At 37.2% G+C, this 124,345-nt stretch overlaps 6 protein-coding genes across 10 annotated transcripts; 5 read left to right on the top strand and 1 right to left on the bottom strand.

Moving 5' to 3' along the window:
- Nucleotides 1-3,369: 3,369 nt before the first annotated feature.
- On the bottom strand, nucleotides 3,370-16,546 carry atp2b1b (ATPase plasma membrane Ca2+ transporting 1b). The gene is made up of 21 exons (XM_060885615.1): nucleotides 16,451-16,546; nucleotides 15,333-15,734; nucleotides 12,957-13,154; nucleotides 12,446-12,703; nucleotides 12,064-12,189; nucleotides 11,603-11,788; nucleotides 10,643-10,675; nucleotides 9,785-9,934; nucleotides 9,413-9,627; nucleotides 8,804-9,046; nucleotides 8,372-8,613; nucleotides 7,853-8,090; nucleotides 7,502-7,681; nucleotides 7,205-7,292; nucleotides 6,998-7,104; nucleotides 6,582-6,773; nucleotides 6,273-6,486; nucleotides 5,873-6,084; nucleotides 5,561-5,668; nucleotides 5,289-5,477; nucleotides 3,370-5,168 (listed from the first exon to the last, which is right to left on the bottom strand). Exons 2-21 carry the CDS (start codon nucleotides 15,520-15,522, stop codon nucleotides 4,833-4,835), a joined length of 3,705 nt encoding a protein of 1,234 aa, XP_060741598.1. The 5' UTR covers nucleotides 15,523-15,734; nucleotides 16,451-16,546; the 3' UTR covers nucleotides 3,370-4,832.
- A 7,899-nt stretch (nucleotides 16,547-24,445) lies between these two features.
- Nucleotides 24,446-26,256, top strand: zgc:171459 (uncharacterized protein LOC562056 homolog). Its single transcript, XM_060884948.1, has 4 exons — nucleotides 24,446-24,605; nucleotides 24,737-24,830; nucleotides 24,929-25,016; nucleotides 25,122-26,256. The coding sequence occupies exons 1-4, from the start codon at nucleotides 24,578-24,580 to the stop codon at nucleotides 25,818-25,820; spliced, it is 909 nt and encodes a 302-aa protein (XP_060740931.1). The 5' UTR covers nucleotides 24,446-24,577; the 3' UTR covers nucleotides 25,821-26,256.
- Nucleotides 26,257-28,053: 1,797 nt separating this feature from the next.
- Nucleotides 28,054-33,675, top strand: LOC132856258 (E3 ubiquitin-protein ligase Hakai). Of its 2 annotated transcripts, none has more exons than XM_060885772.1 (6): nucleotides 28,054-28,148; nucleotides 29,346-29,513; nucleotides 29,734-29,834; nucleotides 29,934-30,017; nucleotides 31,202-31,275; nucleotides 31,858-33,675. In XM_060885772.1, exons 1-6 carry the CDS (start codon nucleotides 28,136-28,138, stop codon nucleotides 32,846-32,848), a joined length of 1,431 nt encoding a protein of 476 aa, XP_060741755.1. In that variant the 5' UTR covers nucleotides 28,054-28,135; the 3' UTR covers nucleotides 32,849-33,675. The 2 variants fall into 2 exon arrangements, with proteins under 2 accessions (XP_060741755.1, XP_060741754.1); XM_060885771.1 differs by having other exon boundaries at nucleotides 31,843-33,675.
- Nucleotides 33,676-34,246: 571 nt separating this feature from the next.
- celsr1b (cadherin EGF LAG seven-pass G-type receptor 1b) lies at nucleotides 34,247-81,652 on the top strand. The gene is made up of 35 exons (XM_060885433.1): nucleotides 34,247-38,008; nucleotides 45,504-46,142; nucleotides 48,097-48,319; nucleotides 50,010-50,125; nucleotides 51,766-51,854; nucleotides 61,610-61,767; nucleotides 62,577-62,740; nucleotides 62,884-63,009; nucleotides 64,649-64,815; nucleotides 65,584-65,769; nucleotides 65,951-66,064; nucleotides 66,274-66,448; nucleotides 66,797-66,929; nucleotides 67,930-68,050; nucleotides 68,901-69,084; nucleotides 69,314-69,415; nucleotides 70,268-70,362; nucleotides 70,599-70,808; nucleotides 71,000-71,183; nucleotides 71,351-71,494; nucleotides 72,094-72,313; nucleotides 72,411-72,578; nucleotides 72,984-73,110; nucleotides 73,255-73,455; nucleotides 74,047-74,221; nucleotides 74,460-74,572; nucleotides 75,052-75,128; nucleotides 75,219-75,345; nucleotides 75,650-75,775; nucleotides 75,854-75,990; nucleotides 76,452-76,546; nucleotides 76,876-77,019; nucleotides 78,124-78,336; nucleotides 79,381-79,648; nucleotides 80,394-81,652. The coding sequence occupies exons 1-35, from the start codon at nucleotides 34,327-34,329 to the stop codon at nucleotides 80,416-80,418; spliced, it is 9,228 nt and encodes a 3,075-aa protein (XP_060741416.1). The 5' UTR covers nucleotides 34,247-34,326; the 3' UTR covers nucleotides 80,419-81,652.
- Nucleotides 81,653-82,235: 583 nt separating this feature from the next.
- On the top strand, nucleotides 82,236-111,197 carry gramd4b (GRAM domain containing 4b). Of its 4 annotated transcripts, XM_060884739.1 has the most exons (20): nucleotides 82,236-82,502; nucleotides 89,345-89,552; nucleotides 93,111-93,231; nucleotides 100,361-100,481; nucleotides 100,562-100,620; nucleotides 101,489-101,624; nucleotides 102,137-102,162; nucleotides 102,257-102,348; nucleotides 102,956-103,047; nucleotides 103,592-103,640; nucleotides 104,000-104,071; nucleotides 104,157-104,200; nucleotides 104,335-104,444; nucleotides 104,538-104,692; nucleotides 104,938-104,955; nucleotides 106,227-106,377; nucleotides 106,499-106,592; nucleotides 106,970-107,060; nucleotides 107,155-107,223; nucleotides 107,330-111,197. In XM_060884739.1, exons 1-20 carry the CDS (start codon nucleotides 82,474-82,476, stop codon nucleotides 107,444-107,446), a joined length of 1,854 nt encoding a protein of 617 aa, XP_060740722.1. In that variant the 5' UTR covers nucleotides 82,236-82,473; the 3' UTR covers nucleotides 107,447-111,197. The 4 variants fall into 4 exon arrangements, with proteins under 4 accessions (XP_060740722.1, XP_060740724.1, XP_060740723.1 ...); XM_060884741.1 differs by lacking the exon at nucleotides 104,938-104,955 and having other exon boundaries at nucleotides 106,230-106,377; XM_060884740.1 differs by lacking the exon at nucleotides 104,938-104,955 and having other exon boundaries at nucleotides 82,237-82,502.
- Nucleotides 111,198-118,104: 6,907 nt separating this feature from the next.
- On the top strand, nucleotides 118,105-119,520 carry LOC132855878 (shaker-related potassium channel tsha2-like). Its single transcript, XM_060885146.1, has one exon. The coding sequence runs from the start codon at nucleotides 118,105-118,107 to the stop codon at nucleotides 119,518-119,520; it is 1,416 nt and encodes a 471-aa protein (XP_060741129.1).
- Nucleotides 119,521-124,345: the final 4,825 nt, after the last annotated feature.

Here is a 124,345-nt window from a genome sequence, read left to right as displayed (position 1 = left end):
TGTTTTTCTGTGCTGTGATTTTTATTATATTATATCAATATATATTTTTCAAATCTTTTTGGTCCTTTGACCTCCCAGTGAAAAAGACCATGCAGAGCCTTGCATATTTTTCCCCACATTGAGTTAAAACCTAAAACTGACATTAAGTAGACACACTTACGCAGAGTGACTTACAATTTTATTTCAATTTATACAAGTGAGGGTTAAGGGCCTTGCTCAGGGGCCCAGCAGTGGCAGCCCCTGAGTTGGGATTCTAACTTATGACCTTCTGGTCAGTAGTCCAACGCCTTAACCACTAGGCTACCACATCCGACATCAAGACTACAGCATACTCATCTGGAGGAGACCAAAAGTAGTGATCAGGTGTTGGGATTAGTCAGAGAAGCAATCAAAAGACCTTAGGTAACTGATGAACTAAACTGATAAATATTACTAAAATAGTGTAATTGTTAGAATTCTGTAATTGTATGGTCTGGATTTCATAGTGTTAATGCCGTTCAGCGGTGGATTGGTGGGTGGATGGATGGATGGATGGATAGAAAGAAAGAAAGAAAGAAAGAAAGAAAGAAAGAAAGAAAGAAATAGATAAAATTCTGTTTAAGTTAATTATTTTCAGGTTAATGTATTTAGGTTTTGAGAATTGCACCTTTAACATGTGGAAGCTCTACTTTCAATACTCCAGTCTAAAGAACAGGCCAGAGCTATTTACAGATGAGCAGAGGGAGATCATTCAGAAAGCAAACATCTGTGAGGGGGTGATTACACACACCACTTTCCCACATTATAAGTATGCAGATGAAGAGGCTCAAGAAGTGTATTAATGACAAGAAGCCAGTAAGTGTTAAAAACAGAAAAAGGAGAAAAGCATAGAATAAAAAAGATGCTCAAATTAGTGATTTTACCACATAAGACAAATCTGTTTAGGTTTGTTTATTAAAAATGGGGAAGTCAATAAATCTACATAGTTACAATACATTTATTGTTCCTCAACAGCAGGCAAGTACCACCAATTGTGAGCCCTCATCATTGCCAGGTGATGATGCTGAACTGGTAAATGCAAGTCAGTCTGTGGAAGGAAAGTGAGAGAGAGTGTTAACAGAAATCAAGCAATTTTAATAAAATTATTTTGTTTACTATACAACATTACTTTTTCGGCAACTTGTTAGATTTGCTCAAGTCCCAAGTACTACAGATACAGTAAGGGCCAGCCCTAGCAGTCCATTTGTTAGGTTGCTATCTCAGGATTCCTGGACCACAGACAAACCTAATCAGCCTGATCCCACTGTCAGGTCCAAGAAATTCAAGTCTAAACTGTTGGGTTCCTTGTTTTTTGCACTCTATTCTATGATCTTGAGTAAGCAATTTTTACAATCCTCTTCTGAAGGAAACAATACTTTATTGCTACACTGTATTGCTGTGTTTTTCCAAGTCTATACAATGACAAAATTGAAATAAACACGGTTTAACCCATTTTCTACAGTACACTGTGAATATATGGAAATCACTAACTCAATCACTAACAGCTCAAATACATAGCTTCATAATGAGCACAAACGTTTACCTCTTTTACTTTACTACACAAAGAGATAAAAGTCATTTTTCTTTAACAGTATAGAGAGCGGTGCATCGTTCACATAGATACTGCAATTCTTCCCTATTCCATCTCCCAAATATATTATTATTATTTTTTTTACTTTATTTATTTTTTTAATAAGCCACTTATAATAATAAGCCAACTAGGCATATCCATGCTGTTCATCTTCTCAAAGCTGAAGTAAAAGAACACAAGTTGAACTTAAAACTAAAGAACAACTGATCTTAGACAAAAGGCCAACAAACGGTTCTATTCTACACAACTGTAAAACCAACAATGATGGCAAATAAGGCTTTTCTCTTAATAGTGTACAAAAACTAAATAAATCATATTCTTAATACTAACATTAGCAGAGAAAAAGGAGATAGTTAACACCAAAACACTAGGTTTACCTGGGAAACGATAATGAATACACAAAATGTCCAATCAGAAATGAGAATACACAATCCTCCACACTACAAACTTACACTGGCTTAGAAAGAAGCTTTCAAAACAAACATCTAAGATCAAATTGCAGCAACTAACATTAAAAAATATGTGTGTGAATTTAAAAAGATGTTCAAATTGACCTGACTTTTCTAACATTGCCAGCGGTCAGTGATCAAATGTGGTATTGCAGAAGAAAACAAATCAGGAAACAAAAACCTACAGCTTTACCTACAAATAGCCTACAATTTTGTAGAACGTTTTCAGGAGGATTTCTTTGCTTAAGATGATACATTTTGACAATAATACATGAAATTTGAATTCCAAGTAAGAGATCAGAATCACCAAACAATTTCACCAGAAATACTTATCTAAAAACCTTAACATTTTTCTCGTAGTACCGAGGATGACATTTTTTACTGATAAAATATCTAAACTCCTAAAACATGACCCATGTCCTCATCATGCCCAAATTGACTAAAACTGAAAAGAAGTTTGTCTTTACTCATCCGCCATTTTCACACAGCACTTTAGAGATGTCTACTTGATTATATACAGTACAACTCTGCCTACCTTCATTTCATTTACTCTGGACGTACAGTATTTCCCAAAATAATGGATTCAAATAACAAGTGTCTCAAATAAATAAACAAAACATTTTCTGACTCATGTGACAGTAAAAATAAAAATAACTAAAATAAAAAATAAGCAAACAAATAAAAACAAATAGAAATTTGTATCATAAAAACAATTTACACATATGAAGAAATAGGTTTTAATTACTCTAGGTATTGGTACATGTAGGCGAAATGTAGGGAAATGCAGCTGCAAAATCAGATCAACAGCACTGTCACCTAGGAGTCTAATTCAAAACAGCGGGAACTCATGTCCATAGTGTGTAATTATTATAAAATAGCCCGGTCATAAACACTTTAACATTTTCCATTGTTCTAATTTACACAGATAGTTGTTAACCAGCAGATTAGCTGAATCAGGTGAAGTAGAAGCAGAGAAAACAAGGTGTATAGTTTATTATCTGTGTTGGGAACCTAGAAGATAACAAATTAGTTCCTACTGTCTTTCTGTCTCTCTATCCTCTGCAAAGTAATGTTTTAAATAGTTTCCTGCAGTACATATATCTTTTAAAAAATATATATTGCTTACATATCATGGTGTGTATCAATTTGTCATCCGAAGAACAGACTGACAATTCATATACCTACCTGTTCATGCTTCAGCTAATATTGCTAATAAATTATTAACAATGCTAAACAATTAACCAACATACTACATTTACAATACTATATCAATTGTTGAATTTGTAACTAAATACACATCCTTTATTGCCAAAGACACACATTACTCATACTTACAAAATGTTCAATCACAATCACAGTAACAAACACACAGATCAGCATTAATTTCCAAAACACAAATGAAACTACAGTGAAAAACAGAATTAAAGAGCCTTTTATAACGTCATTTGCAGCACAACAGCAGAACATAACCTATTACCTTTTACAATTCTTAATAGAAGCTATCATTATCAGATCAAGAGGTGGAAAAACATCTGCACTTTTGCTAAAGAAATACATTGATGTTCATCAATTTGTTATATTCCTGAAGGGTCTTTGGGGTAATTTGGGAAAACTAAATATAGTTTGCTCATCATTCAGAAGTATACAATATCTGAGTTCATCAATGGAATAAAATGACAAAACTGCATTAAATATTGCTTTAATTTTGTGTGGAGTGCAGCTACTGTGATTTGCCAGGCTTATGCTGAATGTGTTTATTCAAATAAAATAACCAGCAACTGCAGAACGTAACCCTGATACAAAGATCAGTGCAATAATCAAAAGGCAGGTGGTAACGTGTTTAGATGTACAAACACTTATATAAGTGTTTGTTAAGTTTATTAAAGTTGTATAAGTTTATTATTAGCCTATAGTGTACAAAGTTTTGATTCATTTTATAGTTTTTGTGCTTGAATTGCATATCAGACAACCCTTTTCTTTCATTTATAACAGTAGCTAATCCCAATTTCATGCAAGGTGACAGTCTCAAAAAGCATGTAAACAGACCATTTTAATTACAATATAAACAACAAATTCATAAAGTGTTTCATAAAAAATGCTCAAGGGAAATAAGCAATTTTGGTCAAATTCTGAATCCAATGACAATCACTGTATAATTATCTGAAGGAAAATACATAAACCATAAATCTTTTATTTTCACATATATCTTCTGGGATGAAAATATTTACAAAGTGATCAAAAGATTAATTCAATTTTTAGACGAAATTGACCCACAGACAAAATCTCTTTTTTACGATGAGAACACCCAGTTGCCACCCCTGTGAACACGATTTCTTCATATACGTCATTCAACATCACATTTTTGTTTTTAGAAAATCTCTTTTACCCAATCACATTAGGCTCACGCCCATCCTCTGATTATTTATTTATTTATTGAATATGCCATGCAGACACATTGTTCAGTTTCCAGACACAACATTACTGTCTATCCCTGCACTGAATAAGTTTGTTGTCTGGTTGTTATGAACTGAAATGCATAGCTGCAACATATCTGGGTCAAATGTTCAAGTGAACAGTAATAGGCACACCCTTATCACATCAGGCAGTGGTTTGTTTAAATGATTTTTTTTTTAGCAACAACAAAGGGAAAAAACGGGAAACGTCATAATTGAAGAAATCACATTCACCTGACATCTGGGTTGTGCTCTTTTTGACATGGTCATAACATGGTTGGTATCGATGTGTTCTTAGGAGGGTTTTTAGCATGGGTGTAATCACAGCGATGTCTCCAGATTGTGCATGGGACTACCAGGGGTATGAGGACTGGCAGTCTTTGTTAAGTCCTTGTAGTTAGGAAATGTTCTGCTGTTGGCAGAATTGTTTTGGTCTGGTGAAGAAATGCCAGAAGGAATGGCTGATGGTACAAAACTGGGTTTTGTTGGTCTGTCTTCCTCCGACTCAGTTTCATCAATTAGGGGGATGGCCAGATTGGAGTCTTCAATGTGGAACTCTGGGTGGTTCATGAAGTTGTGAATGGAGCTTCGTGATTCTGGAGTCTCCAAGCCTTCATAAGGGGACAAAGCTTCCCGGAAGGCATTTACCACACGGATCTGTTTAAAGGGTAAAAAATACAAGAATGTAGAAAAACAGTCAAAGAAAGAAAGACTGGGAAAGAAAAACACACAATATGCCACTCTGTAATTTTTTCAGAATTCATAGCTGTCACTTACTTGTGTCTGGATTCTATTTAGGCCCCGGCACCAGAGGACCTGCCCTCTCCTTAGTTCCATCTCAGCATGGTCGATCTCATCCAGAGACTCCATCTCCTCCAGTTCCTCCTCTGGGATTTCCTCCTTCTGGGTACCATGGCCAGCAGTCTTCAAGAACTTTAGCCGACTTGTGGGAATGGTGGTTATCAGCTGTGGATTGTTAACGCAAAGAATGAGGACCACAAAGCCCCTCAAAAGAAAATGATACATAGACAAGGCATCTTTAGGCTCACCTGACCCCAAATAAGGCTTCCAAAGCCAAGAAAGACACACCAGAGCCACTGCTCAATACTAAGCCCAACACAGCTGAAGGGCTTGCCACCAAATTGCACAATTACAATCTGCAAAAGAAAGCCCTTGTGTTAAATACAGCAGGTGTATAAATTGTTATTAGTGCTAGAAAGAGTTATGATAATAATCCAATGAATATAACCCTATTATGACCCAACTGGGAAAAATAAATGAGAAGGAAACGTAACCCTATTCCTTTCCCTAACTTTGGTCTAAATAAAATATATTACTAAAATACTGCTGTTTTACATTACCTGGATAACAAATGTGACAAAAACAATGGAACAGAAGATCAGGTTGTTGAAAATGCCATCAAACACATTCCTCTCGCCATGGATCTTGCGAGCATTGAACTCGTTGAAGAGTTGCATCATGACAAAGGTGTTAAAGACAACTGTGTAGTGTTCTGAGGGAGGGGCATGTAAAGGAGCATTCCTGCCACTGTCAATATCAAAGATCTTCTCACCTGTTAGGGGATAAATCATACGGCAAACGATTATCTAGATTTACCAAAAGGAAGATTTACTTTTTTTGGCCTCCATTTTACTTCACGTTGCAGTTTTTACAGAGAGTTTCAGTTGAAACTTGCTTATTAATATACACTTTTCACACCTGTAAAATGGCTAATAACTGAACCAAAAATGCACTTCTTACCAGCAAACAACAAAGTAAAGATGATAATGAGTTGGTATACAGCGTGACCCAAAATGTTTTTCATCATGGTTCTTGAGATGAGGGGCTTGTTGCGACCATAGGGTTTCCTCAGCAGTAAAGCCTCAGTAGGCGGCTCAGTGGCCAAAGCCAGTGATGCAAATGTGTCCATGATCAGATTCACCCACAACATCTGGACTGCTTTTAGTGGAGAGTCCTGTAAGTGGGGTGGGGGGAAACTCTGTAAACTCTCCCATGTACATACTGTAAAATATCTCCAATAGAGAAGGAGTATTTTGAGGAAACACTGACCTGTGTGATACAGGCGCCAGTGAATGCCACAATTACAGCCACTACATTGACTGTCAGTTGAAATTGCAGGAACTTTGAGATGCTGTCATAGACATTTCGCCCCCACATCACAGCTTTCACAATGCTGGTGAAGTTGTCATCTGTCAAGATAATGTCTGAGGCCTCTTTGGCCACATCTGTTCCAGCAATGCCCTAAAGAAACATGACAAATCTACATGACAAATATCTCTGAATTTTCATTGTGCCAGCATCCATCACAGAGTGCAGAGTGTAAAGTGTCTACTCTTTAGTATTGCTTCACATTCTATTCCTCAATTTTTTAAAAATCCAATATGTTGTTTTATTTATGTTTTAATTTCATTTTATTTATTTTTAAATTAATTTTTTACTTTTTATTTACCGTTTAATATACATACCATTGCAAAGCCAACATCAGCTTTTTTCAAGGCAGGGCCATCATTTGTTCCGTCTCCTGTTACAGCTACTACTTGTCTTTGCTCTACAGCAGTACTATCGATTATACCTGAGATTGAAAATTTACAAAAGAAGTTGCAATGCTAGATTGATCTATATAAATAGGATACAATTTGTAATATCAAACTATGCAAGTTCCAGAAACGTACCTTTAACTAATGTATGCTTATCAGTTGGAGAGGATCTTGCAAGTACACGCAGTTTAGGCCAAATCTTATCAAGACGCTCTTGTTCAATCTGAAATAAGGACATAATTATTATATCACAGTGTCAACAGGATAAATATCCAAATTTCTTAGTGAAGCAGTATTTCTTTAGATTTTTTTCTAATTTTACACATTGTTTATATATACAAATTCATAAATATTATAGTATGTTGTGTACTCTTCAAAAAAGTCCTTTATAACATCTTGATTATAAATGCATCTACATTGTCAGTAGCTTGCCTCTCCTAGTTCATTGCGTATTCGCCTGTTGAATTCTTTGCCCTCAAGGCACAGGAAATCATCTCCAGGATGAAGGATGCCACACTTATTGGCAATAGCACGGGCAGTGTCAATGTTGTCTCCGGTGACCATACGTACAGTGATTCCTGCTCGCTGACATTTCTTAATGGCCTCAGGGACCTAGATCGGTGCAAGCACCCACAAGTTAAAAATATAATATACATAATAATAAGTAGTATTGGGGAGTCAAGAGGGTAATACGGCTGGTTATTTTTGGTGTCTGAAATAAGATCATTTTCATCAGGTCTGTTTAAAATTGTGGGAATATACAACTTGACAAGTAAGACCCACCTCTGGTCGAACAGGATCTTCAATGCCCACAATACAGAGGCAGGTGAGGCTGGTAAGGATGTCAGCCTCATTGTCCCAGTCTGGTTCCCCCTCTGAGGCAGGAAAGTCCCTGTAGGCCAGGCAGATTGTCCTCAAACCCTCTAAAGCCATGGGCTCAATCACATTATTCAGCAGGTTGTCTCGATCTCTGGGTTTGAAGACTTTGGGATCACCACTAGCTGTTAAAACTTTACAACACCTGCAAATACAGACCAAATGTTAGGTGCTTATACTTACAAATACTTGCTCATATGCATACAATATATATTGGTAAGTGTAGCATATCCCAATAGGTCAAAACAGATGTAGGTTCCTATTTTTAACAGAATCAAGATTCAAAGGTTGCAGAGCATTATAACCAAATAAAGAGACAATCATTCTTAGCTCTATAAACTCTATAAACGTTGCCATTTAAAAAAATATATATGTGGCACCACAATTACACGTTTTGAGTCCAAAATATCTCAAGTGCAGACCTACTTCTTCAGAAGAATTTCAGAGGCTCCTTTGCTGAACATCCGGTAACTTCCATCAAAATTTTTCAGCACTGTGCTCATGGATTTTCTCACAGAGTTGAAGGTGTAGACTTTGAAAAGCCTCTCTTCTGGGTATTCTTTGCGGATGATTTGGTAGTCTTTGCCCAAGTCAAGCGTAAACCCCAGCAAGGCACATTCAGTTTTGTTCCCCACCTGACGAGGTAGTCCACCTTCTTTCTCAGGTGGCTACAAATATACAAATAAAGCAGAAATATTCAGTAGCCCATGAAACACTGTAGTTAAATTCAGATTGTATTCAACAGTACACAAAACAACATATAGTTTTTAAGTTTCAATATTAATACCGTTTAATATAACAAATTAACTAGAAAATAAGTCAGAAAAAATGCATACTGAACTAGTGATGATTTCTTACCATGATCTTAGTAGTGTATGCACAGTTAACACTAATGCCAATGATCAGCAGATCCAAGATCTTGCTTTCAATGAGATCAGGTTCAGGCACCTTCCTATAGTGTCTATCTCCCACATATACTTGCACCACTGTCATTCTGTTCATGGTTAATGTGCCAGTCTTATCGGAGCAGATGGCAGTGGCATTGCCCATTGTCTCACAAGCATCCAAATGTCTGACCAAGTTGTTATCTTTCATCATTTTCTGAAAGACCAAAATCAAGAGAATAGTTGCAGAGCACCATAACCAAATGAAGAGACAAGCATAGAAAATCATTCTAAGCTGTGTAATCATTTTGAGCTGGCATTCAAAAATAATTCATTGACTGACATACAGGTAAATGAATAACGCCATTGACAAAGCTACACTATCTAGTCAAAGGTTTGTTGACACTTGACCATCACACCCATATTTGAGCTTTCTCCATTACAATTTCCCATTGTGTGGAACTTTAACACTAAATGCACAATAGGATATAGGTGCATAAATTCCTTCATATTAAAGTGGATGATTTTACTAATAGCAATAGGGGAGCAATGTATGAACAAAGTTTATGTACATGACTCATACTTTGACAGAGTAAGCTAATGAGATAGTAACAGCAAGAGGTAGTCCCTCAGGCACAGCAACGACCAATACAGTGACTCCAATGATGAAGAACTTGACAAAGAACTGGATGTAGACAGGGGTGCAGTCTTTAACCCATTGAAGCCCTTGAATGCAGAACGTGTCCACCAAAAAGAGCACCACCAAGATAATTACTGTGATGGCCGACATGAAAAGGCCTGGCGAGCAAACAGTTTCAATTATTTTCATAAAGCTGTTCAAAAGCAAATATGAATCAAAATAACACTCCATGTAAAATACAATGATCATACAATATAAGTAAATGAACATATATTTTAATAACATATTAACATACCACTTCATATAATTTCTTACCTGCTTTTCCAATTTGCACAGCTAGTTTGGTAAGCTTCCCTTGAAGTACAGATTTTTCTTTCTTTGGCAGACTGGATTTCTTTTTCTCTTCAACCACTGTCCCATCCTCACTGCTGAGAAGCTGTCCTTCAGCAATTACTCCATCTTTATCTGCACAGCAAATACCAGCAGCAGTGAGATCAGTACATGTACCAAGTGCGTTAAACAACTCAACAAAAAATGGATTATCTTGCCAAGCTGCCTTGGTGGGATGCCTTGAGGGGATGCCTTGATTGCACTTACTGCTACATACTGCATATAACTAAAGCTCATATCTGTAAGATGACATTTACCTATATTTTATTTCTGAAGTATGTATATTTCGTTTTGTGTATAGTATTTTAATAGCCCTTATATATTACGCTTATGAAAATCCCAACAGAACATTACTTTTGTTGCATCAGATATATGTAGTAGCGTTAAACAATCCTTAATCCTTCACAAGAGATTGCTCCAACCCGACCAAGGTATATGACAATAATTCAGTTCTGTAGTTCTATCTACATGCAACCACATTTAACAAATTCACACATTACCAACTATGCAGTCATTTCATACAATCAATCTCAATACATAATCTAACAGACTTACTCTATATGTGTTGGTGCCTGTGTGTGTGTATAATATACATAGCATGAAAAAGCAGTGTTGTAGCATCGTAGGTCTCAGTAAGCTCCTGGTTACTATCAATATAAAAAAGATAAATGACATGTGACCCTTAGGTCAGTGGAGAACCATATGGCTGGGGCACACAAACAGCACTACCAATCAGACTAACATAATGACATCAGATGTTTTACAAAGCTGTAAAGTACTTACCATTGTATTTCTCTGATACATCTTGCTGTTTGTCTGTTGGATAAAGCAAATGGTCATTTGTATGTGGACACACACAGAGGAGAACTTATTCTTCAGTCAGATCATCTTGTCTGACTTCTGTTGTGGGTGAAAGCTTTCATTAAAAAGCACACAAAAACTATGAGTGAGTTCCACTAGATCACCAAATGATTGTGGGCACATTACCATTACCATATGTGGAACTTCACCAAACTGTTGCAACAAAGCAACAATTGTTTACAATTGTACGGGATACTGTGTGTTCTGTAGCATTAGAGTTTCCCTTTACTGGAACTACAGGGTGTAGCGCATGTACACAAAATGAAGTCCATAAAGACATTTTATGTCAAGGTTGGAGTGGAAGAACTTGAGCGGCCTACAAAGACACTCAAACCTAGTGAACACCTGTGGGATGAAATTTTTACTGCAAACCAGATTTTCACAAACATCATACCCACAAACATGTGGTATTATATGAGAATTAGAACAGCAAAGAAGGCCAAATCTGGAATGGGATGTTCAACAACAGACACAATTACAGCATAGGTATAATGATCTGGTGTCCTCTAACATTTGGTCATATACTGTAGTGCAGGGCTATTAAATTAGTTTGTCATAGTTTGTCGGTTCATAAAAAGTCCATTGTCCAACTAAACTAAATTTATTATAGAGATGACTTTCACTCTAGGCCAAACAAATTACTATGTACCGGTGCACCAATTGAATAGCCCTGCTGTTTTATATTACTTACAGTACAGTATTAACACACCAAAAGCAAACTGTCCTCTGGAAGTGCAAGTAAATAGTCACATGTAGTGAAAACACAGTGGATGAAGTTTTTAACTAAACATGCAGGACAATGTCTATTTACACTAGACCATTCTGTAAGTGCAAATTTGTAGTAGTATTTGCAGCCTATTCAATAAATGTCCAAAGTCTTACGTTTTAGATCCTTCTTTTGCCTCTCTTTTTCTTTCTTCTTTTCCTCCTTCTTCTTTTTTTTCCTCTCCTTTTCATCCACTCCTTCATCATCTCCTGCACCGAGGAGGGTGAAGATGATACCAGTCTGAGAATTCAAGCCCACCGCGGTGACCAAGATACTTCCTGATCCCTCCATAACATGAGTGCCTGAAGGAATAATATAGTGGTTACAAAACATTAAAGAAAGATTGCTTTGGAAAATTATCATTCAAGTCTATCAGATAATAAGCCATATATCAGCTACATATATTCTTATATTCAAGTATAATTATTCAAATATGTATTATTAAAGTTCTAATGCGTTTCCAGTTGTACTGCTGACTCTTATGCAATGCCCTTCTTTCTTTTCATGATACCTTGTAATTGAACAAGGTTTCTTTTGTCTGTATGAGGAAAATGGCTAAAATCTAATGATTCAAAACCTGAGAGTAGCATGGGATCTTTGTCCAGTGTCTTTCTGACATGGTCCGACTCTCCTGTGAGAGAGCTTTCGTCAATTTTTAGATCATTTCCTTGGATTAGAATACCGTCAGCAGGAAGAAGGTCACCTGAAGGCACACAGCAGAGGCTAGATGGTCAGGCCTTGGACATAACATACAGAAGCTTCACTTAACAAACCAAAATAAAAGCTTTCAGTCAGTCAAAACAAGACAAAAAAAAAACAAAAACAAAAAAGAGAGGCAAGACAAACTGGCCTTTCTTTTATAAAGAAATAGCAAAAATGCATTTCCCTTGCTTTCAATTTGTTACATAAAGAAAATGTCATGGAGGGTCAATACTGGAGATGCGGGAGAAACATTTTACCATATTTTACTTGAGCGATGTCACCAACAACAATTTCGACCACAGGAATCTGAATGATTTGGCCTCCTCTTATCACTGTGAACTTTTGCTCCTGTTCAATGCGATTCTGTAAGCCACGAAACTGCTTTTCTTTGCTCCAGTCATTAAAGGCAGTGACAAAGACCACGCAGACGACGGATAAAAGGATGGCAGCGCCCTCTATCCATCCTGCCTCTGCTTCAGTGTCATCCTCTACTCCTCCTGCAGCTCTTCCACAGTCTACCACAGACAACACAGTCAGTCCAGTGCACAGCCACAGAGAATGAAAACTGCTATTTAATGTATTTTTAAAACTATACATTTTGCCTTGTGTTAGTCTTGTCTTTCAGTAAGTAATGTGAAGTAATATCTCTAAAGCAGTGTAACAGAATAATGACTCAAGGCTAATTCAAAACTCACATTTTTCTATTAAGTACATGTATTTAATACAGTCATATAGTTCTGATGTGTTTAAAATGACTAAAGCCCTCACTTTCTCTTTCAGCATCTGGAGGTCTATAGAAGGAAAGGCCTAAGGATATCATGGCTGCAACTTCCAAAATAATTAGTGTCACATCCTGCAGTGCTTCCCACACTAACTGAAGGAATGTTTTGGGCTTTTTTGGAGGTATGAAATTCTTTCCAAATTCTTCTTTTCTTTTTGCAAGGTCATCAGGATCTATGCTCAGCCCTACAAAATAGAAGAAAGAAAATGACATTAAAACAAAAACTTTTGAATCTTTTTTTGTAATATAATTTACCAAATTACACCATAATACCATATTGGATTAATGCAATGCAAAACTTCTGGATGCAAGTAGTAGATACAATAATAAACGTATGATGATTCTTGACTGTGTTCAACCATAAACTAAACAGTGAGTTGGCAGAAATGATCAGACACTGGATTATATATAATAACTGAAATAAAAGTATTAATATGAGGGTTGTACAAATTTTAAGTCAAAAACTACATCCTGAAAAATAACTGTTGCAAGTGGTAGCTCAGTGGTTTCATGATGTTGGACTATTTATTGTAAGTTTGTGAGTTAACATCCAAGCACCACCAAATTGTCACTGCTGGGCCCTTAATCAAGGCCCTTAAAATTTGACCCTGCTCCGTTGTAGAAAGAGATAATGTAAGTCATTTTGGATAAGGGTTTTGTCCAAATGCCATAAATGTAAAGGTTACCGGTTAAAGTAACATGCTTTGAGAATCCTAGGCCCTAAGTGTATAAGACTTGTTAGCTTAAATATATGTCTAACACAAATATGATTCTTGTCTAAACAGAATAAGAAAGATTGAGATCTCATTTTGTCTGCAAGAAGTGATTGTTCTATGAGTGATGCATAACAAAGCATAGACGCATCTAGTCTCTATATTAGATCTAGATCCAATCACCATTTCATAAGTACAGAGTAGTATTTTATTGTACATTTTTTTACATTAAAAAGCAAGCGATTACAAAATATGTACATTTATTACAGAGTTAAATTCAATCAGGCTACACAGAAAACTGAGGAGTTTTATTACGAGCTCATAGTTTCACCCGTGTTATGCCGCACAATATTTAAAATAGACCAATTTAAATGAGCAGCAGCTAAAATGTTAGAAATATTTTAAAATATTAACAGGGCAAATACAGCCATACATAAAAACAAATTTTTCCTCTTACATTTTTTAAATATTTCAACACCTCTTTACTTTCACATAAAATGCAAACAAGGGCAAAAGCAGAAGAGGAGAAGAGTATAGCAGTCTGGGAGATTAGTTAGAAACGGAGCACTGAGGATTTTGCTATGTGGTTTACGCAGAGTGGGATTACATGCAGAAAATCGATCTGCTCCCACCTGTCACTAGCATGCTATGGCACAAAGCAGGACTATGCACCAGCTCACAGGATAAACACCAATGTCAAGCAGGGTTGCCGTCACAATGCCTACTAAGAATAAAGGCCAATTATCATGTGCAAATTAAGAATAATTGAAATATGGAGTCAATTTCTTTTTCTACAAATCTGAAAATACAGCACATTTTAAAGAGGCATACTTATATCACAAATTCCTTCATTCTAAAAAAAGTAAAGGTTTAGAGATATGTGGTTAGATTTTTATCAAATTTATAAATTAAAATAAAAAGGGTAATAATGTGACTGAGCAATTTAGGCTTTAATGTGTAGGGTTTAAAGAAAGACTGTCACCCATGTGTACACTTCTGTAAATGTTCATTAGCCCTGAGCAAATATTCAAAATGTCAGCAGCAACATTTCCAACATAGTGACAGATTTGGGTTAACTATTCACATGTCACAGCAGCAACAATATCAACAGTACACAAGTTAGCTGAGCAGCTCTTCCGTGTGCCTGAACATGAATGGCAGTAATGGCTAACCACCACACACAAGCAAAGTAAAACTATTGCTTATTTCATTTGGCCTGAAATGACAGCCTTGGATAATGTATGGCAGATATCAGCAGATCACGTACTCTTTTAGGAGTTCCTACATTAGGTAAAGTACACTTAATGAGTTAGGAAAGATTTAACCTATAACAGCTTCCTAATTTAATCAGCAATAATCAGAAAACCTCAAGTAAGTTCTCCATATCATCTTGATTAAACATAGTAAACTTACAGCAAAATCTTTGTACACCATCCAGAATCCGACCTCACAGAAACCGTGCAGAGCTACAAAGGGTCTCACTCAGCTGCTTAAGTATCGGATTCACCAGAGATCATCATGGTACATGTGACCTAAACCTCCTATTGTAATGACTATAATGAACTTTATGATTCAGAGAGAAGCAGTGACACACCAACATTTTTCAATGCTTCGGCACACCTGAATAATACAAACATAGTTCATATTTACCATCTGTGGGTGAAGATTTCAACCTGGAGCAGATTCCTTTGACGTCTCCATAACACTCTTGGATTCTCTGTAATCCTTCGGTGCCTCTGAGTTCCATGAGCGACCGAAGCTCTTGGAGCGTGCAGCCAAAATCAGCATCGTGGTTGGCGTTTGCCTTGTACTTGGAACCACGGCGAGAGTTTCGGGCCATGTCTCCTCTGCAGCACACCAAGCAAGTATTCAGCAGTAAAACCCAGAATATCCCATAAACCACTACTAATTCAGGAGAGCAGAAAACAAGTTCCCAAAACTGAAAGCATATAAATAGTGTTGTCCATTTGATGCAACTGTGTATGCTTTCTCATCTTGGATTAATAAGGGCCAGTGAAGATACAAGTTGTTCAGATCCACACTGTGCTACATCTGAAGAAAAAAAAAAAAGAACCATTATTGAGGTGAAAATCAGGACTATTTCAGAGATCAGGCTCAGAACTAGCAAAGATCTAAACTAAAAGATCTTAACTCACTATCGTTTTAAAGTATACTACACAGCCACTAAAACTCGAATAATGAAATCTGACAGCTGGTAAACTTCCTTGAGCACCAGTCAGACCCAATAACAAGTCACAGTTCTTCTGTCATAAATGCCAAAGCAGATAACTCTATGATTAATCAATGAGGGAATCATACCAACAGTATGTCTCCTATCTTTATGTAAGACATGAACAAGTCTGTGATGTGACAGTAGGCTTTTTCCGGCAGTGCTTCAAAGGCAAGATCTGCCGACACGATTTAAGATGAAAGGGATACATTTATTTTAATTACATAAAACAAGACAATCAGCTATAGGCCATACAGGCAAAACAGATGCAGAATCCCTCAAGTCACGAGGCATCTATGTGTTGTGATAAATCAATGTATGATGTGGAGAGAAGATTATGATCCACACAAGTATATAATGCTGAGGTAAAGAAGGGCACTACTGCTACAGAATAACTTTACCTACATCACAGCATTCACATGCTCTTAACATCATAATGAAAAACTGTATGATCCACACTCAGCTACCACATGTACCTACATTTTTTAAGATGTATTATGATTGGGCCTCTTAAATGACAGTAGTGCACTGAACACACCGTGTACTCACATAGTAGCTTCAAATCCATTCCTGAAGTAACGGTGAGAAAAGGTTACAGCTAAGCTGTGAGCAGCTCCCAACACCTCTGAAGACAAGCCTTTGTTTCTAAAAGCTGACTGATTAGCACCTCACATGAGAACTGTGAAACACCATAAATACACCCAAGATATATTCCATTCCTTTAATGAAATCAGTTGACCTTCAGTATGCTGTTGTGAGCAGCACAGTGTTCATCAAAGGAAGAGGATCGCTAAATGATTACCACAGGAAAGCCTCTTGGTTAATCTAATTAGGCAATCTGTGGCTGTAGAGAACTGCAGAACTACAATGAACACCACAGGGGAGTTGCAGAGTATAATATAGAATACATAATGTATTCCCTTATACTTGCATGCAGACACTTGGTCATAGTTGGTGTTCATTTGCTCATGGATGAGTTACACTGGAGTAGCCAGGCAACTGCTTACAGAACATGAGTTTCCACTCAATGCACAATTTGTACTGCTTGAGGTATTACTAAGAAGTGTGATTAGACATTTTGTAATATATTTTAGAGGCTACTGATTACAGAGAATATGTAATTGGTAAAAATATATAAATACATTTGAAAAAAGGCCATGCCTTAATGAATTAAATTAAGAGCTATTTAGAAAACAGTAATACAAATTTTATATAATAAATATACATAAATAAAGATAATTACAAACATCTAAAATAAAGAAGATTAGAAACGTTATAATAATTTTAGGCAGAAACATTAAGACAAATAAAAACAATATTTAGTTATAAATGTTTGCAGATAAATTCAAACTTTTTTTGCTTAAATAGAAATTTTTCCATGATGTCATTCCTGAGATCACTCCAAATGTTCACTTGCTCTAAGCAAATAATCAAAGTGACAACATTTGCACCAACGTGAAAGCTCTGGGTTAACAAGTCTCATGCATGTCACAACAGTGATAAATCAACATGAGTATATCTGGAGGGACGGAATGGACAAAATGTGTTTGAAGGCACTTCATGGGCAAGAAGGCATAAACTATTGAAGTGACCAGTGATAGTGATTAGTAAAATCATGAGTTACTCAACATACAAAATGCTGAAGTAGTAAGGTGTCGCTTGTAATGTAGATGCTGAAATCTAACACTATTTCAGAGTTGATTACTCTGAGCACTGTTCCACAATGTGAACTGAAACCATTTTAATGAACAGGCACTAACAAAGCTAGTGATAAAAAATACAAATCATATGACCCATACATTATGTAATATAGTTTCATTTTGCTGACTCAGAAAACAAGACCGGAAAGGACATTCGTGGAGCCGTACTGTCTGAAGATAAAAATAACAACATGTCTGAAGCTTAGAAGGTCAAGATGGTTCTCACTTCATATTTCTAATATACAAAGCATGACCAGTAGCTCAGAGAAAAGAAGATTTAACTATAACATGAACGATGATGCTAATTTAACAATAAAAATCATTACAAAGACACAAAAGGCATTTTAAAAGACAATGTTGTTAAACTACAGTTGAATATCTCGTTGAAACATATATGATGTCATGACAAAAAATTTTTTTAGAGTTTTTTTTTTCGGTCACAGTCAAAAAAGCTAGAAATATGCTATATATTGCTATATCAAATGACTGTGATTCTTGGTACCTGCTGCAGTTTAGTTTAAAATGTGACACCTCAAGAATAAAGTGTAACTGGAAACAAATTTACGTAGTAAACTCCCTGTGTCTGTTAATTAACCACTGGTGACAACCTCTTCACCTCAACTAGCCAAAGTAAGAAATGCACGAGAAAGTGAACCATAATCTGCAGAATATATGGGCTCTTACAGATCAAATGAATATTAAAAGTAATGAACAAATATGTAAGTCTTCATATATAATCTAATTTACAGCTAAAGACAAGACACTACATGTAAAAATGGCAAATTTTCCTCACGCCAACTATTAAACTACTAAATTGTAAGACGAATAACAAACTCGGCTTTGGAAAAAACTTTAGTCCCAGCCTTTTGTGCACAATTTAATCAAATCACTGATTATATTATCTGAATTTTGTTCTCAGTTCAAATTCTTATAAACCTCACTAAACAGAATGGAAACACACCAAACCCATTGTATTTTTAAAATCATTTCCTCTCAAATTTAGTTTTTTGTTTCTATATACAAAACCAAAAATTGTTTTTTGTAGATGACCTGCATTCATGAACGTTTACATGCTCAAACTAATTGGAAGAATAGTGCACAAAAAATATTTGAATAGCGCAAGAAAGTTAAATTTTAATAGCCATTTCTTAAATAAGTGAAAAACAATAAACAACTTATTATCCAAAAATTTTTGAGTTTGTAGAGTTTGTAGTCTGTAGAAACGTAGTTAAAAACATCTTTACAGAGAAATCTTTTTTTTTTTTTTTTTACTTTTATAAACCATTTGCTCAATTCTCTGGTGCATAAATAAATAAATGCACCAATACAAAAAATAAATACTTCAGTAATCAACTAGCTGATAGTGACTGATTGTATCCTATTCACCTGTAGTGTCTAGAATTAACACGCGGGGCCCTGATATAAGACATAACTAACAATTGTACACTGTTGTCTGTATACACATGTGCTAAGGGAATATACAGTCTATCTAGAGCTCTTTTTAATCCTGATTTTGCTGGTAAACAAATGAAAAGAAATTACTCAGACAATAAGTTGTTTCCATCTACAATTTTATGTGATAATGATATAAATGTCCGAATATAGACTAGCTACTTTAAACTGAGAACAGGTGTTCTACAAATCAGTATACCTGGTTAACCCTGGTGTAAATCTCCACTCTCTCATATACTGTATATTTAACAACAGCTGCATCCAGCACTTCACTACAAACTGTCAAAGGACGTTTTATATTCTATTCCCTACTGTATCTAACAAAAATCCCAAATTAAAATGGTAGGCTTAGCAATATGATCTAAAAATATTTCAATTGTTCTTATAAATTGTTTATTTATAAGACAGATAATTATAATGTATATACAAAGGCGCACACCGGTATTTACATTCAGACTGTCATGATCAAACATTATCACTGCCTTTATATGGTAAACAAAAAGGTATAAACAGTGCCTACCTGTCCTTTTTTATTCTAGTCCCTTTAAACGCGTGTCACGTCTCATCACTTGCCGACCTAATGATTCTACAACTCTATCTGGAAAGCCCCGCCCACCGCTTTCTGCTCCTCCAGTGCTTACGTCATGAGGGATTGTATTTGCAATTCTGATTGGCTGATATGCTCGGTCCAGGTACAGGTGTCACCCGTAGCTACAGCTTATTGCACCACATTTGTTTAAATTGATATAATATAGATATATCCTATATTTTTGTATCAATAAACAGTTAGCAAATTTTTCCAAAGCCCATGCTTTTTCCTGTGTGTGTGTGTGTGTGTGTGTGTGTGTGTGTGTGTGTGTGTGTGTGTGTGTGTGTGTGTGTGTGTGTATTAGATAAGAGTTGCAGGACATGAAATCCACTAACATAACATTTTTTTATTTTAGATTTTCCAAAATACACCATAATATGATGAATTAAAATATCTATATTTAAAAAAATTAGATTATTTTAATTAAATACAAGTGTGCTGATTGGAGAAATTGAGCAAAGCAAAAGACTTTCATATTTTTAGGAGAGAAGGTAATAATATCAGTTATAAAATAAGAAATCAGAGATTTCTGCCCAGTCTGTGATCCACCATCAGGAGAATTAATTCTATATACCGGATGGAAGTATTAATCTCATTTTCATTTCATTAATGGAAGACATTGATAATTATACTGAAATGCACAGAGGAAACTGAGGGATGAAATGCACTGTTCCAAAGTCATTTTAGTTGTGAGCTTGTGGGCTATAAAAGGAAATGTGTTGAATCATAATCAAAGAACAGTTTATTTAGGATTGCTGATATCAAAGTTCATGTCTGGTCTAACATAACATGGTAATCCCAAAATCTTCTTATGTGCACATCATACAATACAACTAGGGGTTTCCATGCATCCAGAATAGGAGGTAATTATGTGGGTCTATTGTTTATTTTAATATATGTTCTGTATCTATATTATTTTCAAATGGTAGCACAATATGACTAGCACAATATTATTCATACATGACCTATAGCCCTATATTTCATTACAAACATTCCTATTTTGATTTAAGGCATTTTCAATGTACTTTGTCCAGTCTGGATTCTTGAAAATATTTTGTTTTGTGTGTTTTTGACACACTTTGTACATGTACATAAGTTCATGGTGGGAGTGGAAGCTGAAGCTGATGTGGTGCTCCACCGCTGTCCTCTGTCACACACATGCAACATGCTTAACTCCACTGCTCTGTCTTACGGATGGTAGAGAGCATGACCTCGCTTAAACAGGATTAGCTATAAATAGTGCTGCCGATCTGCTTGGCAGCAGTGTGGCAACAGCTCATCTGATGATTCTGATCCTGGCTCTGTGAGCTATGGGGGCTAAAGTCTTTGCTCACCTATACCTTCAGATCCATGAGGCAGTTCTGCATTCAATCACCTTCCACTGTTTTAAAAAAATACCAAAGCAACAGAACCAAATCTGGCATGGCTCAAATTTTGTATAAATGATGGATGAAGAGATCTACACCAGGGAACAATACGTAACTTTTACACTCTGTCTTCTAATCTTTTTCCATTTCAGTTATTCTCACATTTGTACTCCCCTAGGTCCCTTTTGGAAAGGATGAACAAGGACAATTGAGTTCTCAGATTCAGACATCACCCTCCCATAGCTGCTCACCATGGTGACGACTAGTGATGTCAAGCCACAGCGACGCCCATGCCTAGGTGTTTTTACACTCTGGCAAAACCATATGGTGTCAAATGGTATTAAATACATGCACAAATGCTAACATTCACAGGATGTACTCACATTACAGACTTAGTAAAGACACAAAAACATAAAACACATGAAACATACATGAGAGGATTACAAATATAACTCCACACACCTGCACAGGAATAGATTACTTTACATAGACACTATAACCCCGAAGCAGTATTCACTATATTATTGTGCATAGTTGCTGATCTTCATTTTCTAAATACTCAGACAGACTAGGAATATCAAGTAAGGGTGTTCATAGCTTTCTGTAGCTCACTCACTCAGACTTACTGACACCATGATAATGAGATACATGGGTTTATTGTGGCATTTCTATAGATAATGGATTCAGTTTAATTTTCTATAACAAAATGTAGATTATAAAGCCATTCTTGCCAAACATTCCTACCATAAATTTGACAAGCATACACATTGAACATTAAGACACACATACAGTATTCACATCCTGACACAAAATAACCTATATTCTTTTTTAATGGAATAACACAGACAAAATAGTGTGGTAATAGAAGAGGAAAACACTCTTTTTTCTAAAAAAAGAATTTTTCTAAACTCAAGTAAAAGTTCCAATCTATTATTTATGGCAAGGTAGATGCACATGATAAGGTCAAGTGGCTTAATTAGTTTGACCCATTATCAGTTAAACTGAAAAAAAGGCTTTAATTCATGTTTTGTCACATAAAGACTGTGCTCAAAATACGTGAAACACAATCTGGCATCGCTTTCTGTATTCAGATAGATATGGTCAGATTATTATAGATTCAGGATATCCTTTCTACAACTATAAAGTTTAATAAGACACTGTCTGGTTATTATGGACAGTGCAGACCTTTATTAGACCCAATATTAATGTAATAGTATTTATTACAGTTGTAAAAGACACATTCTTGTGGCCATATTCTGGTGAAACACTATATGGTCCTCTATAGCTGACCATCACCCGATATGTGCTTTTTGAACATCTCATTTCAGATTTAGTCACCAGTTAGTTACAATAACTTTTACTCTTCAGGGAAGGCTTTCCCATAGATTTTTGAGAGTGGCAATAGCCAGTGAGGTCAAGCATTGAAGTCGGACAAGAAGCTCTGGTACACAGTCAGCTATCCAAATCACCACAAAGCTACTGTGGTACAAACTTAATCAACAGCTTTTGACCAAACAGAATCAGAAATGAAAGAGTGTTCTGGTGTAATCCAACTCATCTTATCAAATTCTTTATATCAGCACTTCGACCTAGTGTTCAATGAACAATGGTGTTCATTGGGGCTGAGGTCAGCACTAACTAACTGTCTATCCCTAACGTTCCAGTTTGACAACACCCCTACACACAAAGTGATGTTCAAGAAGACAAGTGTGGATGAACTCTAGTGTCCTGCACTTTAGAGAACACTGTAAAAATACTGTATATAACTTTTGTACAATTCTACATACAATGCTCCTCATCCTCTACACATATTGTGCCTTACATACCGTACATCTCCACATATTTTATTTATGTGTATCTATATATACCCTGCTGTACATTCTGCCTAATGTTTCAAATATATATTTCTTGTTCCTTTAAAACAGTGTCTGCACATTTTTTCAATGCCATAGCCTTAGAACAATTTACTTGTACTTTTCAACAATGTCCATACATCTCTGCACTGCTATAGCCTTTATATTTATTCACTGTACATTTATTTACATATATATCTCTATATATATTACATGCTGTACATACGTTTACATATATACCTATATATTACATGCTGTACATACGTTTACATATATACCTATATATTACATGCTGTACATACGTTTACATATATACCTATATATTACATGCTGTACATATGTTTACATATATACCTATATATTACATGCTGTACATACGTTTACATATATACCTATATATTACATGCTGTACATATGTTTACATATATACCTATATATTACATGCTGTACATATGTTTACATATATACCTATATATTACATGCTGTACATAAGTTTACATATATACCTATATATTACATGCTGTACATATGTTTACATATATACCTATTTATACCACCCAAAAAACAAAAAAAAATGGGGGAGTTGTTGTTTGGTAAAGATCACTGTCCGCAATTTACCCAAATACAAAGTATTGGTTTAATTACCATTTATTAATTTGTGTGTGTGTGTGTGTGTGTGTGTGTGAGAGAGAGAGAGAGAGAGAGAGAGAGAGAGAGAGAGAGATATTATGACTGGTGTTGTTTATTGTAAGTGTTTGTTGCCTTTTTGGACTCCTTTATCATTTGTAATGTTGCTCCCATTTAACAGTTCGGCTCAAGCCCAGCCATTTTTAGGGTCATGATTGAGTACAATGTCCCGTCCAGAGACCAGCTGTTTCGTGTTAAGGTTTTGTTCAAACCGACCATCGAAAATACCCTCTCTACCGAATATGCTTTTTTATTGGTTGTTGCGTTAAATCTTACCCAGATACAATAGTGCTATTTTCTGATTGGCTATTGCGTAGCCTCCTTTTTTTTTGATTGTCTGATAAGTTTCAGGCTCGACTAAGAACTCGGCTATGATAAATAGTCAGTTTTTCTGCGTGACACCTGACATTTATATTACATGCTGCATTTCGTTGTTATGTTCCTGTACATGCAATGACAATAAAGTTCTATCTATCTATCTATCTATCTATCTATCTATCTATCTATCTATCTATCTTAGTGTTGTGGATACTTTAGTAAATGCGCTTATATTTCTTATCTGATAAAAATTCTGTAATTCTTACCTATATTTATTTTAGTATAATTTATTATTAAAAGTTTATTTAAGTTTTTAACTTCCTGGGTGCATCATGAGTTGTTGGTTGTTTTTTTTTTTTTTTTTACATCGCTTTCAAACAATTAAGTAAAATCGAGTTTTGTGGAAAGAAATCAGGACATCATTCAAAATGATGACGAAACCTCGATGTCTCAAACCTATGGTCATTTAAAACAGTTATTAAAAACAGAAATCGCAGAGTTTGATATTTGCGTGTTTCCCACTTGTCTGCTACCTGCTAAGGCAGGACTATGCTAGTGCACTAGCTCTGTGGAGGCGGAGTTAGGGGTCGGCGCCATTTTGTTCTACAGAAAGAACAGTGCGCTGAAGGACACTTCTTTTCAAGAGCCCTAGCTCTAGTCTTCTTATCTGTAGAATTTAATATCTATCTATGATAAGAAATGGCCAGCTCTGAATTTACATATAAACGTAAGTGGACATTAAACGTGTAGCTTATTAAACTTGGATTAATTTGATATATTTTAGTTGTAGCTCAACAACACCCGCACTATTTGAGTGATCTAGCTAGCTAACTAGCCTATTTCTTTTGTCCTGTGTAGTGACCGACGAGGACATAAAAAATCTGATACGGTTGCGGACAACAAACGCATTGCTGTTTACCAGGAAAAGAAATGCAGCCAAGGCAGCTTGGAGGTAATTTACCAGCAGCTGGGATTGCTGTAATTAGTGTTCAATAAAGGTTCAAAATTTTATTTGTTTATTTTTTTTTAAATTATTATTATTTCCTCCAGTGCAATTATTAGGGAGTTGGGTTTGGATGACAAGGTAACAGTTGAGCAGATTGCCAAGAAATGGGAAAACCTGAAGCTGAAATACAAGGTTGGTCTACTACAATTTCAAATGATTGGTTGATTACTTAAAAATTGCTGAGTCACATGACAAAACAAATAAACTGATTATCCATCTCTTGTTATATTGCTCAAGGAAATAAAATATCCTCCTCCTGGAATGGAGGCAGTCTCAAGATCCTCTCAGTGGAGATGGTTTAAACTCCTGGATGAAGCATTAAAGGATGAGTTTTCTCCTGATGACAGCTTTCACTCAATGACTTCATCAGCAGGTGACGATGACTGTGGCCCGCAGTCCAGCAAGAGGATATGCCAGGTGAAAGTAGGAAGTGATGTATTAGAGCTACTGGTGGACGATGACAGTATAACACGGGTCGGAGACTCGGGACCAACTGTGCTAAGCCAGGAGAGACTTCTGGGAGAGGAGAAACCGACAATGCTTCCAGGCCTGGACAGTGAGCGGGCCAGATTAGCCCAAGAACGACAGTTTCTCGAAAAGGAGCTTGAAGAATTGGATAGAGAAAGGCTGGTATTAGAGAGAGAGAAGGATCTGGCTGACCGTGAGAAGCTGGCACTCCAGAGAGACCGGGCTCAGTTGGAGAAGGACAGAGCCGCCGTAGACAGAGACAGAGCGTCACTGGAACAGGACAGAGCCCGGCTTGAGAAAGACAGGGCAGCATTAGAGAGGGACAAGGCGGCACTTGTGAGAGACAGAGAGACACTGAAAACCGAGAACCAAGGCAAAAACTCTATCGACTGCACTCTAGACACGCCCCATGAGAAGAACAGAGAAAAATTAATTGTCCTGTTTGAGAAATTGATTGAAAAGTTTTGAGATTGCAAAAGATCTGGTGTTATCATTGGTTAAATTGGTTCGTTTTTCAGAGTAGTTCCAGATTTTTTTAAACGTTTTCCACATAAGCAAGAAAGATTTTTTTTAAGTTTAAAGTCAGATTTTAAAATGTATAAATGTTCCAAATCTCTTTTGGGTTAATTTCTAAAGCAAGTACCTCTATTATTTCGCTATAATATAAAATTCAAGCAGCAGTGATTTTCAACGTAAACTTTTTTAAGTGGCCCATTGTAATATATCAGCATGACTCAACATGTTTTTTTGTATTGCGTTGCTACTTGTAGATTTGATTACAGGGAAATTAACTGTTTAATATTCTGACTGTCAGATTATTTACATGTATGTACTTGAATGGAAAATTACTTGTTTGCTTTGTCTATCCTTTGTTAAAGACAAATGTCAGAAGCTTTATTGTAAATATAAAAGAAATTACAGTGTTTGGAATAAATCAATTGTATGTTCTTAAATCCTGTTTGCATCCCCAATTCTCTCTATGCTTTACTGTACACTATTTGGCCACTATGTGAGTGTATGAGACTTCATCTAATTCCTTAAACAGTACACTTAATTTAGTATAGTGGCAATATTCAGTGTGCTTTAGAAAATCCTGTAATACATTGTAATAGTTTAATGTTTGATGAGAAATCAATATCATCAGTGTGGGAGGTTCAAATAATGCACTTTCTAATTTTAACAGCTGGATCATATTCAGAAAATACTGATTAGAATCACTTTTATAAGTAAAGCAGATTGGTTATTTGAAACTCTTTGTTTTTCTAAAGTGCAAAACAACAATAATCCACTTTTAACAAACAGGGTGTATGATTTTCTAAATCAAGGTCTGTTGTATATTAATTGTATAGTAATTCTGAAAATAATAATAAAATAAAACTTTAGGACGACCTTTTTAATGTAACAAAAATTAATTTACAAAACAAAGTTACAAACAGTAGTATAAGGAACGAGAATGACAGAAAACAATACATAAACCCAGTTCCATAACTACATCAAGCTTATTAAAGATTAAAAATGTTCTTCATAATAACATCACAAATTATTAACAGTTTGTTTTGGAGGACTCTTCTTGTTATTTCCAGTGTTGTTGGTGATAACTTGTGTCATGACCACAGCTAGTGAGATAAATAACTCTATTTCTCTAGCAGGGCTGATTATCAATGAAAATCAATGACTTTTAAAAATCAATATGTAAAAACAATAATCAATAACATTTTTAATAATAAAAAAAATCCCACATATTCTAGACATTGTTTATGGTTTAACACTTCAGAATTAGAATCAGGTTTATTGGCCAAGTGTGTTGACACACACAAGGAATTTGGTTCCAGCTATTTGTGACTCTCAAAAGTACAGACATAAATAACACTATACTATACATTTAGCTTGGACTATACAAGACAAGACAATACAGACTATACAATACAATACAGACGATGTGATACAATATAGACAGTATGAGTATTAAATATGAATACAGAATATATGACTAATCAGTTATGTACATAAAGTGTGAGAAGTGCATGGTAATGCAAATAACAGTATGGTTCAATACTATGTTTTTTGTACGATATACAGCAGCGGTAGTGTGTGTAACGTATACAGATGATGTGATGACTGAAAGTGATTGTCTGGGGAAAGAAACTGTTCCTGTGTCTGGCAGTTTTGGAAAACAAAGTTCTGTATCGCCTGAGAGAAGGGATGAGCTGAAAGAGGTTGTGTCCAGGGTGCGAAGGGTCAGCAGTGATTTTTCCTGCCTGGTTTCTGGTTCTTGTGTCATACAAGACCTATGGAGTGGGCAGGGGGGCACCAATGATTCTTTCTGCTGTTTATGATAATGTCTGTCCAGTTAACATATGACCGTGTTTTAAAAGAGTATTTGTCTTGTGTTTTATAAAAACACAGACAAATATCAGATGAACACTGTGTGCAGTCAAGTAAATGGAGTTTATACTGATTTGAGCTCAATTCAGTCCACTTTCTCCCACATGAAATATCAGCTCACATTAGTGTTACCATGTACACTGGCATCAGTCAAAAGACATGCATAATGAAACACGGTGTGTATCTTATTACAGGAGTATACCGTATGACAGGTATATGAATTTAGTAACAAAGACTTAATAGTAATCATTAATTAAAAGAAAACAATCACATCCACCAAACAATCGTTTAACGGTTATGCGTAGTACATGCGTCTTGATGATCTGATGCATGGGCCGAGCGGTAACTCCGCCCACTCTTAGCGCTCAGAGGGCGTCCCAGAATGCAGAGCGCGAGACATGGACCAAAATGGTAAGTGTTAAGCTGTTTGAACAAATCACTGTCTTGTATGTGACATTTTATTAATATCTTCTCTTTAAACATGGCAGCGTTGACTGATAGAGTCCCTCTGAAGATGATAGGGTTTTGTTTTAATTTGGTAATTTATGTATTACATCGCACTTTGAGCTCCAGATAACTGCCTATAGAGCTAATGTTGTTGTTGTTGTTGTTGTTGTTGTTGTTGTTGATGTTGATGATGATGTTAATAATGTTGTTGTTGTTGTTGTTGTTGATGATGATGATGTTGTTGCTGTTGTTGCTGTTATTGATGATGATTTTGTTGTTGTTGATGATGATGACATTGATAATATTGATGATGTTGACGTTGTTGTTGTTGACATTGTTGTTGTTGACAATGTTGTTGTTGTTATTGATGATGACATTGTTGTTTTTGTTGACGTTGTTGTTGTCGTTGTTGTTGCCATTGTTCTTGACGTTGTTGTTGTTGACTTTGTTGACAAGTACACTATTTACAAACGTATCTGAAAATTTACAGACAACTTTGATTGCTGATATGTGTGTTAATTGGAATTTGAATAAAAAATTTTTAATAACTTGGCTATCAACATTTTTCTGAATCACCTAATAAACTCAATGCATATCTAAATGTATATTTACAGAGTCTGAAAAAGGTAAATAACACCCGGAGTAATCGAAGGAGTTACAGATTCATTCATAAGAAAATGCATATAGTTAGTACAGATCAGAAGGATTAGGCTTTATATAGACACTGAACTAAAAAAAAATCACTGTCTTTTCTATTGTATTGTATTTGCTTTGTATTGGTTCATGCTGTTGGCCGTGCAAATGTTATCTAAATGTCTATATCCAGGAAAAAATATTAGGTATGAACTTATATGTAGGGTTCGTTATGTTTAATAAAATGGCCTATTGTTCATGGTACCTGGGCTAAACATTATTGTAATATAATAATAAATATGCAATTACATGAACCTTGTCAAATACAGTTGATCAAGCTAACTTAATTTAAGCATCAATATTATCCAGATATGGAACAGTCTAAAGCTTGTGTTGCTATAGTTACTGAGTCCTGCATAATGTTAGCCTCCTTTGTGGAAAAGAAATTAACCAAGCTTGTTTAAATATACTGGATAACCTGTTTGTGGAACAATTGTTTGATTTTGACATGTTTATCCATCTGTGTAGTAGACAATGACCTTCAAGGAACTGATGGTTCAGGGGCTCTTGGAGGGCTGGATGTTCGTCGAAGGATCCCCATCAAGTTACTGTCCAAGCAGACTATCAGAAGCAAGCCTCCTGCCCGGGCACAGCAGCCCACTGCCAGAGTGCCCTCCAATGGTCCAAGTGACCAAGGTGAGAGTTATTCATGCATAAGAATGAATATACACAAAAAAGAAATTGATTTGGTTGTTGGAAGGAATCAGTGAATGTCTTGGTTTTTGATACAGGATGGTTTAAATGAAAGCATTATTTTTCCCTAAATGGCACATGTTAAATAGAAATCAAAAGTTTTCTATTATAGGTTGTAATAGAAAATGTGTTTAGTGTTAATATCAAACTCTTCTGGTTTTAGAAACCTTTACATGTAAGAAGGAAGAGAGGTTTGAGTGCAAAGCTGGAGATGCTTTTGGGAAACTGCGGAGATTTCCCCACCCATATTTCTGGGATTATAAGGTAATGGCTTTAAACATGAAAATGTACAAGATAGTTCTTGTTGCTTTCAGATTGAAAAGTGTCTGTTGGCAGGTTTATGGATCTGTTTCTTTTTTACAGCTCAACCTGGTTGGAGAGAAAGATGACACTCCAGTACACTTCTGTGACAAATGTGGCCTGCCCATAAAGATATATGGACGAATGGTAAGGACAGCATTGTGGATGACCCCACACACTCCTCACACACATGCTTCACCCTCCTGCCATCTGGGAATAGGTACTATAGCATTCGGGCCCTCACAAACAGATTGTGCAACAGTTTTTTCCGTCAATCCATCAGACTTCTCAACACTTAGAACTGAACTGTTACTGAACAAACACACACACACACACATACATGCACTCTCAAATTCACTCAATTGCTGTTTGCACATTCATTAAAATTGTTCTTTTGCAACACCACATTTCAATATCTTACTCAACTGCTGCTTTAACAGAATGTAGAAATGCTTACAATCCTGTGTTACAATCCTCTTTTGCACATCCTCTTTTTTTACGACCCTTTACCTTTGCACAATGTTTTGTACAACATACAGAATGCACACTGGTCGGCGCCATCTTGGTTTTTTTTTTGCCCTGTAGTGTTTTTTGTCTATCTGCTCTGTCTATCGTCTTGCACTGCGTGCACTAGGTTGCACATGTTGCACTTTATGTGGCTAGGACAACTTACTTTCAGTCCTTAGCTCTTTGTTGTTCTATGTAGCTCTGTGTTGTTTTATGTAGCACCACTGCGTCAGCTCTATATGGTTAAAAAGACAATAAAAGCTACTTGACTTGACTTGAACGCTCTCGGGCGTTGGTTGGACAACCAGTATTTATAGCTATTTCAACTGTTTGATTAAATATCTTATTTCCTGACCTATTGTAAATGCTCATTGTAATTGGTATAATGAGGGAATAACACATACCTGGCCATGGAACAGCTGAGAAGCCAATTGGCCCATTACTTTTGGTCCCTTAACAAGTGGGAGGCACATATGCAAATTGTTGTAATTCCTACACCGTTCACCTGATTTGGATGTAAATGCCCTCAAATTAAAGCTGACAGTCTGCAGTTAAAGCACAACTTGTTCGTTTCATTTCAAATCCATTGTGGTGGTGTATAGAGCCAAAAATGTTAGAATTGTGTCGATGTCCCAATATTTATGGACCTGACTGTATATACAGAATAATGTTAATGACTACAAATTTTGAGGAGTTATTTCTTTATTTACTTTAGCAAGACCTTTATTTTGCATTTGTTCTTATGTGTATATATATTGTATAGATCTCAGAAGCATGACATTTAAATGTTTATTTTATGTGGTTTCTCTCTAATCTTTAAACAGATTCCCTGTAAACATGTGTTCTGCTATGACTGTGCAGTTCTCTATGAGAAGAAAAGTGATAAGACCTGTCCTGGGTAAGTTCCTTTACAAATTTAGTTTAATTTTCTAAACAAGCTCGCTGCCATTTACAGTTTGTATCCTGAAGCAATCCCTGTATCTAGGGCTGCATGGTAATGAATAATAACCTCAGATGTTTATGTATTTTATCCTTATTATTCAACCAATTAGCATTTAGTCATAATTAACATTTTCTTTTACAGTGTTCATTATCGGGCTTATATTCACTTCAGTGTATATCATAATTGATAAAAACGAATAGTTCTGTGTTTGTGTCAACATTTCTACCTGACTGATTAATCCATTTGTATTTCTTCTATATCACAGTCAATTGAAAATATAATAATGAATTAAAATGTAATGTAAATAATAAGATTTTTTGTCTCGTTTGATCTTCATGTCTGTGACAAACATTGCTAATATCATCATATATTTTCTCCTGTGGAGTTTATGCTGTTCTGCTTTTAATTTGCTTATTAGGGAGTTTTTAAAGTATTGTAAAATACAGGCAGGATTAAGTATACGCTTTATGAACTGCATGATTGTGTCCTGCCTCCACTTCCTATACTAAATTCTAAGTTCAGTTTGTCCCTGTATAGCTGCACTGATCCAGTCCAGCGCATTGAGCAGTGCCAACGCGGATCCCTGTATATGTGCAGCATCGTGCAGGGATGCAAGCGCACCTACCTCTCACAGCGAGACCTACAGGCCCATATCAACCACCGGCACATGAGAGCGGGCAAACCTGGAGTCTCACGGGCTGAGCCTACACACCCAACCCCAGCTCTGACTCCGAACCTGACCTCAGACCCACCGGACCGTTTCCGCCTGCCCCCGGCCCTTCACCTACCCAAGGCCCACCCCCTGATCCAACCACCTTTGCAGGGTCATGACCCCTTTGGCCAGCCTCCTGCTGCATCACCCTCTCCTTCTGATCTGGGGCCCTCGTCCCGGGCCCTGCCACCGGAGACATTCCGCATAGCCACTGTGACTACACGTAAACACAGCAACCTCATCACCGTGCCCATCCAGGATGACTCAAGCAACTCCATTCAATCTCCACGTGAACCCCTTCCGCAGACTCCCCCAGGTCTGCCTCCTCATCACCACCAAGGCCAGCCGGTGGTGTCCCACCCTCACCACATCATGCCTCCACGTCAGCAGCAACATTACGGTCCTCCACCTCCACCACCACCTCCACTCAGCCACCCCATGCAGGCCACAGGGGTTCCTCACATGATCTACAACCAGGCACCACCAATGTCCACTGCACCACCTCCCATCACCCCTCCACCTGGACATATCATAAGCCAGATGCCACCGTTTCTGAACCACCCACTGTCTGCGTCTCTCCCTCAGCATGGTGCCCCACCTGTTAGTGCCCCACCACGTCATCACTTTAACCATAATACTCTGACCCAGGACCAGGGCACCCTGAGCCCACCTTTTAACCAGTCGGGAGCCCTGAGCCCAGGCTTGTGGCCTGCGCCGCATGTCCCTCACCCTCCTCGCATACAGGGACCTCCTCAGGGCCAGATGCCTGGACGACACCACCCAGAACAGGCCCGATATAGACCATATTACCAATAGTGTTTGGCCAGCATCCAGTATATCAGACAGTTTGACGATTAACAAGATCATCAAGAATTGAAGTAATTTCAAGTTGAACTGTACACTCTGTGATGATGACATCATTCATGTGATTTTTTTGTATTCTTGTTAAGTATTTAATGGTTACCATATGTTTGTTGGCTGAAAAAATAGAAACAATGAAACAATGCAGTCAGAAGCCATTTTACATCTTTGTTTGAACACGTTTCATAACACGATAACAAATTTAACCTTGTACCCATTGACTGCAATAAATAACAGATAAAATGCTTCTTTTCATGCCTCCATTTTATTGTTTTTTTTTACTAGTTAATACGGTTCTGAAATGTTAAAAGTACAAAAACAAGAAGGAAAAATGTCTTGAAATGTAATGATTGCACCTTCTCAAGCACAATCGATTTCTAGGAACACAATAACATTTGTTACCTAATTATGGCCAGTGTCAAGCTGCCCTGCTATGTATTAAAAGGTCCATTCTCTTAGTGCAGATCATGAGAAGTTAGACTTTTCTGACCTCGTGATGAGATTAACAAGATGTATTTTACTAGGAAGAATGTTTATTTGTTGGTCATTATTACTTGCGTGTATGTGATTTGTCCACACGGGGGGGCTGTTCACACTTTATGTCTTAAGCAACTATTAACCATATTAAACTGTTGTATATTATTATTATTTATTTACTGCAGTACCAAGCGGAATTGTCTGGTCATTTTAATTGATCCCAATTTTAATGATTACAAAAATATAAATGTCAATAAATATGCTAATAAAACACTAATGGGCTCATTAAAGGACAATCCCTTGTGTAGTGTCCTTTAAGTTTCTATGTAAGAGACATGCTATTATTATTATTATTATTATTATTATTATTATTATTATTATTATTATTACATTTCTGAGCGGTTTAAATGACAGTTCTAGAAATGTAAACTACACAACAATAAAGCGGAGTATTTCACATATATTTTATAAGATTTACAATATGTTTTTCCTTAAATACTGTATAATAGTCGGATTTTAGATGCATGCAATCTCCAGGCGACCTTCATTATGAATCACTTTGCCGATTCGACTCTTATGAACGGTTTTGCTTTTTGGAGCGTTTGATTAATCCGATTCGGTTCCGCTTCATTCAGAATTCAAGGTTCACACATTTACAGCCTCGTACAGACACTTTGTTGATAGAGTATACTTGATTCTATTTAGAATAAGTCACTATAAAATTTTCAACTGATTTAGCCCTTAGATTCGTTCGTGCGTGTGAACCGATTCGTCCGACTCACTCACTTAAAAGAGTCGTTTGAGAAGAAAGCAACGGTTCGTTCACGAATCGTCCATCACTAATGGCAGCATGGTGCAATCCGCCGGCGACTTGTGGAGTGCGTCTAGCTATTTATATGTGATATTTAACCAATCGCGGATTAATCGCTTAACTTGTTTGGGGTAAGATATGAGCCATGGAAGAACTAATTAAATGGATTTGGTTTGGGATACTTATTCGTGTCCAGTTGTGTGTATGCTTTGATTTACATATTTCGGAGTCCCTTCACCCAGGAGTAACGCTGGTAAACGCGTCTCTCGGACCAGGATGGATTTACAAAATAGACAGGAGTTTAACGCCAAAGTCACTGGGACCCTGTGTGATGGTTGGGAGAAGGGATGGAGTCGTGACTCTCGCGCGTAAAGTTCACTGCTCGCTCTTTGCCAAACGCGCAGTCCCGCTGTTCTTAAGAGTCACGTCATTAACGTCGGAAAACTTTGTGTTGATTCATTTTAACACGTTTGTTCACGGTCAGAATTGCTACATGAAATACAGAAGGAAAGGTAAACCGAAGCGTAAACCGGACGCATATATTTATCTACATTCTGGATATGGGGATTGCTTGAACTTGGGCACATTGTCCACAGTTATACATGAACATTTACCGAAGTTTACGCGAGACTCGGAAACGCTTCGAGTTACTTGCGAGGAGAAAGTGAGGAAGAACCCAAACACTGGGAATACAGACTTGACCACTGAGCGCTGTCTGCATCATGATGCCAGATTTGTCTGCACCGTGCCAAGTTCATGGAAAATTGTGCTAGTTTTGGGGGTAACATTGCAGTTTAGAATGCAGGGACCTCACACTATGGGATATAGTGGAACTGACTATCCAACACCTCAAGCTGAATGGGGCACTAAAGGGGCCCGGGATGAAAAAATACCATTTTTGAGAGGTGGCAAAAAGGTCCACAAAGAATTCAAGGGTCTGAGAACTTTATTGGACATGCCTATTGACACCACTAATGCTCTACATTTGTTCAAGAATAGTCAGCATTGGTTGCGGGACTCATGGACTCGACGTAAAAAACGAAACACCAACTCAGCTCCCCAGTTTCAGCTTCCCAATTACCAGGTTTCCATACCGGAGAATGAGCCATCTGGAACCCGAGTAATTACACTCAAAGCCTTTGACTCTGATGATGGAGATGCAGGAATACTGGACTATGACATGGAAGCTCTGTTTGACAGCAGATCTAACGATTTCTTTCAAATCAATCCAGAGACAGGTGGCATTACAACTCTGCAGTCATTAGACAGGGAAGTTAAAGACACCCATGTGTTCAAAGTGATGGCAACAGACAAGGGGACACCAAGGAGGTCAGCAACAGCTTATCTCACAATCACAGTCAGTGACACAAATGACCACAGGCCAGTGTTTGAGCAGACTGAGTACAGGGTTAACATAAGGGAAAATGTTGAGGTAGGTTTTGAGGTGATGACAATCCGAGCCACCGATGGAGATGCTCCCTCTAATGCCAATATGATATATAAAATAGTAAATGAGGCTAAGCTGAACAAGGTCTTTGAAATTGATCCAAGGAATGGTTTAGTAAAAACCAGGATTCGTCCAGACAGAGAAGTCTGCTCTTACTATCAGCTCATAGTGGAGGCCAACGACCAAGGAAGAGATCCTGGGCCATGCAGTTCTACAGCCACTGTACATATCACTGTGGAGGACGAGAATGACAACTTTCCTCAGTTCAGTGAGAAAAGATATGTTGTTCAAGTTCTTGAGAATGTGGTTATCAACTCTGAAGTAGCTCAGGTCAAGGCCACAGACAAAGATGCTGGAAATAATGCTAAAGTGCATTACAGTATAATCAGTGGGAATGTAAAGGGACAGTTCTACATTCATTCCCCCACAGGCATCATTGATGTCATTAACCCTCTTGATTATGAGGTGATCAGGGAGTATAATTTGCGGATAAAAGCCCAAGATGGTGGTCGGCCACCTCTCATTAACAGCACAGGTATGGTTGTTGTGCAGGTTGTGGATGTGAATGATAATGCGCCTATGTTTGTCAGCACACCTTTTCAAGCTTCAGTGCTGGAGAATGTTCCCATTGGTTACTCTGTGATACATATTCAAGCTATTGATGCAGATTCAGGGAACAATGCTTATTTGGAGTACCAACTCACAGACACATCACCTAGCTTTCCCTTTATCATCAACAACAGTACAGGGTGGATTACAGTCAGTATGGAGCTAGACAGAGAGATCACTGAGTTTTATAATTTCGGTGTGGAAGCAAGGGATCATGGAGTTCCTGTGATGTCATCTTCAGCCAGTGTAAGTGTAACAGTGTTGGATGTGAATGATAATGTTCCCACCTTCACACAGAAATTGTATAATCTGAAGATTAATGAGGATGCTCCAGTGGGGGCCAGTGTGCTCACAGTCACAGCCATTGACAGGGATGTGAACAGTGTGGTAACTTACCAGATATCTAGTGGGAACACACGGAATAGGTTTGCCATCACCAGTCAGAGCGGTGGTGGGCTCATTACTTTAGCCTTGCCACTCGACTATAAACAGGAACGGCAATATATTCTCGTTGTAACGGCTTCAGATGGTACGCGCTTTGACACGGCGCAGATTTTCATCAATGTTACGGATGCCAACACTCACCGGCCTGTGTTTCAGAGTGCTAACTACCAAGTGTTACTGAGTGAAGATAGGCCTGTGGGTTCTACAGTTGTAGTTATCAGTGCTACAGATGAAGACACTGGTGAGAATGCACGCATTACTTATGTGATGGAGGACAACGTGCCTCAGTTTAAAATTGACCCTGACACTGGTGCCATTACAACTCAGATCGAAATTGACTATGAAGATCAAGCCTCATACACTCTGGCTATCATCGCTCAAGACAATGGCATTCCTCAGAAGTCTGATACCACCTATGTGGAGATCATAGTGCTTGATGCCAATGACAATGCACCCCAGTTCCTGAGAGCTATCTACCAAGGCACTGTGTTTGAAGATGCACCTGTGTACACTAGTGTACTTCAGGTCTCTGCGTCTGACAGAGATTCAGGTTCAAATGGCAGAGTGAGCTATACATTTCAGGGAGGGGATGATGGTGATGGTGATTTCTTTATTGAGCCATACTCAGGGATAATCAGAACAGCGAGGAAGCTGGATAGGGAAAATGTAGCCACTTACAACCTTAAGGCTTTTGCAGTAGACAAAGGCGTTCCCCCAATGAAAGCTGCAGTGGATATCGGGGTCTCAGTGCAAGACATTAACGATAATGCCCCTGTGTTTGAAAAGGATGAGTTGTATATCTATGTGAAGGAGCACAGTTCTGTGGGTTCCACTCTGGCACGTGTCAGTGCCACAGATCCTGATGAGGGAACAAATGCTCAAATCCTATATCAGATTGTTGAGGGTAATGTTCCAGAAATCTTCCAGCTGGACATCTTTAATGGGGATCTAATTGCTCTCACTGATCTGGACTATGAGACCAAGATGGAGTACTTGATTGTAGTTCAGGCCACATCTGCTCCACTGGTCAGCCGGGCCGTTGTACACATTCGCCTTGTCGATGTTAATGACAACTATCCCATTCTGCAGGATTTTGAGATAATATTTAACAACTACATCACCAATAAATCCAACAGCTTCCCTGTAGGTGTCATTGGAAAGGTACCTGCACGTGATCCGGACGTGTCTGATAAGCTTCTCTTCACGTTTGTAGAGGGCAATGAGCTCAGTTTGCTTATTCTAAACAAAGACACAGGAGATCTGAAGCTGAGCAAAGACTTGGACAATAACAGACCCCTGGAGGCTGCTATGAGAGTGACTGTATCAGGTAAGACTATATACTTTATTTATCCTATAATGCCTCAGATTTTATATAGAAAGGCCACATTTGTATGTAGTTTAAACTTCTTTTCTTCACATGTTTTTCTATTACTTTCACACAGCTCTTTCTTGAAGAAACATTACGACTGGCTGACGACGTACTTGGAGCTCTGTACAGAGCTTTCATTTGATATTTAACATCTATTTAGTGCATTATTTTTAAAGGATATTTTGCTGATTAACATATAAATCTGGCCTTTGTAGCCCACATTTATTCGATCATTTATACTTATTCATTTATTAGACTCATTACTCAAAATATTTAGTCTGGTCTGGTGATTTGAGCTCCTTTTCACTCTGTGGTTTCTTTTAGAGGCATAAGGTTTGTTAACGCAAGTGTCCGTGTTTCCAGGCAAATGTAGGCTGGACATGGTTGGAGCCACCTTATTTGATTGGAGGAAATTATCCAGAGTATTTGACTGCAAATCGGCAAAAAGTTTTACTGGAATAGGTGCATGTTCTGGAGAAAGAGTACACAAGCAAATGGAGTCAGCTCTCTTTAGGGATTATAGTCTTTATGTTCAAAGTACCATATACAACAAGGAAACAAAATGAATGAATACATTTCATAATAACCTTTATAATATCAGGGACTAATTTATAAATGACATATTTAAGAATAAGGACTGAAGTTATTTCCACAGTATCTATTGGCTGCTATCAAAGAGTTGCTGTTTTTACCTCTCGGACGTATTTAAATTTTATTGCTATCTTGTTTCTTACCATCATTTCATCAATAGTTGTTGCTTTTGCCTAGAGCTTCATACCTGGCATTCTGGTCTGGTGTGGAGGGATAACTTCAAAAATCTGAAGTACTTATGTTTTTTAGGAATTTAGCTACAGTTTTTATTTATGCTTAAGCTTTTATTGTTTGGATATGGTTTAAATTATAATCCTAAATCTTTTCATTCTTATCTGCAGGGCTTTTGATATAATTCAAGTCATCTATGTTTCTAAAGTAAGACAAGTTCTGAACTGCTTAATTTTTTTGCTAATGGAAAAACATGTCCTCATGCATGCAGCTATTTTTTTTATTTATTTTTCCTCCTAATATCCTTCTAAAGATTATCTTAATCGCTTAATCATCTGAGAATGGATTGTTATCGTTTGTTGGCAGTTGTTTGGACATTCTAATCAAATCATGTGAGGAATATTTTGCTAAATATTTTAGAATTAATCCATCTCTTTCTGTTAGCATTAGGGCAGTTTATTTATTCCATTAACCCATTCGGGCCTTGGTTAAACAAGCTGATCCTCAGTCTGATGCCTACAGAACCAGAACATCCTCCATGGCTGTTCTGCCATCTTCAGAGGAAGGTCCATGAAGGAGACTCAGAAGTTTTTCTCTCATTTGTTGTTGGCATGGAGACAGTGAGCTTTGTGAGGCTCTCAGGCATTCTCGGGGTCTTGAGCATGGGCCCCTTTTGTGAAGAATGAGACGGAGGGGGTTGCGATAGGAACAAGAGGGGGTTCCTTACACAAGGGGTGAGGGGTGCATTGTCCCCATGCAGATTTCTCTCTCTGAAGACAAAGCTGTTTGTGTGTTGAGAACTTGAAGAAAGGGAGTTTTTTGAATGAGGCGAGTGTTTCTATCTCCCAATATCTATCTCCTGCCAATAGCAGATAGCCTTTTGCCTTAACATGTTCACATTTGGCTACGGCATGCATTGATAGACACTGACTAAAAAGAGACTTTCACAACATATTATTTTGTGCGCAACACCTGACAACATTTAATTCAAATGACTAAGTGTGGCCCTGACTGCAGTGGTGGAGTGCCGCTATATTTTTTGTCTGAGCTGCTATATAATGCAGCTTAGTTGCATGCTTCATTTTCACATGAAATACAAATGGTTGCCATTGGATACCATGTAATATTTGACAAAGAGTTCAGAAAGGGACTTCTCTCAGGACTGCACCGGTACAAAGGCCAATGAGTATTATATTTTTTGTAATTAAAGCCTCAGCTCCACATTCCAACACTAAACCATTAAACAGAAGGAAGGAACTGGTGCATTTTAGGGATTGATTTTTATAAAATGCAAAACTTGCTTAAAAAATGTGAAAGTTAATTCACATTAACACAGTGTGTGTGTGTGTGTGTGTGTGAGAGAGAGAGTAGTAAAGCAGTAGTAAAGTTATGAGGTTTAATTCCTTGTTAATTACTACATGAGAATTTTTTCTAGTTAAGTAGTCATGATTGTACTTAAGGTTATATAAAGCGCTTTTGAGTGTTACAGAACAACTTACAACGGACACAATGACACTTTTAGAAAAGTGTTGCACTCCTCAGGCTAAGGAGGGAATTTGTCTTTATGTACTGCAATGCTTTTTTTGGCTCAGTATAATGATTTGGCTTCTGAGTTGTTTTTAATTCCTGAGATGCATCCTCTTGGAATTGTGCTCTGCATTGCAACCAGGATTACTGGATAACTGAAAGACATCAGTTAAGAACTGTGAACCTGAAACTTAGTTAGGGTTGGGCCTCAAGCTTACGTTCATACTCAGCCAGACTGTTAGTACTCAAGTAAAGCAGAAACACTTTGCTGGGAAGGATGACCAGAAATCTATTTCTTAATTGAGCTGCATCTGGGTAAATATTCCTGTTTAGCCATTGTTTCTACATTCAACTTTTACATTCAACTTTTCTTAGGCTTGTGATATAAGAAATCTCAACTCAGGAGGTCCAGTAGACAACTTTTCCTTTTTGGTCATTAATATACGTTAATATATCATATTTCACACCTATTTAACTCCAACTCATCATCCTATCTTTGAACGCTGCTTTTACAGCAGTCCCTATAAACAGAAATTCCCATAAACAGTACCACTTATTGCTGTTAAGGCAGAAATTTGTGGCATGGCACTGCTTCTCTTGCATGCTGTGCAAGAAGCAGGCCTGGCAGTGCTGACGTTAACAAGATCCATAACAGATTCACGAGGACAGTCTGGAGAGGCACAACCTCCATTACAAAGCACTTAGAGTGTGCACTCTGTGGAAAGCACTTTTGTTCATTAAGTTTTTCTGAGTGCACCTTTACTGCATTCCACAGAAGCCATGCTGAGGAGAAGCATGGGGTTTTTAATATGTCTGAAAAATGAATGAAGACTGTATGTAGCGGAGAGACATTAGGAGAGTAATAGAACTGACAGGTTTTCATTACATAATGAAACAAAGCAAATGGCTGAAATGGCACTGACTTTTTATGGGTAAAAATATTTTGACTTTTTGGGTTGTTCAGGTATTTAAATTATAGACATTTTTGTATGGGATTATTCTATTGCAACAATAAGATGTGCTAGAAATTTACAAGGAAGCTTATCTGGCATTTTATCTTGGCCACTCTTCCGAGTTTCTGGCCCGTCCCAACTTTTGATTGCTTGTTTCAAATATGGTGTTAAGTTTTTGACAGCTTTTCTAGCAGCGTGTAATCTTGGGCCTCACTCATAGCCGTGCTCATTGTATTATGAAGGCCAGTTGGCACAGTACAAAACATATTTAGGTCAAGCTTCACTGATGATCATGCCCTGAAAGAAGGGTATGTGCTGGCAAGTACTTGATTTGTGTTTCTAAATGACAGCCATGATCTTGGCTTTTCAGCTTCCCACCAGTATGTGGAATCAGAGTTGTTTACTTGTGGATTTTTGGCACTTAGGAGTGAAATGTAACTGCTAAAAAATCGCTTACAACAAATAATTGTATGTGTGTGTGAGTTGGAGGTGTGGTGTGAGGGGATGCAATGCTCATTCTTACAAGAAAAGATAGATCTTACAGAGTCAATGCTCATCAGCTCAAATGCCATAAAGGAAGCCTGTAATTCATTTTCATTAAGCTTCATATTGTTTAACAGGTAACATGCCAGGCATTTCAGGATGCAGTTCTGAACCTTGTCTTCTTTTTTTTTTCCTTTTTACCTCATAGGTCTGACTGGAATGAGTCTTGATTAAAATTCATTGCGGATACAGAGAGTGTGCATGGCACTTGTCTTGCTCTGTGTGCTTTATAGTGTGTAGCGTGTGTGTGTTTCAAAGTTTAGAATGCTCTTAGGGGACGCTTTTGTTAAATAGACAACATTTGCAATCGTTTTAAACAAATTCTTTCTTGGTTCCTCACTAAGGCATGTAATGCAGAAACACACCAGAAATGAATGGTACAGAAATTACTGTAAGAAAGATGAACAGTTTATGTATCTTACTGCAGTTTTGCAAACATTTCTATCAAGATGAGATACACACAGGGGATCATTAACTCTACTTTATAGAGAAGAGAAAGATGAGGCAAAAAAAACAAAAACAAAATCCAGGTCTTCCACAGAGAAACAGATCCATGTAATGGTAGTTGGTAATCTTATTTAAAGTATAACACATTCAAGAGGTGATAATATTAGCCAGCTAGTACAGTAATGCTACTTTACTTCTGAGTCTGAAAGGGCAGTAAATTTGTCACTAGGGTTTATTTTTTGTGATAGATGGTAGTTTTCTTTCCTCATCACTCTTTTCAGGTCTTATAGTCATTTAAACATTATTTATTTATTTATTTATTTATACTTGTACTTTTTGTTTGCTAGGATGAAGCTTTTGCCTTTGTATATTTAGCACACCTGGAAGTGTTGCACACTGTTATCATCACTCTTGTATCGCGAAGTGAACAGTTGCAAAAAAAGAAATGATTTCCGATTTTATTTCAGTAGATGTTGCAGACAGGCCAAAGGGATGGGCAGTACTCAGAAACTTGATGCAGACTAATTGTCAGGTAAATGCAAACAGGCATAAAGCAGACGGGACTGAATTAGTAATGTGAAGCAGGCTGTGGTCAAAACATCAAAATAGCCAGACAACACATTGCAATCACCACAGACTCATCATCACTGGGTTATTTAAAGGTACATCTTCTTGAAATTCGGAGGACAAAAACTTTGTCTCAGTGTCTGTTTAAAGTTTTGCAAAACTCTTTGATTTGCAAACTGCTAATTTTTGCTGTATTTGTCTAGCAGGTCTTGTAAGTGCAATATTGCTGATGATGGATTATCCAATGATTATATAATCTACTACTGTGTATTGATGGGTGCACTGATGGAGGTAAATTTGATAAAGAGATCCTGAAGCTAACATGTGCAACACTGGCTCTTACATCACGCTCTATTACGTCTCAGCCTCAGACTTCAGGCTCACAACCTGTTGGCTGAACGTCTGAAGCATATAGCAAAAAAATTGGTAATGCTTCCAAAGTTTCAGACTGTTTTAACTGTCCAGCAGTCATGGTACTCAATCCCTCATGGAATAAGAAAGCTGTTGTTTTACAAATGATATGAAGTTCACGGTACAGACAACTTTAATTTGCCCAGTTTTTTTAAATGAACTATCTACATAATGCTAAACAGAATAAACTGTGGTTGGTTACTTTACCTGTCAGTCACATGAACACTTGGGTGGTTCCTGGCCAATAAATGCTGCTTTGGAGTCCAGAGAACCTGCCATCAGTCTGAAGGTCCAGCTACACAAGGCTACCTCTTACATAACATGACGACATTCCTTTAGGACACTAAAGCACATTACCTCTAGAATGATGGCTTGGGAATTATATGAGTTGTGTTTTATGGCAGTAACGTGTTTTAAAGCTGTAGTTGTTTTGACATTAGTGACTGACAAATTAATAGCATTCTCACCATGACACGGAACAGCCTCTTTATTGCCAAGACCACACTTGTGTTTAATGTGTTCCCGGCTTTTTCTTTATTGCCTATTGGGAAGAACGGAAAATGAATTTAAAGACAGTCAGCACTTATCCTGGAGTGTCTCTGTAAGAAAAGCAGTGTCTTCATACATTTTCACATCACCTTACCACAAGAGAGAATTTATTTGTGAGCCTTCTATCATCGAAATGTGATTATAAATGTTGTGCTCTTGTGTATTGCATTGGATCATTTGGACTTTTCAGCGTGCAATTAGCTGATATCTGACCCCAGGAAAACTTTGTCCATGTCAATAAAATCTGCTTGTGTACCATTAATTTTCATGCTATTGGCAAGTGCATGAGAGCAATGAGAGAGAGAAAGGGAGAGAGAGAGAAAGAGAGAGAGACAGAGAGAGAGGGAGAGAGAGAGAGAGAGAGAGACAGAGAGAGACAGAGAGAGAAACAGAGAGAGAGAGAGAGAGAGAGAAAGAGAGAGACAGAGAGAGAGACAGAGAGAGAGAGAGAGAGAGAGAGAGAGAGAGAGACCCACTTTACTCAGTGCAGTACAGAATGATAGAAGAAGGGAATTTAACACACATGCCATTAAAAAACAAACACATTGTAAATACATTGCAAACAAATTAGCACTTACTTTAGTGCTTTGTAACAGAGATTCAGTTCGCTGATGGTGCAGTTGTGATTTATGCCATTTAAATTTTTTCTAATGACAAAATCATCTCTGTTCCTTGGTACCATGCAGTGCACCAGTGTGTCACTCTTTGCTTCACCTGCAAAACAAATCTAAACATATCTAACAAAATGTTAAGTAAAATAAATGGGATTGAATGTGAAAAATATTTCTGTTATTGTGAATTGTGATAACATATTTTTATAGAGTTAATATGATAACATATTTTTAGAGTTTTGGTGTCTGTGAGCTGATGGTGAAAATATGTGTGGGTTTTTTTTTCTCAGTCAGTGCAGCTGTCTGAGCGGACAATATGTGATAGGACAGCGTGATAGAGTGGAAATGTCTCCTCATTGTCTCGCAATTATAACTCACTTCATTCAACTGAGTAGTGGAGCCCTTTTACACAGGGACAAACTGGAGAGATGAAAGAATACACTAGACCTGAACAAAGCCTTCACAACAGACACACAATAGAGGACAAGTGTTGTGGTGCTGTTAGTTGATATAACACAGGGCTCTTACGCTCTCATGGGTTAATGGACATGGTGAAGTGCTGCTTGAAGATTTACCGTTGCTGTTGTCTGTTTCATCTTCGATTAAGAGCATCGATTGCAGTTTTAAAACAGCAGACTTCACAAACATCATATGCATTTCATCATATTTTATGCTGTGATTTATACCTTCCAACCCCAAATAATTTAGTCATATATTTTAGTCAGCACTAAGTATTTTTTTGAGGTAAGGGATACTTTCAGTTGTCAATTATATCTTCTAGCAGGAAACCATTTAGCATTATACAATAAACCAGTTTATGAATATGACACAGATGAGTTTATGTGCTGGATAAAATTGAAAAGCACAAAACCTTTTATGCATAAAACATTAAAACTTTGTAAGGACGTAAAGACAAATATAAATACAATGTCACCATATTTGTCTCTGCTGTACATGATATTAGTTTTTAGCAGCCATTATTTTGGATTAATTATATAATAACATGGTTATTTGATGTTTTTCCTAAGTATGCAGTGATTTCATACTAGTCTCAGAATTGTGTGGTTCTTTCTTTGTTCTCAGACGGTCTCCATCATGTCTCTGCCGTTTGCACTCTTCGTGTTGCCATCATCACAGACGACATGTTGACGAACAGTATCACAGTGCGACTGGAGAACATGTCTCAGGAGCGCTTCCTGTCTCCGCTACTCAGCCTGTTCACAGAGAGCGTAGCTGCCGTGCTGTCCACCAGCCGCGACGGCGTGTTCATCTTCAACGTCCAGAATGACACAGACGTGGACACGAGTATCCTCAATGTTACTTTCTCAGCCCTGCTGCCTAATGGCACTCATGGTCGCTTCTACCCCACAGAGGAGCTCCAGGAGCAGCTGTACCTGAACCGCACACTGCTGACACTCATTTCTTCACAGCACGTCCTCCCATTCGACGACAACATCTGCCTGCGTGAGCCCTGTCAGAATTACATGAAGTGTGTATCAGTGCTGAAGTTTGACAGTTCAGCACCCTTTGTGGCCTCCAACACTGTTCTCTTCAGGCCCATCCACCCTGTAAATGGCCTTCGCTGCCGCTGCCCAGATGGTTTTACTGGAGATTACTGTGAGACAGAGATAGACCTGTGCTACTCTGCACCATGCAAAAACAACGGGAGGTGTCGTAGCCGTGAAGGGGGATACACCTGCGAGTGCCCTGAAGATTTTACAGGTGAGTGTTTTTTTGAGAACTTCCTCTTACGTGTTTTGCTTATTGAAGTTCTGATCTGGGACCAACTATGTTGTCCATGGAGATAAAAATTTTAACTGACAGAAAGAGAGAGTTGATTGTGATTCTTGTTTCACTATATAACAACTCTGTTCTTCATTGCTTTTAGAACACTGACAGTTTTGTGTTTTCACTCATTATAGATTCTGTACATTGCTTGGATAAACCATTTTAACTTGTAGCAACAACGGATTACAGGATTATTATTTGCTAACAGTGAGTGCAGCTGATTTTTCAACGCTTTCTGTCAGAGCCTCGTTACGTCTAATAATGTAGAAACGTGACCCACCGGATTCTCCTCTATTAGATGAAATGTTTCTAGAGAATTCTTTGTCATACCTTTAACATAAGTCGTGGAGATTCCTCTCTGCATCTTTCACCCACTTTGACAACTATGTTGTCCATGGATTCGGATTTCATGTCCATTCTAAAGAACAGTGAGGCCGTGTTTCTCTTATAGCCCGTGGTCATATTCTGAGGTGTTGACAGTGGCTTCTGTAGTTCCTGCACTGCGTTTCTCTCATTACCATGTAATATATCCCTGTAATTCCTCTGAAACGAGGGATTATCTAACAGGCATTTGGGTCATTACATCCCTGGAACCTACCGTGTGCATCCTAACACATATTTGCTCAAGGCCCAAATCTTGTCAACGTAAGGTGGCAGGTGCACAATAGCGAGTCTACTGAGTCTGCATCTGTAATACAGGATCACAGGATGAACACTGTGTAACAGATCCCTCAGGTCCATTAGAATTTGTCCCTGAACTCATTCATCTGCTAACATACTGATGCTGTTCACTGAGGTTTAAGATAGATATGGCTTTTAGTTGCAGCTATGGCATTTTAATGACTATGTAAATATACTGAACAGTAAGCATGATTGACACTTACACACACTGTAACCTGTAAAACTCAGATAAGAGATTCAGTGGAGCTTCGCAGTAAGATCCTTTGAGCTTCATCATATTATATTGTTATGTAACACAAAACATTTTATTGATTCAAATCCTGACAATGCAACAGCCATCTGGGGCTGGAATCCCAAGAGAAAAAAAACTGGCCATGCTCTCTTGTTGAAAAGAATGATGTATGTCTCCCCAAGGGATCAGTAACCAATTATTAGCTCATGGATGTGGAAGAGGGTAGAGTGCTATTTCTTCTAAGTGTATTTCACTGCCAAACGCTGTTGCAGCTGACTTTACGTGTCTTGTAGGCAAATAGTCTTCACCATCCCCTGTCTATTGGAGCTACATCAAACCGTAAAAGATTTCTCATCTTGCACCTGGATTTTCTTTAACATAGCATTCGTAAAAATAACAAAAGCCAAAAGAATTCCCAAAGAAACTCATTCATTCATAAGAGAACAAAAACTGCAAAATGATGTCATCTTCCTCCATTAGCGAGTTGTCATCACTTCTTCAGAGATCTCAGGGGAGTGTTGTAGCCTGACAGGTGTCCTCCAGACCACCATGCTGTTCCTTTTATCACTCTGCCTTTGGGCTACGGGCTGGTTGTGTTGTGTTTGATTAAGAGCAGAGGTTAGCTTGGGTCACTGGACGCAGTGTTGACTGTGATGTGTGGACAGAGGGAGGGAAGAAAATCATGGCATTGGTTCAGGGTGTACTCATGCCTGTAAAAGAGATTTCTCAGTTTAATTTAGTGTCATAGGGCTATTTACTTCTAATTCTTTAGTTTCAGAGGGCCTGTATGAACAAACAAATGGCAATATAAAGATGACTTGAGGCTGATTTATAACATCCGTTCCATCCGTTTCGCTGCCAAGTTCGTCATTATTTGTGTGGAAATGCGATACTTTGTTGCGTGTGTCTTTTTGGCCTCAACTCAGAAGTCAAGTTGTGTCTTCTCACTTCATGCTATATTCATCTCTGTTCCAGGTGAAAACTGCGAGGTGAGCACTCGATCGGGCCGCTGTGTGACAGGAGTGTGTAAGAATGGAGGTCGCTGTGTGGACTTGCTGGTTGGGGGGTTTATGTGCCAGTGTCCCGAAGGAGAGTTTGAGAAGCCTTACTGTCAAATCAGCACACGCAGCTTTCCTGGGAACGCATTCGTCACCTTCAGGGGCCTGAGACAGAGGTTTCACTTCACACTGTCTTTCATGTAAGTACCTCTGGCACGTTGGGTCGCCAGCTGCCTGTCCATGTTCACAGGTCATTAAAATTGACCTCAGGCAAATAGTTTGAACAGTAGGTCTTGCTTCGTGATAGAATAAGACTAATAATCATAAAAAATTCTAATATCCATCACAAAATTCTCATTATTACAAGAGTGATTCAGAATAAAAGTTTAAATGTGCTACATATATTAGAGAAACAATGCATTAAATTTGTAGTTGCAATTGTAAAAATGTACTAATTGTCCATTGTTCATGACAAAACCATAAAACAATCCTGGTCTAAAACTAACATTGTGGCTGGGTCATATAGCATTGGGGCAAAACTACACACACTCACTGAAATAGATATTTGTGCTTCCTATTTATTTTAAGTAAAGAGTTTCAAGTCTGCAATCATGCCATGTGTTTTCCAAACAGCAAGCAGGATAAACTGGGAAGCTGTGCTACTTGATAGCTAGCAATTTAATTGTTCTTTTCGAGTCATTTTTAAAAAGAAAAGATCAAGAAGGCAATCCACCATGTTTTTGTTTATTAAACCTGTCATTATATTTCCCACGAACCACCAAATTTCAGTCACAACCAAAGACATGCTATGGATGTGTCAAAGAAACAAGTGTAAGTAAATATAATCTCTTGGTATAACAATAAATGGTGAATCTACAGGGTTAGAAAGAGATATATAATAAATTCTTATGTACAATTGTGGTGCTATTCTTGGTTCCAAAAAAAGTAAAATTGAATTCATTCAAGCCATGAAAAAGAATCCACTCAAGACTCTTTAGGAAATGAAGCCATTTAATTCCTGGATATAGGAACCTAGATGGGCTAATAAACTTTACACTATAGTAACACATCTGTATAACATTCTTACAGCCAATAGACATTAACTGTTCGGGATGAATTCGAAATGTATAATTTATATCCTGAATTTCTATATTTCTGAAAAGCTGCGTTGTTATAATATCTACTGAATAATGTAATTGAACTAAATATTCAACTTTTCATGTTGAAAGCTCTGATATGAATGCTTAATATTTCCTGCACGTGACACTAATGAGTCAGGTGTGGAGTAAATTAAAAAGCATCAACTAGTGGCTATGCCTCCCATGCTGCTTTGCTGCTACAGCAGTATGAGCTTTCGACTGTTCCTCAGATATAAATTCACAATAAAATTCACTCTAATCAGATCTCCATGGCTAACGTGCAAACAGGAAGTAGTGTGTGGTTTGGATCTTTGTTCCTGCTTCCTGTGAGTGTGCCCTTGTGCCAGGTGCTATCTGACACCTCTGTCTATTGCTTCCCATGTGACCTGCAAAACTGCCACAAGTTGCCAAACACCTGGAGGTCAGCTTTCTCCCCAGTGACTTCTCCATCAGTTACCTCGTCACTACCACAATTAGCACACGCTTTGTTTTCACGTTTTATCTTTCTTTTACTTCCTGTTTCATCTTCCTTTCTCTTTTTTCCCTCATCCCTCATTATATTCTTTAATAATGCAGGATTCTGTTCATAAAACTGATCCTGGTCTTTTTTATCATACAAGTGAAATCATATTTGTATAGTCATTGTTACCCTGATGGTCTAGTAAGATTTGTATGGATCATGTTCTTTATCTGTTATTTGAATCCTAATCGTATTGGCCATACGTTGAACATTTACATTTTTGTTCCACAGGTTTGCCACTAGAGAGAGAAATGCGCTGTTACTCTATAACGGAAGGTTTAACGAAAAGCATGACTTTATCGCTGTGGAGATTGTAGACGAGCAAATCCAAGTCACTTATTCTGCTGGTGAGTTCATGCACTTGTGTGAGTGTGTGTGTGTGTGTGTGTGTGTGTGTGATTATCTATTGCTGTAGTTTAAATTAATCTGTCAACACTGATCAACACTGTACAATAATGACAATTTTGTCATAGCATGTGAATAAATAGCTGATTGTCCTGTCATTGTTACATATGTTAACAAAAACATACACATCTTTACAGGCAGCTGAAGTCCTCTATAATCCAATTCACTGTCAGTGTTGCCTAAGGTCAGGTTTAGTGAATATTAGTGAATATAAAAAAGTAGAACTACAGTAATTACTAAAAAGGTGTTAGTCATATAAAGGAATTAAGAAACATGCTGATAAGATGTAGTAATATCATGTACATTTGAGTTCACTCTAACAGAAATAAAAGTAAACATGAACAGAGAATTGCATATAATACAACGAACAACCATGTGAAACTTTATGTTGGTAAAGGGAGAAAGAATATGATTGGACGAGGAGAATAATGAAATATTTCAGCATTTGCCTTTAAGTTCTTCTAAACAGGTTTGTGTATAAAAGGGGATCATAAGAAAGATTTCTTTTTAATTTAAGGTACATATTATCAAATGACAAAGTATAATACTATTAATTATAGCAAATAAGTGAGCTGATTTGTAAATATGTTCTAATAGATAAGTTCATTAGATTGAATCCATAAACTAGTAATGCGTAGAACTGTCCAGAGTGTGAGAGAGAAGTACTTTCTCTTGTTTTTTTTTCTCCTCACATAGACTAAGTGTGTGTGTGGAGGCCTTCTGCCAAAGGAAGCAGCTGGTCAAAGAGCACAGAAACACACATCCTCTATCTACCTGTTTCTTTTGTTTTTCCACCCCATTCACTCCAGCCCTCCTGGGTGGCACATAGTTAACATGCCTCCAGATCTTCGTCCTGTCTCTTTAACATTTGGATTTGTTTCCAAAGGATAAATTAATGGAATGTGTCGCCCTACTGTCCTTGAGTGTGAGAAGGTGAATTCCATGTATGTCAGAGAGTTAAAGGTCGGTTGTGGACAGTAGTGGACAGCAAAGGCATTGAAAGGCATTTCCTCAAACATCAACATCTCACGGTCTAGGAATGAAGGAATTTCAATAACAATTTCATTTTGGTATGATGCTATAATGATATACCTAGAATAGGTCAAAGGTCAAGTCCTTTCTCTGCAACCATTGCCTTAACTTAATGAAATAGGATATATGGTAAACATTTACTAACACACTTTACAGTGCTCTATGGGACATTAGAAGTTTTCCTCATGGGAGGTCCAGGATTTTCATTATGTCCTCAGTAATGATTCACTTATTGCCTCCACTGAACTGGAAGAGCTCCAGCAATATCACTAAACTCCCTGAGGTTTTTTTTGTGGCTAGGACAGCATGATATTTTTAGGAGCTTAACGGAGTTCCCTGTGATTAATATATTTACACCAACAGCTCTCACGATAGCACTCATAATATGACTCAATTAATTTATTGTTATTGGTGTTGGGTTTGGTCCAACAATAATAGCTTAAAGTTAAAACACACACAGTTGTGCACACACTTATAAGGGTTATAAGGGACTTGTGTGTGTGTTCTGCTTTCTGTAAGCTCTGTTGTTTTTCATGCTTCTTGCCTGCAGGAGAGAGTAAGACTACAGTGGCACCGTTGATACCTGCTGGAGTGAGCGATGGACAGTGGCACACCGTTTGGATCCATTACTACAACAAGGTAAAACAATTCTATTAGAAATATTCCATTTCATTTTAACTGAGGTATTCCAATTTTAGGTATTTATATATTTATATTATTGCATAACAAATGATGTTTTTTGTGAAGTTTTATTAGAAAACACATATGGATCACTCGCCCTTAAATCAAAATCATTCAGGGTTAATAGATTCGAGTTTGTTGTTTTTTTAATCACTTTTATAAGGTATATGAAAAAAATGTTAGAAATTGTTATCTAAGTGTCATCTAAGTAAGTATTACAACCATGCCTGGAGCATGTTTTGTGTGTGTGTGTTTGTGTGTGTGTGTGTGTGTGTGTGTGTGTGTGTAGGCCTGTAGAAAGGATCTGACTGATTTGTGCTTTACTACTGCTATTGCGTACTGATATTTTATTGGCTAATATTACATTCTCATAGTAACGTTTTTTTTTCATTGTTTACTTTTTTGGGTAAATAATCATGAGAATACTATTACAAAAACTACTACCACTGCAAATAATAAGTACTCTGACCAAATAAAACAATTAAGAATTTTAATCTAATAAATATCATCTCATATCAAGTTATAGTGAGTTTTATATATTAATACATCATATATCATATATCATTTGTGCTGTTAAGGAGATCAGCAAGACATGCTATAACTATGTCGTTTTGGATATTAATTTGACTGTAATAAACGTGAATGAATTCATTTAGATTTAATGAGACTAGAGTAATGTCCTGTAACGTTTTTTTCCCCAGCCAGCAACTCATAACAGCAATCCAATCTAGAGGTTAGGAAAGTATGTATGAGCTCTCAGCATCATGTTGTGTTTTTTTGTTTTGTTTTGTTTTGTTTTTTATACAGCTGTTACCTCTTATTTCCTTTTATGGAAGAATCTTTTAAGATCCAGCTTGTTTCATTTTCTTTGATGCTTCTTCTGCCTTAAGACCCTCTTATTACACATCCAGAAACGTAATACCCTTCTACATGCATTGACACTTACATGCATTGAAATACTTAATGGCTCATGTTTCATAGCCCTGAGCTACTGAAAACGCTTTAGTTACACCGGGGACTTATTCTTCAGTTTGCTGAAGTGTAGAATGATTCGTTAGTTTTAATTATTTTTCCCCCTATTATTATTATTATTATTATTATTATTAATATTATTAATGCTGTCATTTAGTTAAGCAGCAGCTGGTTAGTGTATTAACTGAAGAAGAAAAAATATAGCTTGGCAAGGCGATAGGTTGAATAAGTTTCATGTTTTAGACATATTCAGTTTCAAGCGTACAATTGTTTTTATGTTATATGTGTTTATGTACATTGTATAAACAGAAATATTAGCTGAATTTATCTGTATTCAATATATTTTGTTGCTAAGCCAGTTTTGTGTGTAATTAGAGATACATCTATCTTAATTTCTTAACGGCCCATGTGCTTATAATGTCAGAAGGAGCTAATTTAGGGACTTTTGTGAAGCTGTAAGAGCTGTCATCTGTTAAACATCATTACAAGTTTCTAATTAGTGTTGAAGATAAACCTCAAACATGAATAAGATCAAATATTAAATTAAGACTGAAATTAGGATTAAAGATGTTTGTTTGTTTGTTTGTTTGTTTAAATTTCTCTTAGCATTAAATGTTAAATAAACTAGCATAGGTAAAATAGTGGGATGTTTTTTATTTTGTGGTCTGGTGTGAGATTAATTTGTGGAGTATTATTATTTTATTTCTCAGAGACAGTTTTCATTAATAACATATTAGAAACACAGCTAAAAATGAGCCCAAAGCCTTATTTATTTTGATGTTAAAATATATGTATGAATCCTATGAACACAATTTGTAAATCAAAATTTATCCAGGATAAATTTTAAAGGAGAACCATAATCTGTAGTCTGAAAGCAAGTCTTTATTAGGAGTGCAAATCATGACCTTCCCTTTAACCCTCATTTCCTTATAACACATATGTAGTTATAATCCCAAATAAATTCAGACAAAAGCGACCCCCTGCTCAGTTAATCGGAGCCACAATGAGGTGCTTACACTCTCTGAAAGAGCCAGACAGCCAGACTTTATTTGTCATACTTGCATATAAAGCAACGCACAGCTGTTATTCACACAATGCCAGTAAAAGATGTATTATTTGCGTATTTAAGGTCTCGCTCTACCATATGGTATTATTGAGAGTTAGTATTGCATAAGATGGGCTATAGGAAAGATAAAAAAACTTATTTATTTGTTTGTTTGTTTATATATTTATTTTTTATAGCTATACACTAAACTGCACAAATTACAGTTTTCAACAGCGGTCTTTATTTTTTGGCCTGTGATGTTTTTACCTAAAGAGGCTCACATATTAAACATTAATATTCATAAATGCACATTTAAGTAGTGAAACAGAATCTTTCTGGTAACATTAACAGCATAGTGCTGTGTTTAATGTTCTTATATCTACATTTTATAATATCAGCATCATTGCTAGTACTCAATCACTACTGTCACTTTAAATGACTGTGAATGTAAAATAATTCTTAATTAAATTGTTTATTTAAATTGTAATTGTTTAACCACAAATTCAGTAGTTACACTGTATTCAGGAGAATCAGAAAAAATCTCAGTACTGAACTCTGTATCGAACACGTACAGTTTAGTTTGTTATTTTATAAGATGTTTTTGTTTTATATACCTTGTGTTGAGATGGTGAACTGAAAACACTGTAGGTGTACCAGAGTTTATTTAAACAATTGTTACGTATACGGCACGATTTCAGAATTGGTTGTTATTAAGTAAAAAAAGATGTCACGTAGAATATAAGAACAATAAATAAAGTCATTATTAATTCTGTTAATGTTGCCAAATAACTGCTCAATTCACAACCTACATGCACATTTATTGTATAAATCAATGGTTAATGTGTAAAATATATGAATTTACTGAAGTGCTATTGATTTGTTTCTTTCTTAATCCAGAAAATAGTTTCTTTGGCTGTCTGACTAATGTATTAATTAACTAATTTGGGAATCGAAGATGTGCAAGGTTAATAAATAAGAGTACAGGCTCACCACATTATTAATTGTCTAGCGTAAGGAGCTCTGTATAAAGCCTTTTGAGTCTTAATAAAAGATATAAATATTTTAGTCTTAACTAGTTGCAGATTCGACTTGAGACCTGAAGTAAATCCTTTCTTAAAGCAATAAGAATGTTCACCATATAAGCAGAATAATAGCTTTGTTGTATCATCTGTTTCCAGTTATATAGTTCAAACAATTCTTCTTCATGTGATTCTCCAGATACACACACACACACACACAAATTACAGCGACGGTTGTTAGCAAGATGGAGTGTCTGGATTTTGATTAGTTGGACTCTGTCCATAATGCATGCATCAGAGTGCAGGAATGTTCTCAATCACTGTGTTTCTTTCTGGATTGCTCACCTCTCTTTGTGCTTTTTTGTCTTTTCATTCAGCAGCACTGATATCAGGAGAAAATCTTCACCATAGGCTCTCTTAGAGCAGATAAAGGAATTTGGGTTCTTGAGATTGAACAGCCGTGTATAATCGTTTAGAGAAGCTTCTTTCAAGACGACTTTGTTTTATTCTGGAGGGAAAACAGGCTTATGAAAACTTAAGTGGCATTAAAGAATGGCTATGCCTTATTCACAAAAATGCTGACAGAGAAATTTAAAGCAGGACCCTGTCAGATTTTTATCTATGTACCAGGGCTTGCAACTGTGTCAATCTCAGCTATCACCTTTTTTGTTTGACGGAGACCAGAACCTGAGCAGCAGCCAAGCTGGGTTTGTTTCTTATCTTTAAGAACTGCAGTCTACATACCACCCATTCCTGAGGAGTTTATACATATGCAATGCATTGTTGATTCATGGCAACATTTACATCTATGTTTATGCAGGATTGAGCCTAATAAAATACTGAAAAACCCAGATGAAACACAGACAGTGGAAACTTCATGTGAATTTATGAGACAGTGATTTTTTGGAGAGTAAATTATAGATTCAAAAAGTCACTAAAAATGTCATTAGACTTCTTTCCTACGAGTTTTCATACTCATAATGTCTGTGTGGAATCAGGACAACTTCCAGTACTTGCTTGGTTGATTTGACATTCGCCATCATTCTTCTGTTGTGACAGCTGTACCATCAGTTTCTCATTATAGTTAAGAGCTGGTCTGATGTGGTGAAAACACTTAGAGAGCTTAGCATGCCTGGGTGAGCGTTTAACGATCAAGTTTCACTCATTGGCTAAAAGTGATAGTGAAACCACATCCTCAAGGCCATACTGTCAGGAGAAGGTTGACAGGCAGACAGACAGAAAGCGGAGGATTTAGTATGCAATTTCCAATATGTTTGTACCTTATCAAGAGCACTGAGTGACAGTTTTCTATTATTGAAGGCATTATTTAAGCTCATCTACTTCATATATGTCTATAATGAGGAGAAAACACGAGAGTCTCTGTATATTTTATGTTAAACTGACACATGTAAAGTATTAGTCACATACTCCACCTTGCCCTTAATACCTGTTTGGTAGCTCTGCAGGGCTAGTTTAAAAAGATGACGGTGTGTTTCGTGTGTATTTCGTGCATCCTTTGGCCTCGCTTGTTATGTTATTTTGTGTGACAGTGTCTACTCAAATATCCTGTGAAATCATGTGTTTAAATCATAATAATCCAATCATGCTGGAGATCTCTGTTTTTTTTTATATACTGGCAAGCTGATACTACTACATTACATCTAAATTACTACTTTATGAGCCAGGTTTAAAGGTGTGTTGCGTGAGGACTGCAGAGTAGGCTTTGTTATTAGTTTATAATAGAAAATCTTTCAATAGACTGCCTTCGCAGGTGTGATGAATTTTTTTTTTTGCTGTGCAAAGAAGTCACGTTGCATGCAACGATATCACTTTAACTGTACATTTTACATCTATATAGAAACCACAAACAGGAAAATGTTTTTTTTCATCAAAAATTTAATATTGAAATTATAAGGTTAGGAAATTGAAATGTTGAAGGTGAAGGAAATTCTGTTTGTCATACAGAACTTACTACATAGTATAAGAGACAGGAAAAAAAAGAGTCAAAAAAATCAGAAAGGGTCAAAAATTTTATATCATTATTAATATTTCTTTATTTAAATTCAAGAAACACAAAAGACATTATTACAACTGTGCTAGGGTGTGATAGGAAGAGCACCACAGGACAATCTGATATTCTAATCTGTCAAACTGAAACCCCTCAAAACGTTCTTCTGTCACAGCAAAGGGTAAAAAAATCTGCTTATTTATATCTGGACAGCAATGGCTTAACTTGTTAAAACAGAGTCTCTGCCCTCAGGCGGGGCTTTGTGAGTAAGGTTTGGCGCCTGTCAGCTTGAGATATTAATGCATGGGCTTACATTTACATTTACATTTACAGCATTTGGCAGACGCCCTTATCCAGAGCGACGTACATAAGTGCTTAAATCTCTAACATTGAATACATTAATGCTGGCTCACTAAGTTACATACTTAAGATACCATGAGTTTAAAACATTTGTTCAAAGTTACAATGAAAGTGTCAAAGGTGTTTTTTTTGTTTTTTGTTTTTTTTTAAAAATGCAAAAGATAATGAAGAAGTGCTAGTTGAAGTGTTTCCTGAATAAGTAGGTCTTCAACCGCCGCTTGAAAATAGCCAGTGACTCAGCTGTCCGGACCTCTAGGGGAAGTTCGTTCCACCACCTTGGTGCCAGTACAGAGAAGAGTCTTGTAGTATACTTGCCTCTTACCCTGAGAGATGGTGGAACCAGTCGAGCAGTGCTGGTAGATCGGAGGGTGCGGGGTGCAGTGCGAGGAGTTATGAGGGCTTTGAGGTAAGAGGGAGCTGGTCCATTTTTGGCTTTGTAGGCCAGCATCAGTGTTTTGAATCTGATGCGTGCAGCTACCGGAAGCCAGTGGAGGGATCGCAGCAGCGGGGTGGTATGCGAGAACTTTGGCAGGTTGAAAACAAGCCGGGCAGCTGCATTTTGGATCATTTGCAGAGGACGGACTGCGTTCATAGGTAGACCTGCCAGCAGTGCATTGCAGTAATCCAGTCTAGAAATGACAAGAGACTGAACAAGTACCTGAGCAGCCTGTGTGGACAGAAATGGTCGAATCCTTCTAATGTTGTAGAGAAGAAACCGACATGAGCGAGTCACATTAGCAACATGGGAGGAAAAGGACAATTGATTGTCCATGGTTACCCCAAGGTTGCGAGCTGTGGCTGAAGGGGAGATCAGATCGTTGTGCAAGGATATAGCAAGATCATGACCTGGGGATGAATCACCTGGGATGAAGAGCAGCTCGGTTTTGCTAGGATTAAGCTTTAACTGATGAGCAGTCATCCATGATGAAATTTCTGCCAGACATGCAGAGATCCGGTCAGAAGCTGTGGCATCTGCGGGTGGGAAAGAGAAGATAAGTTGTGTATCATCAGCATAGCAGTGGTAAGAGAACCCATGTGAGGAAATAACTTCACCAAGAGAGTGAGTATACAGGGAGAAAAGAAGAGGACCAAGTACTGAGCCTTGTGGGACGCCAGTGGAGAGTCTGCGTGGAGCAGATGTCACTCCCCTCCATGTTACCTGATATGAGCGTCCTTCCAGGTAGGAAGCGAACCATTCCCAAGCTGATCCGCAAATCCCAAGACTCCTGAGGGTGGCTAAGAGAGTCTTATGGTTGACCGTATCAAACGCTGCTGAAAGGTCAAGGAGGATAAGGACGGATGAGAGATTGGCTGATCTAGCAGCATGTAGTTTCTCAGAGACATCTAAAAGGGCTGTCTCTGTGGAATGAGCTGCTTTAAAGCCAGACTGGTTGGGGTCTTGGAGGTTGTTCTGTGAGAGATAGACAGACAGTTGATTAAAGACAATGCGTTCAAGAATTTTTGAAAGAAACGAGAGAAGTGATACCGGTCTGTAGTTACTGATGTCTGATGGATCCAGGGCAGGTTTCTTCAGGATGGGAATAACCCTTGCTCTCTTGAAGGTAGTTGGTACCTGACCAGATGCTATGGATCTATTGGTGATAGTTGTAATGAAGGGCAGAAGGTCTTGCGAGATGGTCTGGAGCAAAGTGGAAGGGAGTGGATCCAATGGGCAGGTGGTAGGATTGCAAGACTGGATGAGTTTTAGAATCTCTTCTGCTGTTACAGTTGAGAAATGTGACAACAAAGGTGTAGGGGAGTCCATACTCTGAGATGTAAGTGCAGTCGGGGCTGAAGTGAAGGTCCGGCAGATTTCCTCAATCTTCTCCTGGTTGAAAGAAGCAAAGTCTTCTGCAGTCAGGGAGGATGAAGAAGGTGGAGCCGGGGGGTTGAGCAGAGAAGAGATGATGTTGTGGAATTTCCGAGGGTCATGTGAGGAAGCTTCAAGCTTTTCCTTGTAGAAGGAAGTCTTGGCAGAAGTCACATCTGAGGAGAACTTGGCCATGAGTGTTCGGTAAGAAGCAAGATCTGCATCAAGTTGTGATTTCTTCCACTTTCTCTCTGATGATCTTAGCTCTCTTTGATTGTTGCGCAGCACATCTGAAAGCCAAGGAGCAGAACAAGAAGTTTTCTTGGGTTTAGTGGACATAGGGCAGAGGAAGTCCATAGTTGAGGAAAGAGATGAGAGGAAAGTATCTGTGGCCGAGTCCAAGGGCAGTGAGGAAAAAGACTCAGGATCAGGAAGGGAAGAAAGAGTGCCAGAAGCTACAGAAGAAGGGGAGACAGAGTAAAGGTTGCGGCGGGTAAGAGCGAGGGGGTGAGAGGTAGTTTTAGGTAGGGTAGGGAGAGTGATGGTAAAGGATACCAGGTGATGATCAGAGACGTGTAGTGGGGTAGCAGTCACGTCTGTAGCTGGAGAAGGACGGGTGAAAACCAGGTCCAGCACATTGCCTCCTTTGTGTGTGGGGATGTAGCTGTTGAGTGTGAGTGTGAATGAGTCAAGAAGAGACAAGAGGGAAGAAGAATGTAGCTTGTCAGAGGGGAGGTTGAAGTCACCAAGCACTGTCAGGGGGGAGCTATCAGAAGGGAAAGCACTAAGCAGTGTGTCCATTTCTTCCAGGAAGTCACCTAGGGGACCAGGAGGGTGGTAAACAACAATGATAACAAGGTTAATTGGAGAGGTAACTGAAATGGCATGGAATTCAAAAGAGGAGATGGTTAAATGAGACAAGAGGAGAGGTGTAAAGCACCATTTCTTTGACAGCAATAAACCTGTACCACCACCCCTGCCTGTTTCTCGTGGTGAGTGAGAGAAAGCATAGGCAGAGGATAAAGCAGTTGGTGTAGCAGTGTTCTGTGGGGATATCCAGGTCTCTGTTAGCGCAAGAAAATTAAAGGAGTAATGGGAAGTTAAAGCAGAGATAAAATCAGCTTTTTTCACAGCAGACTGGCAATTTCAGAGCCCACCTACCACCACTGTTTGAGACTTACACAACAGAGGAGGGTAGATGAGGTTACTGGGATTGTGACCTCTGCTCTGTGGACGAGAGTGACTGCGAGTGTAGGAATTGAGTACAGAGATGGGTTTAAGGCACATATTTGCAGTCAAGAGTGAGAATTAAGGTATGGTAGAATATAGCAAAACAGTATTAGACACAAAGTTTACAATGAGAGAGAGAGAGAGAGAGAGAGAGAGATACTTACAAACCGCTACAGACGCTAGCGTCTGTACGCTAGAGAACCTTCAATTTAAATAGGTAAGCCCTGCCCCCAATTCACACCTTAAGGTAGACTGAAACTACTCCTGATTAATCAGCTGAGAGAACAACAAGGACCAACACTATAAAAATCAACAATGGTATAGAATATAACAATTCAAATCACACTACTCTAGAACACTTGTCAATGAAGTAAAGACATCAACATCAACTCCAAACATCAACTCCAAACATAGAATGTCCTCTTCATGATCCAACTTAATCACACTCTCATATGAAAGTATCATTTTAGAAACATGTCGTGTTATAGTTATAGGAATGCTATCTGGATCTCTGATTTTAGCTTTGGCAGTGAAGACTGTGGGCATATATTATGAGTTGAGAATTCCTCTCAGAAACCACAAGGCTAGCAAATATATTAGCTTAATTGCTTCATATTTTTGAAGAACTATTTATAGTTATCAATAAAAAGCTAAGAAATCCTTTAATCTTAGCCGATCTTATCGTTGAATGTTATGAACAGAAATATGACATTTTTTTTAGAAATTGCGTGATTTCTCTAATGTTGCCTTTAACACACTTTGTTCCATTTGCAATCTAAGTAGCACATCATGCATCACGTACTGACGTGAAGTAAATTAGGAAAATTAAATACTGCCAAAGTAAAAGAAACAGAAAAGCTGGCTAGTGTTACTGTATAATAATGCAAGATTTTGCTTCCTTAATCAAGCCTTTAGAGAACTGTCTGACATTGAATGGCATACACTTTGTCTGGTGTGTCTTTATTACTTGTGTTTTAACGGATTAATCGAATTAAACGTTGTGGAGTTGTGGGCTGGTCTCCAGAGCCTGGCAAACAGACACCTCACGCTATGTCTGAAAGATTAGATCAACACAGTAGCTACATCCTTTTTATGGTCATGCTGTTATGAAATAGTGGCTCAGAATGGGCCAGAATGGTATTGATCAGTTGTTTCACGTTATATGCAGCACCATAGAAAACATCCATGGTACAAGACAACATAAAATTATATGCATTATAAAGTCAGGAAAAAGTCCTAACACAAACATTTTCTGTTGGTTTTTTTCAGCCTCACGTTGGACGTACTGGGCTCCGTCATGGTCCGTCTGAGGAGAAAGTTGCCGTGGTTTCTGTGGACGATTGCGATGTGGCCATGGCTGTACGCTTCGGTGCTCAGATTGGAAACTACACTTGTGCAGCCCAGGGAATGCAGACAGGACAGAAAAAGTGAGTCTGAACTTTTACTTGTTCCCCAGTAGTCTTTAATACTACTCAATAATACAGTAAATCATGGGTTGCTACATATGCAATAGAGAACAAAACATAACCCAGAATCTTATATGTTTATACTGTATATATTGTATTCAAATATACAATTCATACTACCCTTATACATTCACAGACAGGCATAAATACTGACTGAACAGGACAGTATAGAAATAAGAGCCAAGTAAGGCATGTTAACTGCGTACAGGTGTTGAATAACTCATCATTATAGGAGATTAGAGCACATTCAAATAATATGCTTTCACTCGTGTCTCTCTCTGCTCTGTTCTCTCCAAATCTTATTTTGTTCTTATGCCAAAACTGTCTTATAGGCTTTACAATGCAAATAAACTTGTAGCTCATCTGGCTTGCATTTATCTCAGTTTAACAATCTTATCTCTGTTTAACTTAGAGACCACAGCCCTTAAACTCTTCAGGTGAGGTAATCACTTTGAAATGGAAGGTTATGTACTCGTAATGAGCAGACTCCCAAAGATTTTAGGCTTAGCAAAGGCTGTAATGCTGCATGTATTACACCGATTGACCTATTAATTTTGTGCTATTTTACATGTTATTTCTTATTTCTTAAAAATATTTGAAAAAACTAAAGTAGTAATGTTCTATCTGTTTGGTTAAAAACTTTTGCTCAACAATTTGTGTAATGATATAAAGTATGTATTTGTCACATTTTATTTGTCACAACTTAAAGAAGCGCTCTCGATGCAGTTTGTTTGGAAGATTGGGACCTCATGTGTCATGTGTTTGTGTAGATCTCTGGATCTCACAGGCCCTTTGCTCCTGGGTGGAGTTCCTGACCTACCTGAGGATTTCCCAGTAAGAAACCGAGATTTTGTGGGCTGCATAAGGAACCTCACGATTGACAGCAAGCCCATTGATATGGCCGGCTTCGTTGCTAACAACGGCACCGCTGCAGGTTAGATATTCTACTTTAGAATATTCTATTTCTACTTTTTTCTACTATACACACCCTGAATACTTAAGCACACCATCTTCTGTAGGATGTAGGGAGGCTCATTGTTTCATTACGCCTTTTTAACTCAGTCAGTACTTTTGCAGGTTGTCTGGCAAAGAGTAATTTCTGCAGCAACAGTGTGTGTCACAATGGAGGACTGTGTGTGAACAAGTGGAACACATACTCCTGTAAATGTCCACTGGCTTATGGAGGAAAGAACTGTGAACAAGGTAAGAGAACCTCCGTTTATTATACAATTAAACAGACTTAAATGACAATAGGAATTAACTTGTTTCACGGACGTTCCGAAATGTCATATAAAGTTTTTTTTTTTATATAAAGTATACTGATTTACTAATGTAAGAGGAAACTGATAGAAAGTGTGATGTGCCAGTTATTAACAAATTCATCTGGTAAATTGTTGTGGTCAATAAGGGCAATAATACAGGAATATAGGAAAACACATACTGTAGAAAGTCCCACTTATGGCCACTTAGAAAACTCTTGAGTGCCAGGTCAATCCATCTTTTATGGATGGATGCAGTTATGCCACATGCAGTGTGACATGCTGGATATGATGAATTGTGCACTTAGTCTTAGAGCAGGAAATCATAAGTGGCTTAACACTTTCAGAGGGCTTAGTCTGTCCTAATTATTTGAGATCCCACTGTTGGATTCAGCTTGCTTATGCCTCTCATTATAAACAAGGTTGTTTAAAGTCTCACTGCTGATACACAATAGGCTGAGACGCCCTGACCTTTAAAATTCAAAAGCAGAAAACTGGATGTTAATATGGGTGTTAAATATAACGTTATATTTATTATATAAATATATTGTTATATATAAAAAGGTTTCTCATGGGATGCTTGGATTGTTAAACCCTTAGGGTTTAATGGGAAACCTTTATTCAAAGTTTCACTTAGAACCATTAATGGCTCTCCAGGAAGTGTTCAGTGTGCTTGATGGTCCATTTAGTGCTGTTAGCTTCTTGACCCTCAGAGCTAAAGTGTACAGCTAAAGAACAACCATGTATTAGAATTAGTTAATTGTCTGACTAGCAAGAATGTTCTTGCTATTTTCTTACAATCAATAATTGATGTAAATTGCCATTTTTTCATGTTTTCAGTATAACACTTGGGCATGAAGATGCAGGAATGTTTGAAGAGAGACAGATGCATATTTAGTAGTTCACAGCGTGTTAGTAGTGAGAAAAACTCTACAATCCCCAATGCATCACAAACTTACAGACATTTCCTGACAGGATTACTTTATTTGTTAAATTGTCGATCATGTTTTATTAACAATTAGCCTTAGATTATTGTGAACATCCACCATGCAACCCAACTGTATAAGCTGTTACAATAGGGAAGCTAACATATTAGAGTTAGTGCACTTGAGAGACTTGAGAACACTGTCATGACACTACTATAACACTATGTTAGAGAATTACCATGAGAGTCGTATTGTAACCAATCTTTAGCCTCTCTGAGTTCCAGGTATTTCTGTCAGCATTGAGCCTCACTGCTGTAAGTCTAGCTCATCTGGCACTGACAAGCAGAAGTACAATTTTTCGCCTCAAGCAATCAGCAAGCATGAATGCTGCATGGTCCTCATTAGGAGGCTCCCTACTGGTTGACTGGAAAATATTTGACCACACACAAACAATTGGGACTGTTTTAAGCTTAAAAAGAAAAGCTTTTAAAAAATAGCATGAAATGCCTTCTTGTCTGCTGAAGGTATGTTTACTTTCCCACAAAGAAGCGATCAAAGGAAGCATGTCTGCTTAAAGATAATTGAGTAGGGTTATTGTTCTGTCTAAGTTTAGAGCTGTGTTCTGCTGTAATGCTGACTATGCTTTTCTCTCTTCAGTGATGCTCTCACCGTTGCACTTTGATGGTTACGCCCTGGCTTCATGGAACGACCCTGACATCACTATAACGATCCCGTGGTACATCGGCTTGATGTTTCGAACCCGTAAAAGTGCTGGTTCCCTAATCCAGGCCAGCGCTGGGGAGCTGTCTAAATTTAGTTTACTGGTGTGTATTTGCAGGATTTTGCAGGGTAAATCATATAGTAATGTATCACATTACCTGTGAAGCTTATGAGGTCCGTGCTGTGCTATTTATTTGTAGTATTTTGGCACTCTAGTATTTTTAAAAGGACTTATCCTCTCAGGAATCTTAGTGACAATCATGAAATGATATTTCGGGAATAGGAAATAAAATTATCACAAAACTACACATCTTGTCATGTTACTGAGAATCTTCTCTATCATGACAACTCTTCCAGGAACTTGCAGACATTTTCAAAGCCCTGACACCTGGAAACCCTTTCATAAACATTTTTTAACAGAGCATTTCTCTATATAATCCAGTCTACATTTTCTGTTGAACAGCACGTTTTATTTACAGTTAGCCTTAGATTATGTGGCACATCTGCCATACACGTTCCCTCAGATCTACCAGCACTGCTCAACTGTTCCCACCATCTCTCAGGGTAGGAGGTAGGTGTATATATAGCAAAACACTTTTCTGTTCTGGCACCGAGGTGGTGGAATGAACTTCCCCTAGATGTCTGAACATCTGAGTCTCTTCCTGAAATACTTAAACTAGCACTTTTGGTATCCTAGTCTGTATCCTAGTGAACCAGTGTTAATGTATTCATCAATAAAGAAACTTAAAAGCACTGTTGTACATTGCTCTGGATCAGGGTGTTTACCAAATGCAGTAAATGTAAAAGAGAACATCTAAAAAAATTGTAAATTAAATGTTGTGTTTCAGTATCTCTTTGTTTGTGTCTTGCAGGTCAGTAACATGCACGTGCGTTTCCAGGTGTTTGTAGGCACAAGGCGTGTGGCTCTCCTGGATTTTCCACAGGTACGGGTCAACGATGGTGAGTGGCATCACATCCTGGTGGAGCTGAAGAGTGGAAAAGATGGAAAGGATATAAAGTACATGGCCCTGGTCTCTCTGGACTACGGAATGTTCCAGGTGTGTATGAGTGTCCACCTGATCTCATTGCCTATTACTCAGTAGACCAGGTCTCATCAATAAAAACATAGATGAAAGATTTTAAATAAAATAATATCTGGACTTGGGAATATGTGTGATATTTGTTTGAGTTTTTTTTTTTTTTGTTGTTTTTTTCTGGGTGTTCTGCCTCGATGAGTAGAGGACAGTTGAAATAGGAAATGAGCTGCCAGGACTGAAGCTGAACAGTCTGTATGTCGGAGGTTTGATGAAAACTGATGGCTCTGTGTTAAATGGATTTAATGGCTGCATGCAGGTAAGTTCCGTCTTGAAAAACACACGCGCATGCAAATAGACACACATTAAAAAGCATGCTTGTATATGACGGTTCTTAAAGAATATACCATTCTAATAAATGAACATGAAAGCATCATTGTACTTAAATGTTTTAAATATGTGTATTAGTAGCACATACACATATAATCAAATACACACACATTTGTTGATCTGTTATTACATACGTAGGGCGTACGGATGGGTGAGACCACCTCCAACACGGGGAACATTAACATGCATCAGGCTCTGAAGGTGCGAGTGAAGGACGGATGCGATGTACCCGACACGTGTGCGTCCAGTGTTTGTCCCACACACAGCCGCTGCAGAGACAACTGGGCCTCACATTCCTGTGTTTGTGAGCCAGGTAAGATTCATGTGAGGTCTTGATCTCATTACAGCACATTATGTTTCAGCTCAGTGTTTGGAGAAAAGTTAGCATGAATCTCTGGCTTGTGTTCTATTCATGTGCACAATAGCACATAATTGACTACAACTAAAGCTGAGGTTTGTTTGGCTAAAGGAATTAGGAGAGGGAAAAATCAGATTAATGCTATTCACAGAATTCTGTTAGTGTATCATATTTCGTTCCAAAAAGAGTATGTGTGTGTCTGTGTGTGTGTGGGCGTGGGTGCATGAGCAACACACAGGTGTTTGAACGTGTGTGTGTGTGTACTCATGTGTGAAATGTGTCTGCTTTGGGGCTGTGTGGCAGGTTACTTTGGGAGCAACTGTGTGGATGCATGCTTGCTGAACCCGTGTGAACACACATCCAGCTGCGTGCGCAGGCCTCATGGTTACACATGTGAATGTGGACACAACTACTACGGGCAGTACTGCCAGCACAGGTAGCTTTTATTTCAATCTTCAATCTGACCTCCTCAGTATCCTTACACTGCATGGCCTGAGTCCAGAATAAAAGGCATGCTGAGGTTAATGCTGCTTCTTTGTCTGATTGGTCATTGTGTCAAAGAAAACAGCAAGAAGAAAAATTCAAATATTTACATCATGATGAATCATGAATCATAATAAAAATGTTGTGAAAAAGTATACATTATTAGCACATTAAAAAACCTGTAAAATTGCACCACATATAGTGCAAAACTGGTGGAAAACTGAACTGTTTATCACCAGTTGCAGTGATGCACTTGACAGCACAAGGAGAACACTAACAAACAACATTATTTTCTTTTATTTAGTCTGTATTTAAGCACTGGTGTCAGTCGGTCTGTGGTATACATAACCAGTCAGTAGTAAAAACAATGCTGATACAATAAAAATTGTAATTGTTGGAAAATTGCTGTGGTATTAGAGGATTAACACTTTTTTGACTTGTTCTATGAAGATATTCATCAAAGGTGTGGTGACACAATACCACCCAAAATTTGATTATTTACATGCCACTGTGTTTTTATTTTTATTAGATTAGAATTTTATTATTAATTTTATTAGAAAAAGCAGCATAGCTGCTTTACACTTGTACATCCTCTCTCTCTTTAAATAGCTTGTTACAAAACCCGGCTTAAACTTTGAGTCATTTTTTAGACATTTTGACAACTTAAGAATTTCCTCATTACTCCTATTGTCAAGTGGGTTTTGACATATCTTCCAAAAGCAAACACACATGTTGTTTGGTGTTGTGCCTTTGGGGCTCAAACGTGAAAAGCTAGCACTAAGCCCACTTCTGCCTCTCGCACTGGCATGTGAAAGAAAATTCTTTAAGCATCTTTGGTCTCTGCTGGAAGTGTTGACTCTTCAGCTGCTTGTTGTTTATTTGACGGATTTCATCAGTTAATGTTTCCTGTGTGTCTCCCGGTCTCTGTTTCTGTCACACACACGTGTACACAGAGGAAACCAGCCGTGTCCTCGAGGATGGTGGGGTTACCCAAGCTGTGGCCCATGCAACTGTGATGTGCACAAAGGCTTCAAAAGAGACTGCAACAAGACGACGGGTGCGTGCAGCTGCAAGGTACAAACAACATCCTCCCATATATTCAAGCTCCAGCTTAAAAATCAATCATGTAAACTTGTGCATACTGAGAAAATCTTGCCAGGAATATAGCACAGTCTTATCATAAATGTAGTTATTTTAGTAGAGCTTTTGGAATTTTAAGTTTGAGACAGACTCAGAGATTAATACTCGAATCAAGAGCTTTTATTAAAACAGTTCAGTACTATATGCAAAAGTGTAGTCCAGAGAAAAAGTCATAACTACTCGATCAAACACTAACTAAATAACAGTGTTAAAAATAACAGGGGAAAAATAGTGATGGTTGAGAAAGTCAGGCACTTTATCGAGCTCTGTTTCGATGTTAATGTTGTTTACCTGAAATGACGCCACTGGTGGTGACTTTCAAGGCATTGCTTTGAGAATCGGTGTAGTTTTTCTGGGTTGCTTTTAGGTTGTCTATATTCTAACCATATACAGTATTTTCAGTATCAAAGCCACATTTAATCATGCCACATTAAAGAAAATAATAATAAAAGCAACACCGCTATCAACATACATAAAGATTTCTCTGCTAATATACAGTGTTTATATTTCATGTTTAAGCTATGCTATAAACGTAACACATTCTCAAGTGTATGCCTTACTGTACATTCATTTATTCATCAATCTTCAAAATCAGTTTTTGCTATTCATATTTGTTCACTTTAAACTCTTAAACACAAGGCCTATTATTTGATTATTTTATTTAGATGTATTTATTTTTATGCATATTACTCAGTACCTACTAATAATTGTTTAGTAGCTACCAGGAAAATGTTATCAGGACAAACAACTGAAGTATGTAATTCATTTTGTGTGTGTGTGTCAGGATAATTACTACCGTCTAGAAGGAAGTGACATCTGTTCCCCATGCGAGTGTTTCCACCTGGGATCTAACTCTCGTACCTGTGACCCTGTGACCGGTCAGTGTCCGTGTAAGATTGGGGTTGTGGGACGTCAGTGTAACCGCTGTGACAACCCCTATGCTGAGGTGACCTCCAGTGGCTGTGTGGGTATGTAAACTGTAACTCATTAAAGTCTGAAGCTGATTGAAAATGCTCTGCAACCTAATGCTCACTTTAGATTAGCATTGCTATTAACATAACTGCAGATTTTATTGCTTTTTAATGAGGATAAAAAAATGCTCCATGACTCCAGATGCCTCATTAGCGAAACTGAAGCACAAACGTTTCTTAGTCTCTCTTACCCTCTCTTACTCTAACACTGAACACACTCTCTCAGTGGTTTACGACAGTTGCCCTAAGGCCTTCGATGCAGGCATTTGGTGGCCCAGGACTAGTATTGGTGGCCCTGCAGCAACAAACTGTCCCAAAGGATCTAGCGGTAAGTTAATCAAAAGTAATCATTGAAAAATATTTTGTCATGGTCAAGAGTATAACAACCTCAGTTACCATAAGGCACCACAGTATCATTGTTATACATGTAATATACTTAAATTCCCTAATGAAACCAGGATACTGTAATGTTTAACATCCTAAGGAACAGTCGTATATAATGTAGGATTAGTTAAGGCTCTCTGCATTGTTTAACATTTATATCACATTAATGCTGAATTCTAATTGCATGTATTTGTTGATGATTTTAGAAAGGAGTATTTGTATTAGTCAGATGTTCTTTCTCATTTGTTTCATGGACACTCCATAACATAGAAAATGAATTGTAAATGGATAACAAGTATGTCGTTTGTTACTAAATAAAAAAAAAAAAAAGGTGTAAAATGTGTTATTGCCTGAGGTGGGAGTACAGTAAGTCACACATGTGCAAGTCACAAGTAGGTCTTAAGTCATGAATGTCAAGTCAAAGTCAAGTCGAGTCTTTTTTTAATATTTGTCAAGCAAGTCTCAAGTCTCAAATTTGCAACTTAAGTCTGATTCGAGTCAAGTCATATGACTCGAGTCCCCCCATCTCTGGTTATTGCTGTTACTGAAAAATGACCCCAACACCTCATGTTGTTGTGTTTTATTCCTTAAGCCTTAATTAATGTAAGACGTCAAATGTTATGCTGTTATACCATTGTAATATTATGCTTTAACCCATGATTTTAAGCCTTAGGTTTTGTGAAGTTCCCCAGTAAAGGTGTACACAGTGACTTTCAGTAAGGGTTTAATAAGCGTTCATTTATAAATTATAAAAAGCGTTCATGTGTGTTGCTCTTCCTCCATATGATTTCTGCAGGCACAGCTATTCGCCACTGCAGTGATAAGGATGGTTGGCTTCCGCCAGAGCTCTTCAACTGCACCTCTGCTACCTTCACCAAGCTCATGAAAGAAGTGAGCAGTCCTTATAACACAAACATTTGTTTTTGTGATGTCGAGGAACATTTGTTTTTTCTGTTCTTATATATTATTGACTATGCTCTGCTTTACATGACTTTTTAATAAATAAATGTTGATCCTCAAGCTGATATTTTTAATAAAGCATATGCAATATTTTAAATGAGATGTTGCTCACTAAGTGTAATAATGTAAATACTATTTACTAAATGTAAATATGTCTGCTGCGTCAGAGTGAGGAGCTTCATGCCAACATGTCCAGACTGGATGTCGAGAGGTCTACAAGCCTGGTGGCCATGTTGCGTAGTGCCACAGAGAGCACAGAGCGACTGTACGGGAGTGACGTGAGAACAGCGTACCAGCTGATGAGCAGCATCCTGCAACGTGAAAGTCTGCAGCAGGGCTTCGATTTGTCTGCCACACATCATTCAAGCTTTAATGAGGTACAGCACAGATGAAAAATGGGTAATAGGCCTGAGTAAGAGAACAATAAATAACATGAGACTCTCACTGAGGGTACATGCTTAAGTTTTACAACAACAAAAAAAAAAACAATTACATGAGAGATTAAAATTAGAAATATTGTTATTGCGTTTTTATCTTCGTTACTACAGTATGCTTGTGATCATTTTAGGATATGGTAAGAGCATGCAGTGCTATTCTGGACCCGGTCAATAAAGGTCACTGGGAGCAAATCCAGCACTCAGACGGAGGATGTGCAGACCTGCTGCATCATTTTGAAGAGTACACAAACACTTTGGTCCAGAATATGAGGAAGACCTACCTGAAACCCTTCACCATTGTCACAGAAAACATGAGTGAGTTTCTGCAACAAATCCCACCTTTAGGCATGTTAGAGTGCCACACATTGCTCTTGACAGTTAGATTTGTTCAACTGTTATTATATATCGGTTGATTGGTCTAAAAAGTGATAGAAATGAAAAGATGGTGCTCCATTTTCAAAAGTTCTTCATTTTCTGGACAGTTTTTTCAATGGACTTTCTGGATTCCTCCTCCGTGAGCCAGGCAAAGCTCCCTCTCTTTCACAAGATAAAAGAGGTCTATTCCAAAGAGCTGGAGTCCTCTGTGATTTTCCCTGACTCGTTTATGAGGCCAACAGGAAGGCGAGGTAGATGTTACACCCGTTCACCTTACCTTATTTGTAGTATCTACATTTCCAAATACCTCCGTTATAATCAAATTATTAAGACAGTTGGTAGAACATAAATAAATAAAAATCATTTTGTAACATGTAAATGTTTTTGTACACTGATTTCAAGAATTCTTCAGTCAAACTAATTTGTTAATTAAGCTCCAAATTTGTATTCATCATTTCATAGATATGACTTTTTAAATGTTTTAAATGAAAAATACTGAAAAGTAACCAGAATGTACATTCAGTATTAATCTGACAAATTTTGCAGCTTAATTTACAAATTACGTTGATGGAAGAATTTGAAAGCAGTGTACACCAATAGTGCTGCAGTGTTGGAGATTTGTATAAAATACCACAAGATCAACTTTCTCACATGTCTCCCCTTAGAAGATCTTTATAGTTTGAGTGTTACTGGATTGAAAGATCATGACGATTAACATTTGCCCTTCACCCTGCATGATAAGTAGGTTTTCTTGTCCCTGTTTATCTGTGGATTGCTATGAGGTTGGAAAATGCTTTGTTAAAAACTCACCAGAGAATTTACATTACAGTGTTTTCTTTGTGGTACACAGACATTGCTAGCACAGAACCTCCTGCACAGAGGGATCCTTCCATTCCACATGTTAGTCCTGAAGGAACAGAAGCTCCCTCTCACGTTTCTTTTGGGCAACCAGCTAAGAAACGTAGACATGCTGAGGTTGCAGAGTCTCAGAGTGTTGCATTGGTCATCATCTACAGATCTTTAGGTCAGCTTCTACCTGAGAACTACGACCAGGACCGGCGCACTCTCAGGTGAAGTGGTGTGATGTTTTTATTTCATTTGTTATATGTCTGTTCTATGTTGTTCGATTTTTAAAAAATAAGCACTTACTGTACTTAATTTCTCCAGACTGCCCAGTCGTCCAGTTATTAACAGCCCTGTAGTGAGTGTGGTAGCACACCAGGAGCGAGAGAACACCTCTCCTGTACTACACACACCCATCACACTGATGTTCAGACTGCTGGAGACACAGGAGAGGACTAAACCTGTGTGTGTTTTCTGGAACCAATCTGTCTCGTGAGTATATGCTGTTCTAGCTGCTGTTCTCGATGTGTCTGTGCCTTTCTCTCTGAGCTCTCATATTTTAATTAAATTCTAAACAAATAATTTGTGATCTTTATTCATCTTTACATCACGTCACAGAATGGTTTACTATAGTATGTTAAAATAAAACAAAGACAGAACATGTGACACAAAGTAAAAATATCAGACTAATCCTGCTAAGTATGGTTTAGAGTAATCAAAGCTATTTGGTCCAGTTTGGTCAGATGTGGTCTGGAGACTGCTTTAGGTAAATATGCATGCAGTCAAATTTTTTGATTGGTTGTCAAATCTCATTACTCATTAACTCATTAACTCATTAACATGACACAGCAAGAACATATGCAAGATTTTATTTATCGATGCTTCGGTCTCTTGCAGGTCGGGCCGCTCAGGCTCCTGGTCCTCTAAAGGCTGTGAACTGGTCTTCAGGAACACCACACACATCAGCTGCCAGTGTAACCACTTGGCCAGTTTTGCTGTCCTCATGGATATCTCCAAAAGAGAGGTACACAAGAGTTTCCAATGATCAACTATTCCATCTACCATAATTATCTCACTGTGTCTGTATGGAGCCAAATATAAATACAACAATTTATAGTACAAGATTCTCTATACTGCATTTTCCTCACAGAAACCTTATGTTTTTTAGCATGGAGATGTCTTGCCCCTGAAGGTGGTGACCTACACTACTGTCTCTGCCTCTCTTGTGGCCCTCCTCATCACCTTCCTCCTATTGGCTATACTACGTAAACTGCGCTCCAACCTGCACAGCATCCATAAAAATCTAGTGGCAGCAATCTTCCTCTCCGAGCTCATCTTCCTCACTGGCATCAATCAGACTGACAGCCCGGTAAGTGACCAAATACAGACCTTGAAATAGCAGATTATTTATTATGATGTTGGATAAAGGTTCATGTCATATTTTTATGATTCTCTGAGCTGTCTGTGTGTATATATTGATTGGTTAGATTGGATTTAGGGAGTTTTTCATTCTGGTCAATAAATAAAAAAATAACACGATATATTTAAATAATATTGAAAATAAAAAATAATTTCATTACCTTTCAATTGATTTTTCAGTCAGCATTTGCCTGTAACTTTATTTAAATCTGTGTTGTTTTCTTCCATGTCTTGCCTCATTAGAACAAATCAAACCAAAACAAATGTTTTATGTATTTTATTTAAAATAATAACCTGTTTTAGACATTTCTTCATGAGTTTTTCTTTCAGAGCATTGCATAAATTCTAAAAAAATTTGGCCTTCAGAATTTTTTTTTTAAATCTCTCATTTTAAAGTTGCCTCAGTGCCACACAGCCGAGTGAAGAGAATGTATGAGAATGACCCCTGTGAGAGCAATATAATGGGAATCCATTCTGGTGGCAAACAGATGTAATGCATGATTTGTTAAGGTAAAGTTTGCTAATCCACTTGTATATGTAGTTTGTGTGTACAGTGGTGGCCATTCTGCTGCACTACTCCTATATGTGCACATTCGCCTGGATGTTTGTGGAGGGGCTGCACATTTACCGCATGCTGACAGAGATGCGCAATGTCAACCATGGCCAGATGAGATTCTACTACTCCTTTGGCTGGGGCTTTCCTGCTGTCATCACAGGTGAGACAAATATCAATGCAGACATGGAAAATTATTCTCATACTCCTAGATGTATATGTACAAAAAATGTGTACTGATAATTATCAAGACACCGTCAGATAAACAAAACAAAATACACTATTAATGATTTAATAGTGATTGTTTTTTAAAGTTTAATGTTTTGAACACTCTCTCTCTCTCTCTCTCTCTCTCTCTCTCTTTCTTTCTTTCTTTCCTTCTTTCTTTCTTCCTTTCATAGGTCTGGCTGTTGGATTGGATCCTCAGGGTTATGGGAATCCTGAATTCTGCTGGCTTTCTCTTCATGACACTCTGATCTGGAGCATCGCAGGGCCCATCTCTTTTGTAGTGTTGGTTAGTTTGTGTGTGTGTGTGTGTGTGTGTGTGTGTGTAAATGTATATACAGATTATTATGTGACACAATTAAGTAGCATATATATTTCAACTACACACAATAATTTAGCAAAACGTTTGTGTATTATTGACTTAATAATTAAGAATAAAATAGTCCAAAGGAAATCTATAAATTTGCTTGAAGTGTATTACTGGAAGATTTTGCTGTTTATTTTTTAGTTAATTTCATGTCATTTCAGCTAATTGTGGACATTGCTAAATATAAACCAACTGTGCTGTTAGTGCACTTTATATGTGAGCAGAATTTAGCAACTTATGTGCATGAGTTGAGAAAAAATAATCATCATTGCCCAAACATTTATAATTCTGGCCAGGATTTTTTTTTTTGTTCCGTTTGAATAGAAACATTCAAACCCACTTTTGCTAAAAAATTAATAAATGAGGCACATTAATGGTAATTAATATCCTTTTGTTTTCAGATAAACATTGTAATATTTGGGCTGGCAGCGAAGGCTTCTTGTGGACAGAGACGCCAGAGTGAGACTTCAGGAGCAATGTAAGACCTTATCTGTTTAAATGCCTCTGTGGCTGGATTTACAGCTCTTTATAGCTCTATATGTTTTGTTATCCATTGTTTTATTTGCAGCTCTGCTCTGCGTATGGCCATCCTGCTGCTGCTGCTCATCAGTGCCACCTGGCTGCTCTGCCTGATGGCTGTGAACAGTGATGTGCTCACCTTCCACTACCTGTTCGCCATCCTCAGCTGTCTGCAGGTAATATACAGTATAACACTGTAACCCCTGAGGGCTGTTCCAGAGAACAGCATAGGCAGTTTAATCCTGTTATTTGGCTCCAGTGTCATATAACTCTAGATTATATTTCATTCTGTATAGAAAGATGACGAAGTTTAAGTCTGTTATACTTTTAGCAGCCAGTTGTAGATAGTTTTCTTGTTGTATGTTTACATTGTTGTTGGTGTTAATGACGATGATTTAAATCATGTATGCTTAAATTGTGTAAGTGATTTCAGAATGTCTGAGGTGGCCATTAATTGCTTACTCATATTTTTCCTTGCAGGGTATTTGTATATTTTTCTTTCATTGTATCCTCAACAAAGATGTGAGGACGAACCTGAAGACTGTTTTTGGTGTGAAGAAGGTACCAACAGAGGAGCTCATCACCACCCATACCACTGTGCTCACTGTAAGTGGGGTTAAGAATCAAGACTTGTGTATAGAGACTGTCTATCTGTAGAAATCTGATCATTTGATTTCTGTCCAGCGCTCTTTTAATGGGAACGCGTACACGGAGGACGGCTGTCTGTACCGTACACCGATCGGAGAGTCCACAGTGTCCCTTGAGAACTCACCCAGATCAGGCAGAAGCCACAGGAGCAACTACATCACCTACACACTCAGGTACTGCCCTCCCTCCTTACATACAGATCGGTCTCTGAAGCAAACATAGCACAAAGATTTGAAAAAATACATTCAGCTCTGACTTCTGATTCACTGTTACTGAAACTATAATAGAATATTAACTGATAAAATATAAACGTGGCTCTGTTACTCATGACTAATGGGCAGGAATTCCAGCCTCCAGCTGTTAAAGCCATATCAGTACAAACTCTAATGTGTATTTAAACCAAAATCAGAGGGATTGTGTTTGTAGCAAATAATGTTGCGTTATGTCAATATCAAACATTGTAGCTCGAGTAGGGCCTGTCATAATTCTCCTAATGTTTTAGCACTGTTTAAGTCATGCCAACAAATCTGGCTTTCCAGCACACCAGTATACTTCTACGAAGTTTTGGGAATGTCATATAAAGCAAATTAATATGGATGTATGCATGTTTAATTATGACCTGTGTGATGTTTAGGGGTGAGCAGAAGTACAGTAATACCCAGAGCAGCAGGAATTCACAGTGTGGTGGAGATTCATCTTTAAACTTCAAAAAGAGCAAAAGAAAAGAAGGTATGGATAAAATCACGAGCACTTTACCTGATCTTTGTCAATTACTCTATGGGGTCATTTTAAGGGGGTTGAGATCAAGTGAACTTTTGAGAAGCATAGTAATCCACTATCGTTTAGTGTTGTTTGATTATGTCCATAATAATGGTAATTATGATAATCAAACTCTAATATGACATCATTTAGAGTCTGAACGATGAATCAAGTTACTCCATCAATGTTTTATTAATCAATTCAGGATGTTTGTATTATTCCTATTAATGATGCTGTTGAAAATGAGACTCATCTTTTACCACTGTGTTGTGTTATGTGTATTTTCACATGTTGCTCAGACTCTGATTCAGACAGTGAACATTCAGTGGATGAGCACAGCAGCTTGTATGCTTCATCCCACTCATCGGACAGTGAGGAAGAAAAGAAGAGATCCAAACCTAAGTGGAATAACGAGAGGAGTCCAATACACAGCACTCCTAAAGGTACAGCTTTCTTCAGTCAGAAACAATTCAGGAAATTCGGAATTGCTGACACTTCCACACACTTAGCTCTGAGATACACATATACACACACACACACACACACACACACACACACACAGGATGGTAAACGCACTAATTAACCGCACATTTGAATTATCATGTTTCTATTTAAGAATTTTTATTTAAGGTCTTATGTTAAATGCTGGGGGCACGGTGGCTTAGTGGTTAGCACGTTCGTCTCACACCTCCAGGGTTGGGGGTTCGATTCCCACCTCCGCCTTGTGTGTGTGGAGTTTGCATGTTCTCCCCGTGCCTTGGGGGTTTGAGTGCGTGAGTGAATGAGAGTGTGTGTGCCCTGCGATGGGTTGGCACTCCGTCCAGGGTGTATCCTGCCTTGATGCCCAATGACGCCTGAGATAGGCACAGGCTCCCCATGAAACGAGAATAGTTTGGATAAGCGGTAGAAAATAAATGAATGAATGAATGTTAAGTGCTGACATTTAATGTACGGCAAGTAAAACTTACATGTACTAAAATTCCTCTTCTGACAAACATCCAACATTTTCAGACTTTTGAAGCTTTTTTTATAATTGATTGTATTTAATGAGTGGGGGGCACGGTGGCTTAGTGGTTTGCACGTTCGCCTCACACCTCCAGGGTTGGGGTTCGATTCCCGCCTCCGCCTTGTGTGTGTGGAGTTTGCATGTTCTCCCCGTGCCTCAGGGGTTTCCTCAGGGTACTCCGGTTTCCTCCCCCGGTCCAAAGACATGCATGGTAGGTTGATTGGCATCTCTGGAAAATTGTCCGTAGTGTGTGATTGTGTGAGTGAATGAGAGTGTGTGTGCCCTGCGATGGGTTGGCACTCCGTCCAGGGTATATCCTGCCTTGATGCCCGATGACGCCTGAGATAGGCACAGGCTCCCCGTGACCCGAGGTAGTTCGGATAAGCGGTAGAAAATGAGTGAGTGAGAGAGTGAGTGTATTTAATGATATATATAGCAACTTATGTATGTTTATACCCGTTAAATGCAAGTGTATTGAGCACATACAGTATAGTATACTGAGGATAGAATACTTAGTTGACTGTACTTTGTAATCTTTTAGTTGATGCTGTGTTAAATCATGTGAAGTCCTGCTGGTCAGTGGAGCGTCCCATAGCCAGTGAGGGAGAGGAGACTGGTGGCCCGGATAAACTGGGAGTGCAGACCAAAGCCAGTGTGGAGCTCCAGCAGTCCAATAAGCTCAATCCAAATGGAGATCTTTCGCCAAGTGAAGGCCCTCCCAGCCAACCAAGCAGTACACAGCTGCCCAGAAAAGGTCATACACACACACACACTCACACACACTCACACACACTCAGCACACGGTGGCTTCGGGTACTTACTAAAAACTAAATTATTATTGATTTTCAATAAAAGAGTCTGGCGAAAGAGAGGCTAGTAGGAGTGTGTGAGAGAAATTTGAGGAGGCAAATGTTCCTGTGTTCCTGCCTCTCCCACTTACATTTGCTGGATATTTTCTCCTAATTTAGAAAACAGGGATGCATAATAACAAAGCTTTTATAGCTGTAAATAGTACTTCAGTAGATTATGTTTAGGCTACAAGTGCATTTCCTGTGCTGTCCTGTTTTCTTCGCATACGGTCAGGCTAAAAATGTTAAATAAACTCGACACTGATTTTAAAAATATGAAACGAACCCTTAATATACAGAAATCACACATTACATAAATGACACAAACATACAATATAGTGCAAGTTGAGCATTCCATTACAGATTTCCCTGGGAAAGCTTTCCTCCAGATTTTGAAGTGTGGCTGTGGGGATTTACATTTACATTTATCCAGAGCGACTTACATTTATCTCATTTATACAGCTGAGCAATTGAGGGTTAAGGGCCTTGCTCAGGGGCCCAGGAGTGACAGCTTGGTGGCCCTGGGATATGAACTCACAACCTTCCGATCAGTAGTCCAACACCTTAACCACTATGCTACCACGTCCCCACTCGATGAGATTTTCCCATTCAGTCACGTTCTAGACAATTGTGTGTTTTCTGCTTTGTGGTAACAGTTTGAGAAAAGCTGACATATGGTTGTAAAGTTCAGGAGTCCACATATTTTTAGCCAAAGGTTGTATGAATGCTATGGTGGTACATTAGGAAGCATTACAACCTCAAAGTTCCTGGGCTTTTGGTTAGATTTTGAGCTCAGGTGTCTCATTCAGGATGCATTTCTGTCCTTTCAGGTTCAAAAGGCTGGCACAGGTGTAATATCATCCACCTTAAAAAAGGACTCTAATCATCTCAAATGCAAATAATTATTTTTTTCTTTTCTTTCTCTACTATTTCTTTCTCTTCCACTATAGGCATTTTAAAGAACAAAATAACATACCCTCCTCCACTGACCGACAAGAACCTAAAGAACCGTTTACGGGAGAAGCTGGGTGATTACAACTCCAGTACCATTTCATATACGAGTCACTCATTAGGGTCAACTGAAGGCCTGCGCTGTGGCACTAAGGCTGACAGCATCATTATTGAAGCCCCAGCTTTTCCAGTCACCAACACACTGAACACGGTCACAATGGAGCCCAGCACAAGTCCTGCGTTTGTGGAGGAAGACACAGACTCAGAGTCAGTAATGCCATGAACTCTCAATTGTTTTGTATTTTTGAACTCTGTTGTTTTGTTTTGGCCAGACAGAGCCTTTCTGGAGCAAAGTGCCATAGCCATCCACTGGCAGAGTCCAATAGAGTAAAACTGGTCATGCTGTTTAGAAAGAAATGATGGCAGTACTCTGTCCCTTTACCATCAGGTGTCTGGGAGCCTCTGTATATGTATGAGGGCAAAGAATCTTCTCCAAATGCATTCAGCTGCCCTATGAGCTGCAGAACTGCATGTCTCATGCTTGCCCTCACCCTCCATGGTTGCTAGCTGTTGTGGGACAATGGAGAATTAGATAGTGGGTGAAAATTATCAGATGAGCAAATTGTGAGAAAAATCCTTTTATGAAAAATCCTTTTTTAACCGGATCAAACATGAATGACATGAAATATTAACTTAAGATACATTGGTATATTACAGACAATTTATTTAGGGCAAGAGTGGAAATATAATGTTAAAATGACAAATTATAAATATAAAATAAGGTGAGTTCAGTCTATTTGAAATCTGTTTTGTATTTACACTCCCTCCTGAGTACACACTAAACTTGTAGAACATTTTTTTTTGTAGAAATGTTTGTTACTAATTTATTCCATAAATATAAAATATATTTTGTGTTTTATTCTGTAAGACATGTCTGCATTGTGATGCTTTAGATTTATCTATCAGATGGCTTACCTGACCCTACCTTTCTTTCTCTTTCTCTCTGTCTTAGTGCAAGCAATGAAACCTCAATCTGAAGCTGAAACGTAGCTGTTTAGGACAGCTACCAGCTGCAGATCACTATGCTCCTATGGAGAACAGTATTGCTCCAGACCCTTTTTCTGTCTGCAAGAGAAAAAGGAAAGAAAGTGGAAAATGTTACTTTTAACCAAGCTGCATCTGGGGACTACAGAACCCAACATAGCACTCAACAGAGCTGACTGGGATATGTTGTAATTAAAAATATGTTATAATAAAATAATGATGTTGGGATGAATGTTTTGGAATGAGCAACCGAGCATAGTATTGTCTATAGTTTGTCTTGGCCTGGACTGCCATAATTACATAATCAAGTTATGAGTGTATCTGTAAAAATCTCCATTCAGAGACTTAATCAGTCTATAAAATGTAGTATGTACAGAAGGTCTATTGCATTGCTGTTTACAGGAATTTGTATAATTGGTTGTAATTTCCTCCTGTAAGAATTTGTCAATATCGAATGTTTACTTTCGTTTGCTGTTACTTTTTATTTTTTGTATTATTTTGAATGTTGATCATTGTGACCATCAATACGACTGTGGACTGTTCTAGTGTTCACCTGAGTTTTAGTCAAATGAAGGAGTCCAACACTGGTTCAAACATACTGTGATGCTCTAAAGAACAAATGCGTACCACACAGTGTTTTGAAGTTGATTGTGTAGAGCATGCCTTCATTTTAATGTTTATGTTACATTAATAAGAGAAATGGTCAGATCTTTAATTCATTTAAGATTTTTGGGCTCTGCAAATCAAGAAGGATAAATAACCTTTCTTCCTTCATTAACTGCTCAGGGAGCATTTGATGTTTGTTCATCTCCTACTTTGCTTTTCACTGCTGTGGATGTAATGCCAAATTGTAACTGCAAATCAGCTCAAGGCAAAGCAACGACAGAGAGATTAACTTATTTTTTTCCAATTCCAACAGTGTTTCATTTTTTTCAGTTATGACCAAGCATCATTAGGAAAATGGAGGAGAAAATAACGTGAAATAAAACTCTTTGGAATTTGTTCAAGGGGAAGTAACTAAGGAAATTATGAAAAGGACTGTTGTCTGGATTACTGTACTAAAACAGAATATTTCCTTTAAGAATATTTCCAAATATGAGTATTTTCTGTTCCCTTCTATTTGTTGATAGTCAGTCAGACACTGGATACAGATGTGAAAGTTGTAAATTCATATGTTTGCACTGAAATCATAGACTGTAAATAAACATCATGAAAGTTTTTATATATAAATGGTCAGGTTTTCTGTCCTCACTAAAGACTAAAGTACAAAATTTCACTTGAAATGTTTGGCACGTTAGACGACATGATTTCTAATTTATTATGAATTAGGAAATTACACCAATTAGAAATTAATAAAGTAAAGTAAACCTTGTGTGAACTCAGCTGCTGTCTGGTCCAGTTGTAAGAAAAAAAAATGGCGTAACTGTTATAACTGTTATTATGTACATGTAACATGTAACATCTTCGCCGCTAGATGGCGGTCATGTCATTGGCAGATAAATCCGCGCAGACGAACGCTAAATTTCTTCCTCATGCTGTGAAGGATGTTTACTCTTGTTTCTAATGGGACTAGAAGCACAACTTGATTGTTTTCTTTGTAAATAAAGTAACGAAACTACAATTTCTTTGCATTACTTCCTAGGTCATTCTAAACTCTTACACACAAGCAACGTAACGTTCGACCATATTCACACTTAAGACTCCATCCTGGGTCTTAAACGGGATTTTACCGGGAGCGCTGAGTTTTGAATCGCTCGCGTCTTGATGCCTTTAAGGGAGCGTTTCCGGCTCACTGATGTCACTTCCGGTGACGTTATCGCCTGAGAAATCTGCAAGACCGAAAGCGAGCATCAATGGGCCTTGACTACAGGGAACACAGCCTTTCGTCATGTATAGCTGTGAAAGCGGGAGCCTGCATTTGTGTATAGGGACTGTTTTCTTTTAGATTTGGTGTTTGTAGTTAACGTTAAGCGCGTAGAAGGCGGATTTATTGACAGGTTGGTGACGGAAGGAGACAAAGCTCTCGGATATTCCTGTTGTTCTTGTGGATGCAACTTTGTTACAGGTTCCATGCAGGGTGAGTGAGAAACACAGCCGTGTCTCATCCCTGTGTTGATGTGCGGCTCAACGCGAAGCTTTACATCCGTCTTGTTTCAGCTCTACACTTCAGGATGCTGTTTGGTTTTCTTACAGTTTTAACGCTTCCTGTTGCATTGACCTGATTCCCCCTGTGCATTGCTTCAACTGGTCTATTAGTTTAGGGGTTTTACACAAAAGTCACCATGTAAACCAGAAACAGGGAGAAGGTCCCCATTGTCTGTCTATCGTTAGATCCATTCTCTGTACCCGAGCCTGTTGATTGTTTCAGAAATGTAGAGGATGTGGATTTGTGCATCCTGATGCTGTTTCACGTTTAAACACCTCTGTGATGTTCGGACAAGTTTTCAGTGCTGCTTCACACATCTGTATGACAGGAGAACAAAGAGGTGAATTACAGCGCCTGCATACAGGCTGTAGTGTAATACACTGATGGTGGGGGCGAGGAATAGACAATTTACATCATCTGTAATAGGAAATTAAACCGCACTTTTTTTTTTTTTTTTTTTTTTTACCGAAATCGTTTATCCAGATTGCTGAGAGTGAATTAATCGTGAATTCAGAATTGTGAGAAACTGAGTGAGTCTAATGACCACGCCCATTTATCATATATATAGGCACCTGTACTGTAAAGGCCAAATGGGTAATAATAATAATAATAATAATAATAATAATAATAATAATAATAATAATTTATTATTATTATTATTATTATTATTATTGTATCAATAATAATAATAATGATAATAACAATAATAACAATATCAATAATTATGATATTAATAATAACAACAATGCTTACTTGTCCTATTATTATTATTATTATTATTATTATTGTATCAATAATAATAATAATGATAATAACAATAATAACAATATCAATAATAACAATGATAATAATAATAACAATAATAATAATAACACTAATAATTATGATATTAATAATAATAACAATAATAACAACAATGCTTACTTGTCCTATTATTATTATTATTATTATTATTATTATTATTATTATTATTAGTAGTAGTAGTAGTAGTAGTGGTGGTGGTAGTATTTAATAATAAAAATAATGATGAGATAAAGATAAGTATAATTTTAGTGATTATTGCAGTTCCGGATGTTCTTTTTGTAGAGCTTATTTCTTTTTGTCTTAATACGTACATATATACATAATCTTTAGTCTTGCATGAGAACGATGCTGATGTCGATTTGTTTGAATCGTTTGAGCAAAATGAATCAGTTTCTTCCAACTGATTTGTAGTTTTGATATCCACCTGACGTGTTTAACGTTTTCGGTATTGTACATAGAGGCAGTGAAACCTGACATAAAGTATTACATTATACTAGTAGTTTCTGTCATCTTTAATATGATGTCTCATTTATAAAGACATGGCAGTAATTTATTAACAAGGCTTGCCTATTATTCATGTTTTTCAGTGTCTAATGGTAAGATTTTGTCCTTAGAAATGAAGCATTATTAGGTTTGATATGTTGAGTGTGTGTGTGTGGGGGTGTGTGTGTGTGTGGGGGGGGGGGGTGTGTGTGGGGGGCACGGTGGCTTAGTGGTTAGCACGTTCGCCTCACACCACCAGGGTTGGGGGTTCGATTCCCGCCTCCACCTTTTGTGTGTGGAGTTTGCATGTTCTCCCCGTGCCTCAGGGGTTTCCTCCGGGTACTCCGGTTTCCTCCCCCCGTTCCAAAGACATGCATGGTAGGTTGATTGGCATCTCTGGAAAAAAAAATTGTGTGTGATTGTGTGAGTGAATGAGAGTGTGTGTGTGCCCTGCGATGGGTTGGCACTCCGTCCAGGGTGTATCCTGCCTTGATGCCCGATGACGCCTGAGATCCCCGTGACCCGAGGTAGTTCAGATAAGCGGTAGAAGATGAATGAATGTTGAGTGTAGGCTAGTGTTGCTAGTAGTAGACATGAAGCTAGTTGGGGGTATGCAGGATATGTTATTGCCTACAGTTCACAAATTCAATAGTCTAATTAGACGTAGCTCATTTATCATATAGTCATGGATCAATATTCAAACCAAGGCTCAAAATAGGGGTCATAATTCCAAATATGTTAAACAATAAATGTCACTCTTACACACACATACACACATTTTGAAATATCTTTATCAAGAAAAAAGGTTTAGATAGAAATTAAACGTTATTATATCAGGTGATTGTAAAATTACTAACTAGTAATAAGGTGTAATATTGAGGAAGCATAGAACCAAATAAGTACATTTAATATTTACAAGTTTATATTTTTAAATGAGTTTAGTAACACTTTACTGAATATAAAAGACAAGACATAGGGGGTTATTTACTATAAGTAAGCGTTTAACATGTAATCAATAAAGATGAATATGTAGATTATTTGTCATGCAGCAGGATATATGAAGGATACATGATGTATGAAGATTTGTGACATCAAACATTGATGATTACATGATAACAAGTGGTAATAGATGTAGGTAGGTTTGTCATGAAGAATGGACTTTGAGACCCAAACCTTATTTTGACTCCTGAGTGTAGTGTGCAGTGTAAATGATTTATAACAAGAATGTAACCTGGAAGCTTTTATTGCCATTTGATATATCAGTAGTAATTGCTTTCACTGGAGAGCTCCGCCTGTAAGACACACATACTGTTCACACCAGCAGTCATTGTAACAGAGGGGGGTTACAGAACATACATGCTTCCAGTGCATGTACATGATATAAACTCAAATTCAGAGAATCACACTCGCATACTGGAACATGGCAGTTTGTTAGTGATGCATTACAGGTGTGCAGCGTTTGTATTTTCAGATGCTGATTAAATTCTAAGCACATGAATTGATCTAATAATCCAGCAACATGTTGTTTAGTATTCTTAATTACAGGCATGAGGTTTTAGGCTGAGGTTTCATGGTATGGCACTTTTCTCTTGGCAGGTCATGTCTGAGAGAGTGACATTTATCAATAATCCATGGGAACCCAACACTTGTGGAATGTTTGTTTCCATGTGAGGAAACAGCACCCTAGTAAAGTAAAGAGCGGTAAAGAACGGTCTGTTCTCATAAATTCTGTGTAGAAGAATGCCCAACTCTGTCTTATTTTTACACACCTTTATCGTGCCAGAATCTAATGTGTTTAAGAGCTGAAAATGTCTCCGAAAATTGTGTTAAGCCAGGTCACGTAGTGTACTCCACCAAAAGGCTGTTTTATCAGCCAAAACACTTGCACTTTTAAAGTCCTAACAACTTGAATAAACAAATCCACCCTTATCATAGCATTTTATTTCACAATTTTACTGTACTCTTAAAATTCTGTTTGGAACAAATTTATTTTTGATTGCTTCAAGGCATAGGGAAAACGTCTTAAATATCCTTTTGTTAGCAACATGGAGAAAAGAGTTCATAGCTAAATCATGGGCTGTAATGTTTAATTTGGGTCTGGCAGGAAAACACAGAGTGCTGTACTGCTCTCCTATTAATTTCTTCATTTTTTTATTGGCTGCATATGTGGGTGGGTCAGTGGATGAGGAGGTAGGCGGGTATGTAGGTGGGCAGGTGGGGTACTTTATTGATCCCTGAGGGGAAATTGTTTGGTCACAGCAGCACAGTGCTCATCATCACAAAGGACATACATCAGTTTACAATACACACAAGGCAGTAAGTAATTACATGAAATAATAAGTAATAAAAAAATAAGCTGTTCTATATGTAATATGTCATTGAATGGCCTATATGATACAACAGAGCCAAGCTAAGATTAAATTATTAATGTTGTATTTTTATAAATGTGTTAAATGTGTGTGGCTTGTGTGCAAGTCAGTTTAGGCTGAATACTTTGCAGTGAAAGTCAAAAACAATCGCTAGACTTTTCTATACAAAATCCTGGCTTCTAAACAAATGGGAATGCCTCTTTTCATTCAAGAAAAACTCATTCCAAGAGCAGATCGTTACTGGTTGTGCAGGCTGGTACCCTGTGTGTTCCCTCGTTATCATGAGAAGCACATGCTTCTGTTCGAGGTAGAAAAAGGGAGCAGAGATGGAGCTTTGGATCGTCTGTGCTCAGGCCCACATGCTTTGTTCTTAGGCTGGGTTTTTTTTGGCTCTGAGGTCAAACCACTGTGCTGAATACTAAGTTGCCTCTAGCTTCTGGCTTCTAGATGAGTTTCAAGGTTTTTTTATTTTATATCCTGCAGCACTTCATTATACTCAGTCCTGAATGAGCTCTTCCCTATGATACATATCAGAGCAAAACTGTGTGAATTTGTGTTGCAACTTTTCCAGAGTGTTGAAACATGGAAATTTCCCCTATTGCTTTAATGACCTTAATACTAATTTTTGTATTTTCTAGAGCAGAGGTTTGCAGAGCAAAGCCATCATATAACTATGCTGATAGGATTATACACAGTCACCTCACTGCTAAATATGTTAAAGATGATAAATAGATGTTAGTTAGTTTGAATAATATTTTATAATGTCCTTACAATATAAAGACAGAACACCATCTCTAGCTAAAAAATGGCTAAAAACTCTTTCATTTTACTAAGTCTGTATTAATACACTAAACTAGCTATCTAGCTCACCATACTTTATATATTACAGTAACTACCACTTTTTAAGCTGGTCAGTTTTTGGTCGTTTTTTTGGCCAATCAAAACATGGGAGTTTTAAATTACCATGAATCTATAGTTATAACCACTTTGGTAATAGTTAATGGTTTAGCTCTACTAAAAAAAAGCTCTACTTGGCTACATGTTTTAGACTTCATTGTGAGATCTATAGTGCAAACGAATGGGTTTTTGTTGCGTTATTTGGAGAACCAGAAAGCCTTTTTGCATAATTTATGTAGCTGCATAATTTATTAACCCAGTTGGGGGGGAGGCTTGATCCCATTCAGGCTGATTCATTCAGAAAGAGGAAGCATGGCTTTTATTTTGCTTGGCGATAAGTTGGTAATGTGACTGTTAGAAACCCAGCCCATGTCTCAGTCACTTTCTCTCATACAAATTGTTCCAGAGACTGATGGTTTTCCACTTCAGAGATTTTCCTTTTCTTTCCAAAAGCTCTCATTATAATAAAAAGGCTCTCTGCCAATAGAGCATGTCTTTGTCACACTTTGCTAATGAGCTTTTTATTCACTGAATTTTATTTTCCCAGACAGGATTGGTATTTTTATCCTCTCTTCACGTGTGTGTCCTTGTCTGATAGATGAGATGTTAGACAGGTTCAAAGAATACAATATAGAGTAAACACAATGCCTTGTAATTAACACTTACACATAAAATGAACTAAATGGAAACTTTCATTTAAATATACATGTTTAACATGTTGTACACTTTGTTTTCAAAGCGAAATATGCCAAAATCACACGTGAACATATTTCCTGACGCAATCCCTGGAAGCACGTTGTTGCACAACAAACGAATAGTTGCTAATTTTTTTTTCTTCGCTAGTGTGATTGAAGGGTTAAAATTTCTCCATTGGAAATGTAAAGAAATGTACAATCTAACAAACTAATACGAATCAATAAGTGAATAACTGAATAATCATTTGAATATTGTTTCCATATTTTACTTACAACATATTTAGCAAAAGGAATTTTAATTCTTTGGAAGGTAACTTGCACAGTTAGCTTTATACTCAGATGACATAAAACTCCTTATTTAGCCCTAAAAGCTCATTTGAGGCGCTAAAATATATAACTGCTAAATGAATCTTAAATTCCTCTGAGCTGACCTTAGTTGGTCCTTTAGTGTTCTTTGGTTTGTTTTGTTCTTGTTTAAGAAAACAACATGCCACGAATACAGTTTCTTTCTTTCTTTCTTTCTTTCTTTCTTTCTTTCTTTCTTTTTCTTTCTTTCTTTCTTTCTTTTTCTTTTTCTTTCTTTGTTTTTCTTTCCTTCTTTCTTTCCTTTTGTTTTTCTTTTTCTTTCTTTCTTTCTTTTTTCTTTCTTTCTTTCTTTCTTTCTTTTTTTCTGTTTTTCTTTCTTTCTTTCTTTCTTTCTTTCTTTCTTTCTTTCTTTTTCTGTTTTTCTTTCTTTGTTTTTCTTTCCTTCTTTCTTTCTTTTTGTTTTTCTTTCTTTCTTTCTTTCTTTCTTTCTTTCTTTCTTTCGTTTTCTTTCTTTCTTTCTTTCTTTCTTTTTCTGTTTTTCTTTCTTTGTTTTTCTTTCCTTCTTTCTTTCTTTTTGTTTTTCTTTCTTTCTTTCTTTCTTTCTTTCTTTCTTTCTTTCTTTCGTTTTCTTTCTTTCTTTCTTTCTTTCTTTCTTTCGTTTTCTTTCTTTTTCTTTCTTTCATTGTTTTTCTTTCTTTCTTTTTGTTTTTCTTTCTTTCTTTCTTTTTTCTTTCTTTTTCTTTCTTTCTTTCTTTCTTTTTTCTTTCTTTTTTTCTTTCTTTTTCTTTCTTTCTTTTTTCTGTTTTTCTTTCTTTGTTTTTCTTTCTTTCTTTCCTTCTTTCTTTCTTTTTGTTTTTCTTTATTCCTTCCTTTCTTTTGTTCTTTCTGTCTGTCTGTCTGTCTGTCTGTCTGTCTGTCTGTCTGTCTTTTTTCACAAATGATGTGATCACAGCAGCCCCTGGCAAGAAAGATGGAAATAGAAATAAAGAAAAGCAGCTAGTCATTTGACCCAATCTTGATTCAAAGTGCTAGTTTTTCTAAAGGATTAGCTAAAGCTGTAAATGTTTAACAAAGTTATACTCAATAATAGGTTTTGACATTCACATATTTTTACAAGTTTATATATGATGTCATTCTATCTTCATCCTTTGCTACTCTCTTCAATTACATTCATAAAAATCTTTTTATTTTTTGTTTTTCTTCCTTTTTTTGTCCTCAGAGTTGCCATCCACCATGCTAAGATAAAGGCGCAGGATCGTGTTCTGAAGATGCTAAAGCGACTGGACAAGATAAGGTTCAGAGGACCGAAGCGTGATGAGTTCCTGGACATTGCAGAGTCACCAAACGCCTCGGACAGTGAATGCAATGATGATCTCTTGATAAAACCTCCAGCGTCCATTAAAGACGGAGAGGAAGTACGGGACCCTGTGAGTGCTATTTTAAAGTTGTGGATAATAGAAATACAGAAGACAGTGTTCTGCTGTGCATTGTGGTGTTTAACCTGCTCTTTCAGAATTACTGACAGCTGTTGGGGTTAAGTACTTATGCTTTTATTCATGTAGTAATAATGTCTTAATTAATATTTCATTCTTTTAATATCAGATTAGTTTTAAAAAGATTCGATTTCTTTGCTTCAGTGGCTTCATGTTGACTTGGAATATAAACTTTAGAGATTTCCAATTGCAGTCCTTGAAATTGCAATTATAGCACACATTATATTCTACCTACAATCATTATAGTGTTAACGATTTCAGATTCTGTTAAATGCACTGGTGCCAACATGTACAGTCTTTAATCAGAGCGTTTGTGTTTTGACTCCTCGTCCTGTCAGGTCATGGCCATGTAATAACTACACTCTTCAGCATTAATGGCTAAAGCAGTTGTCAGGCCAAACACTAATAAATCTTTCCAGTTCACTGGAAGGAAACAATGTGAAAGATTTGTGAATTTATGGTTTCTTTTCGATTTCCACTGACCTCATCTTGTTATTTTGAACTTAAGTTAGCGAACCTCTGCCAGTAGAAAGCAGAGGATCTCATATGTTTGTAGCTTTGTGCCATTAACCAGGGAAAATATTTTTGTCACAATTCAATATTTTGTTTTATTATTATTATTATTATTATTATTATTAATAATAATAAGCTATTTTGCATTTATATTTGGGCAGACAAATTATTTCAATTATTTTCCTTTTATTTCTTTCGAGTAACAAAAGTGTGAATCCCAATTTTTACTTATTATAATAACATATGTTGTTATTATTTGTTAATTTTATAAAGGATTTCTTGAGATATCAGCTAAACATCAATTAAATCCTTACATGTTTCATTGTTTGTTCATTTAGTATTGTTAGAATCTCATTCTCTGACATACATTAGGTTTTTGTGGTGAAATTCCGTTTATTTTTCTCTCTCAAACTGCAAGGACTTTCTAGTTAGCCATGATTTGGCTACCTTGGAATATTTTTCATAATTCTATTATTTCTATTCTTATGTAAAGCCAATGTAAATTGTTAAAAGTGCTATACAAATAAATAGAAATTATTGCGCATTTGCTAATTACCGACAAATCATACTAGACACTGTAGGGAGTGCAAGACTATAATATCAGTGGAAATTTATCTTTGGAAAACTGGGACATTTGGTGCGCTGTATATGTTATATGGAGATTTGCAATTATTATCATTATTATTATACAGCATTTGACAGACACCCTTATCCAGAGCGTCCTACATTTATCTAATTTATACAATGCGTAGTTGTGGGTTAAGTGCCTTGTTTAGGAGCTAAGCAGTAGCAGATTGTTGGTCCTGGGATTTGAACTCACAACCTTCCAGTCAGCAGTCCAGAATTTTTATTACAGAATATATACAGAACAGTTAATTATTCCCTACACATGCTTGCAGGTATTTAGTTATTGTGTTTTCATGTTTTTATGTTTTGTCTTTTTAATAAAATATATATGGCTCACTAGAAATCTGTTGCGCATGAACTACAATGTTGTTCTGAAAGCTGTGTTTATACAGTTATTAACAGTGTTAATGCTCATTCTGCATCTAATTTCTGCATTTTCAGTTTAATTTATTTGTATCTCGCTTTTGACAATGGACATCGTCTCAATGCCGCTTTACAGAACATAAGAAATATACTACAAAACGTTTATTATTCAAAGTTTAATATTGCACAAAAGTGCAAGATTATTATTAAACATGTATAAATATGTTTGTATTTATCCCCAATGAGCAAGCCTGAGGTGACTGAGGCGACTGTGGCAAGGAAAAACTCCCTTAGATAGAAGAGGAATGTTTCTGGGCGATATGATTTTCAAAATTTAAGATGTTGTCTAATATGGCACCAAGGTCTTTCGCTGTCGAGCTAGTTGTTACAGTACATTCTAAATAGAAGTTTTTGGAACGATGACTAATATATCTGTCTTATCAGTGAATTTAACAGTAGAAAATTACAGGTTATACAATCATTTATATCTTTAACGCTTTTGGTTAAACTAGACGATTTAGATATTTCATCTGGTTTTGATGAGCTATATAATTGGTTATCGTCAGCATAACAATGAAAGCTAATCCCATGCCTTCTAATGATGTTTCACAAACATGTATACTGACAAAAGCAGAGGTCTTAAAATGAAAAAAAAGAAAGCAGACTGACTCGACTCCACCCACAGCAACTTTCAGGTTGGGTAACAGGCTCAACAGGAAACAGGAGAATTTGTTGAAGATTTTAGAAACATCATGCTTATTGCTGGAGCTTTGCTTAGTTTCATTACATTAACAGTGACATTTAAAATGACAAAATAGCATATAAAATATCTATTTGAGGCACTGCTTCTTCCTATTGTTGGAATTACAAGTGCACTTCTGTTACTATTATAGGGTAAGAAGTTAATCTGATGTTTGTATGTTGTATGTTATTTTGGATGTAGACAAGACGTACTGTATCATTGTACTCTCTATTTGCATATTCGCCTTTTCACTTTAAATTCTAAAAATATTTAAGCACTTTAAATATTTGTACTGTTTTATGTATACAGTATAAAATGCATGTACTTGCAATTGTTTTAGGCTCCGTCTTCCACCTAAAACCTGCTCTGCCATGCCTTGTCTCAACAAGCTTGTGAATAACGTCTGTACTGGCTACAGTTGGAGTCTGTACACTCAAAATGGAGACTTTGATTGTTGACTTCTGTCTGTTCTGTACCCAGCAATGGGGTAGTTTCAGGAAGATGGCGGTTTAATGTCCTGTGTAGGCTGGAGTAATTATTATTTTATTTTACTTTTTTTTCTTGTTTTCTGATTTAGCTTGGGGATTAGCCTTGGGTCTTACACCTGATGTTTTCCAAATAAAAGATATGCAAATGCAGATTGCTACCCACTTAATATTTCTTAAGCATTCAATAACTCTGTTACAGTTGTACTAGTACTTTGCAATCACAGCACTGGCACTTCTTCCTGTGATATAATTGGATTAACCATCAGCAGCATCTAAAATGCCTGATGAAATTATGGGTATTCTATTGGATGTTGCACGTCATGGATATCCCAGAACTCTACACATTGAGAAAGCAATACTGTAGATTACTTTACAAATCCCACAACCTCAGGCCAAAATAATGCAATATTTCATGAGGCAAAGCTTCAATTGAATGTAAAGTTGTAATGCTTAAGGTATAACAGAAAATTAAATTGTTGACATAAACAAGATTTACTTGTCTTTTGTTATTTATCTGTTATCTGTTAAATAGAGGTCAAATGGAGGGTTATAACTGTTGGAATGTGTTATCATCTACACTTCTGTAGCTTTGATTAGTACACTGGTATGAACTCCCAGGCTCAGCTACATGACAGAATGAATACACCGCTGTGTTCTGTCCTATTTAAGGGATATTATATTGAGTTTGTATGTACAGAGTCTCTGCCTGTGGTACAGAACTTTTACTTTCTTTATTGTTTTCTCCCACTGTGTGTTCAGGCTGGTCCAGGGTCCATCGTCATGGCTGCTGCTCTCCAGGACTACCAGAGGACAGAGGCAGACAGACTCAATGAGGTCAAGGGTCACCTTGAAATTGCCTTACTGGAGAAACATTTCCTTCGTAAGTGCTGCTCAGGCATTACTGGAGATCCTCTGCTGGGGTAGTTGCTTCACATTGTGACACCTCAATTCATTGTTTTTTTTGGGTTTTTTTTGTTTTTTTTTTGTTTCCTACTCTGAACATTTCCTGCTATTATCAGATAGTAACAACAAAGTCTTTAGTAACATCAAGAACAAATGTGAGTGAGCGTAATTGTTCCAAGATGTCACTTTGGTCATTCCTGCAGATCTGTGAAGTGTTGTGCTCATAAACATTGAGGTCATCAGAGCTGCTGTTCTCTAATGTGTAAATTGTTGTTTGTTCCTCTGCCGGTCTAATCTTGCTGAGCTGCGCAGGCATTTTTCACAGGTTTAAATGTGTTTCACTGAGCTGTGTGACCTGTACCACCGTCACTTTTACGGGAAAACGGAGATCAAAGACTAGCCTTTTTCTAGATAAAAATCAACACACACACAATTAAGCACAGGTTACTGATCACTTTTGTTATCTAAATATATATATATTTAATTTTTTTTTAGATTTATTTAAAATCTGATAAATTGAGTGTCTTACAGCACATAACCTTTTAATCGGACATACTGTACGATACCTTGTCATACATCAGAGGTATCAAGAGGCAGATGATTCTAATTTTAGATTCTGTATGTGTGTGTGTGTGTGGGGCTCATGGGTACTGTTGTACAGAAAAGCAACAAAGGCTAATCAAGGACTTTCATGTTGCTGTCTGTAAATCTAGGTAAGATTTATTAATAGGGAGTTGCATAACACAAAAACAAACAGGCATCGACAAACTGAAGCTAATCTTTGTATATTTGACATGTGGCCATCTGTGGAAAGACTATTTTTCCTAGAATTATGATGTGCAGCTGACCTTTGTTTCAGACATGCAGAGCTGATAATGAGGTGCCGTAAATAAAAAGACTGTAGACCTGGAAAAGTTGTGAAATAGGCTTGTGGGACATCAGATGCAGCTTGCTAAAGCATATATTAGGTTACAGCTAGATGATTATGAGCTGAACTGTTACTGATACTGTCAGTAGATTTATTGATATTATTTCTGAGAATGCAGATAATCTCTGATAGTTTGATTGCAGCCATATATCTTGTGCTCCCTTCTTTGTCTCTGGCAGCCAATCAGATCAGATGCTTCATTGTCATTATCCAAACACCATCTGAGGGGATTTTCAAAAATATGTCAAACAGATCATCTGTCCAACAAATTTCCAGAGACCTGTAGAATCAGTGACAAGGCACATTGAAGACATACTTGTGGAAGTTTCACAATGCTAACCTAACATTTTAGTCTTAACCTATCTGTACATATTTCTTTTCCCATTAAGTGTATAAAGTTATTTATCCTTACTGTAAATTTCCAGAGACTTGAATCGTTGTTTGTGCCCAGCATCTGACCAAGACACTTTATATTATTTTTTTCCTTACAGCTCATCTGTAGTATTTATTTCTGTCTTCATTGAGAGGAAACTCCCTGTGGAGGACTAGAAAAACAGGATCAATTTCCACCTTATATGTGAAAATTACTTGCGATTAAAAATGCTGATTACACAGAAGGGTTTTAGGCAGAGGTGGGTAGAGTAGTCAAAAATTGTACTCAAGTAAAAGTACTGTTACTTCAGAATAATATGACTCAAGTAAAAGTAAAAAGTAGCCATCCAAATAATTACTTGAATAAGAGTAAAAAAGTACTTAGTGAAAAAACTACTCAAGTACTGAGTAACTGTTGAGTAACGTCTGATTTATTTTTTAACACGACATCAGACAGACAAAAATAAAAAATAATCTTTAGGCAAATTATGGCTCATCCAATCAATAAAATAAATTACAATTAATTAATTACAAAATAGCTTAAATTAAAATAATTCAGGTCAATTCAAGTACTTAATAAATAAAATAATAATAAATAAAAAAATAAATATGCACAAGTAACACAAATTTCCAAATCTTTATACTTTTTTACCAGGCAGAACTAGAACGAGGCAGCGCATAAATTCTCATAAACTGTGTGTGTCTCCAGTTACAGAACAACAGAAGGAAACACACACACACACATTTCATTTCTTTTGTGTTGTGATTGTTGCACATTTGATGCCTTGATGAAAGGCCAATAATAATGAAATACATCTCTACTCCTTTAATTAATTTCAGGAAGCCTCTAGTACTTTCCTTAGTTTCAGGTAAGCTAAAGCTTCTGGTTGCAAAGCTGTTTTTGTTTCTCAAAATATCTTCCTTCATGTTCATCAGAACAAAGAAATTTATACAGGTTTGTAACAACATGAGAGTGAGTAAATGATGACAGAATTTTCATTTTGAGTGAACTATCTCTTTAAATATGTGTGTTCGGTGCTGCAAGAAACGACACGTCTGATTTTTATCTGTTTGTCGGCTCTTGCGGCACTGAGTAAAGTTGAGCACATAAAAAAAAACTCGAAACAGCTGAACTCGACAAAACTGCTGTGTTGCTAACTAACACGTCCCGCCGCTGAGATTGAGTATGGTAACGTGACGAGACTGCACAACTACGTTTGATTGGTGAAACAGTCACGTGGTAGAACCTTAGCGGAAGTTTCTCTATCTGTCAAAATAAAACATTAAAATTGATGCGTAGAATACCAAAGAGGTAAAAACAAAAGTAACGAGCTCATTGTAGCCTAATGTAGCAGAGTAAGAGTACAGTTTCTACTTCACAAATCTACTCAAGTAAAAGTAAAAAGTATAGTGATTTAAAACTACTCCTAGAAGTATAATTTTTTCAAAAACTTACTCAAGTAAATGTAACGGAGTAAATGTAACTCGTTACTACCCACCTCTGGTTTTAGGTAACTGTCACTGAATTCCCACATCAAGTTTTACCATGAAGTTTGATGTTTGCAGCATGAATGAACACAGCATGAGTGCATGTCGTCATTGGGCCATTCATTAGCATTTTTTTATTCATTTTTTTATTCGTTATTTTATTTGAATTTTATCATTTTATTTTTTTCATTTGCAGCTTTTTTTTTCATTCATTAGCATTTTTTTTCTGGTTTAAAAATGATGATTACACAGAAGAATTATAGATAACTGTCACTGAATATTCCCACATCCGGTTTTAACATGTACTTTGTTGTTTGCAGCATAAACGAACACAGCATGAATGCATGTCGTCATTCGGCCATTCATTAGCTTTTTTTTTTGGTATCAGTAGTGTAATCGGTATGTAATTGCTCAGAATGGATCTTATTTACAGTACTATCGTTATGAATGTGGATGCATAAACAGTCACATTTCTAACACATTTCTATTTTGACAAACTCAGAACTGCTTGCATTGTGTGTAGGACCTGCTCCTTCTACAGACAAAACTATGCAGCTGTTTATCCTAGAGGATTTGTGAAGTAAATATGCCAGGCTCATGCTCTTATTGTTGCGCTAGCAACACGCTAGGGTGCTGGCTTATGAGCACTTCTTTATTCCCATTATTTATGTTTTTAGCTAGCTAGACAAGTGTAAAAAATGTTCTTCGCTATTTATTGCTTACGTTAATCTGGAGTATACTGTTAATGAGCTGTTTGGAGTTACTGTCACACTTGCTACTGTTCAGTATGGATCTGACAACTCGGTCATTGCGAGAAAGGGCTGTGGGTTGTTTACAGCGGGGCCTGCTGCATTGACAGGTTGCTTTAACTGTCATGGGAGCAAGCGGGACAAGTCCTGACTTGACAAATCAGACTTGGTTAATGAGAATGGAATAAAGCCAGTTTTCTATTTGTTCTTCAAATTTTTGCATTATGTCTTTACAGAAATCAGTCATTTTATCTGATACTGTTAATTACAGAAGCCACTGTTCTTTTGATATGTTGATTATCCAAATCTATCGTCACAACATTCAACAGACACAATCTTTACTGATTTCTTTAACTTGAACTTGTTTGGCACAGATGAGCCAAAATATAACACATGTTTTGACTACACTTTCTATAACTTTACTCAGATGAGCCAAAATATAACATGTTTTGACTACACTTTCAATAACTTTACTTCACTATAAAACTGGACTCCCTTTAGCATTTAGCAGGGAATTAAACAATGTGAGTCTTTATGTAGTCAAAAAACGGTGAACAGAGGTACACACCAAGTCTGGCTTAATCCATCATTAGTGTTTACATAAAGGGTTGTACAATAAAGTAACTAAGGGTCGTCATGCATACACAGCAAAGTAGCACACAGGTAAAAAAGTGAAACTGTGCAACTCTTATTAGCTCAATAATTAGATCTAAGTGCACCGAAGAAGACAAAGACAAAATGTCTGAGCTGTATTTTGGCTCTCTGTTGCCAAATAAATAAAAGATAATTGAGTGTTTGTAATACTAACTGTGAATGCAAGCATTCAAACTTTAATTAAAGTGGGTTAGTCTGTACTCTAATATATTAAAGTGACTGAAAGTAAATAAGCTTTGTGTAAAGCATTTGGCGGTGCTTATAGGTGTAGTCTTTTTGATGCTTCCACCTCCAGTGGTTGGAGGCATTATTTTTTCTGATCTCTCTATCCATCTATGTAAAGTCTTTGCACGTATCCAACATGTTTGTTAGCCAAACTGTAGTTGCGTTCTTTTTGCTTAAAATATAGTTTAAGAGAATTTTAGGCTATTGATCAATAGCATGAAAGCCTCAGCTTGTCTGCAGTGTACATATCCCCACCAATACTGTAGGCATCAGGTACAATTTGCCTTTTAATTTGGAGAATGGTCATTTTTCAAACTATCCTTCAGGTTCAGCGCATCATTAGTGATCGTGCAGCTGGTACAAGGAGGATCAGGGGTCTTACTCAAGGGAACAGCAGTGGCACCCTGTGATCAACATCCCAGAGCCTTAACCACTTAGGCCACCACTGCCTCCAACTTCTGCACTTCTATGCCACTCTAACAATAATTTTCTCATTTGTCAAGAGACAGACATTTTCTTTCCCAATTTAAACCATTGGACTTTTTTAATCTACTAGAGTAGGAGTATACCATCATATATGCAAAGAGTTGGTGTGAGTGCATATTTTCATTCAATCAAACAGGAACCACACCTGATTCCACCTGTTTACTCAGTTGATTTTGGCTTTCAGTAAACTCGGGTGTGGTGTCTGCTTGACTCGAATTAAATCCTGCACCAATACAAGCCCTTTCCAGAGAAGACCGGACATCCCTGTACTAGGGAAGTACAAACAAATATTCATGTTCCTTTTAAAAAAGGATTTGGAGTAGTTATGCTCAATCAAGTAAAAGTACTGGATACCATTTCTGAATGAATGAAACATATAGTTTTCCCACAGAATTTACAAATCTTTTTTTGAAGATTTCCTTAACGTTTTCCACAAGTAGTATTTTACATAAATGTTTTTTTTTTGCCAGAATTCAAAAGGTGCACATAGACCCCAATTTGGAGTAATCAGGATCTCTGTTGTTTTCTCACTAAATGGAAACCTCAAAGTTTGTCTATGGATATCACACACATGCTACAGACAATGTCAGTACTGATTATGTTCTGTGTTCCTTAGTGTTCCTTAACGTATTACTTCCTTCACAAGTCTTAAGCTTAAGACCAAACCAGTATTCATGGGTGGCCCAAGTCCAGACTACTTTCTGGCACTTGGTTTGGCTGGTGAGTTAAAACTGCAACACAAGTTATTGATGGTTTCCTGTGACCTCACTAGAAACAAAAGAATCTAATGTGTTATTCCACTCAGAAACTTACACACATTGCTCGCCTGCTCAATATTTAAGAGTTGTTACTGAGAGTTGTGTGACAGGTCGTATCAAAGTGCTGACACTTGTTCCTGCTGTGTAATGGTTGCCTGTCCTCAGAAACACGAGCCTGTAAGGTTAAATGTGAGTTGGCAGGAATACAGATTATCAGGAAAGATCGCACACACAGAGCACTTTTGCCAAATCACTGAACTAATAAAGTTTGCTTAGTTTTAAAATGAACAACAGGTATATAAGCATGATTTGATGATTTTATTCCATAAGGATGTACTTGCAGTAACCAAAGTCTGCTGGCAAATGCAGGAATTGCTGTCATCTGCACAAGTTGCTGTGGTATGGTGACACTCCCCTAGACGCAAAACTGGTGGCAAACACTTGCAAAGCCCATGTCTCAGAGTTTTAATCGGAAAGGCATGTTGTAATGTGACCCTTGAGACTGTGGTTCGATTGCAGCTTATTCAAGGGAAGGGTTGGGTGTTTGATCCAATCAGATGTACAAAGTTAGTTGTACTTTGTGCTAATCCAGAGGTTTTTGCTCATCTGCAAAGAAACAGTTTAGTGTTTTATTTGATCTACAACAAAGATTCCATTCACGAATACACAATAATTAACTAATGTGTTGAATCATTGGTGAGAAAGCACATTATAGATTCCACATTGCTTATATTCAGCATGAACCTGATTTTCGGTTGGAAATCTTTTGTTAAACACAAATTACAAGCAATCAGGTGGAAATTTTTAGATTTTGCCTCGGTAAATTTACTTTATTTCAATTCATGTGTACATATTTATGAGAATGCTGAATGTTAACATTAAACTAATGTTTAACGGAAATGCTCGGCTTACTGTTACTGTTCTTCCTGCAGCAGTTAAAAATAAGTATTATAGAGAAAAAGATGTTGGATGTTTTGATGAGTGCTAGTTTATCATTTCTCACCTTACCTTTGAGCCTTTTTGACCCTAATTCCACTGCTAGAGGCCAAACCGGGCTGAATTATAGATGAGGATGAGTTTGTGTTCCAGGTGACTTTAAATGTTGCACCTGTGATTAGACAAAATGAAACTGAGTCTATGTGAAATTCTTTTCTTGATGAATTATGTCAGATATGATGAGTTTTTATAATGGAAATTGAAGTTGATTGCTTGTCATTATCCTTAATTTCAATGAAACAATGATAAAGTCTGTTAATGGAGATTTGGAGGGACAGTTAGTCTTTGTGTTTATGCGCATTTTGTTTAACTCCAGAACTAAATGTTCATACAGACACATAAATCATTTTCATTTTATGAGCATAATCATACCTCATAGAAGATGCCAGAAAGTCCCTCACCTCTTTTTAGCTAGCGCATCACTGTATTGTGTTCTTTTATCTTCTTCAGAGGAAGAATTGAGGAAACTCAGAGAGGAGATGAACGTTGAGACACTGAAGCAGGAACTTGAAAAAGAGAAATTGAAAAGACTTGACATTGAACAGAAAATGAATGAAATCCTAAAAACCAGGTATGTTTATGCTTTTAGACTGTTTAGTTATTTAATGGTTAACGTTTATCTTGATATCTATATATTTGTTTTGCTCTCAGACCAGAGGATTCCCCACCTCCTCCTGCCAAAGCTCATGGTCCTGCTGTCAATGGAACAGGTGAGCTGTGAAGCATTGTAACCTAACGTAACTCTTTGGGCTTAAAGCCATGGCAAAAAACCTACACATTGATTTTAACATTTACTCATGTGCTTCCATATCTGATGGCCAGAGTTACTTTTTATTAGACTCATGAATAAACAATGTTTTAACTATATATGATCTAAATTCTATGACTATACTTTATCTTTGTGTTGCATGTTGATGGTATAAATGGTCCTTTTGAAATTATTTAGTATTCATCAGAATTATTGACCAATTTAAGAACATTTAAAACTTTAAGTCAGTAAAAATTATCATTACTTAGGTAAAGATCATTCACATTGGAGGCTGGTGTAATGTAGCCCAAAATAAAAATTATGTACTGCTATACCACAAAGTGCATTATTTTTCTGCAGGGAAAACTTCATGTTTTTTTGAACTGGTGAGGACTTATAATTAATGTTTCTTAATGCTCTTTAGTTTTTTAGTTGATGAAACTATATACAAGTTGTGTTAGCAAGAAACACGACTTTCTGTCTGTTACAAAGTGCTGATACTGGAGATACTGTTTCCAAAATTTGAAATAAATATTTTACAGAAAACTTCAACATATCAAATTTTTCTTCACACGTTTTATGTGGATTCTCAGCCATTTTCTAAGTTGTTGCTATAGAAACACCAGTATATCAGACTGAGCACACTAATATAAACCTCTAATTTAAATTACAGCAATCAGACCTGCTGTATTTGAAATTAATCAACACCAGTGATTTTAAGGCTGATAATTTTTGGTTTCTCACTTAATTAATATTTCATGAGAAACCAAAAATGATCAGCCTTAAAATTGAATTGATAAAAAAAAAAGTGCTTTTCTGCATTGTGACAGGAGAAAAGCAGAAGGAGTCTGTGAGCTCGAAGCTATGGAAATGGTTGTATGAACGCTTCGGTGTGTATATAGAGGACTTCCGCTTTCAGCCTGAGGAGAACATGGTGGAGACGGAGGAGCCACTCAGCGCTAAAAGGTGAAGAGAACCTGTCATTCTCATCCTTTTTTTAATAAAGCCTAAAGAGACAGTCAACACAGCGGGACAGCTGCATATGACAGCACTGGTGGTGATAAAATGCTTTTGCACCTTTTTTGAAGTCTGGTGGCCTAGATGGGCTTGTGACATGACGGTGCTCACAGTCCCCACTATTTTTGATCATTAACCCACCCAGTGCGATGACGAGTGTGATAATCTCTTTTCTCGTTGGAGAACATTTCTGTGTGGTAGTCTGTGTGCACTGTGATCATACTGAAAGCAGTTTACCTTGTGGCACAGCTAAGTGCTTAAACTGATTCTCTTCACTTAAACTGTTCACTTGAGAAAAGCAGTTGCTTCTGCACTGGGTTATTACACAGAGAAAGGCTGATGAAATGCTGTACTGTTGTTTGTGGGGTTTTTCCCCCTTCCGGTTTTCCATGCAGTGGTCATAGTGACTGTTGTTAGTCCCCTTGCAAATAAGTAACTGAAGCCTTCTGCATTTGTTACAGATTAACTGAAAATATGAGGCGTCTGAGTAAGTATTGTTCTACAAGATGTATTTCTTCTATAGTTAGGGAAGGTATGATTCTGTTTCATTTTATTTTCTGTGCTTGTAAATGTGTTCCCAGAACGAGGAGCTAAACCGGTCACTAACTTCATGAGAAACCTTTCTGCCTTATCCAGCTGGCACTCTGTCTACACATCAGGCATCGCCTTCATTGTGAGCACACAGTCATTAGTATAAAGCAAAAAACAGCTGCTCTCATCATTGATAAGACAAACATGAAAAATCCTATAAATCCCTTTTGAATATTCGTTTGTTCATGTTTTATGAGTTTAATATATTTGATTAGTTCTGCAGCTGTTAAATTTCATTTTATAAATATTTTTAGCCATCATTCACAAATCTGGGAAGCATAACCAAGAGATCTTTGATTTTAGCATAACATTTCCGTGGCTAAAATTTATTTTAGTTTGAATAATTCTATTAGTCTATATAACAATCATTCAGAACTGTAAAGCAAGAATAAACTTAAATAGTACAACTTAAATAGTAATTATAATAAATCAGAATAGAATAAAAATTCTAAAGATAATTTGCTAGTGACATATTTTGAAATGAATTGAAATTGAAATTTCTTTTAATTCTTAGTAACCGGTTTGTGTCATGTGAGTAGACATTATACAGAATAAAACACTTTCCCTGCTCCAATAAATAAATACAATAGCACACCTTTGCATACTGTGCCTACAATTTAACCCAACTTTATATCAGTTACGTTAGTTGTATCAGTTATAATAGAGATTATTTTCTTTTTCATCTACAGATCTATATGTATGCTGTGTGGCGTGGCTGGGCAATTCCTATGTTTCTCTTCCTAGCTATTCTCCGTCTGTCTTTAAATTACCTCATAGCAAAGTAAGTCCAATATATTTCCAATTCATATCTATTTAGTTTGAATTAAATATGTTCATGTATGTAAGTAGATCCTGATTTTAAAGACTCAGACTACATTTGTTTTAATTATTTAAAAGTACAGTAAGTTATAGGTCACCTCTCAGCTTGCTTATAGAATTAAATGCAGATAGACATAAAAATGCCATCTAGTTGGAATCTTATTTAAGTTTCATTCATAAAGCTACACAACAGTAGGGACTGTGAATTTCTTTACACAGTGAATGCCACTTTGGTCAAATTGGTGAATAGAGAAATGGTCATAAGCGTGATTAATTCAGATCCTGAATCAGCTGTTAAAATGTTTAATCCGATGCAGTTAGAATAAATAACTTTAAATAGATAAACAGATAAACAGATTACAAAAGATATGAACTTTTCAGTTTAGGAAAGTGTATAGTTTTCAGAACTAAAGTAGAAAATGTTAAAACATTACTATGTGAAGACCACCACACATTTAGTTTTTAAAGAATATTGAATACACATTAAAGCTGTGTTATTGTTCCAGAGGCTGGAGGATACAGTGGAGTATTGTACCTGGGGTGTCTGAGCCAGTGGTAAATATGAGCACAGTTTTCTTAGTGCTGTTCATAATAAGCAGTCTTATTCTCTCTCTCTCTCTCTCTCTCTCTCTCTCTCTCTCTGTGTGTGTGTGTGTATATATTATCATGTGTGTATACAGTATGTATGTATGTGTGTGTGTGTATATGTGTGTGTATATATATATATATATATATATATATATATATATATATATATATATATATATATATATATATATATATGTATATATGTATATATATATATGTGTGTGTGTGTGTGTATATATATATATATATATATATATATATATATACACACACATACACATATACACATACATACACACACACACCATCTCTTCTTTTCCTCACAGGAACCTCCGAAAGAAGATTTAACTGTCTCTGAGAAGTTCCAGTTAGTGCTGGATGTGGCACAAAAAGCGCAGGTACATTATGCCAAGTTGCTTCAGAAGAAAATAGAGCTGCAACTGGAGAGAGCAGTGGAATAATATTTTAACTGTCTTCTCACAGAACCTCTTTGGAAAGATGTCAGATGTTCTGGAGAAAATCAAAAAGTTTGTACTTTTTTCCATATAAACACAGCTCATTCTATAGTGTATATATAGAATACGAAGTTATTGCTTATTTTTATTTAATTCATGCTGACATACATTTATGCACTCAGCATGTCTCTATGCGTATTTTGTAGCCTGTTCATGTGGGTGCAGCCTGAAATCACTCAGAAGTTGTATGTTGGTCTATGGCTAGCGTTCATTGCTTCCTGCCTGCTGCCTTATAAACTCTTAGGCTTCCTAATTGGTAAGACATTTATCATGGCTTAGTTTTGCTATCTATACAATCATTGCTTTGTATCTTTATCATATTTACACCAGCAATATTTCTTTTTAATAGGGCTCTATGCTGGAATCAAGTTCTTTATTATTGACTTTATCTTCAAGAGCTGCCCCAAACTTAGGGATAAATATGACACGCCACACATTGTATGGAAAAACCTGCCAACTGACCCACAGCTCAAAGAACGCCAGAGCGGCAACATCAGCAGACGGGTGAGTAGTGTCAGGATTTCATGCAGGTCAAACCTCAATAAAATTTACTAACCACACCAATTAGTTATGAGGTCCAATTAAAACACTTTTCTTTTGTTTGTTTGTTTGAAATTTAAATGAAGTGGCACATGATTTAGTGTAATAGAGACATACAGCTACTAGTGTTTTTTTTTTCTTTTCTTTTTCCTTTTTTTATTTCTTTTTTTTTAATAGTCTGTCACACTTCTGTTCTTTTTCCTTCTCAGCTGTCTGCCTATGAAAAGGTAGGGATCTAGTGGCATCTGAGTTCACAGCAGTACCTGTGTTTGCCACCAGTGTGTGTGTGTGTGTGTGTTTGTGCGTGTGTGTGTGGGAACAGATACTATTTATAAGCAGAACCCACATTTCTACTGGCAAATGGATCAAAAACTTACTAAGTTTTAATTCTCTATGGAGGAAAAAAAACACTGTAGCTCCGAAATAGGTAAATTAGACAGGGTAAGGATGAAACCCTTCCACCTGGAAACCCAGTGTAATAAGATGTCTTGTACTCTGTTGTAATTTGCTTTTATTGATCTCCTTTTTTTTGCATATTGAACCCTGATAGGTTCTTGTATATTATGAGGCGAAAACACTCACCTGTCAAATGTCCAATTATTCCGATTTACAAATATGAATTTAAGCTCTGATTTTTAAAAGGACACTTTTTACATTTTGACCTTTGAGTCAGCACATAAAATGTTTAATCATGGAAACATTTAAAAAATAAATAAATAAATCATCTTATAATTGATGTCTTTTGATCCACAGCCATTAGAGTGCTTTTAGTGTGTGTGTGTGTGTGTGTGTGTGTGTGTGTGTGTGTGTGTGTGTTGAGAGATATTACAATTGAAGAGTGTGCTTTTGTACTCAGTAGCAGAAACAATTACATGACATCAGAACAGCCAAGCTGTGAACCATTGTAATGGATCTGTTTCTTATGTATATTTTGATATTTACCTGATAGACAACATTGGCTTTTCTTTTGTCACTGTTTAGCAGTTCATGCATTCCTATAATAAGTCAGTTACATGACTGTTGGTTGTTGTGTGATCAGAATATCTCTCTAACCGTTTGCTGTGTAAAAGATCAAGATCCATTTGCAAATTGATGGTTGGTTTCCATGTAGATTATGGTGGTCATATTTATATTGTTCTGTACAGTAAATGTTCATTAGAGCAATATTCAAATAAGTCAGAGTTGTTTTTATCGTCAAGAAATCTTGTGTTTTTAATATGTTAGTTGAGCTGAGTTCTTTAAGTCAATCGGTACATGTGTGACCCCTGCCTTTACGCTTTGCATGCACTCGCTGATGTCTGACAGCCAGAGAGGATAGAAGACAACTCGACTCCTTTGGTCTACTGTTTTGATGAAGATGGGCTCCTGTGTTTCACTGTCAGTCAGGCGCTTGTATTTCTTCAGGGAATGATCAGATGACTGATCCTGCATCACCACAGAGGTTCTCTAATAGTTATCCTTATCCTCACTGCATCTCTTGTGTGTCTTATCCATGCAGCAGATCCAGCCTGTGGTCGCACGTGGCAGCCTAGTGACCGCAGTGCCATGCGGTGTTGGCCGTGATGAGGAGCCTGGGCGTGCCTACAGCACCAAGCGAGGTCCTTTCCATGAAGTCTTCAACTTGCCTGAGAATGAGCGCCCCCTACCAGGTAGAGTGCCTTTAAATAGCTGATATATAAAATACATGGTTGATTCCACAGAATGCTGATTGTATTTGGCTGTAGTTTCATCTTCCTGCTTGGCATTAACACGTTTTTGTGTTCTGTGCAGTGTGTGAGCACGGGTGGCGCTGCTGCTTAATCAACAGAGACAGGAAAATGCCCACTGACTACATACGGAATGGCTACCTCTACGTGACAGAAAAGTACTGTATTTCCTTACCTTTCCTCGTGCACATCGCTATTATTGCTAATAAATTAATATTAACACTCACTCTGCATGCATCAGTAATGCAGTTAACCTTCATCATCATGGTTTCATATTTCCTTCATTAAAATATTTCAGTAGGTGTATTGGCAGCAGGGACCATGTTAAAATGACATTATATTTGGCTAAAGGATGTAGTTGACATAAGCACGCTGCTAATTCTGATTAATCGCCTGCTTACTGACTCCTATTCAAACCCAATACAAACTGGCCAGATAAAAACAGCCATGTTTACAAATCTCTCAATTGACACGTACACAACCATTCAGTCTTTTGTAAATAATAAATTCCCATTTTTTTTTGTGTGTTAAACAGCCACTTATGCTTTGAGAGCTCCAGCTCCCGTTCTGCATCATCAAAGAAGAATAAAGTCATCAGACTTCAAGACATTACAGACATTCAGAAGGTATGGATGAACCTCAGTACGCTTTTTACTGTTTTACTTTTTATATTCTGTACCTAAGTATTTGACTTGCTGTTCTTTTTATTTATGATAACAGTATAAGGTTTTGTCAGTATTGCCTGGATCTGGGATGGGAATCTCAATAGCCACACCTTCTACACAAAAGGTAACACTTAGATTGTAAGCGATATGTTCAGTCAAACCAGGTTTTTACCACCCGGTGTGTCTGTGTTTGTGTAGCCGTGCTTATTTTCTCCTCTATCTTCCTCCAGCCTCTTGTGTTTGGTGCCATGATTCACAGAGACGAAGCCTTTGAGGCCATCATCAGCCAGTACACAAAGATCATCGGTGCCACTCCCCCTGTCACAGTGACAAACCTGGAAACGTAGAACATGTGGTGAAGAGTTTTACAGTTTAACAGTGCAGCTTCCACTTCTTCTCTTCCTCAAGGAGGTACAGGGATACAGAGAAAGATTTCTAATTAAAAAAAAAGGAATCCATGTCCCTTTGGGTGCCTGTGCTGCGTTTTTAGAAGTGTTTAAAACATGGCTCCTTTGTGATGAGATATTTGCACCAGTGTGTTTTTTTTTGTGTATATCCTTTGGGAATTCACTGAGTACCACGGAACTGCTATTACAGAGCTGGAGCTGGTTCTCCTGACAGTTTCATGTATGGTTCTAGTCTTGTGTGTCATTTTATGTGTCATATATATATAGTGCGTGTGTGTGCGCGAGCGTATGTGTGTGTCTTGTCATCTAACTTTTAATCCTGGAGCGAGTTCTCCTTACTGTTTATGAGACTATTCTCATCTGTGTTTCTCTGTGTTCTGTCAAACAACTTTTAACCCCCCTCTTTTATTTCTAGCTTTTTTTAATTGTATTGCCTCCAGCCTTGCACATGGGGACACACTGCAGTTTGTGGTGCTGAGATATAGGGAATGCCACGGGCTGAAGTGGAGCCGCTGCTGATCCTTCAGAAGTGCTCAGAAACATATACCATGGCCTTTTGTTTTAAACCTTGATGCTGCAAGCTTGGGTTTTACTTTATGCTGGAAACTAAAGAGTTAAACAGAAAACCCAGCTGTTGAGAATTTCTATCTACACCACTCCCAAACTCTTCAAATAAGTGTGAATACATTGTACAGAATTCTGTTTATCAGTAAATGTGAGGAAATAATCATTACACAGTGGGACAGTAAGCATCCAGCATGGATACTTATATTGGCTGCCCTGTAACTACAAGCCACTCAATCATTTAAATTAAATTAAGTACAGTTGTACATCATATATAGAGCAAGGAATCTGGATTTCAATGCATCACTATAGAATGTATTCTTCAGTCATATGCCACAGAGAAAAAAGTTGCACCAGGTGGGATTTTGGCATTGTGTGGATTCAATACAAGCCCCATGAAATAGACAAGTAAAAAATTAGGTTTAAAATCCCACTATAATCTGATTTCTTTTCACTGTGTGGTGTATAGAGCTGTATGGGGATGAAAATTCCACACTATAACGCTGCATGTTAACCTTCTCTTCTCCCTGTAATGTCTCATCACATAAAGATGTCCTGAAAAAGCCTTCAGTCTTATAAATGTACCAGTATATAAGGAGTTCACCTAGCTTACTGTTGTGAAAATGTGTGTGCCACATACTGTAAAGTGTTCTCTCTTCCTGTAGTTGCTGTGGGAATACTTTACAATTTGTCCCAGTGTAAGGTCGCTGTCTCCATTCCCATGCAGCTCTCTAGTGTGTAACTGCTGCACCTTAACGGTCCTGCTCATCTTCAGATAGGGTTAGGAATGATAGGGTTAAGCATTTTGGTTAATCAGTGTTTGCTCTGAATGACATATTTTTATTTATTCCAATAAGTTCACACAATAAGCACAACCACACCATTAACTGAGAGTGTAAGAGGTGTGAAGGGATGTTCTTCTCTAGCATTTTCCTGTGTGCTGTGTATAGAATTGTTACCAAACTTGAACCATTACATGTTCCATATTGCAGCTATGCTTCCATTAGCTGTCCTAAACCCTTTGCACAAACAAACAAAACTTTTGACTATATGTATAGGCCATATAAAGGAACACTTCAGAAATAATCCACTTAATATCTATTCATTGTGTCTGTATCGTGTTTGAGGATTTTTACTTTAAGATTTTTTTTTAAATCCTGTGGTGTTTTTTGTTTCGTTTTGTTTTGGTTTTAAACAGTTTATAATGGTTGTCTAAGGGCAGTCCATAAATTTTGTCAGTAAATTTTTGCATGACTGTGTGAGCACAAAACATTCTTTAAGATTACAGCAGCAGTTTGTAGGTACAAATCTACAGTATCCCGGTGAATCAAGATTGAATCTTCAGTAAAATCTGCAAATTAATAAGGATTTTAGAAAGAGACAATTAAAAACTGTCAACTTTGAGTTTTAACTTTTGAATTGTGTAGCAATACACTAAAGTCGATTTATTGACACTCTCAGGTGACCCTCCATGTTTTTACTATAAGTTAGTTTTTATAGTAGTAACACATTAGTTCCATGCCAAGTGTGAATAATACATGTAAAGCCTTAGTTTACAAAAATCTTTGCCTATAGAATTAGTCATTGTGCTACATTTTCTGCCCTTAGACTTCTATTAGATGAGATTCTTCAAGTGAACAGTTGTTTTCCATTCTTCACACAGTACAGAGAAGTGTGTAGAAATTCATGTCTGTAGCAGTTGCCAAATGCTGCTATAGTCACACTAAAAAAGATGATTTTTAAATTTTTTTACGTAATTGATTGAGCTTATATTCATAATTAGTGCATCACGATGTATTTCACTGTAGCTTCGTTACAATGTAGTACGTACTTGTTATTGCTTGTAATTACTACTTGTTAAACCATTACGAATCCAAACATGCCTTTTTTTCCTTGTATCCAGAAACAATTTAATTATGTCAGTCTATTGTGAGAGGGGAAAAGAACTCCTCATGATGATATCACCTACTAAGCCTATGTACTCAACTAGCCACATGACTCTGTGCTAACCAGCACTTTATACAAGTAGCATTTGTGTACATGTGTCTGTGTTGTTTCTGTTCCTACTGCTATGGCACATTATTCTTGTTAATTAGCTATGTGTTTCACTTTGTGCTTCTCCTTATTTTCCTCACCGTCTTGTTAAATGGAGTCACCACTGATTTAACTCTAAATGGTTTAGTGCTGTAACTAAAAGTTTTGGGTTCTTACAGAGTGTAAAATGCAATCAGCTAGTACAACATTGAATCGTTTACAGTTTTCATTTGAGGCTTGAAGCTCTGAATAATTAACGTAGCTCATAATTCATCATAGACATCCTAAGACCTCAGCGAAGATATAGATGGCACATTAGAGACGAAGCACAGAATTTCCTGGAAACAATTTGCCAAATATTATGTCTGTGTTACTGTTTGATGTTTGCTATGCCCTTTACCTGCTCTGTCTAAAGAGTAAATAGTTTTCTTGGCCTTGTTTGATCCCTAGAGAGATATAGGGGCATGAGAATGGGCCCCACAGTTTTTATGGTAAGTGTCTATGGTACTTTAAGGTACTAAGGGTTTAAATTGATTATGAAAAATTAGCTGATGTGTTGAAATATTCTGTTTTTGATTGGTAGGATTTCTTCTATCTTGTTTTTCATTGTGCAGCATACTCAAGATGTACATGCAGGAAAACAGATATAAGGGACCTTTTTTCACCCTTTTTTGTTGTTGGACATTTTAAAACATTTTGTCTGATTTGGTTATCTGTGTTTATACAGTATGGTTAGCCAAAGACTAACAGTGTTTTTGTTTTGTTGTTGTTTTTTTTGTTTGTTTGTTTTTTTAAAATGAATTTTTAGAGGATCCAGTTAAGAAAACCATGTATAGAACACAGTAAATCATTAACCTCAGATCAATTCATTGATGCTGTTTTAAAATTCTGTGCGCATGCTGTTAATCGTACATGATGATTATTTTCTCTGGTTTGGTTACTCAGTCAGTAAGCTGTAGAGCTGCCCCATGGAGGTTTCACAAAGACAACAACAGAAAATCATGTTAAACAAGCCTCTGAACTGTTTTTAAAGAAGTTGTCTAATATAAATGTGTTGTACATTTTTTCTATTTAAGTAAAATAATTTAACATATCTACTGCCTTGTTCTTTCTTCCTCAAAGTTCTTTTATTATTTGATTTGTCAAAGCTTGAGCCAATTACCTGATAGGCCAAGAAGCTTGTGCTAACCAGCACTTTATGCAATGACAGTAGTGTATTTGTGTGTGAATTCTTTACTATTCATAGTCCTTTTTTCCTGCACAGATATTCTCATCACACTAGAGGGCATCATTGCAATAAGATTAGATGAGTAACTGGGCTGCACATTTCTTCTGAATGCTAAAATATACTTATTACATGCATTCAGCATAGTCATTTATCGCAATGTTTGTTTCAGAGTCTGGAGATTAGTCTTTTTGTTAACTTAAGACTTACCATAAAAGTTACCACAAAATGAAAAATTCACTGATAAACATATTTATTAAGTACAAAAGTACAAAAATGTTCATTGTGTATAAACTGAATATAATAACTGAGTGTAATAGTGACAAAACTAAAAATAATTCAAATATATAATAATTATATATAAATATATAATAATTCAAATGTGTGTGTGTGTGTGTATATATATATACACACACACACACATCTCAAAAGTGGCTTTGCTTTTGAATTGCACATTCTGTAAAATGTATTGATGATATATAAGGTACAGAAGCAGGATTGGCTCAAGGTTTGAATCATCCGCTGCAGTCATAACAACATTTTCACTTTGGAGTGGACATATATAGAAACTGTAGTTCCCAGCAGTACAGCTGGAGGATCCTGCCCCAGATACAGTTACAACTGGCCTGAAGTGTAGTGTAGCTGGCCTATGAGGCTATGACGTGTTTACACACAAATCAGCTGTAGGTGAGAAAAGTCATTACTGAACGTTAGTGTATGTACGCAGCACCACAAATGTCTAGCCCGATTGTAGGGGCCTGTGGTAGAAGAGTGGTTAAGGTATTGGACTACTGATCAGAAAGTTGTGAGCTTGAATTCTAGGTCCACCAAACTGCCACTGCTGGGCAACCCTGGGGAAGGCCCTTAATGCTCAGGTGTATAAAAACAAGATAAAACTTTGCTCTGGAAAAACTTTGTGTCTGCCAAATATGCAAATAAAATTACAGAATGATGAAAAAGTTTAAGTATGCTGCATTGGAGAGAAGTTATTAAAATAAAAATATGAAGTAACATTTTAAAGTAAAATAGTAGTAGTGTGTAAAAATGTAAAGGAACCAAATTTGTTTGTGTTGGCAAAGATAGTAAGATTGTGAATCTGGACCAAAAATAGACGAAATAGCACAAATAGTGTATTTTCATATTGGACAAGGATAACTCAGGTTTAAACATGCAGCTTTTCCAAGGTGCTCTTGATTGAGCTTTGGAGAAATTATTGCCATAATTCCACAGTATGTGAGCCAAATAAATTAGCAAACATAGGCTGTCGTGTGCCATTACTCATCAGGCCATTTAGAAAGGCCTCTACGATGTTTTAATGTTTTTGCATAATGCTGTGATTTTTAGTAAAAATGTAACATCACTAATGTATAATCTATTCAACTCCATTTCATTCTTAGAAAATTTATAAACAGGATGCAGACAGTGAGGTATTTTTAATAATTATTTTCTGGTGTTTGTTTAGCGCTTGACTTCAGCCTGATGGCAGCTGTGACACAGTCAGCCAATAATTTGTGCTTATTCCTAAATCTTGTATCCAATGAGATCAAGGTAAGCCGCTCTGTACAAGTATGTCTGCCCTTATAACATAAATGCAATGTGAACAATTCACCTGAATGGGACACTGGTCCATTGCAACTCTTCATCAGCCCACACTCATACAATTAGCATTGCTAATTCACCAACTGGCATTTTCTGAGGTAGGAAGAAACCCATGCAGACATGGAGAGTAAATGCAAATCTCTTCAAACAGTAACCCAAGCTCACGATTGAACTGAGGACCTTGGCACTGTGAGGCATCGACTCTACGCAGTCTAGGTTCAATTTAGAAACATTTACTGTACAACCCCTAGACTGCTACAATTGACTAGTTCTCCTTGAGAGAGCCTTTGTTTCTAAAAGTGTACTGAAATGATCTTTGGAATTCTGAACATTGCTGAGGAAACAAATTATTTAATGACACACACCACTTGGACAAAGGAAACTGGTTGTTTCTAAGAACCATGAAAAAATTAAACCATTGGTCTTCTTCCTGATTCATAACCTGTCCATGTCCATTCTGAACAGGATGACCTGTGACATGTCTGTGCAGACTTTCCACCACTGAAGACTGAGTGTATCTACTAAAAAAGGCCAAGGCTTAATCAAGGAGTGTAATCGTAATCCGGAAAGAAGCAGTGGCCGAGTGGTGTGTGCGAGAGATATTCAGAGGAGTCCAGCCTTCCGGATATCCAAGCTTAGGTTTCATCCCCTTGCTCCATGCCTTGCTTACCTATCAGCAAAAACATGTCCACCAACTCAGATGTCAGCATGCTAAAACTGGTGGCAATCAAATGCCAGGAACTGGCATGCTGCCTTGTCCCAGTATCAGCTTTCTTGGTAGGATGCCTTGATCTGCAACACCTTTAAAGAAATTGATCTGTACAAGATCTCAAGGTATGAGCCTACTGAGCTGTAACAGCAGGTGCTCAGAGGTTTGCTCAAGGGGAATAAACATTTCCGTAAGTGAAATTTTGTCACTTGCCTCAGACAAGTGCTGTTCTTTCTTGAGATGCATGAACTTCAAGTAAACATACTTCCCTGTCCTTGAGATATGGGGTAATAGGTGTTTATCACCTGTTAACAGGAAAGAAAAATTGCTTCTGTTTGCATCTTATCACACCCACTGATGTGATGCTTTTAATTCTGTATGTGATCCTCTAGCCAAACCAAACCAAGATCCTGTGTATGTCTGGCGTAGTGACAGAATGCTCTGGAAGCAGACTGGAGGAGCTGATGACTGCTTAATCCTAGCAGCTACCTGCTAAAATCATCCATACTTTAATTAACACACATGCCTCTGCACATATAATTTGTTGCCCATTTCACGGAGCAATGTTTTCTGTTTTATGAATGAATATAACACTCATGGCTCCTGTTTATATATATTAACTTTACACACTCACAGGAGGCGACAGTGACACAAGACAGGGCTTGTGAGCTCATGATCTAAATGCAGATCAAGCTTCAATTCAAGCTCATTCTGGCTACATTTAGAAGTAGATCTACTGTACCATGAAGCTGGGGTTCAGGTGCATTGTATCATGTCGGGCATCCAGGATGAAATGCAAGTGTTAGCAAGTTATCACAAGTGAAGTTACTCTAACAATATCATGCTGAACCTCAGGAAGATAATTCTTTGTCAATTTATCTTTGCTAAGGGGTTGACATTTACACACTATGTGTGCTGAAGGGCATGGAAGTATCATGTTTCTACAGGGGTGTCCTTCATCTACATGGACGAGACTGCTGCACTCTATTAAGAAGGGATATTACCTGCTGTCAGAGTTTTATACTTCTGGGAATCCCTGACATCCCTGGCAAAGCTCTATTTCCTGTTGGCAGAGCCAAAATCTAATAATTGCTGTCTAGGTCTATTAACTGAACTAAAAAAAGCATGTCCTATCTGTCTGCCAGTCTTAATTCTTCCATGTCTTGGTATAGTAAATCAGACTATGAGGGCTTCACATTTACACCTGCCTACTGGCTAAAGGTGTCTAACTTAGTGTATAGTTACTTATTATTTATTTGGTTAACATCCGCAAATCAGGTTGTTTCAGTTATCATTTATTTTGTGGCAGCTACAAACAGTCATTCACTCACTGGCCTGTTTTTCTCTCTCTTAAAAAAACAAAAGAAAAGAAAAAAATGTTACAAAAACAAGAAATTGCACACCCCTGTCCTGAAGACTTAAAAAAAAAAATTAAAACATGCTGACTTCTTCTATAACAGAAGAACATAAAAATCAAATGAAGACGAAGAAGCAATATAGATAACAGAAATGTACAAATCCTTGTGAGCTAGAAGGGCCGTCCATGTGAGTGTCTTTGTTGGAATTATTTCTGCTTGCAGCACAAAAATAATCTTCTAATAAAATGATTTGGCCATAATGTGTCCCAAATGTCAGTTACCTGATATTTATTTCATATTTATAAAACTATTATCGTGCCTATGGTCAAGTTATATTATTATTAATATTGATTTTGATACATTTTTCTTAGACCAAGATCATCACACAGGTCCTGGCAAGTTAGTTGTGACAGAACTTTTAAAGCATTTGAACAAGCACATTAATATAAGCCTGTGATTTGAGCTGTGACAGGATTTGCTGCTGCCATAAAAAAAAACACCTTATGACCAATCAGATTCAAGATCTAAACAATATAAAATATGAAATAAGATATGCTGAATCATTTAATCAGAATTAATCAAATGCTCACAAAACACTGTGAACTCGTGTGGAATCTAACTGTGACATATGACTTGTTAAAAATATTTTAAAAAACATATCAAATATCTTACTAGATGGTTTAGCAGAAAAAGGGCATGCAATTATTGCTACTAATGTGATGAGTGGTGATCCATTTCCCCCTGACAGTCTGTCACTGAACGCAGCAAGGTCACAAATTATCAGCCGGAAGCACATGTATGTCACTTGATGCTGGAACCTAAACTAAGATCCAGAGTATCTACATCTACGGAAGGGTCTCACTTAGGTGTGGTTCAGAGATTTGTCCTCATCTTGTCAGTAAACAACAGACAGCTAAATGCAGTTCTACAGAGCTCAAATGAATCCCAGTATAATTTTGCCTAACACTGTATTGTCATTGCTATTAAACTGTGTCAATTTCTAGTAGAAGTATTCCTAAAGAATGTTTTGCACAATTTCAGCAAGCACAATGAAATATGAAAATAAATGCACACATTGCATAAAGCTTTAGCATGGCAATTTTTTGTATATTATTTGTTGATTATCTTTATAATGTATTGTGGTGGTATAGAATTAGCATTTAGCATGCTCACATTTAACTCATGTTCATAGCTGTAAATCCAGTTCCTATAACTGCTGCGAGTGTTATTTTGGCTTCTTAACAACTTGCTCAGATGCCAATCAAGCTTGAAGTTTCCACTGCCTTGGTTTTTACGAGCACCTTGTGTTCATTGCTTCAGTGTATGAGAGAGAAATTGGTCTCAATATGTTCTCTGCATGTTTCTTCCTTTTAATAATGCATATCAGATGTTGAGTTAATCATGAAATCATTTCAGTTTCTTTGAACTTTGCTTGGGATACCAAGGAACCGTGCTTATACAATCAATATCAGGGTAAACATGATAGATAGCCCGGTTAGTAATGCTCACCCATACTTACTGCTTCATCTGCCTCACATACGGTTTGAAATGATGAGAATGAACTTATCCATATCTCACTGCCAGAACACAGCCACAACCCTGCCTTGATGAGATTGCATCAAACACAGAGGTTCATAAGATAAAATGCTAAACAAGTATTCCTTAAATTTGGTTCATTTTTGGCACAGATTTTAAAAGCAACTAATCACTTTCAGTACGGCTGCTGACATCTGGGGTACTTTTATAATAGTTCACTATGCACTTGTGGCTGCCATAAGTGTGCCTAAACCCAAAGAACTGTAGCTTGGAATCTTTTGGGTATGTGAACTGCTGATGGACACATAGCTGACCCGAGATTATTGTATAAGAACATAACATAATCAGATTATAAAAACAAAGTAAAAAGGAAAATTTCATGTCCTCAGAGCTTGTAGGTACTTAAACATCGAGAGCACCTGAACATCAAGGAAAAATTATTCCATCAGTGTCACTGTGGTCATTTCTGAAACCAGTGAACATACGATGATGATACCCAGTTCAAAATGCCCCTCTTCCATAAAATGCCTCAATCGGGTTTAGCATATTTGCCTTTTAAATATCTTAGCATGGGTTTTTTTATTTATTAAAAGCACCTGCAAAAACTGGCATCAAACTTAGCCTAATATCATTAGCAGCAAGTTTTCTAGTCTAACCTACTTTTGAGAAATAGTAATCAACCAGTTTTTCTTTCTATGATATTATCGGTTACACAGAACCACACTTATCAGAACACAGTTTCAGCTTCAGACCCTCATCGTCTCATTGCTATCTGCTGGTTTGCTTGCACTATTAAATCATTAAAGAATAAATACCAAGGTGACATGAATAGACTTCAATTAACCAAAATGTCTAATACTCTTAGACCATATCACACTTTTGGCACAGTTCAAGTAAGTTGTTCAGATCATTTGGAACTGCAGCACTCTCGCTGCTAAAAATGTCTTCGAACAACTGCATAAAATAGACAGCAGCATCAGTTGTAAATCACTGTAAATTATTCAATGTACAGTAAATGCAGCACAACAGAAAAGCAGTGTTGCTCATTTTGTTATAAAAGCACCATAAACATCTTTATATTTCCACCAAATGGCATTTAATTATCCCAGTCTTATTATTCTAATTTATTTATTTATTTATTTATTTGCTTTTACTACAGTTACTGCCTTCACTAACATTTTATTAATGACATTCTGCCTTGGGTAGCTAGGACACGCAGATTTATTGCTCAGTGACATGAGCATTTGTTTTTTTCCTAAAGAGCACAGCACCAGGAGTCAGATTGCCAATCGTAGTCAGGGTGGGTTTTGCTGTTTAAAGAGCACGAGATGAGCGACCCATCAGTATTGCCACGTGCACGCGCTGTCCGGTTAAGTCACTCACTCAGCAGTTCGGGGAAGTTTTCGATACTTTTCAAGCGTCATTCAACTCGGATCCTACAGAAATCAGTCACTTTATTTCCCCACACGGGTTTGTGCCATAAATCGTCAGGCTGGATTTGCCCGACCCTAGAAGCTGGTGGAGCGGGAAAAAATCGTGGAGGACCGAGAGGCGGTACGCACGAGGGGTCAGCATGACGGTGGATTCGGTTGAGCCCGTGCACACGTCTCGCTCTTACGCGGATGTAACCGAGCGGGACGGCAGCGAGCGGGTGTTCATCAACGTGTCCGGGCTGCGCTTCGAGACGCAGCTCAAGACACTCTCCCGCTTCCCGGACACACTGCTGGGTGACCCGTACAAACGCACCCGGTTTTTTGATCCGGTCCGGAACGAGTACTTCTTCGACCGGAACCGGCCGAGTTTCGACGCTATTCTGTACTACTACCAATCCGGAGGGAAGCTCCGCCGACCTCTGAACGTACCGGTAGAAATTTTCATGGACGAGATCAAGTTTTATGAAATCGACGAGACCGTGATACAGAGATTCATCGACGATGAAGGGCTCAGTAAAGAGGACGAGCGCCCGATGCCCACTAACGAGTTCCTGCGGCAGGTTTGGCTCCTGTTCGAATATCCCGACAGCTCGCGTGGGGCCAGATTGATCGCCATTGTGTCAGTGATGGTCATCTTAGTATCAATTATCATCTTCTGCTTGGAAACGTTACCAGAGTTCAGAGGGACCGGCGATGAGCTGAACAGACACGCAACAATTAACGGGACGACCGAAGAAGCTTGGAATGGCAACATGTTCACTGACCCGTTCTTCCTGCTCGAGACGCTGTGCATCGCCTGGTTTTCCTTCGAGATGTTCATGAGGTTCATATCGTGTCCATGCAAGTCCGCTTTCTACAAAGACATCATGAACACTATTGATATTATAGCAATCGTGCCGTACTTCATAACTCTTGGTTTGGAGCTCTCGGAGCACCAAGCGAACGCGCAGCAAGCCGCATCCTTGACCGTGCTCAGAGTCGTGCGCCTCGTGCGCGTCTTCCGCATATTTAAACTCTCGCGCCATTCGAAAGGACTACAAATCCTGGGCCAAACGCTGCATGCCAGCATGCGCGAACTGGCACTGCTCATCTTTTTCCTCATCATTGGCATCGTCCTGTTCTCCAGCGCGGTCTTCTTCGCTGAGGTGGACGACCCCGGATCGAGCTTCACCAGCATCCCGGAGTCGTTTTGGTGGGCTGTAGTTACCATGACCACGGTGGGATACGGGGACATGAGTCCCGTCACGGTCGGTGGTAAAATCGTTGGTTCAATGTGTGCCGTGGCCGGTGTGCTCACTATTGCCCTGCCCGTGCCTGTCATTGTGTCCAACTTCAGCTATTTCTACCACCGGGAAAATAACGAGGAGGATCGCAAAACGTACACGCATGTAACGTGCGGCCGCCCGGTGGCCTCGTTTGATGAAAACAGCGTCCATAAAGGCGGATACACAGTTAATAAATCAGAGTGCACGGGAAATAAAAAAGATGACGATAATTTCTCCATATATTGTAATTTAAATTTTGATGAATACACAGGGAAGCTGACAGATGTGTGAGACCCCCCACACACCCAAAACAAACAAACAAACAATCAAACAAACAAACAACTAAATAGCATTTCAAGAGTGGCTTTAGAGCACTGGTTCTCAAAGTGGGGTCTGGGTTTCCTAGGGGTCGATATTTGTATATAGGATTTATAATTCTTTGTTATTCATAGTGACAGAAATAAAAGTCCATTATAAAAACCTACCTAAATCCAGTATAGTCTGAAACAATTAGAAAATATTTTGAAAAACAAACATATATAGAGTACAGTATTAAAGAATGTGGAAAACAACTGTAAAGATGAATTACCAGTTTGTCAGCTCAGCATGTGTTTTGGTAACTTGTAGGTGGTCTGACTAATTATTAAGTTTTTAGAGTTATTAACCGATTTATCTGGTTCTTTTGAATTAAATGAGTTTAATAAAAACCTCAGTAACTCAAAAACATGTAGGCCTATAAATCTTGGACATAATGTGTTCTGTGGGTGGAAAGGTCAGAAATAAACAATGTATGACTCCAATAAATAGCCAAAACATTTCGTACACATTAAACTAATGAATATATTATTTAAGCAGTTGGATTATGTTCCTGAAATAAATCGAGATTTATGGGGTTTCTGGAATTGGTTTTACAGTTGAAGAAAGCCTAAAGTAATTAACATTCATCTGAAAAGAGTTAAAGAACCCTCTCAGAAAAAGGTACCACACTATTCCTTGATGAATGTTTTATAGTCTATGGTGTGGTACATTTAAGCATACAGTATTATATCTACAGATAGTAAAGTGTGGCTTTGAAGCTTTACTTTAAAGCTATTAAGGTACATTTATGCTTTTCCATAAGGTTCTTCCACCTTATGATTTTTACAAATAACACTTCCACATTACCTGGTGAAAGATATATATCAAAGGAACAAATGTTATCTTTATGGTTATTACCCTAGTGATAAAGAAGACATTTTTTTCTGAAACTACTTTTTGTATAGTTGGAATATTTTCATGAAATATATAGGTGCATATAGATTTTACAGTTTAAGGACTTCCTGGCTTGCATTAGAGGGCTGATTTATAAAGGCCAGTCTAAGGTTAAAATGATGAATGTTACTGAATTTGAGAACAAAGCAGTTCTATAAAAATCCTGGCTTACTTGGTAAATTAAACACCTTCCCATCAAATCCATGTGTGAAGCCGGTGTTACAGGAAATCTATGTGAATTCCAGGAATAAGTGTGAGAAATGAGCAGTTTCCATGAGAAACCAATGGAAATGTTTTTTATGTTTATGAAAAATGAGTGAGTTAACACATTTGATTTGTCTGCTGATATAAAGAAGATACTGTATATATATATATATATATATATATATATATATATATATATATATATATATATATATATATATATATATATATATATATATATATATGTATCTTAATACTTACATTTACTGGCTAGTTTATTCGGAACACCAGTATACCTGATTATTCATGCATATATCCAATCAGGTAATCTGGCCTGGGTTCTGGGCTGGGTTCTGCAGTTTATAGTTTACAGAAAATGGCATGAAAAGCAAAGGACCCTTATCAGGTTTCACTCCTATAAGCCTAGAAATCAGGAATGTGAGAATGCAGTGGACACAGGTTCACCTAAACAAGACAGCTAGAGTTTGCAAAAGTGAAGAAAGGAAGAACAAATGATATGCAGCATGAATGTGCAGCTGACACATCTGGAATCCATGGCATGAAGAACTCTGAGAGCAAATGAGAGCACATGTTACTTAGTATTAATATGGTGTTCCTAATAAAGTCACTGGAATACAACATATGAAGTACGAAATAGTCAAAGTAAAAAATTAAACCAAAAAAGTAACCAGAGAACTATAGTACATTATCTGGCGCCCTCTTGTGGTGTTACAGGAATGCTTCAGAATATCTATTCGCTTTTATTCATTATATATATTATATATAAGTGAATTAACAACTGAAGCATTTTGTTAGTAATTTTAGTCTATTTGCTGGATAGAAAAGATCAAAGTAAGACCATTGAAAATATTTTTGTGAGCTTTACCTTAAAAATAAGAAACTAAACACCACAGTTTGTCTTCTCAGGGCTGTTTTTTTATACTTAAACACTGAACCTGTAAAATAATGTATAGCTAATTTGTGTATTTGTAGATGATTTTCTGTTATGGCAGTAAAGCTTATAAACGTGTTAGCAAATAAAATATTTCGCCCTAGGAAATATTAACATTTATATCAGAATTATTATGATGTTTCAAAAATCTAATTCATGTTATAATTTGTGTAAAAAAAAAAAAAACAACAAAAAAAATCAGGTCAATTGTATTTAACTTTACAATGCATCACAATGAGGCTTGTGCACTTTTCTGTTTTATATTTGATAATAAAATGTATTTTTGATAAACATTGTATCACCGTTCATTTTGTTCAGCATTATATCCAGTTTCACAGACAGGCAGCAGTGAACATTATAAAATTGGCAACTATTTTTTATGTCTGTGATTATTCTAGATAACCATTAAATATAACTAAAATCTAAGAAATTGTGATACTTCATGGACTTATCAGTGGGTTATTTATTGTTCTTAGGGTTTGTAAGTATTCTAATTTTAGTACATCCAGATAGGAAACATTTTTTTAGGCTTCTACATAGAAGTATAAAAGCAATAGAATTACACAGCTTTAACGTACTCAATCAGGCACAATTAGATATACAACCAAATTAATGTGTGTTCCCAGTGTTTTTTGTGTTTTCATAAGATGTAGCATCCTTTCAAAGAATCTAAGAATGAATAATACTCTTCTCACCAAAAATGTGAAAACATTTTATTAATGCTGTACGTCAGGTGAGATCATCAACACTGTCATAGATAAATGGCTGAGTAGCCCTGCAAAGTGAAAGGACGAAAGGAGAGGAAGTGATTGGGATGCAAAGTGCAGAGTGGAAAAAGCCTGCCTATTTCTTATTTATGACATTCAGCAGTTAAGCGCTCACTCCTGCTGCTGCTGCTGACCAAACAGCATCTCATGGTGAAAACTGAAAGCCTTAACAGCTGAGAGATCGACATTGTTATGTTCCATGGTGTCAAGAAACTATTATCTCTTACTTACTCTTATGCTTTTATCTACTATTTAGGAGCCACAAATGTTCTCTGACTGGTATAGGGTTAAGTAGTTTGCATGTAATTTAATGAGTAAAAGTGTTATACTACTTGAATGGATATCTAAAATTCAATAATAACTGCACTTTGTACTATGACTAGCTGTCCAAGCAAAAGTGTTCATTCACTGAATTCATTTATATTGTTCATAATTTATATTGCTTGAACAAGCCATAGACATTGATCTGAAACATAGCACTTCTGATTAATTTAATGAAAAACTCTAACTCTCACATTAATACGGTAATATTAATGTACAAATGAAGCATATTAATGTTAGTGTATCATTAGTAGTCGTAGTAGTGATAGGAGTAGGAGTAGGAGAAAAATGATAATTAATATAATACTACTACTACTACTACTACTACTACTACTACTAATTATTATTATTATTATTATTATTATTATTATTATTATTATTATTATTATTATCATCAGTAGTAGTAGTAGTAGTAGTAGTAGTAGTATCCTTTTTCCACCATCAGTGTATGCATTGTATATCATTGCGAAATTAAAATGGCCTTAATTAAAGTCTATTGCATAGTTGATTAAGTTCACAGTATAGCATTGTAAGTGGTGCAGTGTAAGTAAAGTGTATCCAAATCTAAGGTTTTCCAAAGTCAGCTCAATGCACTCTGTACACATTTTCAGTGTGGAGTGCTAACATTTTAATTTTCTGGCACTGTTATTACAATTAGGAAATAGGGACTGTGATTTATTGTTTTTATTTTATTATTTTTAATTGTAAATTTGCTTCACACTCAGTAAGAGATTCAAAAATTACACACTTTTCCATAAAAAAAAAAAATACAGGGAAATATAACACAGACACTGCTTAAAAATAGACAATCACGGGGCCACATCTCTACCCATGCTGGCAATAAACTATACCAGTCCTTGATTAGGTTTATTTGGGAGTAGCTGCATGTAACTCTGACCTGGTCTCATCTGTGAAAACTGTATTACTCCTATAACCATCATGCAGATTCAATGAATCTCATCTAGTTCTTCATATCTAGTTGCTGGTATTCTGAACAGTTCTCTTGAGTAGGAGGAACTGCAGATAAACTCTGCAGTCAGTTCTGTTGTGTCATTGTGTGGTCATTTATTTTGCAGAGAGACATAAAATCATATGAATCATATCTAACCCCTGGGAATAAAAAGTGGAATTTTTTTAATGGTCTGGTTTAAAAACATTGGCCAAGCAGGGTATTTTGACATTGAATAACCTTAGGAAATGTAACTGCTCTTTAAATGTCTAATATTAACTATGCCATATCCTTCAGCTGATGGCAATTATGAGTAAAGTTTAAGTGGCTAACGGTGTCTGTCGTGTGATGTCCTGTTCACAACAGGGGAAGTGATAACACTTCATCATTTGCCTTGTGCATTGGCTTGCGTCACTGACCGGTTGTCCCAGAGTTGGAACTGTCCCATAGATGGCATGATAAACTATTTAGACTCTATGATCCTATGCGGTTTAAATCTATCCGTATGATCATGTGGTGTGTATGTGTCGGAGCGCTCGCGCCGCGGCAGCCTGCGTTATAGAGCCGGTCTGCATTGCGTCGAACTCCCTCCCCCACCCTCGCGCTCCTCTGCTTCCCCATGTGCACCGCTATACACTGTCTAGTATTAAGGAGTTACTCTCTATCCCCTCA

Source organism: Tachysurus vachellii, chromosome 13 (assembly GCF_030014155.1).
Source record: "Tachysurus vachellii isolate PV-2020 chromosome 13, HZAU_Pvac_v1, whole genome shotgun sequence".
Lineage (NCBI taxonomy): Eukaryota > Metazoa > Chordata > Actinopteri > Siluriformes > Bagridae > Tachysurus > Tachysurus vachellii.
This window is presented reverse-complemented; position numbering and strand designations above follow the sequence as displayed.

What these genes read in the sequence shown, in the direction of transcription:
- LOC132856258 (XM_060885771.1), top strand. An exon ending in CAATGGTCCAAGTGACCAAG is followed by an intron (nt 29,514 to 29,733) that starts GTGAGAGTTATT and finishes TTCTGGTTTTAG; the next exon opens with AAACCTTTACATGTAAGAAG. An exon ending in AGTGATAAGACCTGTCCTGG is followed by an intron (nt 31,276 to 31,842) that starts GTAAGTTCCTTT and finishes TTCTAAGTTCAG; the next exon opens with TTTGTCCCTGTATAGCTGCA.
- LOC132855878 (XM_060885146.1), top strand. Translation starts at nt 118,105, where the DNA reads ATGACGGTGGATTCGGTTGAGCCCGTGCACACGTCTCGCTCTTACGCG.
- zgc:171459 (XM_060884948.1), top strand. Translation starts at nt 24,578, where the DNA reads ATGGCCAGCTCTGAATTTACATATAAAC. An exon ending in CTCTGAATTTACATATAAAC is followed by an intron (nt 24,606 to 24,736) that starts GTAAGTGGACAT and finishes TGTCCTGTGTAG; the next exon opens with TGACCGACGAGGACATAAAA. An exon ending in GCAGCCAAGGCAGCTTGGAG is followed by an intron (nt 24,831 to 24,928) that starts GTAATTTACCAG and finishes TATTTCCTCCAG; the next exon opens with TGCAATTATTAGGGAGTTGG.
- celsr1b (XM_060885433.1), top strand. Translation starts at nt 34,327, where the DNA reads ATGGAAGAACTAATTAAATGGATTTGGTTTGGGATACTTATTCGTGTC. An exon ending in TCACCAAGCTCATGAAAGAA is followed by an intron (nt 70,363 to 70,598) that starts GTGAGCAGTCCT and finishes CTGCTGCGTCAG; the next exon opens with AGTGAGGAGCTTCATGCCAA. An exon ending in CCATCCTCAGCTGTCTGCAG is followed by an intron (nt 75,346 to 75,649) that starts GTAATATACAGT and finishes TTTTCCTTGCAG; the next exon opens with GGTATTTGTATATTTTTCTT.
- atp2b1b (XM_060885615.1), bottom strand. Translation starts at nt 15,522, where the DNA reads ATGGCCCGAAACTCTCGCCGTGGTTCCAAGTACAAGGCAAACGCCAAC. An exon ending in TGTATCAGAGAAATACAATG is followed by an intron (nt 9,935 to 10,642) that starts GTAAGTACTTTA and finishes TTTGCTGTGCAG; the next exon opens with ATAAAGATGGAGTAATTGCT. An exon ending in TAAATAGAATCCAGACACAA is followed by an intron (nt 5,169 to 5,288) that starts GTAAGTGACAGC and finishes CCCTTTAAACAG; the next exon opens with ATCCGTGTGGTAAATGCCTT.
- gramd4b (XM_060884739.1), top strand. Translation starts at nt 82,474, where the DNA reads ATGCAACTTTGTTACAGGTTCCATGCAGG. An exon ending in CTGGGGTGTCTGAGCCAGTG is followed by an intron (nt 103,641 to 103,999) that starts GTAAATATGAGC and finishes TTTTCCTCACAG; the next exon opens with GAACCTCCGAAAGAAGATTT. An exon ending in TACCTCTACGTGACAGAAAA is followed by an intron (nt 106,593 to 106,969) that starts GTACTGTATTTC and finishes TGTGTTAAACAG; the next exon opens with CCACTTATGCTTTGAGAGCT.